We start from the raw sequence: 110,878 nt of genomic DNA, 5'->3' as shown, positions 1-110,878 counted from the left end.
TGAAACTGAACCTCTACAGATGAAGATTCCTAAAGTTCCAGAGTTGATCTTAAAAGGACCTCGAGGTATAATATGTTAGTTTTGTTGCACATGACATGTGTACCATCATAATTATATGGGGATAAAACGACGGATTGGGGAGTGATTTCACACTATCGGCACTTTAGCCCTGCCCCAACGCTAACCACAGTTTTTGTCTGGCGCTCGTGGTCGTCTGCTTTCATGTGACTTGCGCTCCACACCTTTCTGGAAGCACCAGCAGAGCTGCTGAGTTCTGCAGTTTCACTCTGCAAAGACACAAAAGCACCACTGAATTGTCCTCCTGGGCAGCCAATGAGCTCAAAGCAGTGGCGCGTCACTGGCCATCGGCAGTCAGCCGCTGCCAGTTTCCTGCTGGACTCCCGTGAGAATTTTCTAATCCGTCACCATTGTACCAATTGTCTATAAAAATTATTGTGCGACTGAAGCGCTGCCTTCACAAGGGGGCTATGAAACCTGAAATCAGAGTTCATGAAAGATTATAAAGCATGAATGACGCAAAGGACCTCAAGGTAACAAATGCGCAACTAACCTTCACTTGTATCCTATTCATCGGGCTTTGTTGACTAGATTTGACCTTACCTCTTACTGTACTTGTGATGGATCCATTGTGTTTTCCAGGAGGGCCAGAGTCGAAGCAAAGATCAGATAGATGGAACGGGGATGAGCCTGGCCCACAAGAAGGGCGTGAGGGTAACTGGGAAATATGCTCCTCCGGTGGACTGGGGCAGCAAAGGGAGAGGTCCATGCATTGTCCACACTCCCGCAAGCATCCCTTCACCTCCAGACACTCCCACTGTGATCTCCATCGGTCGTTCACCTCAGAGGCCACCACAGCATCTCGAGGATCCCGGGTTGGATGACTCCGCCGTTCAGGACAACTGGACCAGAGAAGGGTCTTCTCAAAACAGGGTGTCTTACAGCGACATGGGAATTCCTCGCCAGACCATGGAGGAGCTGAAGACCATCCTGAGGGAGAGTCCTCTTCTCAGCCATGGAAGAGAGGACGAAAAGCCAGGTAGCCCCTACTTGTACCTCCCCCGAACCGGCAGCAGCACCACTGGCGGCGGCGGTGGTAGCAGAAGGCCTGACGGATGGAAGGACGATGGAAACTCCAACAGGCCGTTGACTACCTTCAAACCACTCTCTGACTCTTCCAGAAGGGGGCCCAGCTCCAGAGGTAGCACCTCTATTCAGGTGCCTGCTAGCATGGATTCATCCAGCTCATTCCGGTTAGACCCCAACACAAATAGGCCACCTGGAGTCAGGGCGTACACATACACTGGCGGCGGACCTGGGGGAGAGACTGGAGCCTCTCATAGAGGTAGGTAAACCTTTAGTTGAAAATGATGGAATTTTTCTTATGAAGTAAACCATGAGATTACTAAAAGCTTATTTTATAATATCTACCTTTGTTTGGTATATAGTTAAGGATAGGTTTTGACTTGTTTAAAAACGCAATATTGGTATTTTAATTTCTATGTTCTGATTTTAGAAGTTTAAATTTGTTGGATGCGCTCTAGCAGGCAGTAGTAATAAGCATCATTCATGAGGGAGTCTGACGGGCAGGGGCAAACAAATAAAGAGGAAGTATGGTGTAGAACCAATGAGGAGCAACTCCAAAATTTTAGTCATGCAATACTTGAGTACATAACAATGCCAGTAGATGGCAGTGTTATGTTACTCATAACATTACCAATTAAGAGAATAATCGGTTGTACTCCTGGAACCTCATTGCGCCTGTTAATTAGGTGGTGGTAGAGAAGTGGTGGTAGAAAAAAGTATTTCTTGCAAATATCTTCTAGACTTGTTCTCCGCAGAGACTTGGAACCAAACAGAACCAAAACTTTATGTGTATGTTGTGTGTTTATTTTTAAAACGTCTCCAGAAAACAGGAACGAGATTGTCGAGTTCTTTGGGAATCAGAGGTTCACTTCAGCCATGGAGCAGATCAAGCAGCAGATCGCCAGAGAAAACATCAACTTTGTCCGCTTCGAGGCCACCGACCTCCATGGGGTGTCCCGGTCCAAGATAGTTCCTGTCCGCTTCTTCCATGTAATTAATCAGTCGATCAATCAATCAGTCAATCAATCAATGAATCTATTTATCTATCGATCCATCCATCTATTGTATCCGCAGGAGAAAGCAGTCTATGGAGTCCCGATGCCGAGGAGCTACTTGGAGCTCACCCTGAGCCCTAAGAGCAACGAGGTGGACAACGCCACCACTGCCGCCAACTTCAGCAGCGATGTCCTTCTGATCCCTGACCTGTCCACCTTCAGGGTCTTACCCTGGGCAGAGCAGACAGCCCGGGTCATCTGTGACCCCTGCACAGTGATGGGAAGCCCCCTTCGCACCTCACCTCGCCTCATCGCCAAGCAACTCCTTGGCCAGCTCCAAAGTATGGGCTTCTCCTTACACTCCTCCTTCACCTACGAATGTTGTGTACTCGGAGCACCGGATCGGATCGGCCCAAAGACTCTCATGTTCCCAGCCACCACCCTGCTCAGCAACCATGACCTGCCCTTCTTCCAACAACTGGTGGACAGCATGTACTGCATGGGTGCCGACATCGACAGCATCGCCTCGGCAAGTGGTCCTGGCCAGATGGAGATCAACCTGAGGCCAGAGTTCGGGATCGCGGCGGCAGATAGCGCCTTCACTTTCCGCACCGGTATCAAGGAGATGGCTCGTAAACACAGCTACATCGCTAGCTTCTTCACCGACGATGGCCTGTACAATGCTGGGGTTCTCTCGCACAGTTTGCGAGATGCTAACGGCCGACGTAGCCTCTTCCAGAATGGGGAGAAGGTAGACGAGCTCTCTGAGATTGGCAGGAAGTGGCTGGCTGGGCTCCTCACCCATTCTGCGGCCCTGAGCTGCCTGATGTCGCCTGGCCTCGGTTGCCGAAGTCACATTGCAAAGACAATCAAAGATCCCAAACGAATGCTGTGCGCCACCTGTGGCTGCAACGATAACAGCAGCTCCTTCAACATTAAGAGTCATGGCGGCAGGGAGACGCACATCGACAACAAGCTGGGCTCTGCCATGGCCAACCCTTACATTGTGCTGGCTGCTACCGTGGCCGCCGGACTGGACGGCATCCGACGGAACTTGAACGTGGACGGTGTTCTGATCAAGGCTCCCAGCCAGCAGAAGGAGTTTGCTATTCCTGTGAAGCTTGACGAAGCTCTGGAGGCTCTGGGCGAGGACCACGTGATGCGCAGCGCCCTTGGAGAGCCGTTCGTTCAGTACTTCATCGCCATGAAAAAGTTTGAGATTGAGACCCAAGAACTGGACGATGAAAGGAACAAGTGCTTGGAGTATTTCATCTAGAGATCTAGAAACACACTTTCACCTGTCGCACAAATAAAAGCAAGAAAAAAATAACATCTTGAAAGAAAAGCTTGTTGTTGCGTTCACCCTGTTGATATTGGGTTATTCTTTTACAGGTCATATTTCTGAGATATTTCAAAATAAAGGCATGGTCCAACCTTTGTAAGAGGCATTTTTGGTACTATTGTTTTAAATTATACATTATTATGTACAAAATAAAAAGTAAAAAAGAACAAAGTAAAATTGCAAAGTACAGACTTTAAAGAATAAATACACAATTTAATTAAAAATTCAAATACCAAACGAATCAAACATAAAGCAGAATTTACCAAGAACACAAAGTCTTGATGTGATGCAGTAATGACTTTATTCCTGTAATATCATTCCCTTTTTTTCATAAAATTACAAATTCATTCCTTGTCGTAAATTAAAGCTGCTTTTTGAACATGTGAGTAAAAAAGGAATAAGACAAAAATAACATCACAATAAAATAAGTCTAAAGCTTCGTTCTGAACATTGATCTCTTAATCTTTAATCACTCCTTTTGGTTTTCATATAATATGCATCCCCAGCCACTTGGGGGCGCTAGTGTCAATGCAACCTGCCCGTCTCATGCCCAGAGGTACAGAGGTAAATTTAACATCTATAAAATAAAGAAGTTTTTCATCTCTGAACAAATCAAGAGACAATCGGAAACTTAATGTCATTCCACAGTGTTTTTATCAAACCAACTGTTGTTAACATTCACTATTTCACGATATTTACATCCAGATATAAAACTCGACCCCAAACAATGACAGGAAATGCATCAGCACATCCAGTTTATAGTTTCCTTTAGAGGTCTAGTCAGTTGCTTTTGTGGGCCTTCTTCCCCTGCAGACGGTTATTATTTAAAACTTTTTTTTCGCAGCTACTCGTGAGAAAACTGTAAAAGAGACCTTCGGGCGTTTCTGAAGACTAAACACGAATATCTTAGCTGATCCACAGAAGTCATATCACTGACATTTATCTCCAAACCTATGTATTTGGATAAGCACACTTGAAAACCTCACGCTGTCAGGCTTCCGGCGTCTACCCGGAAGTTTGGGCCGCTAGCTGAGTTAGCTCCAGTTTTCACATTCACATGCTTTATTCACCAGGACCAAACTAACAAAGCCGGCGTCTACCCGGATGGCCAGACCACAACCCCGAAGCCGCCCCTCGTCTTTACGTTCGTCCGTCCCACACACACGGAGCGGTTGTGGCTTTGTCGGACACGGCAGTTTGATTTCTTGTGACATTGAAGAAAAAAAAGAAAGCAAACAAAGCCTGATATCATTGTTTTATCGTAGAATTTCCATGGGTTCCTGCTAGTTTATTTATCATAAAATGAGGACCTATGACATGAACCCTGAAACATGAACCCTGAAACCTCCCTGAGCATGAATTCAGCTCCTTCTGGTGGCCGTACTAGTCATAGCCCCCCCCTTAGAGATGATCACAAGGGATTGATAGTTGAGCCCCACCCTCTAGTCAGAGTGTGAACTGGCATGACCTCAACACTAAGGCTTTGCCCACATTTTCAATATCGTGTAATCTCAAGCCCCGTGCTTGTATCTGAGAGTTGTTGGTGTCAAGTTCATACAGTAGGAGGAAGAGGAGTTTTTATGCAGTTCAGGGTCACAATCATCACAAGACACTGGTGGTGACGCAGTATTTTGTCAAATCCATTGGTCTCTAAAGCTGGGATTGGATTACAGGCGTTTCAGAGAAATTAATCCCAATTGGCTGCTCATGGTAGTCTTCATCAATACAGATCTTCAGCTTAGAATAATCATGTGAGGTGATTTTAGATCCAGCATGAAACAGAACTCATAAATTCATCAACCCAACCAATCAGAGACATCCCAAAGCATATATATAAAAATAATATTTAGAGTTGAGTGAGCAGTTCTTGGGATTCCTTGGATGTCATCCTGGTTTAAGTCCATCTTCCTATCCTGTTTCACTAAAATATGCTCAACAGTTTTTGCGTAAACATGCCGACAACCAACCAACCAGTGACAACTGGCGGCAGGTGAAAATACAACCTCTTTGGCGGAGGTAGTTAGAACATTTAAAACTGAGTGTGACACAGATTCTGCCCATCCTTAAGCTAACCTATCCTTAAACAACTTTCATTCCAAACACTGTTTATATTGTGATTTCTACTAATTTTCCTTTTTACAGTTCGACTCACGTGACAACCTACCTTCTTTCCCCCTAAAACTACTCCTGCTGCGTCGTCTCTTGACTTCATTGGTAAACAACTTATTGGTATTTCTGCCTCGCTTCCCTACAACATCTGGTAAAGAGAGTTTTGGTAGCAAACACTTTACATCCTGTGCTTCTCTGAAGATCTTTTCTGATAGCATTCGTCACATTGTGGTGAATCAATCAACAACAGAAATACTATGAACCCAGCTTGTCTTCCTCGCCGACCCTGACTTCCAACTTGCCTTCCATCACCTCTACTTGTTCTTGCTTATAAAACTTCCTACACGGTGCATGAATCGTCCCAGCTTGTTGTCAGATTCCGGTCTGCCGGATTCCAGTCTGCTCAGAGAGGCGCCTCTATCTTTAGGAACATGGTCAGTGGGCAGTAAGTATTCATATCGACTGTAGACATTCTGTCTCTGGACCCGAGAGGCTGCATCTTCGTCCAGAGTGCTCCCAGACCCGCGGTCCTCCTCCGCCGAAAGGTTCGTCTTCCTTTTGCTGGAACGTTGAGGAGATAACTTTGAGAATGGAGATCTTTGCTTCTCTGCCTCTGCCGGACCACTGGAGGTGTTGAGTGACCGGTAGTCATTGGTTGCTTGGTCTGCAGGAGATGAATGGCTTGCCCTGACTGGTTGGTTGGACCCTGACGGGTTCTTTGTTCTCATTGAGGCCTTTTTGTGGTGGGACTTCTCCTCCTTTTTGGATGCTTTCTTTTCATCTGATGTAAGGAGTGAATACATTCTCATTCTCAAAGAATTCTTTCTTTGCAGGGTTGGTTCCTCGTACTGTTTTTGATCCTTTTCCTCATGACTTCTCTTAGCATCCACTGAATGCTGAGATCCTGCAGAATTCTTTGGGCTAGTCAGAACTTCATTTGACGTTGACCTGTGTCCTCCTCTGACAGCTGACCCTGAGCTTTTGGCCATGTTCTCTCTAGAACCATGGCTTCCTCTGGATTGGTTCTGACTCCGTGAATGAGCAGACTTTGTAGAGTTCTCCTTTGAACCAGATCTGTCTTTTTTGTGACCCTCCTCTCGTTCGTCTTTGAATACAGCAGAGTCTGAGGTGTTGACACGTGCGTTTGAACCCTCTTTCTCTTCAGGGAGTTCCCTCAAAGACTCCATCAGTCTTGGATGCTGGACATTGAGACCACTGGGTTGCAAATGTGGTAGCTTGAGTGATGGATCTTTTGACTTGATGTGTAGCTCTCCTGCTGAGGTCGCCCGGGAAAGAGGGTCTGGCATTGTCTTTCGATCTGTCAACATTTTGACATCATAGTAAGAGACGGACCGCTGGCCGTCGGTGAGAAGCCCTTCCTGATTTAGCTCAATCTCCTGGTGACTGATTGGCTCCAGGATGCAACCATTTGGGCCATCCTGCTCTAATTCTGCCCCCGTTGTATCCAGAACTTTTGATGAGGTCTTAAAGGTAGGTCTCTCCTTCAGATACAAAGACCGAAAGTAGTCTTGGCTCTGTCTGGCACTGGGGTGATCTTGCAGACTGAGCCTCTTCTGCCTCATGTCTTCTATCCTGGACCTGATGTCCCTGGACATGCTGTGGATCACCTGGGACTGGTGCTCATTCAGGCCGGTGCGACTGCTGTATGGAGACGTCATTGGGGATGCTGCATCGTACGATGAATCTAGAGGCATGTCGCTGTCATTGAGGTATGTATCCATCTTCCACTTGTGCAGTGATGTCTCAGAGTTAAACGGTATCAGATTCTGATCTGCTCCATAGCGATTCCTGTGCCTAAGATGCTGATGGGACAACCTATTTGGCAGCAGAAAGTCACCGACGCCCCTTGTGTTAGGTCCAGTCCTCTCAGGACCAACTCCAGGGTCCTTGTTTGCCATCCTCAGGCGAATCATGGAGTTTAACTTCTGTAGTTCCCCACCATAGCTGTACCCCCGCATCATAGTCCCCATTTCAGGACAGTGGGTCTGATGCAGTTTCTCCTGGACGCTGATGCCCCTGGACAACATGGTGGCATTACCAAACCGTTCATCTTGAATACCTCTCACGCCGTACATCCCTCTGGGTTTCAGGTGACTCTGATGGAGTGACAGCAGGCTGGAGGCCGGGCTCTGCAGGGCTACAGATTTCCTCGGTTGGGAGAAATTCCTGTCCTTGGACTGAACCAGAGGAACTGTAGAGCGAGCGTAGAGTCTACGAAACTCCTCGTCATAAGAGCCCACCAGCTGACCCGTGACCACCAGGACCATGCTGAGGTTGATCTTTTCAAATGTCCAAGTGTAGCTGGAAAAGAAAAAATGGCGACACAATGAAAATCTGATTATTTTAGGTTTTTGTTTTTGTTAATCAGAAGTACAGACGCACGGATGTACCCAACAATCCCAATCCCACAGCCGCTTGGCCTTAGCACAATGTGTTACAAAGTTAGCATTAACATTAAGATCTGTTATACCAAACCTGTCCATACAAGATTACATCTTGGTGACCAGCAGAGTGCTGAATTTATACTTTTACTTTTCTGACTGACCTGTATGTTCCATAGATCACTGTCTGGCAGTCTATCAAGATGAATTTCTGCTGCAGGTCTCCGTGGAACTTCATCCCGGACTGACAAAGGTACTGCTGACCCTGAACCGTCCGAACACGAAGGTTCTGATGAGACACAAACAGAGTCAGATGAGGACCTCGTCGTCGTTTCCCCTCAGAAGACATTTGTAGATGATCCTGTTCAAATAAGTAATGTTTTGACTTTGTTACTCTTCCTGCTCTGAATAATCCCCTCCAGTTATTTGATTGATTTTTTTTGTGTGTTAATAGTAGATTCCGGGAATTTCCAGGAAATCCAGAAAAAAAACAGTGCAGTTCATAAATACAGTACAGCGTTGAAGTCATAAGAACAGAAACCAACCCACAGATTGGGTCTGTGTTTTTACTGGTATCCATGGAAACTTAACAAAACATCCCGTAAACACCCAAGTAAAATCATTTCCTAAAACGTTATAGAATATTGATCTGCCCCCGAAACTGAATGAGTGTTTTATATATCCCAGGATTTACATACAGTGTATATAATAAAGGCATGTGTACCTTTATAAAATATTTGACTTCAAATAAGTGAGTTCATTATATAGGACATACACACTGTGATACTTGTCAGATCTCAGCTGTGTGTGTGCATGTGTGTGTGTGTGTGTGTGTGTGTGTGTGTGTGTGTGTGTGTGTGTGTGTGTGTGTGTGCGCGCGTGTGTGTGTCTCTGGTATTTCGGCATGGCTACCGGCTGAGTGAATCGCACTGAGCTCACAAAGCCGTTGCTGTTTGTCTGACATCATGTTGTTTGGACAGCTAAAACTCTGGTGTGGTCGAACAGGAAAATCCAGCCCGGCTAACAGCTCAGTTCTACGGCTGCCCCCGCCACCGTCAACTGTGGTGATGACAGGAATAGACGTGGTGAAGGAATGCAGCGAAACGCCTCGAGGGCGTGGAGCGAATGTCTCAATCAGAAAGTACTCCTGTCAAAGGTCCTGGAATGTTGGCAGAACGGAAACCGGTGGTTTGGTAACCAATAATACATCCATCATCTTCCACTTGACCTAATCTTAATCTTAATCCTAATCCCACTCTGTTGTCTCCTGGAGATTGAAGAAGCACAGAGGACCTTCTTCAGGATGTCCAAGCTCCTCACCCAGAGGAAACTGATGTCAGTATGTCTTTAGGTCACGACCCAGAGCTCATGGTAACCGTTCGATCAACTGATAAATCAATAGATTTGATAACAGCTCAAAAATACCAAGTTTCAAAAACCACCTCTCCGAAAACGGGCAGGTATCTATAGAGGAAGTTCAGTGAAGGCATACCGAACACCTTGTGCGTCCCAGAATCCCTCAATCCAATAAACCCAAGTTCAACTTGTAACCATGGAAACAAAAGGGATAAATTTCCAGCGGTATTGACTCGTCTTCCTGTTTCTCACCTTCACGTCCTGGAGGTTGATGCCCACCCTGTAGGACATGGTGATGAAGCTGCTAAAGTGAGCCTCGTCCAGGAGGATGTAAACCGACACCCCCCTCAGCGTGGCGGCAAACACCTCTTTGAAAATGTCGAAGTCGGTGAAGACGTCCATCGCTATGGCGATAACCTGGAGACAAGTTGGAGGGACGATAATGGTTAATAGATTGGAGTTCACCGAGGACAGGGTTAACTTTACATGACTGATATTCATTCATTCATTCATTCATTCATTCATTCATTCATTCATTTGTTCCTGAACGCTCAGAGGAAATAATGGACACTGCAGATCATCAGTCATTCTCAAACGGAGGATAAAGCAGGAATTAAAGTCCATTTTCACACACACACACACACACACACACACACACACACACACACACACACACACACACACACACACACACACACACACACACACACACACACACACACACACACACACACACACACACACACACTGCTGAAGTGAGTCAAGCTGAGACACGTTAGCTGGTTGACAGTTTCGGTTCACTTCCTGTCTCTCCTTCAATGAAACAAACAAAACCTCAAATTATCTAAATACGGCCTCAGCTGCTCTGTTAACTTCCTGTCAACTTCCTGTTGGCTTCCTGTTTGTTTCCTGTGACTTTATTTTGTTCAAATGATCAATTTAAGGATGAAAACATTGGGTTAAAGATCATTTTATCGTCAATATTAATGAGACAACACCAACCAAAAACCAATATTTGAGATCTACGAACACATTTCCTGAAAACACGACTATCTGCTGCCGGGACGTTTTAAGAGATGCAATGCATTTTGGGTAGAAACTGTTTTTCTAAACTGCAGTACGTCGTGTTAGCATTAGAAAGGGCTGCCCTCAGGGTTCGACAGACAGACAGACGGTTAGACAGACAGACCACAAATCAAACCCGCTCTGAGGTCATCAACCGACCAGCAGGCATGACTCACGCTGAAACCTTTAATATTTGTACAGAAAATGAATCATTCAGTAGCGCTAACCTGCAGCACTAACCTGTGGCGCTAACCTATTTCCTCTTCATTTGTTCTCTTTAAGTGATGTTAATGTGATTTAATGTTAGCGGTTAGCGTCCATCGCTACCCGGTTTAATGCAACCATTATCATTCTCTGCCTTGACGTTTAAAAACCTTTGAGTTGTAGGCGCCGAGCACAGGATGATTGTTTTCTGACAAAGAGCTGCTGCAGGACTCGGCAGGTTTGACCTATAGACGCGTCGCGGGCTGTGTTGTAACAGGTGAAGCGGCACACGCGTGTGCCAGGAGGCAAGACTGAGTCACATGAGGTGTGCCTTTTTCTGATTTGGTGCGTTTCATTTGAACACCAGGAGATGCTCTCATGCAAGACTCTTTAGTGCCTCTGTGCAAATGTTTAACAAACGCCCCGTTATCCTCCCATGGACATTCTTCTTAATTATAAGTACATGTTGTTTCCCCTCCACACCAGCAGGGGGCGCTCTGAGTCCAAGTCCAACAGGAAGTTGGACTAGGTGTGATATGTGTGTGTGTTTGCCTTTGTCTAAAGCCGTGTGTCAGTATTTGTCCGATAAAGTTTGCGACCTCCTTTGGCAAACGAGCGCGCTACCGTCAGGAATCTTCATCTCCATCCATCCACCTGTTCATTCTGCCGGATGCTGAGTGTGATGTTGAGCTCTCACCTGCCTGGCCTCCTGGATCTGCTTGCGGACCACGTCTTTGATGCTCGGTGTGTTTTGCCTGGGCGGGTGGAACAGCAGGCTGATGCTCGTGTCCACGCCCTCCAGCGACACCTCGGGCCAGCCCAGCTCCAGGTCGGGGATCTCCTCGTCCGATTCAGTTGGGAAGTACGTGGACGGAGCGGCCACGTCCTTGGATCGCTTTGCATCCGCATCGTCCTCCAATACCGGCAACTCTGCATTTTCCAAAATGAACAGGATTTCCTCCTCGGACAGCAGGTGGCTGATTTGCTCCTCGACCAGGAACTCCTCGTAGGCCTCCTTGCCTCCACAGAGCAGTGCGTAAATGGCCAGCCGGTAGGCCTCTTTGTAATGCGGCTGGATGTAAACGGGTTCATCGTCGTCTTTCAGCGAAGACAACCAGGACAGACTGGATTCCATAGATGCCCAAGAGAGTCCACAACCGTCTTCCAGTTTACCTTTAGTGTGACAAGTTACAGAATCTCAACCACAACCGAGCAACAGAAAATCTCATCGAGACTTTTTTTGTCACATAAAGTGACAAGAACCTGCCTGACAGGTGTGATTCACTTCAAGGCAAATAGCACAAGGCATGTGGCGCCTTCTGAATTGACGCGATAAACAAGTCCGTACTGGAACTGTCGCTAAACTTACTTCATGATAGGATATAGGAACCTTCCGTTGTTGTCGGCACCTGAAACTGCAAGAAAACTGCAGGTAGGATCTTCAGCCGGCCTCAGAGTCCATGCTACCTGCAGCACTAAGGCGTGGGTTTGAACAGCCTGTGCAGATGAAAAGCTCTCACATACTACTGCGAACCCCGCCCACCTCGGCTCACCTGGATGGTAGGAGCAGGTTTGTTTACCTATGCAGAAGAGGTTGGATGTGCGCACATTTTTTTTGTTGCCTCTTGACGTATCTGGGTAAGAGAGATTACTCACAAAAACAACAGGCGGAGGTTGATAAGTCGACTTTATTGCTGTCACAAAGCACCGGGAGACAGAAAGACTCTGGGGGCGGGTCAACATGTCTTTATTCATGGGACACATGTAGGAACCCTTGCACCCATTTGCAGGCAGTAGACCCCCCAGTTCACTCCCAGCTCGCCCAGTTTAAAGGATGATTCTGGGTTAAAGACCTTGTGTGGTCTGACCTCTGACTTCTTTCTATTGACGTGACTCAAATCAAACAGGAATCATCCCTTAACACCCCCCAAAAAATGTATACAGGCGTCCCACTATTGTAGCCTAGTGGAAGGTGCAGCTTTACAACATGAACGTCTATCCGGGGATTTAAAGTAGTGAATGACCTGAACAGAACCTACTCGTAGGTCTTCCCAGAAGGGTTCTAGCTTTGACTATGTCTACATCAACTCAAACATGGTTTCACACTCGTGCTATAAATTAGGCGTCAACACCGCCGTCTACTTCCTGGGTGGGGTTGGAGACTTAATGGATCTAGTTGGGGTGGGTGACTTGGCGCCGCGGGACGAAGCCGGGGTTGGAGACCTTTGGGATGGAGTTGGAGATTTGGGGACTGGGGTGGAAGAGGGGGTAGAAGCTGGAGTCGGACTCTTCATGGACGGCGCCGGGGTCTGGGACTTCGAAGGGGTCGGGGTTGGGGTCTTGGAAGGGGGAGCTGGGGACTTGGGGACTGGTGTCGCAGCAGGTGTGGCAGCCGGTGTGGCGGTTGGGGTCTTGGCTTGCCCCAGTTTGGGCTCTGGAATCTGCTCCCCATGCCGGTAGACGCTGACGGTGATCTCTACGAACTCCCCGCCATACTTGTTGCGGACGTTGATGCTGTACTTCCCGGAGTCGTCTGGGGTGACTTTGTTGATGACGAGGCTGGCGAACTTGCCCCCGTCGAACGTGACCTTGGTGTGCTCGTTGGAGGCGACTTCCTGCTCATTCTTAAACCAGGTGACCTCAGGGGTTGGCTCGCCCCAAACGGTGCAGGTCAGGCTCAGAGACTGTTGGGAGTCCAGAAACAATTCAGGTCAAAAGTGCCTGACGGACACATAAAGACCCGAAAATCAAGAAACACCCAGAAAAGGACGTGAATCTGATCTGAGAGCAGTTCCTACAAATAAAGAACCAATCGATTTATCGTCTTTTCGATTTATTGGACAAACTTGAGGTCCTGAAACTGAATCTCATACCAGGAGAGCCGTCTCTATGACAACTGAGCAAATTCTACCTGCTTTATGATGCAACTTGATTCACAGTGATAAAAATCCATCCATCCCTTTAGGAAATAAATGTACTTTTCCTGGTCACATGACCAATCATCAGCTTTTAAAGGAAAATGATTGGTTTAATATGAGCAGACCAAACACACCTGACTCACACCTTGTGTTACGCCCAGATTAAATATCAGAAGGCAGCTGGACTTTAGACTATGTGCTTCCTCACCTTCTCCTCCATGATGGTGACCACATCAGGCAGACCTCCCACTACTCTGCCGCGGTCTGAGGAGAGACGACAAACAGCATGAGGACAGGAAAATGTGTGTGTGTGTGTGTGTGTTTACGTGTGTGTGTGTGTGTGTGTGTGTGTGTGTGTGTTTGTGACATCTCCGGAAACAACACTGGGATATTTCCAACAGACGAGGAATGTGGAACTCCTCCTGACGCGACGCCGGTGTAAAAATGTTCAGAATGCTCCAGGGGCCCGAGCGCTGTCATGACGACGTGATGATGATGTATGCAGCGTGTCAGGCCGACAGATGAAGATGTACTCACTCTTCTCAGCGAATGCAGCCGCCCTAGGAACAAAGACGAACACGGGTGTGATTAGTAGAAGCCGGCGCAGCCCAGGGACACGAGTTCAGCCATTTTGTAAAGACTTACTTCAGTCTCAGGTACTCCTCGTAGGCGTCGGTGTACGCTGAGGACGGACAAAGAATCTCATGACCAGTGAAAACAAATTCTCAATCAAACAGAGATGGACTCGTCAGATCAAAGGTGGGTACCTTGTCCGGAGAGGTCAAAGGTCCTGGTGTGGGTCTTCACGCCGTCGGAGATCTCAATGGAGTAGTTGCCCTTCTCCTTGTCAGTCGGGTCGCAGATCTGCATCCAGGCCATCTCCGCCGTACCGCCGATCCTCATCTTCTCAGAAGAGGCGATCTTACTCTCCCTGCAGGGTCAGAGTCACCACAGGTTACCGAACGACACTGGACGAGGTCAGACTAGGTCAGTTGAGGTCAAACGAGGTGACATCAATATTATCATTATCACTAAGCAGTCATGTGATGTAACCCAGTGCTCCCCAACCTTTTGTAGACAGATTTAACGTCGATAAACGATGATATTTTCACGGACCGTCCTTTAAGGTGTGATTGGATGTTATATTAATAAATTATAAATTCAGATATATCCAACAATCAAAATCTGTTTCAGTTCAAAAATTAATTGACTGAAACAAAAATATCATCCGCTGGACCTTTCCACAAGCGGAAATGTTTTATCCGCATGCAAATATACCAATGCGATGATGTCATTATGAGTAAATATTTGGAGGCGGAGTCACACTGATTGGAAGCTTACTTGTGTTTCCAGACCGTCTTCATCTCCTCTGTGTAGTAGCTCATGTAGCACTGGAGCCGGATGCCCTCGGGGGTGCACTGCAGCACCAACTCGGAGGCTGACGCACCTGTGGGAAAGGAGGTGGGGTTAAAAGTTGCATTTAAGGGCTGCATGTTCACCCCAACACCTTAAGTTGCATGCAGCGGTGGGGAAGTGATGGATTCAAAGTCAGGAGAAACTTCACTGTCAATATCACAACATCCGCTCCAGAAAGGGGCATCGGCTGAATCCGATTGGCTGACCCAGGCTCCGCTCCTTCATTGTTAAGTATATGCAGCACTCAGGCCACGCCCCTTCTCACACCGAGTAGAAGCCAATCAAAAACATCCAAAGAGACGATGTTTGATATGATATCACAACTCACCTGCGATCTGGGCGATGGCGTTGATGATGTCATCAAATGCTGAAAACAAACACAAAGTAATTAAGGGGGGTCCATTATAATAAAAAGCCCTGCCCTCTCCCCCCTCAGGGCACACCTTGGCCTGAGATGTCGAACGTAGACGTGTCCTTTCCTCTGTTGTCGCTCAGGACGGCCTTGTAGACGCCCTGATCCTTTCTGGAGAACTGAGAACAAACAGATCATAGTGGGAATGAGGTTTACCGTCCGGTCATGTGACTTGATCCACAGGTGAGCGACGCCGGCATTACCAGAGGGATGGGAAGAGCGCAGGCGCCCGACATGACGTTGGGAGGAGTTTCAGGAACGATTTCGTCTTCCTCCTTGTACCAACGGAAAGCTGTGTCCTTCTGGACGTTGGCCACCTGACATGGACACATGATTAGTTTTCCTGACAGGAAGTTCACCCGGATCGACAGGAAGGAAGAAGAGTTCAAACTTACCTTGCAGGCCAGCATCACGGTACAGTCATCCGCGATGGTGAAGTACAGATACTCCGAGAAATGTGGGCCTGAAACAGTCAGAAATAACTGATGTGATTGGACAGGATACTTGCTTGTCGGACCGAGAGACCGCCCACCACCAGGTCCTCATTGGTGACCAGGTAGTAGTCTACGTCATCTTAATGGCATTAGCCTTAATTAATCGATAGAAATACAAGTACAATATAAACATACAATATCATATTATTAGCTCGTAGGGACTCGTAACGCGGAAGAGGCTTAAGATGAAATAGCGATGTTATTTCTGTACTATATTAAAAAATAAAATTGAATTGTTTATCATATTAAAATAGATTCATATTAACTATCATAATTAAATATAAACGCGGTGCATTGGCGTCGTGCCCGGAGTGTCCCCTGCCTCACGCCCTATGCCAGCTGAGATAGGCTCCAGCTCCCCGTGACCCGCTACGGCGGATACAGCAGCGGTACGTGAAAATGAATGAATTAATTAATTAAATATACATAAAGTTCAGTGCAAAACTGGAAATGGTTATCTTCACTTTAGTCTGGAGACTAATTAATTAAACTTAGGTCGTTTTTCAACTTACATCACGTCTCCTGGAACCAATTTATGGCGTAAACTAAGTTTACCTGTGTTTACCAAAAGATGCTAATCTGAGACACAAACAAAGAATTTATCGCCACAGATTTTACAATAACATTTTTATCCGCTTCTCTTCTGTGCTATGGAGATGACTCCACCTGGCTAACTCAACGAATATCTGTGGACATACTGTCAACAACTCCTTAAACTGAGCTTCATTCAAACCAGACATTAACGACTGCTTTCTTTGCCCTTGGCTTCATTTTACTTCCTGCTTGTTGACAGCTTTGTGAGCTCCTCTGCTAACAAACACACACTGACATAAGCTGGTTCGGCGGGGCGTGAGGTTTTATTGTTGTGTGTCATCACCTTGCTTCCTGATGTGCTCCTTCCTCTGGAACTCGGCCTCCTTCAGGGCAGCTTTGAAAACTGCAACAGAAGCATTTCTTGTTCAATCCCATCATTATCAGTGGCATAAAAGTATTTGATCATGGCTCACAGTGAGGCTGAAGGTTCGGCTTAGGCTAAGGGGGCCTTACCGTCTCCCACCAGCACCAGGGAGCTCTGGGTTTTGGCTTTGCCGTCGTGGATCTGGACCGTGTAGGTTCCTTCGTTGGCTCTGGTGAACAGGTCCACCGTCATCTGGATGACTCCTGTGGCCACATCGTGGCTGATCTTCTGACCCTGAGAGGAAGATTTATAACCGCGGTAAATGCAGAGGTCTAGAAATTAATGAATGAAGCTTCTGGAACAGATGTGGAGTAAAGGTGGTCGGACTATCCAAGGCGCTACCTCTCCGCTGGTGACCTCCTTGTCGTTGACGATGAACCTGTAGGACACGGAAGGGGAAAGCTTCACGGCCTGCAGCCAGAAGCGGACGTGACCCTTCTCCAGGATCTCATAGTTCAGGCCATGCTTCAGAGGAACAACTGCACAAGGTTGGAAACGTAGATTAGAAATGTGTGAAACAATGCTGCTGAAGGGGGAATCATACTCACCGGGGTGCCTGATGGCGTGGCTCAGCTCCAGCATGGTGTTCAAGGCTATGGAAGACAAGGAAACATAAGCAACAAACAGAAACCCATCTCTCAACAGTTTCCTGAATCTATTCATGGACCCACCATCTTCAGTCAGAGTGTGGCTAGCAGAGACTCCGTCGGTGTCGGTGACGACAACGGAGTATTTGCCCAAATCGTCTTTGTCTGGGTTGGTAAAGGTCAGTCTGGAGCTGAGGAGCAAACACAGCAGCTGCTAATACATTGAACAACTTTAATTTCTAAAGATTGAAAGGGTCATCCATGTAGCAAATGGAGGAAAAACTTCCTAGAGGATTTGACACCGATCCAAGCAAGTGCAATTCTTTACAGGAAAGTCTTTTCTTAACTCCGATTCAGAATTATCAATGGTAGCTGGCTTTGGAAAAGTGAAACTCCAGAGCTTTGAGAGAACATTCCCAATCCTGAGCAAACCAGACCAGAACAATGATACCAGGACTAAAGGGAATGTGTTCCCGTTTTTCTCTTACTCCTACATCAGAAACTCCTCTTAACCATTTAAAAAAACTATCCTTGATAAGATGGTCTTTATCCAGCTTACGTTCTGCCCTTTGATGTGACAGACACTCTGGGGCAGTCGCCAATTGGTTTGTAGTTCTTTGACCACACAAACTTGGACTCTTCACAGATCTCGCAAGCCTCGAGTGACAGGAAGATGTCTCCGGTTTCCTCGTCCACACCCGCCTCAATCTCCTTGGTGCCTGAGAACAATGCTGAAGTAAGGATTCACACAATAACACTGAAAAATACACACTGACATAAACCAACAGGCCTGTAATCGGATACGACCACTGTTATACGACACATCCGCCGATGTGACGGTGGGTATTTTTATGGCAGTATAGATGTCAACCATGACCAGCTACCTGGAAGAGCTCTGGCGCAGACTGGTTCGGACACCTGGGACGCTTTTCCGACACCTTTAGTGTTGACGGCTCGGACTCTGAACACATAGGTTTCGCCTTCCTCCAGACCACTGACCTGCACGGAGGCGGTTTTTACTTGTATCAAACGTGACTACAGAATCACTTGTGGACGGTCGGTCTCCTACCTGCAGGTAACGGTGGCTCACGGCTTCCTCGTTCAGAGTTGTGAACTCTGAGGAACCCTTTTTGGCCATGTCAACGAAATATCCAGTGACTGCAGATGCTCCGGTGTAGAACGGTGCCTTCCACAGGATGACCAGGGAGTGACTCCTAACTTCACTGAAGCTCAAGTCGTAGGCGGGACCTGATGGTACAAAGAAATGGACACCTACTTCAACAATCCAATAATGAGAGATATAACCTTGAACCTGGCGGACAGTGTTGCGTTATCCGAGCAGCAGATATGACCCTCCTACCTGGTTCCTCCATGTTCCAAGCTTCACATTTCATTGGAGCACTGGGAACTGAGGGCACTCCCACGCCGGCCATGTTGGCGGCCTGCACCTTGAATTCGTAGAAGTTTCCCTCTGTCAGGTTGTCGACCTGAGGTTGCAGAGAGAGCCAAAGGTGATAACCGCGTGATTTAACGGACAGTGAACGGTTTACGAAATGCCACTTACGGTGCAGACCCTCTCGGTGACGGCCTCCAGGTTGACCTCCTTCCACACCAGGCCATCGGCGTCCCGTCTGTCGATGTAGTAGGCGCTGACCTTGGAGCCGCCGCAGTGTTTGGGACTCTTCCAGGCCAGAGTGATGGAGGAACCATCGGAGCTCAGCATTGTAATGCCGAAGGGAGCGCTAGGAGTTGCTGCATCACACACGATGTTTTAGGGTTAATGCAGGGGACGGTTAACCAGGGTCCTTAGAGAGAGTACCAGCACAAAACTACACCTGTGCTCAATCCAGGTAACTGTGAGCATACATGTCAGCCGTGATTTAATGACTTTTAAGCAGTTTAAGGTGAAACTGGAAATAAACAGTGATCAAAACCCGTGAAGCAGAGTGAAAGTGGACAAACGGAGCGGTGGGTAAGTCAGGTGGGGACGTCATACGTACCATACTCCACCCCTTTACCTGGACGAAGCAATGAAATAAACATCACATATCAACCATGTGACACTTAAACATCATCTCTCCACCCTGAGGATGATGGGAAAACTAAAAGTTTGCCCGTTAGCTCACGCTCTCACCTCAGCCAGGGTGCGTGCTAATGCTATTAGCTTGGAGGTTTCATCGCTATGGTGCTGCACTTTAGGAAACACTTTCTACAGAACCTGAGAGCTTCCTTTTAAACTGCTTCGTTTATTTATCAGAAATGGGACGCGGCCCTCACCAAGCGCTGGCTCCACGGCGATGGGGGAGGACTCCTGAGACTCGTCACTGAGGCCGAAGATGTTGACGGCCTGGACGCGAAACACGTAGCTCTCTCCGGGGGTGAGGCCGTGCACCACAAACCTGAAACAAGGACAAGATAATTTTAGTTCTGTGAAGATATAATTTTATATAAAGATTTCAGATTAATTTTCAGAACTGATAAAATAACTAATATGTCAATCCCATCCATCCATCCATCCATTCTCTTCCGCTTATCCGGGGTCGGGTCGCGGGGGCAGCAGCTTAAGCAGGGAAGCCCAGACTTCCCTCTCCCTAGCCACTTCATCCAGCTCCTCCGGGAGAATCCCAAGGCGTTCCCAGGCCAGCCGGGAGACATAGTCTCTCCAGCGTGTCCTGGGTCTTCCCCGGGGCCTCCTCCCGGTAGGACGTGCCCGGAACACCTCACCAGGGAGGCGTCCAGGAGGCATCCTAACCAGATGCCCGAGCCACCTCATCTGGCTCCTCTCGATGCGGAGGAGCAGCGGCTCGACTCTGAGTCCCTCCCGGATGGCCGAACTCCTCACCCTATCTCTAAGGGAGAGTCCGGACACCCTACGGAGGAAACTCATTTCGGCCGCTTGTATCCGGGATCTCGTTCTTTCGGTCACGACCCATAGCTCGTGACCATAGGTGAGGGTAGGAACGTAGATCGACCGGTAAATCGAGAGCTTTGCCTTTCGGCTCAGCTCCTTCTTCACCACGACAGACCGATACAGAGTCCGCATCACTGCAGACGCTGCACCGATCCGCCTGTCGATCTCCCGTTCCATTGTACCCTCACTCGTGAACGAGACCCCAAGATACTTGAACTCCTCCACTTGGGGCAGGATCTCATCCCCAACCTGGAGAGGGCACTCCACCCTTTTCCGACTGAGGACCATGGTCTCAGATTTGGAGGTGCTGATTCTCATCCCAACCGCTTCACACTCGGCTGCGAACCGTTCCAGTGAGAGTTGGAGATCACGGCTTGATGAAGCCAACAGCACCACGTCGTCTGCAAAAAGCAGAGACGCGATACTGAGGCCACCAAACCGGACACCCTCAACGCCTTGGCTGCGCCTAGAAATTCTGTCCATAAAAGTTATGAACAGAATCGGTGACAAAGGGCAGCCTTGGCGGAGTCCAACCCTCACTGGAAACGAATCCGACTTACTGCCGGCAACGCGGACCAAACTCTGACATTGGTCGTACAGGGACCGAACAGCCCTTATCAAGGGGTCCGGTACCCCATACTCCCGAAGCACCCCCCACAGAACCCCCCGAGGAACACGGTCGAACGCCTTCTCCAAGTCCACAAAACACATGTAGACTGGTTGGGCGAACTCCCATGCCCCCTCAAGGACCCTGCGGAGGGTGTAGAGCTGGTCCACTGTTCCACGGCCAGGACGAAAACCACACTGCTCCTCCTGAATCCGAGATTCGACTTCCCGACGGACCCTCCTCTCCAGAACCCCTGAATAGACCTTACCAGGGAGGCTGAGGAGTGTGATGCCCCTGTAGTTGGAGCACACCCTCCTGTCCCCCTTCTTAAAAAGGGGGACCACCACCCCAGTCTGCCAATCCAGAGGCACTGTCCCCGAAGTCCACGCGATGTTGCAGAGGCGTGTCAACCAGGACAGCCCCACAACATCCAGAGCCTTTAGGAACTCCGGGCGGATCTCATCCACCCCCGGGGCCCTGCCGCCGAGGAGCTTTTTAACTACCTCGGCGACCTCAACCCCAGAGATAGGAGAGCCCGCCTCAGAGAACCCAGACTCTGCTTCCTCATGGGAAGGCGTGTCTGCGGGATTGAGGAGGTCTTCGAAGTATTCTCCCCACCGAGTCACAACGTCCCGAGTTGAGGTCAGCAGCTCCCCATCCCCACTATATACAGTGTGGATGCTGCACTGCTTCCCCCTCCCGAGACGCCTGATGGTGGACCAGAATCTCTTCGAAGCCGTCTTGAAGTCGTCCTCCAAGGCCTCACCGAACTCCTCCCACGCCCGGGTTTTTGCCTCAGCAACCACCAAAGCCGCATTCCGCTTGGCCTGCCGGTACCTATCAGCTGCTTCAGGAGTCCCACAGGCCAAAAAGGCCCGATAGGACTCCTTCTTCAGCTTGACGGCATCCCTTACCGCTGATGTCCACCAACGGGTTCTGGGGTTGCCGCCACGACAGGCACCGACCACCTTACGGCCGCAGCTGCGGTCGGCCGCCTCGACAATGGAGGCGCGGAACATGGTCCACTCAGACTCAATGTCCCCCGCCTCCCCCGGAACGTGAGTGAAGTTCTGCCGGAGGTGGGAGTTGAAACTCCTTCTGACAGGGGATTCCGCCAGGCGTTCCCAGCAGACCCTCACAATACGTTTGGGTCTGCCAGGTCGGACCGGCATCTTCCCCCACCATCGGAGCCAACACACCACCAGGTGGTGATCGGTTGACAGCTCCGCCCCTCTCTTCACCCGAGTGTCCAAGACATGCGGCCGCAAGTCCGATGACACGACCACAAAGTCGATCATCGAACTGCGGCCTAGGGTGTCCTGGTGCCAAGTGCACATATGGACACCCTTATGTCTGAACATGGTGTTCGTTATGGACAGTCCGTGACAAGCACAGAAGTCCAACAACTGAACACCGCTCGGGTTCTGATCGGGGGGGCCGTTCCTCCCAATCACACCCTTCCAGGTCTCACTGTCATTGCCCACGTGAGCATTGAAGTCCCCCAGCAGAACGATGGAGTCCCCAGTGGGAGCGCTCTCCAGCACCCCCTCCAAGGACTCCAAAAAGGGTGGATACTCTGAACTGCTGTTTGGTGCATACGCACAAACAACAGTCAGGACCCGGCCCCCCACCCGAAGGCGGAGGGAGGCTACCCTCTCGTCCACCGGGGTGAACCCCAACGTACAGGCACCAAGCCGGGGGGCTATAAGTATACCCAAACCTGCTCGGCGTCTCTCACCATGGGCAACTCCAGAGTGGAAGAGAGTCCAACCCCTCTGGAGAGGACTGGTACCAGAGCCCAAACTGTGTGTGGAGGTGAGCCCGACTATATCTAGTCGGAACTTCTCAACCTCACACACCAGCTCAGGCTCCTTCCCTGCCAGAGAGGTGACATTCCACGTCCCAAGAGCCAGCTTCTGTAGCCGGGGATCGGATCGCCAAGGTCCCTGCCTTCGGCCACCGCCCAGCTCACACTGAGCATGAAATTGATACTTTTGAGCATGAAAAGGGGAAATGCCTCATTTTTAAAAATTTATTTGTGTTTTTATACAAAACTAAAAATTAAATTCGTCATGTTTTTTTTAATTTCTTTAAAAAAAAACATGCACACACACTCCACTAAATGACCCACAACGCAAACTGCAATTAGTTGTGGATACCTACCGGTTGTGTCTGAAGGGTTTGTGGTTGCAGGGGAACCACTCCTTGGCTCCGACGACACGCCCATCAATGTAGTAGCCAATGAGGTTCTTGGGAACTTTGGGCGCCTCCCACTGGACGAACACGGACGACTTGGTATTTCTGGTAGCGACAACCTGACCGGGGGCCGAGGGCACACCTGTTCAGGGAAAAACAATTCTTATACGTCAGCGCTAAACTTTGGCATTAGCATTGGGATGCCACTTTACATTATACACCTGTTACATGTCCAAATGAGGATGTGGCCTTTTAAAAACTTTACTGCTATAAATAAAAACATCTCTGTTTCGTGTCATAATCGTTAACAGTTTGCCTCCTCCTTGTAAAGTCGTCTAGCGATGTTTTAGCCTCTTGTTCCTTGCTAGCACAGGGTCTCTGTGATTGGCTACCTTCACCTCGATGTGCACACGCCTTAGAGTGCAACCCTTTCCCTCATCTGCCTCCCTGCTGGTGCTAGCGCAGCATGAAGCCATCACAGGTGTGTTTTCAGTGAAAGGTGAGCGCTGATTGTGGGGCGGGGCTCTCAGTAGGTGTGACATTAAATTAATACTACAGGTATCTACAGGTGAGGTCACACAGTGAACAGAGAAGCATGTTTTTATTAGCATGTACGTACCGATCGGCACCTCTGCCCCTACAACATGTTAAAAACAAAGAGGTCAGGTGAGGCGGCCATGTTTGTAGTCCATGTTGTGTGGTGAATTTGCGTGTACTGCTCTTCATCACAGATCTCAGGCCTTACCGTCCTCATCGACCTTCTGGACTGGCCCGGACGGTGCCGACGCCTCGCTGGAACCGTACATGTTGACTGAATACACCCTGAACTGGTACTTATGCCCGTCTTGCAAATCAAAAACCGGGTAACGCGGGGAGTGCAGTTTGACGGCGGTGTTGATCCGTTGCCACGCCCCAGTGCCGGCTATGCACTGCGGAGAGTCGGGGAGGGAAGGGGTGGGGCAAGAGAAGGAACAGCCGCCAGAAAGACACCCTCGTCAGGGAGGTTGTATGACGTCATCGGAGTTTGTGTGTTGATTAGTCAGTTAATGGTTTGAATTAACATCCTATTAGCCGATCAGATTCCAGACTGACGTCCTGATCATAATAATAAACCAGAATTTACATGAAATTGTGATTTAAGTTCATACAAACAGGTAAAAAGTAGGCGTGGCCGTTAGATGTGTGTTAAATGAAACAACACAACATTTTAAATCGTATGTCTGCAGATCTCTGGAACTGGGCACACAGGTAGTCCTCAACCTATGAACACAACTGGTTCCTAGAAGTTGTTTGTAAGTTGAATTGTTTGTAAGTTTTTATTCATTAAATGTTATTTTTATTCATTGAGATCACTTAAATGTTGTTACTACCAAATACTACAGTTCTATTCCCTAAGACTGACCAGAGACAATTACAGGACATGAAAACAACACAGAATAAATAAATTATTGTAGTACTGTAATGTAACTTTAACATTTCCCCTCTGCTGAATTAATTTTTTCCTGGGGTGAGGAAGCTAAGCTAAGCTAAGCCAAGCTTTAATTAAGATCTTGGTTAACTCCACCAATACATTCAGAGTTCAGCGTTAGCGTCAGTTAATGCTTCCAGCAGAAACCTGACCCGGCCAACATTGGTTCCTTCATCATTTAGTTCCTACAGGAGGACAACATTGGTTCCTACATCATCTAGTTCCTACAGGAGGACAACATTGGTTCCTACATCATCTAGTTCCTACAGGAGGACAACATTGGTTCCTACATCATTTAGTTCCTACAGGAGGACAACATTGGTTCCTACATCATCTAGTTCCTACAGGAGGACAACATTGGTTCCTACATCATCTAGTTCCTACAGGAGGACAACATCGGTTCCTACATCATCTAGTTCCTACAGGAGGACGACCCCATCTATAATGAGCAAATGTGAACAGCAGGTGGTAACAGAACTATATTCCTGCTCTAACTTTCAACCTGCCCTGAATTATCTTCAGTCTCGATGTTGGTGAACGTCTCCATGAACAGAAATGCATTCTGGGTTTGTTTCCCCTGCAGAAGTTCACAGAGTTATGGAAAAACGAAGGAGGAAACGTTCCAGATGATGCCAACAGGAAAGACCAAAAGACCACAGGAAGTCTGACATCAAAGCAGGCTGTTCACTGATTGTGAGATCTCTTGTGGCAGAAAGGGGAACTACAGTTGTTGGACATGGCTACATGCGGTTGTTCATATCTACGAATGTTCGTATCTTGAGGACCACCTGTATTCTGACGACACACGCGGCGAGTTTTTAGTGTCTCACGCCGATGGAGATGGATGGCACACGCTGACGCAACACACCTTCTCGATGACGTACCACAGCGGCGCGCGCCCGCGGGGGCTGGGGGGCTTCCAGCTCAGCACCACGTAGGATTTGAACACCTCGGATGCGTGCAGGTCGGTGGGCTCCCCGGGGATGGTGACATAGCCTGAGTTGTGGATGGGAGTGACCTGTGTTCAGGCTCAAGAACAAAAAGCGGCGCCCGTTGCAGAAGTCCCTGATCATGTGACCGACCACGTTTTGACTGATGGGAAAAATTCTATGGAAAAGAATCGCCTTCCTGAGATTTATCAGGTCAACCAGACTAAAACACGTCAATGTGGGACTTCTGCAAAAGTCTTGAGCACCAAACGGCGGCGAAGCGATTTTAGTTTGGTGTTAAAGGTTTGTTTTAAAGAAGTGAAAATCAACACAAAACTGTTGCTTGAATTAAATAAATCGATTAGAGGAGCCGGAGTTACATCGAAGATCAACCGGTAACTGGGGGAGGTGAAGGGTGGCTGCAGGCGTTAAGGGTTTTTATAATTGTTAAAGTTTAGTTTGATTGTCTTGTTTAGATTTGTCTTGTTTTCTGAAAATGTTCTAATTTTAATATTTGAGTTAATTCATGTGTTTCATCTTCACATCCAGGAGGATTAAAGAACAGATTTATGTCCAAAGTAAACAAGCGTACAGATGAAGTGTGAGAAATTTAAAAATGTTTGTTCTTGTTTGTGATGAAAAAAACTAGAGTCAAAATTTATTTAAAAAAAAGAGACTAAATTTTAATTTAAAAAATGTTTTGTTTCTAGTCAAATTTAGTGATTGTACCTCCGTGGTAGAGTGCATGTATGCTGCCCAAGGCCCCAAGCCCGGATAAATGCAAAGGGTTGGGGCGGGAAGGGCATCCAGCATAAAAATCTTTCCCAAACAAATGTGAGTATTCATCTAAAAAAGGGGAAAAAGGATGACACTCCATGGTGACCTCTAACGGCACAAGAAGGCAGTTTTCTAGACATTTTGAAAGTGGCCTCTCAGGCTTATGTAGATTGAACAAAGACGACTTAAGGTATGAATATGAAGGTGTAATGATGATGATAATGAAGGATTCATATTTAAGGCATTAAATGCTGATGAGGAGGGGTGTTGTTAGGGTCGGTGAAGGATTAGGATCAAACCACTGAACCCGGATCAGTTTCTCTTCTAGCGTACCTTCCAGGTCGTCGTCTTTGATCACTATGTCATACTTCCCTTCGATTTTAATCACTGTCGCGGGGAAACAACAACAGACCCATCAGAACTCATCCAGACCTCTACTTCCGGTTCGGATTGGGTATTTACCTTCCTCTTTACCTTGCAGCCTCTCGTTCTCAGCGGCGTCCAGAGCCGTCACCTTGTCCGACTTGCGGGATGGCCTGCTGATGCCAGCGCTGTTCACCGCCCGGACCCGGAAGTGGTAGGAGTGACCCACGCTCAGGCCGTGCACCGGGTATTTGCACACCTTCACCGGGGCGTCATTGCACTGGACCCAGGTGTCGCCGCCGGCTTCACACCTTCAAACAGGAAGTTCTTGTGGTCATTTCCCTGCCATGTTGGTTTTGCTATGAAAACAAAGCCTTTCCAGCGCCGACTCACCGGTCCACGAAGTAACCGGTGATCGCCGCCTCGTTGACAGTGTTGGGTGGTTTCCAGGCAACCAGGACGTAGTCGGCGTTGACGTCGTAGGCCTTCACGCTCATGGGGGCGCCAGGGGCCCCGGGCGCAGATGGAGCGGCGTCTGGAGGAGGAAGACATGAGGTAGGGAGGAAGGGAGGAAGATGGAGGAGAGGAGGTTGGATGATCATTCCAACCCAACAAGAATCGTTGACAGTCCGTCCACTAGTCCAACCAGTGAGGGTGGACAAGTGGACAGAAGACAGGTAGGAGAGGACAGACAGGAAGAGACAGACAGAAAGACATAGACAGGAAGAGACAGACAGAAGACAGGCAGTAGGAGACAGACTGGAAGGAAACAGACAGGAGGAGACTGTGTGTAGAATTTAGTGGTGAATTCATTTTTTGAGTTTATGCTGACTCAACACCTCCCAGCATGGCTGTGTGACGGTCGCCAGTCTGTTGGGTGTCTCATCTGTTCACCTGAGCAGGTAGGATAGCTCCGCCCCCTAGTATTAAACTGAAAGCCACAGCAGAGACCTATGAAACCAATCAATTCGACGCCCTCAGACTGACGCACCTGAGACGAACAGGTAGGCGCTGTGCTCAGCGGTCCCGTCCTTGGTGAAGATGCGGAGGGTGTAGAGACCTTCATCGTCTTTGGCCAGGTGGGGCAGCGTGAGACGGGCGACCCCTCCGCCCACGAACATCTCCACCAGCTGGCTGGGCTTCAGCAGTTTGTCTGTTTGCAGAGAAGAAGAAGAAGAAGTAGGAAACCACAGGCGCGGCATCAGGTTGGTGGTCTGGTCAGGTCACATGACCATGTCTTACCGTCTCGGTACCATTGGGCGATGGGTGGCACGTTGGGGAGGTCTGGGACAACCACCATGGTGCACATCAGGCTGATGGCGCCGCCCTCCTGGCCGAAGCTGATGGAGAAACGGTCCAAGAGGCTGATCTCCAGCTTACTGGGATGGATCTCCGTCAGATGGGGAACTGGACCAGAGGAGACACGCACTGGTTAATCATGACCTTTAACCCCTAACAGGGTGAAACCAGGTCCATCTGTCCTCACCTAACCCCAGGTGGCAGAGCTCCCCGCCTCCTGCTGGTCCTGAGGAGAAACGACACTCAGAGGCGGAACCACAAGACGGAACAACGTGGTAAAGATGGACAATGCTTACTCTTGACGGTAACGGTCGCCATGCTGGTAGCCGTCCCATGTGGGTTGGTGGCCACAGCGCTGTATTCGGCAGTGTCGCTCACAACGCACCTGCAGGCCAGACGGGCGTGTCAAACAGGAAGTCAGGTGATAATATGTTTAATAGGTCGCGTTGAATGTGTTAAAACGTGGATACATTTTTACAGCTGAAATGAAGTTGTGGTTTTGTCTCAACCCAAAAGGAAACATCTGATTAGTTTTCGATTCTCTGATCCTGTTAGGATACATATTAAACTTTTTACTGAGCTGCGTTTTTCAATAGTTCCAGTGTCTTCTCTCAGATGACAGTTTCAAGTTTCATGGAACTATTTCAAAAAACACTCGTCTTCAATCATGCAAGGTTTGGTTCTCTGAAGAACCTTCTGATTCTTCTCTGACAGTCATTGAAGGACTCCTCTGACCATGTAATGTGACGACAATGTGACTGGAGATATTCAAAGGGGGAGGAATAGGAAGGGTGGCGGTGGGGGGAATTCACAGCTCGGATGACGCAAAGGTCAGCACTTCGACATGAACAGCTGAGGAGTCTCGAGGAAGACGAGCGCGCCAACAGGCCGGGCCTTCAATCTAACGCCGCGTCCAACCTCTGTCCTCTAATGCCAGACGCCAGGAGTAAAGATAGAGTGATACGGCTTTAAATATTAAAGTGAAGAGATTTATTTTAGCTTAGCAGCTTTACACCTCACCTCACAACCTGGTCCTGAAAACTAAACTTTAATCTCTCCATTTCGTACCTGCTGATGATCAGGCTGTGGACTCCATACTTGTTTTCTATCTTGTACTTTCCCGGGGCGCTCAGCGGGTCCACTGGCACGCCTCCTTTATACCTGTGGACAGTCAGATATGTTCAGACAGGGGATATAAAAACATTTGAGGTCCTATAGTTTAATCCTGGTCAAATCTAAAAGCGCTCGGACCATTTGACGACGGGCCTCGGGTTTCCCTGCACGGTGCAGAACAGCTTGATGGGAGTTTTCTCCCACACCGTGTGAGGCCGCAGGGCCAACACAAAATCCGGCATCTTGGGAATTTCATCCAACCAATCTGTCCTCTTGGTCATCCTTTCCTTCACCTGGAGGAAATGACATCATCATAACCATCTTAGCCAGCTACCGTCATCATCCACATTTCCCCACTGGCACCATTTTAAATCTGCAGATTAGCGGTGAAGTCATTGTTGGGACTCAAAGTCAACATCAGAGCCCGATGTGTCCCTTCAGCATCATCCATCTGTCCTCTAACAGCAAGAGGAGACGGGACATAAAACCATTAGCACCATTCCTGTAGAATTATCTTATAAATAAAGATGGCTGAGTCAGGCTGAGGCTGTGGGAGCGGAACAGCTACTGTTAGCAACGTGTTCATGGTTAGCATTGATCGCTTTCACAATAGATTTCTTCATTACATCCAGAAACATGTTTCAATTATCAGATATCACACCCCAGAAAGAGTTTACCTTTGACCTCAAGAAGGGAAGTGTTTTTAAAGCAGCATCTAGAAGAGTTTCGATAAAGACAAATAGGTGAGTGTCGTCTGCATATGTAGAGATTTCTAGCCCTGACGTCAACCTGCTGACAAACTGTTTACAGTCTGATGAAGCGAAGTTGATGAAATCAGTCAGCTTTCTGGTGATAGAGCTGATGATTAGCTTCTCACCTCCCTCTGGATAGCCAGGCTGTCCACTTGAGCTTTGGTGACCATCCTCATCCTGTGGATCTCCTCCTGGATCACACTCAGTCCTTTACTCACATTCGTAGCCACTCGCTGGTACTCCTCCGTCCCCTCAGTAGTCCTACCGACCCAAGAAAACGCAGGATTCAGGTTTTGGTGGCTTCCAGAGTCATTTCAGGTTAGCTTGCATTGTTTAAAAATTTTATTTTATTTTATTTTATTATTTTATTTTTTATTTGTTTATTTATATTATTATTTATTTTTATGTTTATTTTTATTACTATTTATTCATTTATATTTTTTAAATTATTCTTTCAATTTATTATTAATATGCTATAATACTTGGGATGTAGATCGTAGTTAGGAATTAATTTCAATAACTTTTAGGATATACGCAATTTAAGGATTTTAAAGTCAAAACGTCAAAGTCGAAGTCAAAAGGCACTGATAAACAATGAGCCTCCTATTATAGAATCTATGGATATAAATTAGAATTGATTTAAACTATGTAGGGGAAAAATGACTCAGCTTAATGTGAGACAATGCATGACTCCGCAGGAAATGATTACTGACTATAAATGATAGACCGGATGTGACAACAACCATGGTAATTTTGTATGATTTTTTTCATATTTCAGCTGATTATATTTTCAAAGTGAAAAACACTTCTGAATAATTACCAACTAAACAATTAACGTTAAATTTAAGACAAGCTGCTTCCATCATCACCAACAAAATAATCATGATCTCACGGATCCCAGGATTAATGAACCAATGACCATCACTCAAAAGTCAGTAACGCTAAAGAAATGTGCTGTCTTAGCTGAGGTCAGTCAGGTCGGTGTTACCTTACACCTAAAATAGCATCGGACAGCAGCCAATCAGAGCTCACCTCTGCCGGAACTCTGGTATGGTGTACGCTGGTTCCGCCATCGCCTCCGTGGCCTGGGCCTGCACCTGGCTCACTGACTTACAGCTCGATTTCCTGCCGGGACAAGATCCATCATCACAAAGCAGGAAATGAAACAATCACCCACCAAGATCTAAAAGTTGGAGATAACTTTTTTAGAATTCTCCTGTAATCCTCCAATAGATAAATAGTTCCTGGTTAAAGTTTGACACACTGTCGCTTTAAGGTTAAACCTCTTGAGACACCGATGGACCACCAGGTGCTTCAGGTGGAGGGGCTCCAACATGGCAGCTTCCTGCTGGATGACCCGGGGTCGAGGGTCAGATAAACTCTGACCCAGAGGCAGTATTACCTTGTATTGCCATGACAACTGATAAAGCTAGCAACTATTTTACGGAGCATGCTAAGACAACCAACAGAAAACAATTGCAAAGCAGCAATAACATTAGCATCAACATTAGCCCCAGTACTCCTGGACACCGCATTCATTTTAAAACTATTTATTTCTTTAATCATTTGGATGAGTGTTTTAGCTTTCTTTAACGCCTGCCTCCCTCTGCCTCAGCTTTGGGCGGGCTCATATCTTCTACGTGACGTCTTGATTCTCTAACTGGAACTGGAGGACGAGACGCAGCACCGCTGAATAAATATGAAAACTGGATCGGCCTGTTGGTCTGGGCTCTCAAACCGTGCAACCAGCACTCATTGGATAGCGCAAAAACTCATCTACAAACGTTTGTTTGAGTTGCACACGACCTCCGATCTGGAACAAAGGCGACCCCTGCTGGCCGGAAGAGATTATTTCTGCTTAATTTATTAATTACTTCAGGAAATTGGCATCAATGAAAAGGATATCCACCTTTGTTGGATCGTCGGCTACCTCCATCGCCGTTTTGACCGTTAAATCACCTGTTTGGTTAAATTCCACAGGAGCGATGCTGAAAACTCGTCATGATAGGTAATTCAAATCTGGTCAGAAAGTCTTTATTATTTTTCATTAAATAGTCAAAAAGTAAAAATATAAAGCTCAGAATAGCAGCAGGTGTTAGTCACAGCATGCACAACCACCAGTGTTAGCTGCTAGCCTATTCCTGAGGCCGCTAAAGTAAGCTATGAGAGTGAAATAGAACAGTATCTGAAGCCAACAATCCGATTAAATGAAATCCGATTAAATGAAAAAATATGAATCCGCTGCACGGACTGTGTCGTAGTCATGATCGGCCTTCATTGCGTTTGAAACAGGTAGCAGCAAGCTAGCGGTGGAGGCGGGAGCCCAACGAACACAGCAGGAACATGGCGGCCAGGTGGTGACTCCACCTGGCCAAGCGGGGGGCTGGGGGGAGCGGGTTCCACGTCCGTACCTTTCCGTTCGATGCTTGACGACGGATCGAGTGTGCTGACAAGCATAATCGGTTTTGACTTGGGTCCCCCGCTTCCTCCTATACCAGGGTGTGACTTTGTAAGGCATGACCGGTACGCTTCAAGGAGACCTGGTCCAGAGCGCCGGTGGTGGAGGGGGGGCCAGGGGAGACCAGACATATGTTAACAATGTGAATAGGAGTGTGTCCTGTCGTCACACACACTCATTCATGTAAACAGGACGAACTGATCCAGAACCCAGGTTTGGTTCCACTCCAGACGTTGAAGTTGGGTTTTTAGGAGGCCTTCAGCGCCTCAGATGTTTCACCTTACAACCTCTACCTCTATGAATAGCGACTGGAGAACCGAAGGATATGGAGTTGCAGATTCGGGATTTCATTGAACACATCGGGATAATACCATAGACTGATTCCAGCTCTACAAAATCATTTTGATTGCTTCTGATTTACACGGGTTACAAGCAGAAGGTCAGGACCTCCAGATGCTCCGGCGTGTGAAACAAGCAGCGCTTGGGAAGATTACAACTGACTGCCGCTACTTATCCGTGGATTATTCCACTTATCCCACTACTGACAGCACCTGTCTTCTCTTCCCGCTCTAATAACCCTCCCCAGAATTCATTTCTCTGCTCAAACCAAACTGTTAGTAAGCAAATATGAAGAAAAGTGACTTACCCCAAGAGAATAAAACAGCGCAAAGCGGCGACAGACCAGCCTGATGCCACTTGGGAAGCACTTGCTGATGGTAACAAAAATATTACCCTCTCACTGGAGGAATGCTCTTCCCCCTTCCACCCCTTGTATGGAGGCACTTCAGACTATATATAGCATTTACCCCCCAAATTTTCTTCTCATTCTTCACTTTGGACATGAAGAGTGAGCATCTATGTGTGCAAATTTATTGACTTACTTCATTTTGTTTAAATTCGTTGCATCAGTTTAAGGATTATGATGAAAATAAATTCAACACACTGTCCTGACACAGCAGTAACCCATATTAAATTCAACTTGTACACAATTATTTGTGGGATTATTTCTTTCCTAAGACTTTGAAATGCTTCACTTTAACGTTTCACAAATATTCCGGAGCCAAAGAGACGTTTTCGGATCGTTTCCCAGCTCCGGCAGCCTAGTGAGACCTTTTTAGGATTCTGGAGGCGTCCTGTCCTCCTTGGCTGAACACTTGTGGCGACAGTAAAGCTATTTTTAACATCTAGTCCTCTAATCCAGCAATACCCACGACTCTTACTGTACAAAGACCCTGGCACTTATTTTTAATCACACTAATTGAATAAAACCTCCCAAGAGGGGGTTTAATAATCATCAGATGCTAAAAGATACCAGTGATTATAGTCCGGATGACTTCCATGTGTCTTCAGGGGTCGTAGGAAAGGTCAACCCTGGTTCTGCTGTTTGTAAAACAACAACTTCCTCTATTAAACGAACATAATTCTTTTTTAAAAATTTAAAATGTGGATTGGTTCTCCTTTCAAACCACAAAATCTGGAATTTAAAAGGTATTCAAGAAATACTTAGGGAAGGCCCAAAATGACCTTCAACGTCTCACAGATCCAGTCCAAGACCAGTAGGGTTAACATCACCGGATCGTTTGTGACGTCACAAAAAGTCTTGAAAATGTGTGCCAACATATTAAGTTCTGATAATGACACGCGCAACATGCAACATATGATCTATATCAACATCTGTTAAATAATGGAACCTATTTAAACCTTTTAATGTTATTTAAATAAAAGAGTAAATTGTCATATGCACGTAAAAAAAACAGTTGAGAAAAATATTCACACCCATGGGTATACCTATATTATATAAGAACTGAAATCATTTGTTTTGCATGGTTTCCTTGATAATAGCCTAAACTGCTTTAGTTCTCACATCAATAGCTGTGGCATTGTGCTGCTTACAACAGTCTTTAGGTAATCCAAGTTTTATTTTCTCTGTTTTAGTCACATAATACATTATTCTCTTTTAATAGAGGCAATAGTATGATAAACAACACAATTCAATGACAGGCCCTTTCAGGGGTCATCCTGAGGTGACGCCAGCGCTGGGAACGGGCTTTCATCTCCATGGTCATGGAGATGTCTGTCTCCATGGTCATGGAGATGTCTGTCTCCATCCAGCCTCTCGTCCAGCAGTGAGCCCAGGTGGGGGCCCGGTTCAGTGTCAAGAGGTCAGCAGCCTCGGTTACCACGGGTAACCCCTGTCTCCCAGCAAAAAAACCCATCAAAGTCTCAAAGACATCAAAAAAATCCATCAAAGACTCAAAGACATCAAAGTCACAAGTGATGTAGTGGACATGCTAGAGGATGGAGACAAGTCAATTAATGCAAAGCTTTACGTGACTGACCACGTTACAGTCTGTTGCTCAGGTAAGACTCATCACACCATAACTAGGTTTTGAATTATTATTTAACATTCTATTTAAATTTTTTATTTTTTATTATTGTATTCATATTTATATTATTTTTTAAAACTGTTACTTATGTTTATTGTTTATGTTTACACTGTTCACGTTTACATTGCATGTTTGACATTTTAGACCTATCCTGCTTTATGTGCTGTCAATTGCCCCTTGGGGGACTAATAAAGTCAATCTACATGTAGCTGCACACACAGAAACCCTGGGTTTCTGGAGTAAACCCTGCTCCCGACCAGGTTAGCTCCAGAGAGTTTGTTATTATCGTAACAATCCCAGAGGTTCAGTTTCATCGCTTTGTGAAACCGGAAATCCTGGTTTTCCCTCACTTCAGGATAAACAAAGCCAGGGTTTAACTAAACCTGCGTTGTGAAACAGTCCCTAGGTTTGTTTGTCCTCTGCCCATGAACCTGTGATGAGGATTTTCAATGTGAAACACCGCCACATGCTGGCCGAACATGCACACTGCAGCATTTTCAGAATTTAATTTATTGTAATTATCTAAACGCAGAGGAGAAAGTTTGTCGTGAAAACAGGAGCCGAAGCTTCGGAAGCAGAAAAGTCTTCTGGTCGGTTGAGGAACTGATGAGGAACCTCCTCCATCAGCGGAAACAAACCACCTAGAATTATCTGTAAGTGTTTACAGTGATTCTAAATGGAAAAGACGCCCCCTGGTGTTTGTTGGACAACACGACAAGACACTAATAACTTAAAAACGAGGAGGTCATTTAGCAGAAACACCACTGATTCCTGAATCAGTGGTCCGTATTCTATCCCGTCTCTGTCTCTGGGGCCCCTCTCCTGGATTCCACCTCCGGCCTGTGGCCCCTGAACGTGTTTGTAGTGCGAATAAAGGAGGTTATTGGAGCATGACGGGATCTCTTCACCTCGTCTGTGGGGCGTCGGAGCGTCTGCCTGCTGAAAACTCTCTGAGTTCCAAATCATGAATATGAAGCAGATTTTTTTTTTAAATCACAACTTGCTGACACTTGTTTCATCCCAAGAACATTCCAGAGACACTGGAATATAAAGTTGGAAATCAGGAATCCTGGGCGGGGTTTTCCAGGCTTTGTCCTGGAATCATCTCCTGATGTAACTTTTTCTTTCCTTCATCATGAACTGGCCAATGAAAGCAAAGCTCCGGGGTTCCTGGTTCCTGAAGGTCACCCTGGAGCCGCCATGACACCCGGAACGCCCTCCTCTTCCTCTCTCTACAGCAACTCTTATGGGCACTGGAGGGGAGGGAACATGGGGGGGGGACGACAGGGAAGCCATTCATTTCATTCAACTACTCGTGTCTGCAGCTGGTAAAGGACTGGATGGGGGGCGTGGGGGGACAGAGAAGGGGATTATGGGAAGGACAGGGAATGAAGGATGAAAGGAGGGAAGTCTTAAATCACAGCTGTGTGTTCAGGCGGGGGACAGGAGGAGGTCATTGAGTCAGCAGACGGGGGAGGACGTGTCGTAACAGGGAGGGTGGGGGAGGCTGTGGGTGGGGGGGGGGTTCATCTCTGACTGGAAAGCTAAGCTGTTATTTGCTGCATCAGCAACCATGTTGTGTCCTTCAGGGTTAAAAAAAGAGGGAATATTATCAACACTTTTCCCAGATTATTCCCAGGAAGTGTTCCTCGCAGCACCCAAGCATTCTGAGCCAAGCTAAAGCTAAAGCTAAAGCGTTTGCACTTCCTGTTAGCGCTAGCGTTAGCGTCCAGGTTGGATTCAGACAAGCTTTCTTTTCCTTTAATTATTCACCAACAAAGAGCAGCGTTTGTGCCGCTGCTCGGATGCAAATCCTTTAATGTTTACCTCAAGGTACGTTCCTGAGGAGTTGTTCCCATGGCAACATGCCGCCCAGCGGCGGGAAACAAAAAAAAGTCACCGAGAAAAATGTCACAAGGTCAACAGGTTGTGTGATGTCACAGGGAGGCTCCGGCTGGAGCTAGCATGTGTGGTTAGCATGTAGCTGATGCTGAGTGATGCAGCACGAAGGGGCGGGGGGAGAATGGGGGTGGGGGGGTGATGACATCATCATGTGCCCCTCTGCACGTCAAACCGCAGGGCGACATGGAGGCGTGCAAAACGTGCCAGAGAAAGGGGGGGCGGGGGGCTAAAGAGTGAGGCGGCTTCCTGCTCCCCCCCTCCCTCCTCTCTTCTCCTCTTTCTCTCTCGCTGTTGAAGGAGAACCCCCCCTCCTCCCGCCTCCTCCCTCCTCCCTCCCTCATCTTCCACTTCCTCCTTTCTTCCCCCAGCTCGGCCAATCAGAGCGCAGTGGGGGTAGGGCGTAGAGGAGCCACCATTCCGGTGCAGAGCTGCTGCATCTCCTGAGAGCTAATGGGGAAAGGGGGGGGGGCTAGCGGCTCAGAGGGGGGGGGGGGGGGTTAGGGGGCGGAGACAGGGCCAAGCCCGGCCTCTGTGTGGTTGGTTGTGTGTTCTGGTGTGTGTGAGCGTCGCAGACTAGCAGGCACGGCTGCTGCTGCACTCCTCTTCCACACAGATCCTCCCGGTAACCTTGCCTTTTTTCCTCGGCCTTCAGCTCGGCCTTCCTCCTCCTCCTCCTCTTCCTCGGGATCAAGGCGGATCAGCTCGGGGGGAACCGGAGACACCGACCTTCCCTCCCCTCCCTCACGACTCTCGGATCAGTTTGCTGACAGCTCCTGGCGGACGTGCAGGCAGGATGATAGCGGCCCAGCTTCTGGCCTACTTCTTCACAGAGTTGAAGGATGATCAACTCAAAAAGGTGAGTGAGACCCCCCCCCCCCCCCAACACACACACCTCCACCCCTCCATCCAGAAACCGGGGGTTCCGATGGGGGTCCTCCAGGGGAGTTGTGTAGCGTGACAGTGGCGTGGACGCCGGTTAGCGGAGGCTGCATGGCGGCAGCGGGGTGTAACAGGGGGGGCAGAATTTGGGAATCAGGGGGGGGGACGGAGGCCATGATGGAATCGGTGTGGATTTGCTAGGAGGGGTGGGGGTCCATTTGGACGTCCTGGATAGTGATGAGGAGATGCAGACAGTCTGTTGCCATGGCGTCGGAAGCAGACAGGTGTCCACGAGGGGGTTGACGGTCTCGTCTTCCTCTTCCTCATCTTCTTCGTCATCCTCCTGGTCCATCTCGGTTCTTCATCCTCATCATCCAATCAGGAGAAGCCATCAGTGAAACCTGAGCCTCAACCAGGGCCCCATCTCGGTTTCCGTGGAAACCGTCCCCCGATGGGACGACAGACAGACAGGGTGACAGATGAGGACACGTACCGTGTCACCAGTGATGTCATTGTGCAACGACCAACCACAAAAGCGACGCTAATTGCTAATAACTGATTGGTTGCTTAGGGTCATGCGAGTAAAAAAAAAAAAACCACCTGCGGGATTTTGCACCGATGCGTTCAGGAGCGATCGTAAACCTCCTGACACTCGAGGCTTTATTTCCTCTTCTATGGGAATCATGGCGCTAGGAGGAACGCTACCCCCCCCGCCTGGAACCATTCCTGTCTGCTCAGAACGCAGAATGGAACCCACCGTCGATACTCCACCTCTGACCGCATCCCTCCATGAAAGGCTAATAATAGCGTAGCCACATGTAGCCTGATGACAAACGGATGCGTGACGAGTGTGTGATTGTGTAATAACAGGGACACACTCCCATTGACGGGGACACATACACTCATTAAACGGAGTCAAGTCGTCGAGGTCGTTTCCAGCGACACACACTCTTTGTCGTCGTTCTCGCCGTAAGCAAACACAGGAAGTTCCATTCGGAACCAGGGCAAATATTTAAACGCATAAAAAGACGTCTGTGGGCTTAAATGTTCTTCTGCAGGTCGGATTCCCTCACAATGAGGCCCGTTGTGTTCAATCAATCAGTTTATTGACTTTTTTTCAGCCTCAGAGGTCAGAAGCTGACCCCTACCACCTCCCACCCCCCCCCCCCACCCGCATCTCACATCTCATGTTGGTCAAATAAGCCGAGGAGGAAGAGGAGGAGGAGGGTGAACAGGTGGAGGTGAAGACGGTCATGTCAGGACGCTTCATGGCCTGTTCCAGGGTTCACGTCAGGACAGAAAAAGCCCCTGTTTCTGTGGGTGCCACGTCAAAGCTGTTCCGTCTAACGCGCCGCGCCTCCCCTTCCTCAGATCGATAAGTACCTCTACTCCATGCGTTTCTCGGACGACACCCTGAAGGACATCATGAACCGGTTCCGCAGGGAGATGGACAACGGGCTGAGCCGGGACACCAACCCCACCGCCACCATCAAGATGCTGCCCACCTTCGTCAGGTCCATCCCCGACGGCTCAGGTAGGGTTCAATCGAAGGTTCTTCAGCGTGATGATGAAGAAGAGAGCAAAATGTGGGGATTAGTAGACAAGAAAAATCATCACATGAAAAACAAACTTAAAAACATGACCTTTGAAATAGTTTGTAATATCCAGGTGGAACATAGAACATAGAACATGGGAGTCTGTCAGAGGAGCACTTGGAGTCAGGACTTTATTATGTTTACATCATCACTCAAGCACTAACAAACAAACAAACAAACAAACAAACAAACAAACAAACAAGCCGTCTATGCTGGTCTCTGTACCTTTAAGAGTCATGTGACCACTGCTCTGCCGGGTGTTCTTGTGTTGGTGTTATCAGGCCATCGGCGTTGGAGGCGCCGCCCGACGGATCCTGTTTCTGTGTGTCCACAAACAATGTGCTGATGTGGGAACGTGTCCAGGCCTTTGTCCTGGTGTCCGGATCCAGAATCAGTTTGGGTTCAAGTCCCAAACAACCTGGAAACAAACTTTAAAGTTTGAACTTCCGGAATTTATATAAAGATTGATATAATCGATCAACCCATTCCAAATCTTCTTCCGTGATGTTAGCGATGATTAGCATGCTACCCGCATCACATGATCATGACTGTGAGAACATTTATCTCTAACTAAACTAGCATTCCGTGACTTAAAAGAGCTGTGATGTCATTTTAACGTCAGTTGTTTGAGCTTTAGCGACATCTAGTGGCCGAGTCTAAAACTACATGTTGAAGAAAAAACTTGTTTTTTGTTTTGTCCATTATGGGCTACTGTAGAAAAATGGCTGACTCCAAACAAAAGGACATAATCAAGCCTGATTGTGAGGTTGGTGATTATGCAGGCATGTACATAAATTTAAATTTATGTACATGAATCCCTTAAATCCTACAGATAAGGAATTTAAGCTACAAACAGGGGGTAAAATTTGTGGTATTTTTGGATATATTTAAAGGAAATATCAGAGTTCCAAAATATGTTGTTTTGAAAATCTGTATAGACATTTATAAAGAAAAAAAACAGGCTCATAAAAAGCAAATTAAAGCTTTATCATCTACATATTATTGGTTGTTAGAATAAAACTCAATTCTTTATCATGAAGTTAATCAAACCAGAATTATTTTAATACACTACCTCTCTGGTAAAGGAGAGGTAGTGTATTAAATCACTTCCTCCTTGTTGTCATCGTTGCTAAAGAACACCAGCAGACAAAAATAACACCAAACGCCTGGTCCAAACTGGGGCTGCCACAGGTGGGCGGGGCCAGCCAGCCTCTCTCACGCCATAAATAGCCTCCGGTTTCAACGACAAACAGGAGCTCACAGAGGTCAAGCAAAGGTCAGAGGTAAAGCTGGGTAAACCTGATAAACGTTCAGAGACTAATCAGCAGCGACAGATACGGCGGGCGGGAGATAACTTCTCCCTGTTGGGGGGTGGTTTCGGGAAAAATTAATCTAATATTAAGAGTGGAAAATGAGATTAAATCAGATTAAACTTTCCCGTGTGGATTAGACTGAAAGGTATTACTCAAACGTAATAATCCCAGTTTCCCAGCTGGAAAGACATCCGTAAACTCCGTTCCGACCCCAGAGGTCATCTGTGACAACACCGACAAAAACTTTGAATAGTAAGAAAACCAAACATCAGAATGAGCCTAAGATCAACATGTAACCAAGGAAACGAGAAAATATAAATCACCAGTCTGTTATTTTAACCCTCAGCTGGATGGTGTTAAATCTGAAACTGTCACGAACAAGAAGTAGCAGCTGATAGGATGAACTTTTAACGTTATAGAATGATCACATGATCAGCAACACGTCCAGTCGTCCCGTCTCATTCCAGAGACAAAAGGAGTCACGCGGTTTTTGTCCTGGATGTTCCCTCTTAACAGGAAGGTCATCCGGACTTTCAAAATAAGAGTCCATCGTTTGAAAGGCGTGACACTCAGCCTCAGTGTTCAAAGATGGAGACACAGGATGCAGTTTGTGTTTGATGTCTGTTTCTAAATGGATATAGATTTATCAGAGAGATTTCTGCATGTCTGATTGCTCCATTAATCCCATCAATGATCAATGGAAGGACAAACAGGAAGTAGCAGCAACACGCTTAGGCTGCTCCAGCAGAAAATAAAACAACATTTTCTAACTCTTGTTTGTGCACGAGACGCTCAGACTTTATTATTTTTAATCTATTTCCAATTACATGACAGCTTTCCTTTTAAAATACATGGTGTGAAAATGGCGCCCCTCTAGTGGCACCTTAGTGTTGCTTCTTTACACAACATTCATCTATTATTTTATATATCTTCTCCGATATTTTAGTTTCTCATTATCGTTTTGTTTGTTTACTTGTGATTTATTGCTTTTATTTCTGTGTTGAATCTGACATAATTTAACTCAAAAAGGGTTTAAGACATCCTTTCCAGTAAAGAAAAAAACACAACATGGAAATTGAACCCCACCTGGTTGCCATGGTGATATAAAAACATTGGCTTGGATCAGATTTATTCTAATAATCCGTGTCCTCGTCCTGACAGAAAAGGGCGACTTCATCGCTCTGGATCTCGGCGGGTCAAACTTCCGGATCCTTCGCGTGAAGGTGACCCGGGACAAGAAGCAGCCGGTTCAGATGGAGAGCCAGGTGTACGACACGCCTGATGACATCATCCATGGCAGCGGAACGCAGGTAAACAAACACGCCGCCTTTATTTACATGTTGTGGTCAGCCTTTAAAAGGTTAGCTGGGTTTGATGACCTCAGGAGGCGGACCGGAGTGTAAACCGAGCTCCATGCTGCCCAGAGCAAGGAGGCCGGCCTCCCCTGAACCCAAGGGGAACAGCTGGCAGTCGAGGCGTAACACGATAACCAAAACACAGGCGAGCGTCCGAGGCGAGGCGATTTGATCAGAGACAGATGCTGCTTAATGAAATGTGGAGGAGACAGCTGGCGCACGAAGCGACGCGCCACCCGAGACGCTTTGTTAACAAGCACGCTCAATGGAGAGTGATGTGGTCAAGTAAAAGCAAGGAAAACACAAAACAGACCCACCCTCGTCACAACCAAACCCACCAATGAGACTTTGTTCTCTAAATGACTCTGAACTTCTAAATATGTTGACGCATGTTAGCACAGCTAGCTTCAATCAGCACTAGATTCTGGTTATTGACTGTACAGGAAGTGGTTTTTGGTGTCTCATTACTCATATCTTCTGTCTGCAGCTCTTCGACCACGTAGCAGAATGTCTGGGAGACTTCATGGAGAAACAAAAAATCAAGGATAAAAGACTTCCTGTTGGATTTACGTTCTCCTTCCCCTGCGCCCAAACCAAACTGGATGAGGTGAGTCTTTTACCTTGACCTTTAATGTGTCCTACCGAAAAGTCACAAAGTTGGTACGGGATGTTCTTGGAGATGTAAAATGTGTGAATGTTGTCTGTTGTCCAGGCGGTCTTACTGTCCTGGTCAAAGAAGTTCAAAGCCAGCGGAGTGGAAGGGATGGACGTCGTGCAGCTTCTGAATAAGGCCATCAAGAAACGAGGGGTGAGTCTGAAGAGCTGAAGGGTCGAGATAACAATGATACTAGAGTGATGGAATGCGGTTGAGACTGGCTTTCAAGTCTCTGGACTTTTTGAATTTTCATTCCTTTAAAGTATACACTAGTACCTCGAGATACGAGTTGTTTGAGATACGAGTAGTCGCTCTGTCCATATGTTTGTTTGACATACGAGCAAAAGTCCGACATACAAGTCACGCTTCAGGACACCACCTCTCGTTGGTGGATGGATACAACATCAGTGAGACCGGATCTCCTTCTCGTTGGTGAAGTAAAGACGTAGCTCGTGTGTTCTCCTGACTTTTGCGTTTCTTTTCATTCTTTATCATTGTTTACGTAACTTATATATAATTAATTATTCACAGGTAAAGTCTGCATGTCTTTTGGTTGATAAAAATATGTTGTTGTTTTTTTGTCATTTAGGGGGTTTGGGGACTTTATACAGGCTGGACTGGATTTAAATGATTTTAGTTATTTTAAATGTTATTTGACTAACCAGTTCAGTGACATAACAAATTGAACTTGTAGATAGATAGATAGATAGATAGATAGATAGATAGATAGATAGATAGATAGATAGATAGATAGATAGATAGATAGATAGATAGATAGATAGATAGATAGATAGATAGATAGATAGATAGATAGATAGGCGCTGTGTGACAGCAGTCTGCCGCTGAAGGTGCTTCTCTGCTGGGAGAAGGTGGTGTGTAGGCGGTGGCTGGTGTTGTTCATGATAGCCTTAACTTAAGACATGGTCCTGCTCTCCAGAAGCATATCCACAGAGTCCAGGCTCAGCCCGACCACTGAGCCCACTCTGTGGATGAGTCTGTTCAGAGATCCATATCTCTTTTCCTGGCCCCCCCACCCCAACACAACAATCTCAAGGTTCTCTTGTAATTTGGTTCTTTTAGGACTACGAAGCCGACATCATGGCGGTAGTGAATGACACGGTTGGCACCATGATGACCTGTGGATTTGACGACCAGCGCTGTGAAGTGGGCATCATCATAGGTAAAAACTCGCCACGACAAACGACGTGAAGCGTCTCCACGTTAGCGTGCTTGCTACACGTCAGCATGAGCACAGTCGTACTTGCTTCCCTTCAGGAACCGGAACTAATGCCTGCTACATGGAGGAAATGCGCCACATCGACCTGGTGGAGGGAGACGAAGGGCGGATGTGCATCAACACGGAGTGGGGCGCTTTCGGGGACAACGGCTCCATAGAGGACATCCGCACAGAGTTCGACCGCGAGATCGACAGGGGCTCCTTAAACCCGGGAAAACAGCTGTAAGACATCTGATTCGTCCAAATGGGGAAAACTTTGACCTCAAGAATTCTGTGGGTCGTCGTATCCATGACTCGTCGTCGTCTCTGCAGGTTTGAGAAGATGGCCAGCGGGATGTACATGGGCGAGTTGGTTCGACTCATCCTGGTCAAGATGGCCAAAGAGGGGCTTCTGTTCGAGGGGCGGATAACCCCCGAGCTCCTGACGCGAGGAAAGATTGAGACCAAACATGTTTCAGCCATCGAAAAGTGAGTGTGGAGAAAAAAACACCATCACTGAGCGAAAACATCCGGACGAGCGCTGGGAGCGTGTTGACTTGTCTTTACAGGACTAAAGAAGGACTGAAGAAATGCATGGAGATCCTGACGCGGCTTGGGGTGGAGCCATCGGACGAAGACTGCCTGGCCGTGCAACACGTCTGCACCATCGTATCCTTCCGCTCGGCCAATCTGATCTCAGCCACGTTGGGCGCCATCCTGTCCCGTCTGAAGGAAAACAAAGGAGTGGCGCGCCTCCGCACTACTGTGGGCATCGACGGGTCTCTCTACAAGATGCACCCCCAGTGAGTAAACCTTTAAAAGAAGGGGCGGGGCAGAGGGGAGGGGCTTGTTAAGGAAAGACATGACACATGTCCTTCCTTTGCGTTCTGGACAGGTACGCCCGCCGTCTGCACAAGACTGTGCGCCGCCTGGTCCCGGACTCGGACGTCCGCTTCTTGCTATCGGAGAGCGGGAGCGCCAAAGGTGCGGCCATGGTGACGGCGGTGGCGTACCGCCTGACAGAGCAGTCGCGTCAAATCCAGCAGACGTTGGCGGAGTTCCGGCTGAACAAAGCTCAGCTGTTGGAGGTGAAGAAACGCATGAGGCAGGAGATCGAGAGAGGCCTCAAGAAGAGCAGCCACGACGAGGCCACCGTCAAGATGCTGCCCACGTTTGTCCGAAGTACACCGGATGGGACAGGTGAGAAAAAAAGAGACAAATCTGGGTGACCTAGTACCAACTGACCCACGGGCCCATACCAACTGACCCACAGACCAGTACCCCTGACCTATGGACTGGTACCGACTGACCCACAGACCACTACTGGTTGGGATTACTGTTTTAAGATGTTCCAGCCCTTTAAACGGCTGCTGTTAGCATTTAGCTGTTTATTAGGCTAACCAAGCCATTCTTCTAAAACAGAAAATGGAGATTTTCTCGCTCTGGATCTCGGGGGGACGAACTTCCGTGTGCTCCTGGTCAAGATCCGCAGCGGGAAGAAGCGGTCGGTCGAGATGCACAACAAAATCTACGCCATTCCTATCGAGGTCATGCAGGGTACTGGGGAAGAGGTGATGGATCAAACTCAATTGGCTGATGTCTTTCCGTGTTGGTGACAGAACCAGAACCCGTCTAAACACGCGTCTCCTTCCAGCTCTTCGACCACATCGTCCACTGCATCTCCGACTTCCTGGACTACATGGGCATGAAAAGCGCCCGCCTGCCGCTGGGCTTCACCTTCTCCTTCCCTTGCCATCAGACCAGCCTGGACGCGGTAAGCTCCACACCGCTAATCTCGAAACTAGTGCAACTCCTTTGGTAGAACAGGAAGTGGAATCCATGTTTAACTTGAAGAACTGCCACCAGGTGGCTCTAGCCTCTTGGACTAGGAAAGAGTATTATGGTTGAAGCTTTCTGTGCTCTGCAGGGCATCCTGGTAACCTGGACCAAAGGCTTCAAGGCCACCGACTGCGAGGGTGAGGATGTGGTGGAGCTTCTTCGGGACGCGATCAAGAGGAAAGAGGTAATCACGCAAAGAGCATCTGATCATCAACAGCTGTGCAGAACTTCATCTTTATTTGTATTTCAACCATTTAAATTAATCCCTACCATCTTCCTGCTAGCTTAAAAAATTGCTTTGCAGATGCACGAGTGCAGTTTTGGTTTGTAATAAGTTGTCGAGAACTTAAAAAGATTTATTAAAGCATCCTTCGGGCCAATGCACATCCTGTGAATTAGCAAATTTGTCCAGTTTGTTGCTCAAATTGTTGCTACATGTTCCTCTAAGAGCAGCTGACGCACATCGTCTTTTAACCCTCATCTACGGAAACGGCAAAAATAGTTCCTGCATGAGACAAAGTATGTCAATTAAATTCATCACTTTAATAGGATAGAGCTGGAAATAATATAACAAACATAATTTTCTGTTTACCTGATCTGAGCTTGCTGCCAGCTCCAAGACCCTTAACCCCCACCGCTAATGCTAAACCTTGGGCTTAGCGCTCATGATGAACATTTTGATTCACTAATCACTTTTGAGCTTCTCAAACTGGTCTCACCCTTCTAGATGGAGGATCCAGTAAGTATTAAGAGACTATAAGCCCTTACCTGGCAGGTAAACCCGTGCAGAACTGTAGCAGTGTGTGGTTCTGGTGTAGCATGTTCTAGCGCCTGCTGTCAGATGTTGTGTGTCTGAAGTGTGAGGGTTCAAACGCAGGAACAGGGATGATCTTCTAGGACTCAGAATGCACAGCATCATGTGTTGTGTGTCGTTCTTTCAGGACACTAACACAGAAAGTTGTCGCTAGTAAAACATCTTAGCTGGTTTTGGTGAAAGCATTAACTCCAAACGTCGACCCGTTGGATTTTTAACTCTGAGCATGAGTCTGGATTTTTGTGAGGGTTGTGTTCCGGATCGTTCGTCGGTTTTGTCGCGTCGTTTCTCATCCTGCTGTTTGTGCCGGCAGGAGTTTGAGCTGGACGTGGTTGCCATAGTGAACGACACGGTGGGGACGATGATGACCTGCGCCTATGAGGAGCCCACATGTGAGGTGGGGCTGATAGCGGGTGAGTCCAACCCTAGAGACACGTGACCCTTGTCCGATCTAATCTACACCCAACAAATATTTACTTATTTATCTTTTTTTTTTTTATAACGATGGTCCGACTTTCTGATCCAGATGGTAGCATATCTTCCTTATAGTCATTATAATTCATTTTGGACTCATTACCAGGCAGGCGTACGTTTCTAGAGCTTCACATCAAAGTAGCGTTGCGGCGTCCTGCTTAACGCAAGAACAGACGGAGAGTTTTTTATGAAGACAAACAAACTGAACAACATAAAAGGATCCCATACAGATCATACCTCAGCTCATGATTATACATCAGCTCTACCTAGATGCTGCAGCAGCTCTGTCTCTGCATAGGAACATGAATATAACGCGTGAAACATCTTTTTTGGGGGAGGTGTTCAATTTTATTATTAAGGAGTACAGTTCAGGTGTTTGGGCGCTGATGGGATGCGACCCTGTGTCCTCTCAGGAACTGGCAGCAACGCCTGTTATATGGAGGAGGTGAAGAACATCGAGATCGTGGACGGAAACCAGGGACGCATGTGCGTCAACATGGAGTGGGGAGCGTTCGGAGACAACGGCTGTCTAGACGACATCCGGACGAAGTACGACCAGGCCGTGGACGAGAACTCGCTCAACGAAGGCAAACAAAGGTACAAACACTGTCCAATAGTGATCTACTGTCCAATAGTGATCTACTGTCCAATAGTGATCTACTGTCCAATAGTGATCTACTGTCCAATAGTACTGTCTGACGGTGATCTACTCTCAATGCGATCTCCTGCCCACCCATTTTTTTGTCTTGCTCCTGTTGTGATTTGTCTCGTTCTACATGTCAGATATGAGAAGATGTGCAGTGGGATGTACCTCGGCGAGATCGTCAGGCAGATTCTCATCGATCTGACCAAGCGAGGCTTCCTCTTCCGAGGACAGATCTCTGAGACCCTGAAGACCAGGGGCATCTTTGAGACCAAGTTCCTGTCCCAGATAGAGAGGTGAGGGAGTCACTTTTTACTCAGGTACAGGTTTAATCCTCTTCAAAATGATGAACACATTTCACGTCAGCGGAGGAGAGTAATTTCTTTCGAGCAGTATGAAAAATAAATAACATTAAAAAAAAGATTAAGCATAGAAAATCTTTTTTTATTATTTGTGCAGCAAACATGATTTCCATGAATTATTCCTGGACCTCATTTTCATACTGTAGTGAAATGAATGGAAATTGGCGGCTGCCTGAAGCAAGAAGGGAACTGAAACACTATAAAATATAACATATAATTAAACTTGTAGTTTGTGGCTATATATAGACATGCATGCATAAAAACAGTCTTGAGCATATATACTCATGGAAAACGTGGCATTAAGCATGACGTGACCCCGCCCACTGCTAAAGCCTAGCTTAGCCTCTGGGAGCAGCTGTGAGGTATCCGGTGACCCTCCTGCTGTTTGGCTGACCTCTGACCTCCTGCTCTGCAGCGACCGTCTGGCGCTGCTGCAGGTCAGGGCCATCCTGCAGCAGCTGGGACTCGACAGCACCTGTGACGACAGCATCATCGTCAAGGAGGTGTGCGGCACCGTGTCGCGCCGCGCCGCCCAGATCTGCGGCGCCGGCATGGCGGCGGTGGTGGACAAGATCCGCGAGAACCGAGCGCTGGACCACCTGGATATCACCGTGGGCGTGGACGGCACGCTCTACAAACTCCACCCCCAGTAAGTCACCGCCCAAACCGCATTGGCCAGGTTATGATTTTTTATTGACCAACGCTTCCTGCCCCCCGTCCCCCCAGCTTTTCTCGGATCTTCCAGCAGACGGTGAAGGAGTTGGCGCCCAAATGCAACGTGAACTTCCTGCTCTCGGAGGACGGCAGCGGTAAGGGCGCCGCCCTCATCACGGCAGTGGGCTGCCGCCAGAGGCAACAGGAGGGGCAACAGGCCTGAGGACCCCCACCACCACCCACCCACCTGGCCCATCCAGTCTGCAAGAGCTACCTGCTGCTCCATCCACTGCACAGCTCAACTCCACCATGCCTACTTGGCAGCCGTGACTCCACCTCTGCCCCACCTGGCCACACCCCCTCCACACACACACTCACACACATAGGAAGAGAGACATTTACCTACTTCGGCAACCACAACGAAATAACAAAATATTTATTTATGCACTGGAAGGATCATAAGTTCCACGTTTGTACATTTTCCTCAGTAGTTCGTCAGGAATCTAACAAATTTCACTCCTTAGGTGTGCAATATTTGTGTATTGCTACTTTTATTTTTATATGGAGGCAAATATATAGTTGTATTTATATAGCCGAGGCCTCGCTGAATCCCAGAGGGTCTGTTAGAATTTTGCACCATAGATACAACAAAATGTCTGCACTTTTTATACGAGCGTTACGATGGCGGCGGTGTTAAAACGATGACACGCCACTTGCTGCATCGGGTCGAACGCGAGAGTCACGGCTGTTCCAAAACAATCCTCACCGCTATTAACCCCCCTGCCGTGTAACCGTCGATGTAATCCCGCGTCATCGCTACACCGTCAAACATTTCCTCCCCCCAGCAGAAAGAGGGCGCCACAGTGCCAGAGGGGACTTGGTTAGCATTACCATGTTGCTATCTGTGAACCGCTTGACATCTTTTGGTGTTGTGATGAATCTCACTTCCACTCATCATACGTACAGAGAATTATCGTTTTCAAACCCAGCAGGTCCCCATGAGCGCTTCCGTGCGTAAACGTGTGCGTGTCGGTGTGTCCTGCTGTTAGCGACCTGTTAGCTTTCAATGTCCAAAAAGCTCTGTGGAGACTGCATGCCTTACCAGAAGACGGAGGATCTTCCTTTTTCTTTATACATGGTTATAGATTTGTGATGGACAACAGTGAAAAAGTGAATTCATTAAATTATATTTTGATGTGGAGTCCATCCGCCTTGTCTGTTTCTTAAAACCGTGTCGCTGCGGATGAAGACGCAGCCAACGCAGACTACACGTGCAGTGCATTATGGGGCATTTATACCACATTATGATAGGACTATAATTACTACATAATGCCTTCAATTACAGCCATTAAACCCTTTTAACTGCAATTATCAGCAGTTATTTCACACGTCTTATGATGGAATGCAGAGTGGAATACCTAATTAAACACGTTAGCAATCATTTGCAGGTCTGTAGGTGTCATATAGAGGGCTAGAATGGTCCATCCAGGTCGTACATTATGAGTTGAGTGGAAGGACAGCCATAGTGATTCATCTATAATAAAGCCTAACGTCATTTTCATCATTAGTGGCAGTTAAAGGGCATTTTCTCACATTGAAAAGCAAAATGTTGTGGGTGAATATTATTATGCTAAAGTATGGACTATTACCTGACCTTAATATTCAGGTGAGTGTAAGCAGTCACACTTTACAGTCAAGTTCTTTCTAAGACGCTCTTATTATTTATCTTTTATGACTATAGATATTATTTAGAATCAACTATTATTTTAATCTGAGCATGTTTTTATGATTCTCACTAGCATATGTGTGAACGCCTCACATCTTTGGTGCTACTGATGTTCCACCGCTGGAACCTGCCAAACGACAAAAACAACGTCACAAAGACGATAAGTCGCCGCGCTGCTGCTGCTGCTGCTGCTGCTTGTTTAGCGCTTGAATACACACTCACACATCCTGTGTGTCAGGCGTGCGTTTGAACACAATCTAATTGCTGTGCAAATACGACTTCGCATGAACATCGACCCGACGTCAGGGGAGAATAAAAACCGCGAAAGTGTTCGGAACCCTGCTGAAAGAACAGCCGGAGCGTATTTTATTAATATCTGTCATAAAGGAGGGCTTGGATGCATTGTGAAGATATTAACTTTTTACATAGAGGGAACATAAATGAGTCATTATAGGTGTGGTGGGGGTGGGGGGGTTAAACCACACAGTGGGGCCCCCGGGCCCCCTTTGAGTGTGGGACCACCACTGACTGTGAATCCTTGTTAAATCATCTGTGTCTCCAACTCCTTTATGCTGATGATATATTATTATTATTATTATGGACTCATGCATGAGCCACCTTTTTGTTTTTTTGTGCACATCCAGGTGCGTCCAGGTGTGTGTGCGTTCATGTCATGCGTGCACACATGTGCGGAGGAGGGGGGGGGGCAATTTGTAGTTTCTTTTTCTGACTGTGTTTATGTATGAAACTGCGGTTGCAGTAGATTTTTTTTTAAAAATGCGGACGCTTTAGCAGATCCGTGCAGCAGAATTTCCTCCCCGTCCCTTTTTGTGTGTGTGTGTGTGTGTGTGTGCCAGGCCGTGTGTGTTTGTTTGGATGTGTTTGTCTCCAGCTCTCACCGGGTTGGGTGCGTTCCGCTCCGCTCCGCTCCGCTCCGCTCCGCTCCGGGCTTCCTGCTGCAGCCATCTGCCCGCGATCCGAAGCCGCCGCACCGCCACCGCACACCGCAGGTAGGGCGGCACGACCCACGGACACGCAAAAACACGGAAACATCAAGCTGGTTTTGCGTCAAAATGCTCGTGTGCGCAAAATAATAGCAGCGCGTTAGCTGGCATGCTAGCTTTACTAGCTGTCTTACCCTTTTTTTTTTTTTTGCGCTAGCTGGCTAGCTAGCTAACTAGCTAGGTTAGCGCCGATCTTGGATCGTGGGGGCGAGTTGGAAACAGCCGCTTTAACGCTAAAAACGTGAACAAATCGATTTGTTGTTTGTTTGTTTTTTATTTAAATGTCAACTTTCGCGTTCAAGAGACTGCGAGGTTCGTTTTTCGCGTGCAAACGCTCGCGTTTTCGCGCAGATTTCCGCGTAGCGGCGGCGCGGCTAACGTCAACAGCTAACGCTAGCTTAACGCGGGCTAGCTAGTCCTTCGTTAACCCGTCGGTTGAGCCGTTTAACGGCTTCAACTGAAACCGTTTGATCCAGTCAAACGTGACGTTGGGAGATTTTTTTTTTACGGTCGGTCACGCGCCTTTATTTTTTATTTTTTTACCGCGCGACAGCCGCTTTTTTTGTTTTTTTTGTTTTTTTTTTCCTTTTAAAAAAAATGTTCGTTAGCTGCCACCCACGGAGCTGAGCAGCCAAGTTAACGCGACCCGAGGAGTCACGTGACCTCGTCTGTGTCATCAAGGTGTTTGCAGCCGAGGCACGCGACTCGGTTTATTGTGCTTAGAAAAAAAAAAGGGGGGGGGGGGGCGGCAACTAACTGATCGATCAACAAGTTGAGTCATCAAAGGTATTGATGGATTTGTTAACACGTGTTTTTATTGATCAAGATAATCAATTTATTGACTGATTCTTTGCTGTTACGAGATTCTTCGGGTTCACGTCCCATTTCCAAGACGTTATGTGAACGCAGCCCGTTTCCATCGCATCAGTTTTAACCCTTTCATCCCACTTCCATCCACAGGGTTTGTCTCCAGGTGAACCTCAAGCACCGCATCCATTTCTGGGAACCTTACCCGTCTGAACCCATGACCGCCTGAAGGGGGGTTTTGGGGGGACGTGGACCCGCCGTGGCCCATGCGCTGTACCCGTTTCCCTCCTGGCCCTCCTCGTCCCTCAAGCTGACGCAAAACCCCAGACACCTCCCCCCTCTCCCCCACCCTCACCCCCACTCCCACTCACACCCCATCCCCAGTGACTCCCCGCCCCCCGCCATGGCGCCGGGCACAGAGACCGTCCACTACATCCACCTGCACAACTCCAGCCAATCGGTGCTGGAGGCGCTGCGCACGCAGCGGCGCGAGGGCCTCTTCTGCGACGTGACGGTGCGGATCCACGACGCCTCGCTGCGCGCCCACGCCTGCGTCCTTGCGGCCGGGAGCCCCTTCTTCCAGGACAAGCTGCTGCTGGGCCACTCGGAGATCTCCGTCCCGCCGCTGGTTCCCGCGGAAACGGTGAAGCAGCTGGTGGACTTCATGTACAGCGGCTCGCTGGTGGTGCTGCAGTCGCAGGCGCTGTGCATCCTCACCGCCGCCAGCATCCTGCAGATCAAGACAGTGATCGACGAGTGCACGCAGATCATCTCGCAGAGGAAGGCGGCTGCGGCGGGGGCGGCGGCTGCGGCGGCCGCTGCGGCGGCAGCCGGGCGAGGCATGCTGGGAGGCGTCCTCCCGAAGCAGGAAGAACGCGGCGATGGGAAAGGGGCGGATAGGAGCGGGAGCGGGAGTTGCTCCGTCAGCGGCGGCGGCGGCGGAGGTTACGCCAACTTCTCCAACTTCATGACGGAATGTGGCGGCGGCAACATGAGCGGTGGGATGGCGGGCGTCGGCGATGGCGGCCCCGGCCCGATGGAGCAAGCTAACACGGTGAGCCTGATGACGCTGGGCGACATGGGAGCTGGATCGATGTGCGGCGGAGGAGGCGGTGGCGGCGACGGGTTGGGCTCCGGCGCCATCCTCTTGAAGCAGAGCCCCAGCTGCACTCAGGACGTCAGGTACAAGCTCCGCGACCTGCTGGCGCAGACCGCCAACGGCGCCGGCAGCACGGGCAGCCTCTCGGCGGGCTGCAGCTCCGGCGTGGGCAGCGTGGACAGCATCGGCAGGGACAGTCTCCGCGGCAACGCCGCCGACCTGTCGGACGACCTGGTGGGGATGGACCGCTACAGCGAGGAGGAGGACGGCGGCGGCGACGGGCGGGAGCGCGGCAGAGACGCCGACCGAGACAGGGGGGCGAGCCACAGCCGCAAGCAGAGGCAGCCGCTCCGGCTCCAGGTAGAGCAAGGATGGAGGGAGGGAGGGGTTGCCATGGTTACCGCTTTCAGGCATGCGGAGCTGCATCGCTTTGGATTTTTTTTTTCTTTTCTTCTGCTTCCATCCCCGTTTCTCGCGCTGCATTGGCGCAGCTCGCTGAAATGTTTCAGCGAGAGGGCAGCGCTCGTCTTAACTTCGCCAATCACGGCCTTCTTGATGATTTATGGACTTCTGCGTGTTCACTGTAGGTCGTTCAACTTTACTATCACCCGCCGGAGGGGGGTTGTCGCTACGGCGACGCGCGGTTACTGTCGTCGTAGTTCCGCCGCCGCGATAAAACATAAAAAGGAGCTGAAACGGATGGTTGTCTTCTCCAGGTGCTGGGAGGAGCAGAGGGGGTGGTGGTGAAGGATGAGGGAGTCCAGGACGCCGACGGGACCGTCTACGCCCTGGAAGACGTGAGGCGAGCCGGAGAGCAGGAGGGCTCCCAGGAAACCATGGCGAGCTTTGGACAGGTGGGACAACGTCCGTCGGCTCGGATTAGTTCTCAGAATAGTTCTCAGAATCGGTAGGGAGGGGGTGGATTCGTGCCGCAGCGTGCTGCACCCTGCAGTTTTCGCCAGGAACATCTGTCACACAGTCGTCTCCTCCAAAGTGACGCTCGTTTTTATTCGGTTTTATTTCGTCACGTGTTTCCGAGCAGACGCCAGCTCGCGCCGTCCGGCTCAAACTATCTGAAAACTAATCCCCAGAGTGTCGCCGGCGGAGGAGAAGCGACGCAGTTAAACACCTTTAACGCTCACAAGCGAACGTTTTTCTCCGTTTCTTTTATCTGACACTTATATATCCGCCTTATTTGATCGTTTCTTGTAGTGAGGATCGACAGCCGTCGTTTGCGAGCCGTCGGTTTTCACACGGATTCGTATCGAGGCGTTAACGCGGCGTCGCTTGCACTATTTTTATCTTCCTCTGGAGGAGGAAGGGGGGTACGGGGAATAGGGAAACGGTTTCCGACCATCCCGTTTGTCTGTCGCGCTTCACCTCCGGGGAACGACTCCCGAAACAATCGCGAACTTCATGTTTTTTGATATTTTTGGAATTATAAGCATTTAAAAAAAAAAAAAATTCTCTGATCTTAAAGGAGCAGGAACATCTCTGTCATTCCAGTTGCCTAAAAGTGACACGAAGTATTTTTACTCTGCAGCGCAGTCATAAGCCCCTCCCCCTTTCTTGTTAGCAAAACTAGCTAAGCTAAAAAAAAATAAAAAAAACGCACCTGAAACTCGTTTCTGTCACTTGAGATCGGTTAAAATGACAGAAACTTGTCAATCACGACTATCCAGAATCCCAGGTGACATCACCGGCATCGGGTGGAAGGAAGACTTCCTGTTTGTTTATCAGGATTAAGTGGAGTTATTAATTATCGAATCATTATTGAGGAACTTTAATTTCAGCGTTTAGCGAGCTTTAATGCCAGATGCTCCTACACACCCTTTCGTCTGAGTGCCATTCTGCATGATTGGTGAAAATTTCAAAAGTATTTCTATGTGATATTATTAAAAGTCAATAAAAACAGTTCCCACGGCAACAGAAAACTGCCTGGAACTAATATTTTTTGCATAATCCCAGGTGAAAACACGACCAAGCTTTTAATCCAGGTTACCTCCTGTTTTAATTCCCGATAAACAGATAGTCGCTCCAGACATTATCCGCGGCCCGCCCGGGCCAGTGTTTCTAGTCTGATTATTTTGTCAGCCATACATCAAAATGTACTTTTCCTTCGCGCAACTGTTTTGACAGCAATGTGGCCTGACTGGTCGGACCGCACCGTGCCAGTTAGTCATCCCAACGTCTGCGCTCGTGCCTGCAGAGCTTTTTGTGGAAAGTGTAGGCTGAGCCTCCAGGTAATGAGGGTTGTGGTCTGTACGTGAGAAGACTCACAACCGGAGCGCAGACAAATGTATAGTTTAGGGTTCGTTTCGTACACATGCACCAAAGGAGACCAGAAACAGGAAGGATTCACACCTATGGAGCCGGTAAGCCTTCGTTAGGGAGGGGGGGTTCTGGTGGTGGTGGGTGGGAAACGTGGGATCTAGCGTAAAACCTGCATTCTAAAAAGAGTAGATGTTTAACTCTGAGCTGAAGCAGAAACACGGAGAAGTCAGGAAGTGTGTGTGTGTGTGTGTGTTTGTGTCGCGTCTTCACGCATTTGTGGTGTGTTTTAGGACTTCTACGATGAGCAGGGGGTGTTTTCAGAGAGCTTCTGGCCCCAGAGCGAGCCGCCTCAGTCCATGGGTTTCAACCCCCGAGGACGGGTCAACAAGCCTCTGACTCCGCCTCCGACAACACAGTCCATCAACAACCAGGTGAGTGTCTGGCATCGCGACAGGGAATAACGATTAAAACGTGTAATTGGACTCAGGGCACGTGAAGATTGACGGCTTGACAATTAGCATAGCGGCTTCCTCTAACAGTGGAATACAAACATTAAACGTCTGCAGACATCTGGAAAACGTTGGAACAAGTCTGGAGAAGCCCTGACATCACAAACTTGTTTGAAAAGATTCAATGCACAACGATGCGGTCTTCACAGTAGCCTCCGACCTAACAGAGATAGCATTATTCCATCTGAGGTGGGTGTTACCGGACTGGATCCAAGCAAACAGAACGTTCTGGAGATGCTACTCCTGGGTAGCAGGTTAGCACTGAGACTCCTGAACCAGTCTGATCTTGATGAACTTCCACAGACATGAGCTAATGCTTTTAGCTTACGGGCTAAAGCATGTGATGTCTGGATCCTCGGGTACTAATTTAAGTTCAAGGAAAAGTTTTGTCAAACATTAGATTTTAGCTGTTAGCATGAAACAAAGTCACGTTTCAAGATCGCTTCTATGTCGCATCTGCCGAGTCGGTGCTTTCATGTCAAGTACAATTACTTAGTTGTGTTATTAATATTGTAATATTGTGATATATTGATCGGAAACATCGGTCGTTTGCTCCGAAACACCAAAAACTTCTCGGAAAAAGAGAAGAAACTTACAAAAACCAAATGTACCAAAAAAATAATCGGATTTGTTCAGTACGAATCATCAAAGTACGCATTTACAATGGTCTTTGATGTCAGCTGCAATGGGGTAAATCTAAATGTACGATGTTTTAATGCGTTAACACCCCACAGCTGAGGTTTAATAAAGGAATGGGGGGGGGGCGCTTTTCGGAATTAGCTCGACTGCCTTCCTCATTCCCGCCGAACCGCTTCGTAGATAATCAGACGAGATTCAGCTCTGCGCGTCACAATAAGCTCGCCTTCGTCAAAACTTCAAACAATGTTCTGATTTTAATTTGTCGGGTACAAACCAGCAGCTGAAACAACAAGACGTGCGACATTCTCTGCAGCGAGATTCCAAAGTCAAACCCCCAGTCAACGAGTTCATTTAGCGACGCATCCTTTTCTACCTTTTATCCCCGCGGCGTTTAAAACCCCTCGGGTCACTTCCATCCTTCACGCATGCCCGTGATGCTTCCAGGCGGGAAGAACAAGGAATTTTAAAAAAACGTACAACCGACTGGCTTTTTTTGTGCCGCTGAGCTCATTAACACTTCTCCAGGGTGGATTGTAGAAAGGCTGCAGCGCCATCTGCTGGCCTGGAATGCACACAAAAGCGTTAAAATTTGTTCAGCTGATCCCTGCGTCTGGGTCTTCTTGAAAAATTGTAAATAAAAAAGACAAAAAAATTCAGTAAAATTTGAATTTGACAGTTTAGTACAGAAAAATTATTTATTCATAAAAAGTTAGTTGTACTAAACTTTAAACTGCAGACAGATAAAGGCCTTCTAGCTTAGTGGCGGCGATGTCGTATATACGAATATCCGACTGTAAAACAGATGTAGATACGAACAGTCGGATGTTCATGTATACGACCGTCTGGTTTACGAACAGTCAGTGTGTATTCGTACTTTAACACTCGCGACTTCACCTCATCGCGGATTTTTGGTAGGCAGTCATGTGATACTGTACGCGCATTCTATTGGCTGACTGCATTCGGAAGTGCGCTACGTTCCATGAGTCTTGGACTTGCGTGAAACACACTCTATCAGAGTGTGGGAGACGGTAATACAGATAGGTGGTTTGGTGTCAGTATGGGGAGGGTTCATAAATGTTTAAGTTACCGTAAATAATAAGATAGATTGTCGCGATATCGCAGAATTCGTTAATCGCGTGTGGTTCCTGGAATGCATTAAAAGCGAGGAACGAGGGCGCGCTGTATACGAAAATCTGACTTATGAACATTTGAATTTGTGAACAGCTGTATGAAGTTACCACTGAAGTTAAAACTGTTGTGTAGAATTGTGTTGTAGACCTGTGTTGTGTGGAGGTACTTGTGCGTGCCGTCTGCGTTGCGTTGTGTAGCGGTGTTGTGTGTTTGTGTGTGTTGTGAGCCCCGGCGGTGTGTGTCTGTCCTGCCGCTGCTGCAGCGGTGTGGGCGTGTGTGTTTGTGCGCTAGAACCTAAATGTCCTGAAGCAAAGTAAAAAATAACTCGTTTCTCGCACGGCTCGTTCTCTCCATTCACCGCTGAGCTCGCTCGCCCACCGCTCGACTAGAGCAGGAGCTGCTGTTCTAGTTAGTCCTGTTTTAGTTAGTCCTGATTAAGTTAGTCCTGCTTTAATTAGCCCTGTTTTAGTTAGTCCTGTTTTCATCATCCTGCTTTAATTAGTCCTGTTTCAATTAGTCCTGTTTAAGTTAGTCCTGTTTAAGTTAGTCCTGTTCAAGTTAGTCCTGTTTAAATTAGTCCACCAAGCCAATGAGCTTCTGACCCGTTTAAAGTCTGACGACAGGTTCAGAACCAAGACTGTCAGAGCAGACAACCGGATACTAGATGGTTCTAACAGGAGGGAACCGGTTGCTAGATGGTTCTAGTTTTGAACCAACAACCCTACCTGTGACTGTGTTCTCTCGCCCGCCGCTAACGCCCGTCTATTCTGTCTCGCCCTCAGCTCCTGTTCCAGTACCCGGTGAGCCAATCGCAGCCAGCACCTTTCTACGTGGGCGGACCCATGGCTGGGATCGACAGCATGGCGGGGACCCAACCCACTCAGCAGCAGGCTCCTCCCCCGGCGCCCATGACCCCGGCCCCGCCTCCCTCCACCTCCTCCTGCTCGGCCGGCCCCTCCCCTTCCTCCCAGGGATCTGAGACCTCGTTCGACTGCACGCACTGTGGCAAATCTCTACGTTCTCGGAAGAACTACAGCAAGCACATGTTCATCCACTCCGGTAAGCGAAACTCCCGCCAGGTCGGGGTTCGACCTGATGACCCCGCCCCTAGCTGACCTCCTACCGTTCCGTCTCCGCAGGTCAGAAACCTCATCAGTGCTCCATCTGCTGGCGCTCGTTCTCGCTGCGCGACTACCTCCTGAAACACATGGTGGTGCACACCGGCGTCAGGGCCTTCCAGTGCTCCATGTGCGGCAAGCGCTTCACCCAGAAGAGCTCGCTCAACGTGCACATGCGCACCCACCGGGCCGAGCGCACCTTCCAGTGCAACGTGTGCCACCGGGCCTTCACCCACCGCACCTTGCTGGAGCGCCACGCCCTGCAGCACGCCCACCACAACCCCCAGGCCCCGCCCCAGGCCCAGGGGCGTGGTCCCGACATGACCTCACCTACCAAGCACAGTCCTCCGGCTCTAGGGGGGCCCTCAGGTATGGCTGGCGCGGCTGGCTTGGTGGGCAACATGGCCAACATCCCCAGCCACGGAGCTTCCTCCACCTAGAGAGGGGGATGATGGGTAATAGGGGAGGGGAGGGGGGGGGACACTCGTTTGGTCCTAGCAGCCTTGTTGATTTGTTGTTCGGGTGGGGGAAAAAAACCAACAACACTTTTTCTAGTTTCCATATATCGTCCGGTCAGGGTTCCTACACGGGCCGCAAAGGCTTCTGGGAAACTCTGTAAATTCTCTTTGGTTTTCGGAATCGCACAAATAACAGGAAGTGTGTCTAAAAATGGTCGTCCCCTCCTCGGAAGCTCCTCCCACCACAAAGGAGTAGGAACCCTGTTTCAAACAGAGTCGCCAAAGAGGAGTGGGCGGGGTCGTATCGATTCTAGGCGGGGGTGGGGTTTATATGGACAAGGGGGGAGGGGTTTGATGGGGCGGGGCCTGAAGAGATTTATTCACCTTCAATTCATTTAATTGGAGTTCAGAAGGCGGACATGTTCGCATCAGTGTTCCGTTAACTCCATGTTTATCGTAGCGTATTAGCTTAGCTGGTTAGCTAGTTAGCCGCTAAATGGATCCATAAAAATATAAAAATGTTTTTGAGAATCTGGATGATCCCAAAAGAAAACATGTTTTGAACATGTTCTTTTTAATATTAGAAATGCACAAATAATAGAATCGCTAGCTAGCAAGTGCTAATGAGCTAAGGTGGCTACGGGTAGCTAACTCTTCATAAGTGTTAATAAGATGCAGACTGAGGTCAAAAACCTTCTTAAAGAAGAATTAAATAGCACTTAATGATCGGCCCTTAAATTCAAAATAACCAAAAATTAAAAAAAACAGGAAGGAAAGCTGTTGTTTGTTTTTGTTTGTTAGCCGCGGCTAACAAACAGCTAACGGATCTCCTGTCGGAAAAACAATGGCACACTTCCTGAATTTAAGTGAATTGAATCTGAACGGAGCCCGGTGGCGTTTGGCGGCGGCGGGGTTGACGAAGAGGGGCGTCGATTAAAAGTCGAGGGGTGGGGGTAGGGATGGATGAGGGGGGGGGGCGTGATGCACAGCAGCGTGAATGAAATTCACCACATCCATCAGACAGCTTTGTCACATTTTTCCACAGGCCACTCGTTCGGCCCCATGATCATATACCTCGAACCAGCACGGGCCCCCCCTGGCGACCCGGCCCCACCCGGCTCGGCTTGGGGGGGGTAAAGGGGGGGCACAATTTACTCATTTGAAATGTCTGGGAGGCATTTCAGCATGTTTTACACACATACACATACCTACAATTACCTCTGCGGTCCAAAGACAGGCATTACGCTTCACATATTTTAAGCTACGACAAAAACGAAGAAACCGTGAAAACGATAAAGGTGGGATGGAGCCGTTTACGTTTAAACGCTGACTAAAATAGTTCTATGTAAAGTTCCTGTACATCGCTATAACCCTCAGTTTGTTCTTTGTTGCTCACGTGACTCTTTGATGCAAAAATAAGGCGGAATATTAAAAAAAAAAATGAAAAAGTGAAAGCCATTCAGAGGAAGTTCAACTATAACTATGACAAATCAATGATTTTTATTGGGATTTTTATTGAGTGTTTGTGTTTGTCTTTGGGGCTCTGGTTCATAATAAATGGGAAGTGTTTGTTGCTTAAAAAAAAAATATTATAAAAGCTTTTTTCTCGCAGCACTTAAAAAAACTTTTTAATGTTTTAGTAAAACTAAATTTAATCATTCAAATGTACAATCAAACCCCCCCTCCAACTTTTTTGACCAAGTCAAACTTGTGATAACTTGAATTATCACATTAATATTTATTAAAATTTGATCTCTATGCACAGTTCAGTTTGCACATCATATTCTAAGAAATAGATGTTGTCGTCCCTTAAAGTATTTGGCCTAAGATTGTTTTCCTTTTTATTTAATTTTTTCTTTTTACACCTATGAGGTGATCTTAAGAAGATTTTTCACGTCCCTGCTTTTTTGCTCATTTTCTTAATGTTAGTCGAAGTCTTATATGATATTAGTAGTTGACTTAAGCTTTGTAAGAGCCTCCTAATCTACGTGATTTCATACGCGGGCCTCCTTAAATGACGTTTCCGATCATGAAAACAAGTGATGGGATTCATTTAATTCCAGCAAAGACGTCACTATAAATACCGACATTAAATGTCCCATTTTAAAATATGGAGAAACGGCTTTTTTTGTTTTTTTGTTTGTTTGTTTTTGCGGGGGGGAAACCGACCCGGCGGCGTTCCCGAATGTCGCAAGCTAATTTGTGCGTCCAACCCGCACTTGGTTCATAAGCTATACACAAATTTTAAACGCCAAACCTCGGTGCTTTTTTCTTTTTAAATTTTTTTTCCTGGATGTTTTTACCTCATTGACCGGCGGCCGACGCCCCGCCGGGTCGGGTCCGGTAAATCAAAGCAGTGTTGAGCTGTTTCAGCAGGGGCAAGTGGTTTAGGTGCGTTTTGTCTGAGGACCCTTGTACAGTACTGTAATATGTGTGCTTTGAAGCCATGTCAGCACATCGTAACGTACTGTGTGATGCCTTTCTCTGTTTATTTCTGTTATTTTTGTGTGTTATCGGGAGGGAGGTTGATAATTGTTTTTTTTTTTTTCTACATTAATATTCCTTTAACAGAAGTTAAATATGTCAGAAGAAGAAGTAAAAGTCATTTTATAAAAGAAAAAAAATCACTTTGTCATCGTTAAACCACATCTTTTATGTATAAAAAGACTAAAGGCATGATTTTAACTTTTTCTGAGAACTTAGATGTTGTACTCAATGACTTAATTGAATTTTAAAAATGAGTGATTTCAAGCATTTCTTTCTCCAAATAAAAAGTCTTCATGACTCAAAGGTCAGGTGCTCGTTTTTGATGTGTGTGTTAGTGTGTGTGTGTGTGTGTGTGTGTGTGTGTGTGTGTGTGTGCGTGCGCGTGTGTGATCATTCTACGTTTGAAATGAAGTAGAACGTCGAGATACAAGTTGTTTGAGAAACGAGTCGACGCTCTGTCCGTTCAGTGAGACCGTATCTCGTTCTTTACCACGTGTTGTCGGATGGATACGACATCGGTGAGACCGAATCTCGTTCTTTACCACGTGTGGATTCATAAAATGTTTGTTGTCTTTCATAATTTAGGGGGTTTTACTGGAACGGATTCAAATGATTGTCATTATTCTCATTAATTTTAACTTATTTCAACTCGTATCTCCTGGTTCTTCTTCACTTCCTGTCTGAATAGGAAGTCGTTTCCACTGGACTGTTTCTCCTCCATTAAAGAACCCGTTAAATCTTTACAGGCAGCTCACATCTCAGACTGAAGGAAGGATCAGAAACGGATGAACTTCCTCCCGACCCCTCAGGATCCACTGACACCCCCCTAGTGTTCTCTGAGGCGTGATAAAAAACGTTCCTTCTTTCCTTTACTGTAGCCCAACACAAAGCTCCTCCTAGTTCCCTCTTATCACCACCATTTCTCAAAATCCCAGCATATTATCAGGACGACAATGTGAAAGCTGTCTTTTCTTCCACCACCCCCCCCCACTCCACCACCACCCCCCATCTTTGAAGGCCTGGTTGGTCGAGGCTGAACTCTGGCCAGAAGGCATCTGTTACTCAACAACATCTGTTGCTGTTACTCTCTTTCTCCCAGCATGCCGAGGGACAGGCAGGCTTCTCCCAAGGGTGGCCTTTTGTGTGCCCCCCCATTGTTGATTCCATCATTGTCTGCTAATGTCTGCGCTCATAATACAACCGGGTTCTAAAAGCCTCGTCCCTACCGGCTGATGATTTACAGTTATTAGTGTCCGAATCCAACTGGAGCCGTTTGGAGTTAATTGTGAAGAAAAAACTATTCAGAAAAATCACTCTGGGTTTATTTTCTTCTGTATTTCAGCGGAACGTCCGGTGGGCGTAACTCGACACAGATCTGAATTTTAGAGCCATGAATTACCTGAGTCGTTCTTTAGTTTGGGGGGTGGTGGTGGTGGTAAATCTAGCGTAGGGTCATTGTTTTTTTATGAATAGGCCCCCTCTTCCGTCTCCAGGGAGACACTTTCAACTTCTGGCAGTAGCCAACAGTGTGGGCATAGAAAAGCCCCCCCATGGGGTCGCCGGGCGAAGACAACAGATGTTACTGATTAACTTTGCTCACAGAAGCCTGAAGGAGTGTTGTGTTGTTTTTTTTTCCACGGTGCTCGCAGATGGACGACACAAAAAGTTGGATGCAATTCAAATTTCACGTTTAGCAATATTTATTTGGAAAAATAGTCTTGGCTAATTCCTTCATTCAAAAAAAAAAAAACAGTAAAGGAGACGGTAACATCGTTTTTTACAGGATAATCCCTCTTAAATAACATTTTTTTCAACAACAACAACAAAAAAAAGTCCCATCAACCTGAAGTGCCTTTGCAAATATCATTATTAGAAAAGCCAACTTAAATAATAATCATAAACATCACAAATATACAATAAAAATAAAAATAACATAAATTAACTTAAATTAAATCATAGTTTTAAATCTTTTTTCTTGGGTTTTTTTTCTTTGTTATTTTACAAAAAAAGGACAATCTGTATAAAAAAAATGAACTTTTTTTTTCAATTAAGACAAAAAATTTCATATTCCCCCCTGGAAATTAGAAAAACATGAACAATACTATGTCAAAAAACCATTTTGGAGGGCTTTTTTTTTGGGGGGGGGTGTAGAAAACGCACTTCGGTTAACACAGTGATGAAGTATACATACAGTCTTCACAGGTGTCGTGATGGGAGCTCCGCCCATGTGGTCATCCTCGTGAAGAACAGGCCAGTATGGCCGAACATCCACCGTTTGATGCAGTTCCTGCGCTCAGCAACGGCGTGTGGGGTAGAGAAAAGGCCCGGGTGCAAATGTTGCAGAGACAAAAAAGAACAAAAAAAATATTTCGCGGTACCCCCTTTATAGTTTTTATTTAACCCCCACCCCCTTCGATAAAAAAAGAACAAAGCTAAGAGTCGGTTTACTTTACACTGTAAACTCGAGTTTTACCCTGCCAGTTCTTATCCCACAGGCCGCCGCTGCCTGCGCTTAGTTTCCAGTAGAGAACCAGCTCACTCTGAATATCAGTTAAACGTCTCGGTATCAGCAGCAGTCTCAAGGCGGGACACCTCCCCCTAGGGTTAGAGCAGCATCTGAAGGAGTACAAAAACTCTCCCATAGAGCAAATGAGTAACGGGCAGCCCGTCGGTGGCTCGTTACACCTGCGGAGACATAAAAAAAAGCAGCCGGTAAGAGTCCGTTTGTGGGTCGGTGGCGGCGGCTGATGAAACGAACCGACCGCAACTCACCTCAGTTGCAATTATACATTCGTCCTTCTCCTCTGACATCACAAACACAGATTTGTACTTGGTGTCCGCACATGCAGACATTTCTGGGGCTTTCTTTTCTGATGCATCGCTGCTGGAAGAAAGAAAACACCCGTTAGCTTAGCCATTCTGTGTCGCGTTACGGCGATGCTACGCGTTATCCTTTTCAGAGTTTTTTTTTTTTTTTACCATTTTAAACGTTTGCTGCGTTTCTCCTCGAACTCGAACGAGTCCAGGGATTGGCACTTGTCGTCGCAGGCCGCCTCCAGCATGGCGTCTTTGGCCGCCTGCTCGTAGTTGACCTCGTGGACGAGGTTGTAGTCTGCAGGTGGATGTCGGCTCTTGTAGCTGCTCCTCCCGGGTGAAGATCCTTCGTCGGGGTCGCCGCTGCAGAAGTCCATCTTCTTGTTGATGTTCTTGATGCCCGGTGTCGGCATCACGCTGACCGTGAGGTCTCTGTCACTGCGGTGGCAGTTGTTGGTCAGATTATTTATAGTCTCTCCCTCAACGACGGTCTCTATTTGTCCGCTGCGCTGGGCTTTCGATCGGAAAAATCCAACGAGTACGGCGCATCCCGCCAGCAGCAGCAGCACCAGGGCCACGCCGGAGCCGATGGCCATCCAGGGTACCTCCGACCCGCGAAGAGAGGCGTGTTCTGGAAGCAAGAACTGGCAGTTTCTGCCCCCATACCCGGGAACGCACGCACAAACGTAGCGGTTGTTCCTCTCGTGGCAGGTAGCGCCGTTGTGGCAAGGGTTGTGTTCACAGCGGCTGATGGGTGAGCTACAATTGCGGCCGGTGTATCCCGGCGGGCAGGTGCAGGTGTAACCATTAAGCCCCTCCTGGCAGGTGCCACCATTTTGGCAAGGGTACATGGAGCACTCGTCCCCGGTGTGGTCGCAGTTCATACCGGTGAAGCCATCTGGACACTGACACAGGTAGGAGTTCACCAGATCCACGCAACGTGCACCTGAAAAGAGAAAGGGCGATGGCCATAAGTGTTTGTCGGGTCGTCTAACCTCATTGGGTATGCTTGTTTAAGTCGCTGGCGTCTTACCGTTGGAACACGGGCCGGAGCTGCAGTGGTCGATCTTTTTCTCGCAGTTGAACCCGGCATATCCCGTTGGGCACTGGCAGAAGTATCCTCCGTCTGGGTTGTCGGCACAACGGCCGCCGTTGGAGCAGGGTCCGTCCGCGCAAGTCATGGCGCTGAGCTCGCAGTTGTTGCCATAGAAACCATGAGGACAAGTGCAGGTATAGGTGTTCTCCAAGTCCTGCAACACAAAAACAAGGACAAGCTTGTACCTTTTCCTTCATCGGGGGATATTTCTGAGGACTACACTCGACTTACGGTGCAGCTTCCCCCGTTGCGGCAGGGATTTCCTGCGCATTCATTGACCTGGATCTCACAGCTGGCCCCAGTGAAGCCGGGCCTGCAGGAACAGGTGTAGCTGCCCTGGCCAGTGTTGCTACAAGTGGCTCCATTCATGCAGGGCTTGTGGTGAGTGCAGTAGTTGAGATCTGAGAAGACACGACAGCACATGTGGATTAGCCTCGGCAGCAGCACAGATTCTTTTTGTCCGCCGGCACACTCCAGTCTTTCTTTGTTCCCCCCTGTCCACGCTTTTCATTCTGAGACAACTGCTGCTCGGTTGTGTCATTTCCTTTCTCCGGTTTCTGTTTGGTCACCCTTTAAGCCTCGTCTTCCTCGTATCGTTAGCGGCCGTCTTTCCTTGAGATAAACTCACCCAACAAGTCTAAACCCAACAAGTCTCAACCCCGACAACCCCGTCTTGGGTTCAACCCAAAGACACCCCAACATCACCCCATCACCCTTAAATACTCTCAAACTTTCTTCAATAGTCTCAAACTTTCAACTCGTCTTGGGTTCAACCCAACGACACCCCAACATCACCCAACCACCATGGTCGTTCTCCTCACCTTGATTGCAGAAGAGCCCCCCCCAGCCCTCCTGACAGTTGCACTGCCAGGGCTGCTGGCAGGTCCCGTGGAGGCAGCCCGGGTAACGGATGCACTCGTCGCAGTAGCGCCCTTTGAATCCCACTCTGCACCTGTTGGTGTCCAATTAGGAGGGAGCACCGGTCAGTCCACTCACATTACCTCACGTCCCACTGATTAATAGATGAACTGGGTGAGTAGGGGGTGAAGGGGGGGTGGGACTTACTTGCACTCTCCGGGTTTCTCGCAGAAGCCGTGCTCTTCATCGCAACCCGGCAGGCAGATCGCTGAAACAGAAGGGGAGACTTCTTTAGACAGGAAGTCCAAAAAAAAAAAAAAATCAAGGATCTATAAAACTTTATAGCACATTTAAAGCAAAGAGGCGCCTAAAACTCCATAAACTCAACCTCCTGATCACCATGGAAGAATTTTTCTGCTTAACATGGAGCTGAGACAAAGGAGGGAGTGTGTGAGAAGAGTGTGTTCACCCTCACACACAGACCCCCTCAACCCGGCCCACCATCCTCTTTTCTCTTCTTCGCTGCGGGTCAAAACTCTTTTATTCATTCTGCACACACACACACACACACACACACACACACACACACACACACACACACACACACACACACACACACACACACACACACACACACACACACACACACACACACTCCCCTTAATGTCTCGGATTGGGGCAGATAAGAGTGGACAGCTGGCGAGTGTGTTGCCAGTGCGCGACAGCTGCTCCATTGTCTCCTCTCTGCCGGCAGCTGCCCACTTCAAACAATACCTCCCCCGCCTCGGCCAATCACAGCCCGGCCCACTCCCACAGTAACGAATCGGAAGGTAGCATGTAAATTTATGGCACGCGTGAGATTATTCCCCAAAAACTTTCCTTGGAATAAATCAAGTGGTCGTGTGTGTGTGTGTGTGTGTGTGTGTGTGTGTGTGTGTGTGTGTGTGTGTGTGTGTGTGTGTGTGTGTGTGTGTGCGCGCGTGGGGAAAGGAGGAGGAGGTGGTGCGTGGGTTGGTGTTTACGCACAAGTTGGCTTCTAACGGCACGTTGAGGATCTGATTACAGACCCGGCACAGAAACGAGTGTTTTTAGACACACACACACACACACACACACACACACACACACACACACACACACACACACACACACACACACACACACACACACACACACACACACACTCGAACCGGGTCTCGGTACTCACGCTCGGTGCAGTACTGCCCCTTCCACCCGGCGTCGCACACGATCTCCCCGCGCTCCCCACAGGTGAAGTGGCCGAAGGCGTCGTCTCTCGGCCGGCAGAACACCGAGCACCCGTCCCCGTAGTAGTGCTCGTCACACACGAACCGGTAGGAGTACTTGAGCTCCGTCCAGCCCCCGGTGTGCAGGTCCTGGGACCAGTCCTCCCCCACCGTCAGGTGCCTCTGGGTGGTCATGGTGCTGATGATGCGGTCTGGGTTCTCTAAGATGGGGGGGAAAACACGATTAATTTGGAGGAGTGGGGGTGTGGGTGTGACTTAGACCGGACAGAGAAGGGTTCTGGTCCTACCTGTGGACAGGTCGTCTCTGGAGTCGGTGTGTAACGCCTCGATGATCAGCGAGAAGGTCCCCTGGGGAGACAAATGGCTTCGTGAAACAGGTGGTGAGCGGAGCCCAGGCCCGAGGCGTGGGTACCAAACACCCACGGAACTAAAGAAAGTCTTAACCTGATCCGGAGAAACTAAATACCTGCAGCGCTCTTGAGCTCTACGCCCTCAAATTGACCGCAAAAATCGCGGCGCGCTTTTTTTACGCACGGATTTACCGAAATGGCGCAATTTCACAGCTGCGTCCGCTCCACACGCGTGGATCGCTGGCTGTACTCACCGGCCACGTGAATCCGAAGTTAATCCTGATGGGGTTGCTGAACGAACTCTCAGGGATGACATCTGGGACCTGGAACGAGTTGGATCCGAGCACCGGCGTCACGGCGCCGCCGTAGTTGCACGGCGGCTCCGGGGAGGCGTTGGGCTGGTAGTGCTTGAGACAGATCCTGAAGAAGGTTTGACACTCGCACTGCTGCTGGTAAGACGAGGTCAGCCCCCCCTTACAGCAGTTTTTGTTGCCTTGTGCGCCCTTCTTGTTTAGGAACTCCTGCAACTTGAGCTCAAAAACCCCCGAACAAAACCCCTGTGGAGGAAAGACGCGCGTCAGTTCCCCCGCAGTGCCACGCGTGTGTGTGTGTGTGTGTGTGTGTGTGTGTGTGTGTGTGTGTGTGTGTGTGTGTGTGTGTGTGTGTGTGTGTGTGTGTGTGTGTGTGTGTGTGTGTGTGTGTCGGTGGGAAAGGGAAGGAGGGAGTGACGGTTCATTGTTTAGGAGGAATGAAGATTCGGGGTCTTACCTGGCTCAGCATCATGGCCATGACGGTGAGAGTCAGCAGGATGACGCGCCCCATATTAAATAAATAGATAATAAATAAGGAATAAATAAAAATAAAAGTCTCGGGGCTCTGCTTGTCCTCACGGTGCCTCCTCCGGTTCAGCCCCTCAGAGGAAGACGCATGGAGCGCGTTTCTGTCGGAGTTTTCTCATCAACTTCTGCGGCTTGTCAGCCAAGCGCGCTCCCGCTCATGTCCCGAGGAGCGAGGAAGGATAAATCCCAAAAAACTTTCACACTCACACACACTCACTCACACACACACACGCACGCACGCACACACACACACCAATCAGATCACAACAGATGCGTGGAAACGAGTTAGAGAAGTCCTCCGGTTCCGTTCTGACGCGTAAATCCAGTGCGTAAAAAGAGAAAAAGGAAGAAAAAAAAGAATGGTTCCTTATTTTTGTGTGAAGAAGGTGACAAGTTTAAAAAGTTCTGCTTGTGAGTGAAGGTTTCGGTCGAGCCCACGGACAGATTTGTCACTGGTCCAACATGCTTCCGTCCTCCTCCCGTTGTGTTTCTTCACGGTGAAATGCGCGTCTGTCTTCACCCAAGGCGGCCTGCAGCCGGTTATATACGGCCTGACACATGCTATGGTAATAGCATGCAAATGTGCCCCTCCCCCCTCCTCCTCCTCCCTGACTTCACCTCCCCAATCTGGCCCGACTCCCCACAATGGGGTCCCACTCAGGCGCCCCAAAAGAACTTCAGTTTTGGATCTGAGCTCAGAATGGAGACGCGTGGAAATATTTCCAGTTGAAAATAAGAAATAGAGATGAAATAGAAATGAGCTCTTAAGTTTTTTCAGATGGGGGAGGACGGGGAGAGAGTGGGGGAGTGGGGGGGGGTTACAAAAATAAAGAGGATATAAATCACTTTTACTAGACTATTTCCAGTAAATTTAACAGTTGATGTTCGTTCCGAACCGGGAGCGTCTGAAGGTTTCCGTGGAATCCGAGAAGCCGCAGCTTTGTGTCGGGATGTGGATCACATGTGTGTGTGTGTGTGTGTATGTCCCCACACCCACATCTTCCCCCCCCCCCAGCTGTCGCCTCACTGGACAAACTTTGTTTTTGGCGTCTGAGGAGTCGAAGCGTCAAACAAAGAAGGGAAGAAGGATAAAAATGTGATTCAAAGGAGGAGGAAAAAAATGTTCCTTTGGCCAAAACCTGAGTCAGTTAATTGTTTACACCCCTCTTCCTCCTCCTCTTCCTCCTCCTCTTCCTCCTCCTCTTCCTCCTCCTCCTCCCCCTCCTTCTCTTCATCCCTCTTTTCTGAATTTTGGTATTTCTGCCTTTGAATCAGGAGTCGGGAGGAAAACATTCCTTGGCAGAGCTGGGGGGTGATGTAAGCTTTTTTTTTTTTTTTGGAAGAGGGGGGTCCTGCTTTCCCATCCTTCTCTCCCTCTTTTTTTTCTCCATCTATTTCCTGAGGTGCGAAAAGAAAACGCGTGCGCGCCTCCTTTGTGTGTGCGTGCACGTGCACGCGCACACCGTAGTCGCTCGCGTGGCCGACATGAGGGGGCAACTTCCACCATTGTGTGTGCGGTGAAGGAATAAGTTTGCCCCCACCACAACCACCACCCCTCTTACCCCCCATCACCCCCCTCCCCTCAGCTGTATGGTAATTCTTCCAGCACCTGCTCTCCACTCAATAACACCGGGAGCGCGCTTCCCTTGCTTGAGCGCGCGTCCACACGTCCTACACACAATAACCCACCCCCCCATTTACCCCCCACCCTTCCCTTTCACTTCAAGCATGACAAATATCAGCTACGTTTGTTGTTGTTTTTTTCTATTCTCTAAATATTGATCCTGTTTAGCGCGCGCGTTCACTATTTACTGGGTGTGTCGCGCGCACGTGCACGCGTACCGCTCCTGAATGGGGGAGCGGGAGGAGCGTGGGTCCGTCCCGCCTCACCGGTGTCCGTTACCTGCCGTTCACACTGTCAAAGGGGGGCGGGGCGTGAGCTCACGCTCTCTCCCTTTCTGATCGATGGTTACTGATCACCCCTGATCATTAGGAGCCCCCCCCCTCCCCGTCAATAAACCTCCTTTCACACCGATTAACCTCCGACAGAGACGCGGGGATCGATTATACGTTCGCTGCAGGACACGAGTGACGTCAAATGTTTTACAGCTTCCGGAAAGAATGACGTGACGTGAGTTGTTTTTTGTTGTTGTTGTTGTTGTTTTTTAACAGAAAACACGCAGACCTGTAGGAAGGTGTTTTTGATCACGTGACCGGGACGAACGCGCAGGTGTGAATCCGGATTGGAGCCGCGCGTAAAAGACGCGCCGGTGGGACGCGAACCCAAACCGATCCTGGAGCCAAGAAGCCGCTGCGCTCCGACTGTTTAAGTGAGGAGCTACTGTAGTGGGGGGGGGTATGCGGGGTCGGGGGGGGGGGGTCCTGTAGTTTAACTCCTGCCCACCGGGGGCCGCGACCAACAAAAAGGGTGAGTCGGGGTCTGACTATTCATCCATTCTCTGAGCTTTAATTTCCATTGATTGTGCATGCGGGAGGGAGGAGGGAGAGGAGTGGGTGAGTCAGTGAGGGAGGGGGTCCTCACTGAAGGACCACGACACGCCTTCAGACGCGGACAGACCCTTACAAGCCATCTGCCATTCACAACCCCCCCCCCCCCCTCGCACCCACCCCCTTTCCTCCACACATCCAGAAAACGACGTTTATGTCCCTGCTTGCCTCCCTCCGGGCACCGTCTACCCACTGGAAGCATGTTAAAGGACCTGTAACGGTATGGGCCCTCAGGGGCCATATGGCGAGGGGGGAAGCCACCAGGGTTTTTTTTTTCTTTCCCTTTCTTGGTCCCCAAAGAGGAGACGACACATGGTCAGTCGTGGGAACGTAAACACGGCGCGCATCACACGATATCGATCATATGAAGCCGTGACCGCGGAAGGGGAGGCGCGAGAGTGATGCGGCGTGATGATCGATCGATTTTTTTTTTTGTTTGTTTGTGTAGTGGACTGATACCTGATCAGTGAACGCGTCCAACACGCGCCCTGAACGCGTGTTGGACGCGTCCAAGTCCGCGCGTAAAGGTGCCAAAGGTTGATGGTTCCGCTCCTGAATGACGGAGGAGCAATTAGATGGAGTGTGTGTGTGTGGGGGGGGGGTATGAGGAGCTGGGGGAGCTGGGGGAAGAGCAGGAGGAAGGAGGAAGAGGAGGAGGAGTTTGAGATGTTTTTGCGCGCAGACGCGCAAAAGACGTAAATGACGTCATGAAAATAGTCATTGTAATTATTCCCACGACACTAAAGCGTCACTTTACGTCAATAGATCGAATCCCACTCTGAAAGCTGACGTTTATTTATAAGTGCTGGTTTTTCCTGACGTCCGTGAAGGGATCTTTACCGGGAACCGAACCGGTTCTGGTTTTACCTGCTGGGATCAACAGGCTCCTTTGTGTTCAGATCAGATTACTGAGACCAGCAGCTGGTGGGGGGGTCTCAGGGTGGGGGTTGGGGGTGGGGGGGCACAGGGGCCCTCAGGGCTCCCCCAGACCTCCGCGAGCCTCCTTGTCGCTTCCCACGCGCCGCGGAAACTCCCGGTACCGGCTGCTGCCTCATTTGCATACGGGGGCTGTTCCTGGAGACGTTTATGGTGGGGGGGTAGACGCCTGCCAGTGTGTGTGTTTGTGTGTGTGTGTGTGTGTGTGTGAGTGTGTGTGTTTGTGTGTGTGTGTGAGTGTGTGTGTTTGTGTGTGTGTGTGAGTGTGTGTGTGTGTTTGTGTGTGTGTGTGTGTGTGTGTGCGGACACACTGGGGACCTAAGGGGGAGGGGCCCGAGGGAAGCCGTACGCGGCCGGTCGCGTGCCAGTGTTTATGACCGCACATCTGTCGCGCGCCTCCCCGCCGCTCCACACGCGCGTCCCTACGAACGGATCGATGGACCAACAGCTGACACCCGCGCGACACGTTCGCCCACAACAAACAGTGAAGGTTGGCGCCGCTGATGACGTCAGAGCGATGGGTAAACAATCAGCACGCTCCATAAACTAGGAGCTTATGACGTCATGGAAACGGGTTCCCCAAATATCAAACCAGAATTAACGGGTTTAGGCTCTGCTGTTGCCATGGAAACGAAGAGAATGTAAAGCGTGACAGTTTGAAACGGCGACAAATCCTCCATCCTCCATCCTCCATCCTCCATCCTACATCCTACATCCTCCATCCTTCATCCTTCATCCTCCATCCTCCATCCTTCGTCCTTCATCCTCCATCCTCCATCCTCCATCCTCCATCCTCCATCCTCCATCCTTCACTCCATCCTCCATCCTCCATCCTTCGTCCTTCATCCTCCATCCTTCACTCCATCCTCCATCCTCCATCCTCCATCCTTCATCCTCCATCCTCCATCCTCCATCCTCTGTCCTTCGTCCTTCATCCTCCATCCTTCACTCCATCCTCCATCCTCCATCCTCCATCCTCCATCCTCCATCCTCCATCCTTCATCCTCCATCCTCCATCCTCCATCCTCCATCCTCCATCCTTCATCCTCCATCCTCCATCCTCCATCCTCCATCCTCCATCCTCCATCCTCCATCCTCCATCCTTCATCCTTCATCCTCCATCCTCCATCCTCCATCCTTCATCCTTCATCCTTCATCCTTCACTCCATCCTTCATCCTCCATCCTTCATTCCATCCTCCATCCTTCATCCTCCATCCTCCATCCTCCATCCTCCATCCTCCATCCTCCATCCTCCATCCTCCATCCTCCATCCTCCATCCTTCATCCTCCATCCTCCATCCTCCATCCTCCATCCTCCATCCTCCATCCTTCATCCTCCATCCTCCATCCTCCATCCTTCATCCTCCATCCTCCATCCTCCATCCTCCATCCTCCATCCTCCATCCTCCATCCTCCATCCTCCATCCTCCATCATCCTAAAAATCGTTCAAATCGTTTGATTTTAAACGTTTCCGTGTCATTTTGTGTGACCACAATCTTAGAACTTCCCATTTCTATTTTGAAAATCTGAATCCTAACTGGATAAATTCTTATTTCAGGATTTTCCACTTGAGAAATGACCTAAAATACTTTATTTCTACTAAACTTCCTGGAACCAGGAGAACCGACCTCCACCTCCACCCAGCTGGTATCTGATGCTGAGGACGCAGACACCACGCCGCTCCCCCAGCTTTAAACACCAGGGTGAATGATGGGAAAATAAACAGAGGTAGCCCCCCCCGCCCCCTTCACAACCCCCCACCCCCGACTCACCCGACTCACCCGACTCACCCTCTCTATCTCCACGAGCATCTGCCCAGAACGGAACAGATGTAGACACCTGCGCTGTGGCTCCACATATGTGCACATGCCCCCCCCCTTTTCAACTTTCCATGGGACCTGGGGGGGAGGGGGGGTGACCACCACAATGGGGATGCGGTAACCAAATCCTGCCTATCCCCCCAGGATAACCCCCCACCCCCCCACCAGCTCTTTTGGAGGCATTGTCGCCGGTTAGATCAAGTGGCTGCAGCGGACAATCTGCTGTACGACTGCTCATTTGAGACATCCCATAATTCAGAGGGGCAGGACGGGGGGGGGGGGTCAAGAGGGGGTTGGGAGGTGAGGGGGGGTACAGAGGTGCCTGGGTGCTTCACTGTGGAGTGCTGGTGTTTAAAACAAGTGGTTCTCTGGCGGTAGAAGTGGACGTCGGGTTGTTTGGGGGGGTCCTGGGACGGCAGGTGTTAGCTGGGGGGGTGGGGGGGTCAGGTTGAGTGGGGGGGTGTCGCATCAGGGCGGGGCCGGGACCAGGTTACACATAAAACCCTGTTTTTGTTGCAGAAACGAGTCCAACAGCCCGACGGTGGGGCGGCGGCGGATAAGAGCCCCCCCATCCCATCTCTCAGCTGCCGCCGGTGGACAGAGGATCCACACGCACCTGTTGTGCCCCCCACCCCTCACCTCCACGCCCCCCCCCCCATTGTGTCCAGCCAGTGTCAGTGTTACACCTCAGGAATGCTCCCCTGTCCGGAGGCGGGGGCCGGCCTCCCCGTCCCAGGAGAGAGCTTAGCCACGGTGTGATGGGGGGGTTTCTTTTGGGGTGGGTCAGGGGGGTGCGTTCCTCTGAAGCCGGTGTCCTCTCCGGGGGCCGGTCCGGAGAGCCCTGTCCTAAATCACCGGCCCCAGGGGGAAGACTCTCCTTTGTGAGGAGATGGCCCCCGCAAGCTGGGCCGCCAGCTGCCGCTGCTGCAGCGTCATGCCCCCCCCCCCACACACACACCTCCCCTCCACCTTCAGGAGCATGACAATACTCCTGGTGACCGGGGAGGGGGGGCGGGGTGAAGGCCGGCAGAGAGAATTAAAAAGGAGTTGGAGAAAGCGACACGTTTTTAGGAACGACTTTAATGATGAGGAACTCAGAGTGGGGGGGGGGGTACCCCGGATGGGGGTAGACCCCCCCAGCACAGTTCTGATGGACAGAGGATCAGAAGTTGTGTGTGAATATGTATCAATAAATCCATCCCCCGATTGATAAGACTGGTTTAAACTGGTTTAAACTGGTTTAAACTGGTTTAAACTGGTTTAAACTGGTTTATACTAGTTTAAACTGGTTTAAACTGATTTAAACTGGTTTAGTCTGGTTTAAACTGGTTTACACTGGTTTACATTGGTTTAAACTTGTTGACACTGGTTTAAACTGGTATAGACAGCTTCAAAAACAGGTTTAAACTAGTTCACACTGGTTCAAACTGATTTACACTGGTTTAAACTTGTTTACAATGGTTGCAACTGGTTTAAACCAGTTTTACTGGATTACACTGGTTTACACTAGTTTAAACTGGTTTAAAATGGTTTAAACTGGTTTACACTGGTTTACACTGGTTTAAACTGGTTTAAACTGGCTTACAGACAGTTTCCTGCTGCTTCCTGTCAGATGTGTACCAACGCGCTAAAGGGGGCGTCGCCCTGATGAATCATGGGATTTCATCCAGATTTCAGCTCCTGATGAGTCACCAGCTCAGCAAATGGAGATGTTGTAGGTTCTCCTCTTCCTCCTCTTCCTCCTCTTCCTCCTCCTCTGCTGCTCCTCTTCCTCAGGAGGACCCCCCCCTCCACTGCTTGGGTTTTGGGGGGGCGTCCTCCATTGTGCAGCGTCTAATGATGATTGTAATGATGGCTTGTCCATCTTTGATAAGAAACAGCACGCCCCTCATTATACCCCCCCCCCACACCCACCCTGAGTTCTCATGGCTGCCGCTCCTTCCAGGAGGGGGACAGCAGGCGGGGTGGGGGGGTGGGGGGTGAGACGACACCGGCGGCACACGCCTGTTGACCGAGCCACAAAGCAAAAGCGTGTGACACTCGCCCCACCCCCGCCCGGCCCATTGTCCTCCCCCCTGGGTCTCACAGACACGACCAATCCTGTTACCCCCCCCCCCAACAAAAAAACAACACACAACATGCACACACACACTGCGGCCTCCTTCCTCCTCCTCTTCATCACAATCAGTTTACCAATCAGCTGACCCCCCCCCCATCAGCTGCTACATCAGGTGGAGATCCATCAGTGTGTGTGTGTGTGTGTGTGTGTGTGTGTGTCTGTGTGTCTGTGTGTGTGTGTGTGTGTTTCACATGCAGACGGTGTTTCATGGAGGAGGGTGTGGCAGGTGGGTGGGGTCGGGGTCTTCAGGGATGCTGGATGCTGGTGATTATGGGATGGAGGAGGGGTGGGGGGGCGAGGGGGGGTTGCCGCGGCTGCCGGGGTCAGGCCTGTGTGTCCTGGGAAAGTTGGGTTCTCCATTTAAGTCTGCACATGTTGCGGCCTTCTGGTGGCGGCGTGAATGTGCACGGTGACAGATGGCCCCCCAGCCCATAACTATAGAGACCAGGAGCTCCAGCCCCCCCCCCAAAAAAAAGGGGGAATGGGGGCTGCAGGAGAAAGAAGAGGAGGACGGAGCATCAGCTGATTCCATCCAAATCCATCCAAATGAACGAGAGATGAAAGAAGAAGGGAAGACGGGGGGTGGGGGGGGGTGCATCTTGGGATAAGGGGGGGGGGCGTCGGCCCTTAATCCCAAACTCTAAATTGAGTTAATGTATTTGCTTAGTTCGAAACTCCAATAGGACGTGTGTGTGTGTGTGTGTGTGTGTGTGTGTGTGTGTGTGTGTGTGTGTGTGTGTGTGTGTGTGTGTGTGTGTGTGTGTGTGTGTGTGTGTCTGTCTGACTCTTCATTAATCCTGTTACCTTTGGGCCGGACCGTCTCTGAACCGCCCGAGACGTTCATGTGGATCCAAACAGGAAGTTGTTGTTTTTTTTCATCTTCTTCTCTCCCTTCCTCCCAGAATGCAATTGGGTTCACAGGTTTTTATGGTGTTTTTTTTTTTTTAAATTTCCATCCAAACATCTTGAAGGTTTTTAAAAACAAACTTGTTTTATTTGGATGAAGAGCAGCTGAAGACCCACCAGAGCGATCGACACCAGTGGGGACGGCCTCACGCCCACTCACTGGTGCTGCTCTATGCATGGTACAACAATCTGCCTCCCACACACACACACACACACACACACACACACACACACACACACACACACACACACACACACACACAGGCACACACACCTCCGACGGATGATGGATGCATGAATAAAAGCTTAATGTTTAATGTCTATTTATTCTTGACCTTTGACCTCTGGATCTGTCTGCAGAAGATAAAGTTTTTCTGTCGTCACGACTGAACGAACAAAAATACACGACGAAACAATCGCGTCTGAAGCTGCTGACTAAAACAGCTGCTCACATCTAATCCAGGCTGGATTATTAATCTATTGATCAATAAGAATGTTCTTGAAAATCGAAACATTTATTCTCCTGTTTGCTTGATTTTTAAACCGCTTCCTGTCTTGATGTTGAAATCTGTTTTCATACCCCTCTCCACCGCCCTGACTCCGCCACTAGGGGGCGGAAGTGCGCCACGGCTCCGCTACTTATCCAGCGACAGCCTGCTGGAGCTGTGTGTGTGTGTGTGTGTGTGGGGGGGGGTCACTAGATTGAATAGAGGTTATAGAACAGATGAAGAAAGTCAAGCTGATAAAGAAAATAATATTTATTGTGTTTTGTTTTCCTGTAATTTTATTTATTTTTAAATTGATTCAATGAACCGTATGATTTATCGTTCGCTCCCCTTCCAGATTCACGAATTTCCACACAGAAATTCATGAATCTGTCTATAAATATTAAAAAAGGAGAAAATATTCCGTGTTCTAATTGGCTAAAGAGGGTGACATACTGTATGTGTGGCTCAATGGGATCAAGGTTTCCAGCAGGCTTAGTTCATTTCACTTGGAAAGCCCTGGAGCCTCATATGGCGCTCTGCGTGTTAAGCCTCTTAGGAGTCACGGCAGATGTAGGGAGAATGCCAATCAGAGCTCCTGCTGAGCGCACGAGCCTACACGTACCGTGCCCACGCGCGCCTCACGCCCTCCAACCAGGAAACGTTCGTTCGTGTTTGACGCAGACGCGCGTGGAGATGGCGCGCGTTGGGTGTGCGTAACAGCGCGAATCGGAGCGATGCTTCCTCAGGATGTCGGGAAACAGAAGCCGCGACGCGTGTCGGAACCGGTGTGCGGCGGTCAGGCTCCTCCGGTCCCGCCTCTGCGGCTGATGAGCCGCCAGTTCCCTCTCACCGTGAAGCGCAGGCGCTCCGGATCCGCCCCGGAGCGCAGGGTGAACTGCGTCCTGGTGGGAGACGGAGAGGTGGGCAAGACCAGCCTCATCGTCAGCTACACCACCAACGGATACCCGACGGAGTACGTCCCCACGGCGTTTGACAACTTTACCGGTAAAGTTTGACGTCAGTGTGGCTGATTTTGAGCGTTACGCGCAGGTTTTTACGCACAGGTTTTTACGCACAGGTTTTACTCGAAGCTTTAACTGTTCTAGGAATGGAATGTGAGTTAAATTGTGATAGTTAACATTTGCACTCTCCATCTTCTCAGTGATGGTGGTGGTTGATGGGAAACCAGTGAGGATGCAGCTCTGCGACACGGCCGGACAGGTGAGCTACACACGATCCATACACCTGGATCTCCAGCTATGGGACTGGTGCTTCATTTACTTCCTTCCCTAGTGGAAGTCTAACCACGTGGCTTCAACTTTCCGCTTCTTTTCACTTACAGAAATGGGGGCTGGTGGATGGTTCGATCAACGTAAGTCATCAGGGATCAACAGCCCAGATATTTGTCAGTAGTTAATGTTGCTTGTGTCGGTTGTGTCGGTTGCCCCCTGCAGACAGATTCTAGTCATAGACTGGATTTCTTTAACCCCCTTTACTTTAGTTCCCATCGGTTTTCCAGAGCGTGGGTCTCCACTTTACAGATTACACCGCCCCCCAAAGGAGAAAGAGGGAATTGCAATTGATTTTGCAGCCCTTCGTCATCCTGCTCGTCATTTGATTGATATTAAATTTTTTCAGTAACATCTAAGAAGTAGTTTGGGTTGTTTTAAGCTCATAACAACAGTGATAGAAATTAATTTTCCTTTATAATCCATCTTTTCTGTTTCACCTCCCTCAGGACGAGCTGGACCAACTTCGCCCTCTGTGCTACAAGAACGCCGATGTCTTCCTCCTCTGCTACAGCGTGGTCCGCCCCTGCTCCTTCCGCAACCTGATCACCAGGTGGGTTCCAGAGATCCACCAGCTGTGTCCCGGGGTGCCCCTGGTCCTCGTCGGCACCCAGCTGGACCTGAGGGAGGACGTCCAGGTGCTGATCCACCTGGCACAGAACCAGCAGCGGCCGGTGACTACCGGCGAGGGCCTGCAGCTCGCCCAGGAGCTGGGGGCGGTGAGCTTCGCCGAATGCTCGGCGCTGACCCAGAAGAACCTGAAGGATGCGTTTGATTCGGCCATCTTGGCCAGCATCCAGCAGACGGACAGCTGCGGCCTCCAGCAGCAGAGGCTGACGCTGAGGAGGAAGACGCCCGATAAGATCAGGAGCCTCTCGGAGACCTGGTGGAGGAAGATCAGCTGCCTGATGGGGGAGCGGAGCTGTGACCTCAAGTGAACAAAACACCAAACCTGGACCAGATCCTTGTCGCCAATGAGACAGATGGGTGGGGATCAACACACAGGCAGACGTACGGCATGGGTTCAGGGTGCAGTTGGTGCTTTTCCTGTTTTGTTTTGAAGGGGAATGTCCTGGGTCGAGTCTTTGCATTGCACTTCCTGTTTTTGTTTCAACCCTACACAAAGTCCCATTGGTAGAGAAATAAAACAGATGAACAACTAACTAAACTCTAAACAATGACAACAGGAGGTCAGGAAGGAGTTCAGAGAAGTTGCTCTGGTTACTCAATTAAGTACAACTCGAGTTTGTCCCATTTTATACCTGTTTATAAATATATATATAGTACTTTTTATTCCATTCTATTTATTCTATAGTTGTTGTAACTTTGCTGAGCTTGTGCACACCTTTAACTTATTTTTTATAATATTGTATTTTTTAAAAAAAAATCTCATTATTTGCTCATAGTATTTGCTCATTATTTTGCAATACCAAGTTATTTCCCTGAGGTACTGTATATTGTCAACCTTTTTAAAAACACCCTCTTTATTAATGATAGAATCTTTTTTTCCTTTACATCAGCAGAAAAGTTTTGCTTTTGAATTTTATCCGGACAAAATATATTCCACTGTACGAGTGAATTTTCTGCTACGTGAAACAAATGCGTCTCCGCCTCTGTGGCTTAGCGTTCACTGTCAATTATCTATAAAGTTTGGTTTGAAACCTGAACAAAACAGTCTGCTTAACAGCCTGATGACATTTTTTTAAAAACTCAGAACCATCAATCTGCTCGTGCTCTTCATCCTTCACCGGATAAAGTGGGTTAATCAGGATCAGGAGTCGTTGACTTTCTCATCTCTGATCCTCCTGACAAACTGCTGACCACAACCGTCCAGACTTTCATCCAGAGTCCTCTTTGCCAGAAGCAGAACGTCTCCGGTGTGATTCTGCTGTAATCTCGGGGGTCAGCGGGGCATCGCCGCTCTGCCCGACTCCCCCCCTTTGATTCAGGGAGGTGGAGGCTCCTCTAATCGGAGCGGACAGTTCCACCTGGACTGGATTAGATCGGCAGATGGAGCCTGATTCTCTGCCCACGAAAGCTACACACGTCAAAAAGCAGAAGAGGCCAAATCCTGGTTCTTTAAGAAAGATGTATAGTTAAAATGCTTGTTAGATCTGCAATAGAGGATAGACTAAGAATTAAATTTTTTCATATTATTTTTCACTTCTGAAGTTCAATAACAAGATTCTTTCAGTAAAAGCAGAAAAAGCAAGAGAATATGAATAAGAGTTGTAAGAAAACTTCTATAACACGCAATTTCAATATTAATATTTAAAATAAATTTTAAATAAGGTTTGAATATTAAAGGTTTAAATATATTTCATTGTTTGTGTACCTGTTTGTGTTCCCTGGAATTAAAAACCGTTAAAAGTCTTGTTTTATACTCGCTTGTTTATTTCTTCCATTCATGATATTTGTGAGGCTTCCGAATTCAAACTGACCAATCAGGGAATCGCTGTGAGTCACATGCAAATCTCAACCCGTCTGCCACGCCCATTTTCTTCAAACGACCAATCCTCGACGCGGTGGGCGGGGTCGGCAGGACAACAGCGGAGGATTCAAACGGATGATGGCTGCGGGGAAAGATGTCGATGAAAACACGCAAAATAAAAGGTAAAAATGACCGAAAACCGACGCGAAACGGATTAAAAGTTAATTTTTACAAGGATTTAGATTCAGAATTAGTTAAAGCCGGAGCTGAAAAAACACAACGGAGGTACAAACACGTTCGAGAGCTTGATTGACAGGGGCTGTCATTCCTCCGTGTCGGCTAGCAACAAGTTAACGTTAGCTGCTAACATCACATCACTGGCTCCGGTGTTTTTGTTAGATAATGTTTTATTTAAATTTATAGTTAAAGGAATGTTTGTGGGAATTGTTTACTTTAAATATCAGTTGTGTTACTGGAGTGACTCTGGGTTACTGACGGGAGAAAGTTGGACCAAACATGAGTGCAGTTGTTTTTACGTTAGCTGGTGTATTTTAAGCTAACAGTAAGCTAACAGTATAAACATAATTTCCTGTACTTCCTGTTTCAGGATGACGTTTGATGACGTTGTCAGGGTGATGGCTTTGTTTTGTGGTGATGGTGGAGTCAGCATCTATTCAGACTCTGTTGTTTGTAGAAGCTGTGTGTATTAACCACATCAGACTAGAACAGTATTTGTTCTTGTAGTACCGGGTTAGTGAAGTTCTGCAGGGACATGTTCACACATTTTGTTGATTTTTCAGCACAGATCCATTAACTGAGATCCGTTAATGTTAAGCTCTAAATGCTGGAATGCAGGATAATTAAAATAACCTCGTGTTCTGTGTTTATTTGCTGAAATAGTAGAACCTCGAGATGAGAATTAAATCCGTTCCGTGTCTGAACTTGTAAGTCAAACAACATTTCTCCATTAAAATAACTAAAATCATTTTAATCTGTTTTATTTTAAAAAAAAAACCCCAAATCCCCGAAGTTATAAAAAAAACAACAACCAATAGACACACAGACTTTACCGGTATATAATTAATCATAAGTTACGTAAACAATGATAAGAATGAAAAGAAACACAAAAGTTACACATGAGCTACGTCTTTACTCCACCAACGAGAACGAGATCCGGTCTCACTGATGTCGTATCCATCCGTCAACTATAGGTGGTGTCCTGAAGCATGGCTTTTGTCTAAACACTTGTATCTCAAAAAGCCCGTATCTCGAGGTTCTACTGTTCTTGTGTTTCATGTGTTCTATGAATAAACTTTGTGTCTCCTCAGAGGAGCGGTGTGCAACACGATGATCAACCAGGACGACTCCCCGTTGGGGTCTCGCGCTGCGACCCGACAGCCAGTCATCTTCAACCCGGACTTCTTCGTGGAGAAGCTGCGCCATGAGAACCCCGATGTGTTCTTGGAGCTGGTGCTCAGCAACATCACGCGCCTCATCGACCTCCCAGGGTCAGAGTTTGCACAGCTTCTGGGTGAAGAGGCCCCCAAGACCCCGACGGGGGGAAACGGAGGTTTCTTTCGCTCGTTCAACTTCCTTAAACGCAAAGGTCAGAGGTCACCGTATTTGAAAATCTCTCTTTAAAACGATGGATCTGAAACACGAAGGTTTTTTTTATTGAATTCCTGTTGTTATTTACTTGAACCTGCTTCATGTTTCTTGCGATGAGCTGCTTCTTCTCGTGTCGTCGCTAACGCTAACCTCCTTCGACACCTCCACAGATAAAGGCGTCGTGTTCGGAAGCCCGTTGTCCGACGGCTGCATCGCCCAAATCTACCAGCTCATCGAGTACCTCACCAAAAGTAAGTAAGCTCTGAAAGCCAAACCTGCCCCGGCGCTCCATCTGCGGTGCTTTAAGATGCTTCCTCTTTGCCCCCTCGCCCTCAGATCTCCACGTGGAGGGGCTGTTCCGGGTGCCGGGTAACAGCGTCCGGCAACAGAACCTGAAGGAGCTCCTGAACAGCGGCGCTGACGTGGATCTGGACTCTGGAGACTTCCACCCCAACGACGTGGCCACGCTGCTCAAGACCTTCCTGGGGGAGCTGCCGGAGCCCCTCCTCACCCACAGACACTTCAACGCCCACCTGAAGATCGCCGGTACGAAATCAAGCTCACGTTTTCAGATGTTTTAGTGCCTAAAACTCGCCGGCGCTAACACCCGCATCGGTTTCCCCGCCCCAGACATGACCCTGCTGGACGAACACGGCAACAAGACGTCCATCGCCAACAAGGAGCGCCAGATCGAGGCGCTGCAGCTCCTCCTCCTGCTGCTGCCGCCGGCCAATCGCTCGCTGCTCCGGCTGCTGCTGGACCTCCTCTACCTCACTGCCAAGCAGCAGGACAAGAACAAGATGTCCGCCTCCAACCTGGCCCTCATGTTCGCGCCGCACGTCCTCTGGCCCCGACAGGTGAGGCCCAGTCAGAAACACACACCTGTGAACGTGTGGCGAAGCGATTCCCTCCCCCATAACGGCTTCTCGTTCCAGATGACGGCCGCCGACCTGAAGGACAACCTGAAGAAGCTGAACGGCAGCATGGCCTTCCTCATCAAACACTCACAGAAGCTGTTCAGGGTGAGCGCTCGACACACACACACACACACACACACACACACTCACACACACACACACACACAAACGTTTGACCGGTGGGCCGACATGTGTTGTGTGTTCAGGCGCCGCTCTACCTGCGGGAATTCGCCCGGGTTCATTTCCACCGGACCAGGAGTCTGCAGACAAAGGTGAGTGGAGGTCAGATGGTCCATCAGAACCACGGTTGCTAGGAGACAATTATTAACCCTTTAATGTTGTTTCAGCTCTAGAAAGAGACTAATGTAAACCCAGTGAATCTAATTATGTTCAGCATTTTTCTAATGAACTGAAGGTTTTTTTGTGCATCTTTAATAGTTTGTTCAAAACTCCTAAAAAACCTGCTGGATTGGACTGAATTCAGGGAAACGACTCAGAAACAGAACCTCTAGATGTGACTTTAATCCGTTCAGGATGACCTGGAGCTCCTGGCGGCAGGAGGCTCTCCTGTCCAGCAGAGGGCGTTACCCTTAAAGAGAACAGCTGTTCTAGGCCCCGCCCCCCAGGAGCAGCACCCGTCACCGGCTCAGCAGTACACCGAGGAGGCGCTGAAGGAGCTCTTCAGACACGTCCACCACAACATGCCAGACTCTGCCAAGAAGAAGAAGCTCGTCCGACAGGTCCTCCTCTTCCTCCTTCTTCCTCTTCCTCCCTCTTCCTCTTCCTCTTCTAGTATAATTTACCTCACTTTTCAAACACAGTTGGTCAAGCAGACGACCTCAGGCACGCCGACAGCCGATGACCCCCCAGCTCCCAGCAAGAAACACCCCCGTTCCCGCTCCTTTGGGGGTCTCATCAAGGTACTGATCAGTATTGATGGTTTTGACTTGTAATCAGATTACTTTGCAGGCAGCGGGTCGTGGGGTAACCCCACCTCTGATACTCTGCTTTCAGCGGCGAGCTCGCGGCGAGCAGCCGACGGCGGAGCAGCGGCTCAGACACGCCTCCCCCGATATTGTCACCGGGGCGAGGAGGAGAGGCGGGAAGGAGAACGTCCTCCTGTCGGCGGTGGCGGCGAGCAGCCCGTTAAACAACCCCGTGATGGCGAAGGGGGGGCTGATCCTCAGAAACCCCGAGTTCTGTTTCAGCAAAGCAGCAAAAGTTTCCAAGGTGGGAAAGTTTCCTCTGATCGCTCCTTCCTGATTGGACGAAACGTGAACTTTAAATTCGTCAGTGTTTAATCTGAGTTCCTCCCTCCATTTCTTAGCAGGACCCCCCCTCAGTGACGAGGATGTGTTTCTCTCCTAACCAGGAGATCTCACTGTAACCCGACTCCTCTTCCTCCCTCCGACGTCACTTGGGCAGTATTAACAGACTCCTCCTCTTTATTCCTACATGTGAGTTTATTTTAAATGTGGCTAACCGCTAACGGCTAGCAGCTTCTGTCCTGGGCCAGAGCGACAAACTCAGCCAGGAGCCCCCCCCCTCCTCCCCTCCTCGTCACTGATGATGATGATGATGATGGTCGTCAATGTGTTTACATTTTTCATCCAGAAATGCTTCTAAAAACTGTTTTCTTTCAATAACTGATATTAATAGATTATTGATGAGCTCAAGTTTAACGAAACAGGATCAGATGAAGGAGCTACAGTTTTATCTAGTTTTATTTTTTTATTTCTGGTGTTTTTTTATAACAAATGTTTTAGTTATTCTTCAAACTCACCAGTTTTAGAACTAAATCTGCTGAATTCAATGTTGCTGGGTTTTTTTTTTTTTTTCCATCTTTAGTGAGTGGGTGTGATTGGTCGGTGCGATCTGCTTCCTGATTGGCTGACAGGTTGAACACTATTAGATGTACCTGAGAGCAGGTAGAGACCTGCTTGTTACGTTAGCTCCTGGGATCCATAGCCGCTAGTTAGCTGCGCTCAGGTCTGTGGAATAGAACATTTATAGACGTCGGACCGTCTGGGAACTGTTGTTTTAGACTTTTGGTACATTAGAGGGACTTTTGGACGCCTTATATGAATTTTATAAATGCTAACAACGCGACCTGACTTCTGGTTGCTTTAGCAAATGACACCGCTGTGATATTTGTGTGATATTTAACAAAAGCAACTTGACTTCTGTTTTTAAGGCTACTGTTTTAAAATGATGTGAAGATTTTAGGAGCTAAAAGAAAAAGTTCCTCCACACTGTTAAAAGTTTCCACTTCCAGTTTACAGAACTGGGAAAAAGTTCTGTTTGATATGTGAATAAAAATCTAGATGATGATCAATCAATCGATTAGCCAATGAGAGGGACTCACAAAGCAGCTAACAGCGCTAACAAGTTAGCCTTTTCGGTTAGCGTTAGTTGACATCACCTCTCGTTCTTGCTGAAGGATAAATGGCCTGTAGCTACTCATGATGGCACTGTAAAGTAGGTCTGTTGCTATGGCAACATTGTCTCTGGTTACTGTATGATGATTTCAGATGTTTGAGGGTGAAAACAGGATTTAGTCATTAATCTGTGAGGTTTAGTGTTACGTGTCCGTCTGAAGCTGGTTGGTAGATTTTGTTCGCTGGATGGCGGAGGTCACGTTTCTAGTTGCTAACGACGACGATGAAGCGCAGGAAGCTGAATGAACACAATGCTAATGGAGAATAAAGTCTGACATGAGGTGAAAACTGTTCCCGTGTCTGGAGGATCTGAAGGAGGTGATGCCTGACGGGAGAGTAAAGCAGCGAAGGAACCGATTGGACGTCCTGAAGGGTCACCTGACCGCCCTCAAAATGCTTATTTATTACATTATGATTATTGATTGGGCTCAATTTTGTCCATTTTGGATTCATGACTATATATCCCTGAATTCCCCTTAATGACAGCTTTATAATCCAGCGTTGACCTTTGACCCTGGTGGGTCACATGGGAGGACGTGTCCTCGGTTCCTTCTCCTTTACTCTTCATGACTGCTCTTTGGTTTGTGGTGAGTTCAAGGCACCAGAACCAGCTCCGAATAATCAGCACCGGGAACAGTGGAACACCTCAGGCAGGTCAGAGGTCAGCCCTGCTGCCCTGACGGAGTGTGTGTCTCAGCTGTGTGTGTGTGTTGTGCTGTGAGTGTATTGAAGGTGCTGCGGATGTGAAGACAGGGATTGTGGGAAGTTGACAGAAGGTTCCTGAACACGTGGGGACAGACGGACACTAAAGGTGTGTAACGGTACGATGTCGCATGTTACATTCAGTCCATTCAGGACTCTTTTTATTATTTGTATTTTTTATGTAACCACACTGAATCCCTCCCAGCAGAGAAACAACCTCCTAAATCTGAATTTGGAGCAAAATATGTTGTTTTTATTCCTTTTTGGCAGCAAAACCTTTAATTATGATTAGGAAACGAACCCGATTGCATGTTTTTATTCCTTTAATTTGGGAGTTGTTCCACTCTGTGGAGGTGGAATACTTTGAGGGTTTGTTTGTGGCCCGTTTTTCTTGTTTTTCTCTGTACAGAAATGTGAAAACTTGAGTTACTGAACTGAAATGGTCACTGGTGGGTTCTGGTTACCTGTGGCAACAGGGGGTTTAGATTTGCACCTTATCTCTCTGTTAATGGGTCATAAAGGAACTGCTGATCAGCTCTTCCTATTTCCTGATGTCACCTTTGACCCCATGCCTCCGGTTCCAACTGTGGTAAAGTTTTGTGTTTGTATTTTAATAACTCGACCCTGTACATTGGATTCCACAGTTACCTGCTTTGGAATAAAATGTTTTTGTGTCCTACAGATTGTCTGCTTTTAATTTTATTTGAAAGTCTTAGAAATCTGTCAAATCCTCCTTTATAGTCAGACAAACAACTAAAAACCTACAAAACAAAAGTGTTTTCATGTGAAATCTCTGCTCACAAAAACCAAAATGAGCAACAATTTACATTTAATTTAAGAATCATTTCATCTGGACGCCGCGCTGCTCGATTTCGTCCACTAGAGGGCGTTGTGAGTTAAAACTAAAGCTGGAGTCGTGAGTGTCCTCAAGTTTTCTGGCTCATCCAGCAGTTTTTGTTTAATCCAACTAAAGTTAAAAACAAATTAATGCACCAGTTTTTACTTTTTTTGAATACAAAATTTTTTTAAAATTATTTTAACAGAAATGTCAACAAATTTTTAAATTCCTTTCACGCCTTCATCAGAGGGGAACGTCAGATATGCTTTATAAATGACAAATCACAACATATCATTTGATCAGGTGACCCAATTGATCGATTAGAGTATAGATGATAATAATGCAACCACTCGACTAATCGATCGGCCTCTCTGATTGGACGACACGCTGAACGCCGTTTTGTGAGTTGTTTTTGGACACACCAACATCTGCTCCGTCCTTCCAAAAAAAAAAAAAAAAAATCAATTCAGACGCGTCTGCAGCAGAAACCCCCCCCCCCTTCTCAGAAAGCCATTATGGCCCCCCATAGAAACAAGCCCCCCCCTCTCTGGAGATGTCAACATCTCCTCCCTCCTTTGTTGCAGATTATCTCCGAGTGACTCATTCAATTCATCTGCAGCCGCCGCCGCCTGTGGCCAATTTGTTTTCCATCACTCCTGAGAGGCGGCTGGTTAAACGACCCCCCCCTCCACCAGCACCGCCCCCTCCCAACCATCCCAAGACTCCATTCCACACTGTAATTCACATAATTCACATATCAAAAATGCATTATGTGAAACTTTCATCATTTTTTATCGATGCTTATTAAACGTATTCGTCAGGCTGGTTTGACGACGACCTGAAGGCATCGTGTTGCGTTCAGGTGCACAGACGGGTCACCGATCTGCTCACTTCTGTGCCGACGGAGCGTCAGGTGAAGCTTCTTCATCCTCGGAGCGTCAGTGGCGCCTCATAACGTGATGACATCACCAGACACCACAGAAGAAGAAGAAGACTTGTTTTAAAATATGTAATAAATAACTCCCTCTTGTTCGAGGCTCCTGACTGAGTCCTGTGTTTAATCTCCAGGTGGGTTAGCGCTGCAGGCTAACATGTCAGCTACTGTATATAACATTACATTATTTTTCGTGGGTGGTTCCTGGGAAGCGTTAACCGCGAGTAATGAGGGATTATTGTACGACGATCGCAGGAGTTGTCATTTGGATTAGTTTGCTTCATCTTCACACATTTTTTCCCTCAGCTTTCATCCGAAAACATGGCAGCGAGGAGAGCGCTGCTCCCTCCTCTTCCTCCTCTTCCTCCTGGTGAACGTGTCACCACAGTTTCCTGTGGAGATTAAACTGAGCCAGGCTGCGTTTGAATTTTCACAGCGAATCCATAATAAACCTGTGAGTAAGCGCCAGTGCCAGATTATGGCATTCCACTTATGCCAAATCTCTCAGCTCGGCGTGACGATGGCGTCGTTTGGACCCCCACCCCCCACCCCCCTCACCCCCTCTGGTTTCGCTTGATGTCTTCAAGCTGAAGCTTCCCAATCAGGTGCTTCAGCATCATCACGACTCCTTCTCCTCTTCCTCCCTCCTCCTCTTCCTCCCTCATCTGCATCCTTCAGCTCTTTTCTTTCCCTCAGGAGAGGGAAGCACATGTGGGCGAGCGAGATAGACAGATACTGGGGAGGAGAGAGAGAGAGAGAGAGGTGGTGGCTGCTGCTACTACTGTCATTGAATAGACGTGAGTTCACTCTGGGTGCTGCTGTGTGTGTGTGTGTGTGTGTGTGTGTGTGTGTGTGTGTGTGTGTGTGTTTGTGTGTGTGTGTGTGTGTGTGTGTGTGTGTGGGAGGAGTCTCTGCTGTTATTTGTAAAGGCTTTTGATGGATGATTGCTGTGTGTGTGTGAGGGAGAGAGAGAGAGAGAGAGGGATAGAGCGAGCGGGCGAGCGAGCGAGGGAGTCCCCCCCTTTCTTTTTTTTTTTCTGTTCGGCGCACAATGACTCAATGAAAAGTGGAGGGGAGAGGCAAACACACTGTACGTCTGCTGGAGAGAGCGCACAAGCCATTTGGAGGGAATAACAGAAGAGGACACTTGTCTTTTTTTTTCTGCCCTTCCCCCCCCACCTGAAAAGGCCGCCGTGGGATCAGGTGACAGCCGCTCCGTCTGAACTTCACGCCACTTCACCCACTTTTGGCGCTCAGCTCGGAGGTGAAGGATCGTTGCAGAGAGCTGCAGGAGAGCAGGATGCCTGCTGGGAGACGAGGGGATGGCGCCGGGTCAGGTGGCTCCGGGATGATGCGGAGGTCGACAGCGTTGGGGGTGTTGGTGCTGCTGATGGTGGTGGCGGCGGGATGGGGAGGCGCCGAGGCGTGCCCCGCGCCCTGCAGCTGTCTGGGGAGCACGGTGGACTGCCACGGCCTGGGGATCCACGCCGTACCCAGAAACATCCCCAGAGGGACCGAAAGGCTGTGAGTACCCACACACACACACATTTACACGTGTTCTTGCAAATGGGCATAAGTGGGGCTCCCTCGTCGGTCGTCGTCCCCAGGTGCGGGGACCAGTTTGGGTTTAAGGTCAAAGTTTGACACTCGGAGTGTGTGTGGGGGTTTTATTCAAAGGTGTTTCCTGGCTTCCGATTGATTCTCCTTCTGCACTGTGTTTGTTTTTAAATTCGTTCAAAAATTCTGCAATTTTCTTGGTTTTCTCTGCTAAAAATTTAAAATCGTTTTGGAGAGAAATCAGACATCCGTAACCTCGTCCTCTCTGCTGCCGCTCGCTCCTCCGTCGTCGCTCGTCTTCATCATTTTTCAACTTCACCAGGTTCAGGAGGTTGTGATCAGATGAAATTCAGGCGGCGAGTTTGGTTTTTTTTGTTCTGTCATTTGGCTTGAATCTGTTTCTCTGCTGCATCATTTAAAAATTCAAACCTCATCAGATGAATGTTTTCCGTTTACGCAACAAATAATACAAACGGATCAATAAATGTGATCCAGAAACGTAATCAGTTCAAAATTAGTTCCTCTTCACCCAATCATGATGGTGAAAATCAAAGATTTGAAGTTTGGTGTGCTTTGATGATGTCATCTAGTGCGTTTAATCTGCAGTGAGTGAATTAAATTAGCCGTTAACTCCAGAGCCTTCTTATGTTTTAAAAAGTGTGACATTTTGATGAGCTTCTGAGCGATCTGATCACTTATTGATCGAACCGAACACTGACGGTGGGTTTGCTTTGTTTCAGTTGGAAACAAAACAAAAAAATTCTTCTTCTGTGGTTTTTATTGACATCACACAGAATCTTCATCGGATGCTAGCTATCCAACAGACGTAACTTTCAGACAATAGTGGTGTGAGATGTTTGGTTACCATTGGAGTGGGTGGGGCTTGCAAGAGACCTCATTTATTTTTCATACACACTGCCCCCTGTAGTTTTTGCTGGTATTGCTCGAATAAAATTTTCAGGAATTTAGCCCAAATTTCGTTTAATTTTGCTGAGCCAAATTGTGAGAAAATTATCTTTTTCAATGATCTTTTCTAATCACCGATGTATTGAACAGATTGAGAGGTAATAATAATCACATTTATTTCTTTTTAAACCACTCCTGACCTGCTAGCTGCTTCCCCTGCTCTGCCCATCTTGCTTCTTTGAGGAATGACACACATCGCTGTAATTGAAAATCTAACTTTGCCTCATGCTGCCCCACTGATCTCATTTGGACGAGGCTTCCAGGAATAAAACATCTGGCCCCCGGCTGGCATGGGGAGGCTAGTGCCGGAATCGTTTTCTGGATTTGAAACAAGGAAAATACACACACAAACCCCCCCCCCCAACAATCCATACTTTAAAAAATAAAAAATGTTAACGTCTTCTGAGGAAGAAACTTTTTCTTCTAACCTGTAAATGCCACTAAATAACAGCGTGGTTGTAACAACAGAAACACTTTAGCCGTCTTTATGTGTGGCGGGGGCTCTCAGTAATGGGGGGACGTTTATGTTTGTACACTGTATGTGTTTATTTCAGGTTCTAGAGTGGCTGCATGTGAATAATTGATGACTGTCAGCAGAGATACATTATCCCTCCTCCTCCGCAGTGAACTGTAGCGTGGAAGATGTTTCCCCCTCTGAGGCTGATAGTTTTATGATCGGGGACGAGGCCCCCCGGTCGGAAAGAAATGGCCTGGAAAAAATTGTGAGCCTGCAGACCAACGGGTTCGTGTGTGTGGATGGATGGATGCATGGATCACCTCCTCCTCATCTTCGTCTACCTCTGCAATGGGCGGAGTTTGATGATTTATTTTTGAACCTTTAATTTATGCTGAAACTCTTCGATTATAAATTAAAAGATGGAACATTGTCGTTCGTCTCCACACCTCGGTGTATTTTGGGGGTTTTTTGACCTCGAGGAACGATTGGTGACCCTGCCTTCGCCCCCACTGTCCTGTGGACTCAGACATGTCGGTCCTACAGGAACTCATTAAGGAACTATTTGTTGAAGGGCTCGTCGCCCAATTAGCATGTAAAGTGATCCGAATGAGACGGCCGGGGTGGCTTCTCGCCCGGGAGACGGGTCGGCGCTGTGTTTGCTCTATTCCCCCGGGAGATAGACGACCAAACGAGGGTCATTCATCAAAGGTGACGGCACCGGTCAAACAGTCGCTAATGGTCGGGTCGTCATGGCGACGCAGAAAAATGAGCGGCCCTTTGGGCATCGATGAGCGTGGAAAAGTGACCGTGAGACTAGCTGACCCTGAGGTGACCGGTCAGGGTCCCCCTTCCCCCTAGGCTCATCTGAACATGCTAAGCTAAAGGTCAGGTCATCTTCAGATCACCACCGCTATATCCGCCGCAGCGGGTCACTGGGAGCCAGAGCCTATCTTGGAGGCATAGGGTGTGAGGCGGGCAACACCCCGGGCACGACGCCAGTGCACCGCGGAGCCACACACAAAGACATACAACCATGAACACACACAATCACTCCTACGGGCAATTTGGAACAGCCAATCAACCTGAAGAGCATGCTTTTGGAGGTGGGAGGAAGCCGGAGAACCCAGAGAGAACCCACACAGAGTTGTGAGGCAACAGCTCTAACCACTGCGCAACCGTGCCACCCTAAGCTAAAGGTGTTAGCACTAAATTTTGAATTCATTCATGTGACTTTAATTCAAAGTTCACGAAAATAAAGTTCGAATGAAACTGAAGCATCTCCATGGCAACTGAAGTCAAAACTACAAACAGCAACTACTTATTGCTTGTTTGTGCATGGTTGTGCATGTGTGTGTGTGTGTGTGTGTGTGTGTGTGTGTGTGTGTGTGTGTGTGTGTGTGTGTGTGTGTGTGTGTGTGTGTGTGTGTGTGTGTGTGTGTGTGTGTGTGTAGTGTTATAGGTGTCCAAAAGCTATTTAAGTCAATCCACTGGACGTTAAGAAAGTTCTTGAAGAACGTCAAATGGATTGACTTAAACAGCTTTTGGATAGCCATGACCTGGATGACTGAGAACCTACACAGACAGTGTTATAGGTGATTTCTCTCAGATCCTAGCCCTTGTATGTTTTATCCCAGCCATGCATGTGATTGTGTGTATGTGTGTGTTCATGCATTACTTGCAGTGAGGTCACTGACTGATTGTGAGGAGGGTTAGAATTAGCGCCAGAGTGAGCAGAGAGCAGAACGCTAACGCCCAGCAGTCTGAAATTACACCGACTCGCATGAATTTAATGGAGATTTAATTTAATCTCAGCCAAAAAACCTCCTTAAAGCCCAAAGCTTGTGCCAGAATGGAAGTCAGGATCCATCCCATCATAACCAGTACAAACTAATCAGGAGTTCCAGCGGCGCTAAGCTCCTTAAAGACTCAGAGGAGAGGACTTTCACTGGTGTCGGTGGTTCTGACGGCTTTGCGGTGGAATCTGTTGGAGGGATTATGTGGATCATCTGGAATAACCTGGAGGTTCTGGGTTCAGAACCCTTTAGTTCATCTGCCAAGTTCACCGACTTCACATTTCAAAAGCATCAAAATAACTGAATCAAGTCGTGAAATCGTCTTTCTCTGGGATGAATTGGTGAACGCTGGTCCAAGGTCTCACCTGCCTCGAGAAGATGGAGGATTATTTAGGATAAAATTACGTAATTTCCTCCGAGATTAATAAATAAACATCTATCTATCTATTAATCTAAATAATAAAATGTAGCTGGGGTCAGACATCGCCCTCGGTCTTTACTCCGCCGTCTTTTTATAGAACGAGACGAGACAGCGCAATACCACCAGTAACCACTAGGAGGAAGAGTATCGATAATCCACACATGTCACAAAGTATTTATGAGTCCATTGCTGCTTCTGCGTAAGCTTTTTTTTAATTAGCTATCTGTGTCGCATCGTTGGACCTTTTACTGCCCCCTTGTGGACGTTTGGCTTCATGTCAATGTTTTTTGAATGATGGAGAAAAATTATTGTCAATTAGGAAAACAAATGATCAGATAATTACTTCAACTATTTGATGAAATGATTTTTATTCAAGCAAATGCTTTTCTCTATCACTCCCTGTCCTCCCTCCTCATCTCTCCATCTCACCCCCCTCCCCCGTCTCTCTCTCTTCCCATCTCTCGCAATCTTCTCACCGTTTCCCTGAAGCCTCTCAGCGGTAAAGACACCGCTAATGAAGTGTCATTAGACCTGAGTGTGTGTGCGTGTGTGTGTGTGTGTGTGTGTGTTCAGTAACATCGAGGAGGAGGCAATTACGCCGGCGAGGGAACAATGAGACGAAAATATAAAAATCCCAGCAGTCAATCAACCGGAGGAGAAGAAACAATAATTGAAAATCAGTATGCGATTATAAATTGATTATAACTGAACGCCCAGCCTCTGCAGCGTGGAGCCAATCTGTGCCTTCACGTCGGTCGCGATCCCATCTCATCCCCCTCGCCCACCTGGAGCGCTGCCGCCGCCGCCGGAGCTGCTGTTCCATCTGCGGCGCAGATGTTTCAGTATATTTTACTTTTAATTTATCAATAAAAGCTGCTTGGAAACGGTATTTTTCTTTCCCGGGCAGGAAATGAGTTTTCTCCTCGGAGCAGGAGAAAATTTGCCGCCACTTTGCTCCATTTAGCGAGTGTCTGGGTGGTTGTCGGTTCGCGGTGAGATCCTCAAGGCCGGAGCTCCTCTCCGGTGACCAAACCACCTGAGGGGCCCCCGAATCGCCCTCCAACGGGTTTGTTTGGAGCATTACCATGGCGACTGTTGGGCTGCGTGCATCCTGACATCATATTTATGGGCTGCGAGATGTTTAAAAAGTCTCAGATTTCTACCCAGCACTCATTGCAGCTTCCCTTCAGCATCAATGCTCCGGCATCGCGTATGAGTGGATCAACTGCCTCATTGCCCACCGAGTGTGTGTGTGTGTGTGTGTGTGTGTGTGTGTGTGTGTGTGTGTGTGTGTGTGTGTGTGTGTGTGTGTGTGTGTGTGTGTGTGTGTGACGCACTCTGCTTTAATGAGCTATTGTTCCGGGGAGTCGCCACTCGAGGGAAGTCTGTCGCTCAGCTGACCGTTGACCCCGCCGTGCTGCACAGAACTCAATTACCCACGCTTCACCGGGGCTGCGTTTGCGTTCCCGTTCCTCCTTTGTGTCTCCTTCCTCCTCCTCCTAAATCAAAGACGCGTTTGGGGTGGGGTGGGGGGAGGGTTAGTCTGGACCCCCCACCAGGACCAGACCATCCTCCGTCCTGCCGCTGAGGTGAAACTGTCTCCTGGAAGACGAACTGAGGGTCACGATAACCCATTGTTAAGGGAGACGGACTTAAACCAGTGTAACTTGAACTTGAACCTGTCTCCAGGCTGAGTGGATTTGATCCAACGTCCTGACGTCTCGACGTGTATTTAATCCAACCTGAATCCAACCGCTGTGTATTTAATACGACCTGAGTCCGACCGCTCTGTGGCCTCGAGTCTCGATTGGCCGTCCGGTTTGGACCCGCGACTCCAACCACAGTCTCTCCTGATTTCACAAACCAAACACTGATTTCAGGAAACAACTTTTTTATCCAGACCCACAATTTGGGTTCAGTTCCCCCCACATTTGTCATCGTTGCAGCGTTTGTTTGTTTTTCCGAGGTCAGAACTTTTAGACTTTTGACCCGCTGACCCGGATCTTTGAGATCCGGTCGACCTCGGACGCGTTCCGAGTGTTAAAGAGGAGAGAGACTGGTACGGAGCTGTTGTTTTTTGTGTTGTTTACATCCCGCAGACAACAAATAATAACGGAATAGTAAACAATTAGGTCAGTTGTCATGGAGACGGAGGTCGATGGTCTGGAGCAGAACGACGATTCCTGTCCGCTCCGTCAGCGACGGCGGCGGCGGGATATGAGCCAAAAGCAGAGGTGCTTTTTGTTAAGCAATAAATGAATGAATGAATGAATAAATAGATAGATAAATAAATAAACAAGTAAATAAACACATAAATAAATAAACAATGGTTTTCCATTAGTGAAGATCTGCTTCACACCCAAACCACAACATCCACTCTGAGACGGGACAAGACAAGGTCAAACACTGCTCCACCCTACACAGTACAGCAACATGACACCACACACACACACACACACACACACACACACACACACACACACACACACACACACACACACACACGCAGGTACAAGCTCACTTTACCTCTCCGTCCACAAAGCCTCGTGGGAACGGTGACATCATCCACTTTGTTTCTTCGCCGCTGTCCATCAAAGCAGACAATGAGGTCACGGGGGTTAAGCCCCGCCCTCCAGGTGGAGCCCCCGCCTGTGGGCCGGATAGGGTGGCCGCCTGGCTTCGCTATCGCGTAACACACCCTGACAAAGGTTGATACCTGGAGTGTGTTTGATAGAAAGGGAGGCGGGAGGGTTTGGGTTCTCTGTTGGAAGGAAGTGATGAAGCTAACAGGAAACTGTTAGCGTTTAGCATTTCAAGCAGTGTTAGCATTCAGGGTAAAAGTGTGTGTGTCAATGCTAACGGCTAGCTTTGTCGTTCTAAAAGTAGTCCTGAAATTTGAGCCTTGAACTCATCACTGACAGGTGAACCGGATGGGGCGTGAAAGTAATGACCCCACCCACTCTGCGTCATGTGACCCCATCACACTGCTTCTCTTTCCTGACTGGCTCTTGTTTGGTTTCCAGAGACCTGAATGGGAACAACCTAACGACTGTCGTCAAGGCGGACTTCTCCGGTCTGAAGCACCTCAGAGTCCTGTAAGTCGACCACGCCCCTTCTGGTAACCATGGCAACATCGTGTTTGTTTGTGTTTATTCATGCCTTATTCGTCCTCCGATAAATGACCGACTTCCTCCAGCAGGATTCCTTCCTTGTGTTTTTCCTGCTTCAGGAATGTGGGAGTGATGGCGAGCGTTGGGCCGGGGGCGGCGGCTTGTTTGGTGTCGGCGTCAGTTAGAGTTACTGCAGGGCGGGGCCTAACCGCGACCTTTTGACCCGTGAATGTGGAGCATTCTGGGTCTGAGGGGGTGGGGGTTGCCGATGCTGGGGGATCAGGTGATGGACATGAGGTGTGAAAAGGGTCACACCCCCGGAGACGGGAATGAATTAGCAGCCTGCCGTCGTCCAGAGGGGGCGGAGCCTGACGCCGCAGGATGAGCACAGAGTGATCAAACGTTACCAGGGCAACCATGTTTTCATTGTGATTGATCGCCTCATCAATCAGGGCGTGTATGTTTGTCTTTTTGTTTGTTTGGTTCTTTGTTTGTTTGTCTTAAAATAATGCTTTTTTAAAATCTTTTAACCAACGTGGAGTCACATGACTTTAAAACAGAGTCTGATTACTCTTGGGATACCTGATGTTTGTTTGTTTGTTTGTTTGTTTGTTTGTTTGTTTGTTTGTTTGTTTGTTTGTTTGTTTGTCCTCCTGCAGACACCTGATGGAGAACCAGATCGTTTCCGTGGAGCGGGGAGCGTTTGACGACCTGAAGGAGCTGGAGAGGCTGTGAGGGAAACGCCGTCGAACCCTCGACCCTCCGCTCGTCTCTGTCTGATTGACTCTGATTGGTTCTCCTGGCTGATTGATTCTGATTGGTTCTTCTGTTTCCTCAGACGCCTCAACAAGAACCGTCTGAGTCAAATCCCAGAGCTGCTGTTCCAGAAGAACGAGGTCCTGACCCGCCTGTGAGTCCAATGCCTCTGATTGGTTCTAGACCAACACCTCTCCTCTGATTGGTTCTAAACCCTACAATTCCCTCTCCTTTGATTGGCTCCTAAGCCTATACTTCTCTTCTCTGATTGGTTCTCCCATCTGTTCTCTCTGACCTGACATTTGATCAGTGATCTATCTGTTAACTGTTTGATTGACTGTGAGTTTAGAACCTGAAGTCTGCTAACAACATGAGCTAACGCTGTTAGCAGATGGTTCTGTTTGGTGTTTGGGGGTCGGACCGGCAGCTCGCTGTGGTCCTGGTTCCTCTGGTGTTGGTCCAGTTGGTGGGTTGGTCTGAACCCCCTCAGAGACCCAGAAGCTTCAACTGTTGGTGACAAAACCAGTTGTTGTTGTGAACGTGTGTTGGTGGAGAGGGATGAGGAAGGTCTGTGCCTCGTAACAAACACACACATACACACACACACACACACACACACACACACACACACACACATACACACACACACACACACACACACACACACACACACATACACACCATGACAGAGTGCTTCATTAACTGATCCTGATCTGCTGTGTTTTTGTTTGTGTGTGTGAAGGAAGCACGGATGAACAGGTGTGTGTGTGTGGGTGTGTGTGTGTGTGTGTGTGTGTGTGTGTGTGTGTGTGTGTGTGTGTGTGTGTGTGTGTGTGTGTGTGTGTGTGTGTGTGAGATTCCTGATTGTTTGATGTTTGCCTTTTTGGCAATTTCACACTCTGCCTCCCATCAGGGGATGCCGAGATGGACTTGGCGTGTTCGATCAATCAGCTCTCCCTCACACTCACACATACACACACACACACACACACACACACACACACACACACACACACACACACACACACACACACACACACACACACACACACACACACACACACACACACACCTTATGTAGAACCATTAGCACTTCTCCCTGCAGGAGTGATTCCTCGTCCTCCTGCTGTGCTGATGGACTTCATAAAAGCTGACGTCCCTTGAAACACACACACTTACACACACACACACACACGCACACACGCACGCACGCACACACACACACACACACACACACACACACACTCTTTGTCTACTTCCTGTCTCTCTGCCTTCTCACTTTCTCCTTTGTTTCTCTTGAATTGTTCCTTATTTCCTCCAAAAAGCATCATCTGTTTGCTTGTTTGTTAGTTTGTTTGTTTGTTTGTTTGTTTGTTGGCATGATGGGGGCTGGTCCCATTCAGTTTGTGTGTGAATCTAGTTTTCGTTTTTTTTTTTATTCATCGTTCTTTAATATTTTTTCGTATTCCCGTGACACGTTTCAGACGTGGATTCGGTCACCGTGGAAACGGTCGGTCGTCAGGTTTTACTTTATAGAGTAACGAGACTTTAAAAACAAATAAAAGCTTTTAAAATTCCTGATTCCTCTTTGTTTGTGAACACATTTAAAGATGCTCTCGGCTGATTGGCTGAGCTAACTACCAGCTTTATTTATAAAACCCCGACCTCTGTTCACCTGTGCAGTGGTTCACGTGGTGCGTTCAGGTGCGCTCGTTCCTTCCTACGCTCCAGCTGTTGTCACATGACCACCTTTGTGACGCTGCTGCGGTTTGTTTCCTGCCTCTTTGTGTCTTCTGGGTTTGTCGTCGGTCTTTTGTCGTCCGGTAGGTCGTGTGAAGGATCGGATCCACGCCCAGCGACGGGTCTTTGTGTGCACTGATGATACCCAGAGGCTCCCAGGGGCAGCAAAGAATTATGGGAGAGAGGCTTCATGTCACACACACACACACACACACACATGTACCCTCACCTTGACCTGGAGGTGAACTCTGTGGATGGATGGGGTTCCACGCAGACGTTAGCTGTTAGCGGGTCCAAACAGGGTAATTTATGGAGCCTAACTAAATGTTTTTGAAACAGAAATTAATTGTTTTTTTAAAAGTAACTAGCTCAAAAAGGTCTCAAAATGTTGGAAAGCTAGGAAAGGAAATGTGAAAAAAAAAAAAAAAAGGAAAAATATCTGATCTAAAATGTAGATTTTTAAGCCTAAAGTCGGCGGTAGGTGATCCTGTTAGATGTTTAAGCCACGCCTTTATGGCCCGGTTGTCACGGCAACCTTTAAAAACATGCAGAACCTTGTAGGACCCCTTCTCTAACTTATATTTAAATATAAAAATCCGCATGTGATAATTGTTTCCTGCTTGAGGTGATGGACACACAGAGGAGCGTTCACGTGGACTTGCTATTAGTGGGAAAACTGAGCGACTAAAAGCAGCCGCTGAGCATCTGATCAAATTTCAAAACAAACCAGCGTGAGCCGACTTCAGTCGTTAAACTGACGGCGATGGGAAAACGTTTGACTTCACAGCGTTTCTGATCGGCTGAAACGGGTGTGAATGGGTTCTCGTCTCGTTTCCCCGCGGCTTCGGGAGCGCCGCCGCTCTCATTAGCCAGAGCGACAGCGGCGTCCTAATTAGCTCGGCTGACTGGCACCCGAGGACGGCTAATTATCGGCGTGAAGCTAACAGCGACGGAGGCTAACCTGAAGGTGACCTCGCTGTTGTTATAGAGGGAAGGGGGCGGGGTTGCTGCAGCGATACGTCCATATTAGGACATGAAATGAGGGTTGGCGTTGGCGTGATTATCTTCATGCATGAGGAGAATGTGGAACATTTGAATCAGGCGCTCAGCCGTCGCCGTGGGTCCAGACGGCGTCTGAGGGGGAGGTCACCTCAGGAGCGCTGGCCCCGCCCCCCTCCCATCAGGTCCAACGCAAAGAATGCAATGGGAAAGGCATGATGGGAAAAAATATTAGAGCAAGAGAGCGTGGAGAGGTGAGGGAGTGAAGAAAGAAAAAGAACAAGTGAAGGAAAGATGACAATAATAATAATAATAATAATAAATTAAACAATAATAAATTAAATAATATAATTATAAAATACATAATAATAGTAATAATAATACCAATTACAGTAAGTCATCATCATCATCATCACTAAAATAATAATTCTAATTATTAAAATAAATAATAATAACAATAACAAATGGTAGTAGTGGTAGTAGTAATAAAAGTAATAAAACAATAAATTAGATAGTAATAATAATAATAATAGTAATAATAATAATAATAATAAATTAGCATCATTATCATCATAAATAAAATGTTAATTATAAAAATGGAAATAATAATAATGATAATAAAACTAATAATAATAATAATTACAACAGTAATAAAACATGAGAACTGAAGGAGAGAGAATAAAGAAAGGTCATTCCCATTCAGCACCCATGCTGTTGAGAGTTTGGCCTGTTGCCACGGTTACAGCCTCCCTCCTGTCATCTTTTCTTGAAACTTCATCCTTAGCGTGTGTAGCGTGTTTGCGGTGTGACATGCTCTGGGTGTGTTGAATGAAGGCCTAACCATGTTTCCTGTGGTTGTTGTGTGAGGCTAATATTTAGCATGTGTGTGTGGCGTGTTTGCGTGTCCGTGTCGGGTGTGTGCATTTATGTGTGTGTGTGTGTGTGTGTGTGTGTGTGTGAATCTTTGGAGGGCAAACGAGAGGCGGACTGTTTTCAAGGATGACAGTTTGGGAGTTTACCTCGGCGTTTGGCTGTGTGTGGGCGGAGCTAAGCGACCTATGGTGGCGTAAACCTGCACTCACACAGATGTGTGTGTGTGTGTGTGTGTGTGTGTGTGTGTGTGTGTGTGTGTGTGTGTGTGTGTGTGGGTTTCTCGCAGGTCGTCCTCTTCAGCCGTGGTTTCTCTGGTGGACCGCTGTGGTCTTATTGACTGGTTTTATTGAGCTTCACATCTGGTTTCACTTCCATTTCTCTTTTCTCTCGGTCGGATCTCCGCTCCGATGCTTTTGTCGGAAACGTCTTGAAATCGTTCTCACGTCTCCTAGAACACAGTGTGGTCAGCCGTCCCTCGAAGGGTTAAAAACACCATCTGGATCGTCCTGGTTCTGATTCTGATCCTGGTTCTGATTCTGATCATGGTTCTGATTCTGGTTCTGATCATGGTTCTGATTCCGGTTTTGATCCTGGTTCTGATCATGGTTCTGATCATGGTTCTGATTCTGGTTCTGATCATGGTTCTGATTCTGGTTCTGATCATGGTTCTGATCATGGTTCTGATTCCGATTTTGATCCTGGTTCTGATTCTGGTGTTGATTCTGGTTCTGATCCTGGTTCTGGTTCTGATTCTGGTTCTGGTTCTGGTTCTGGTTCTGGTTCCTGTTCTGGTTCCTGTCCTGATCCTGATCCTGATCCTGGTTCTGGTTCTGGTTCTGATCCTGATTCTGATCCTGATTCTGATTCTGATTCTGATTCTGATTCTGATTCTGATTCTGATTCTGATCCTGATTCTGATTCTGATTCTGATCCTGGTTCTGGTTCTGATCCTAATTCTGGTTCTGATCCTGATTCTGGTTCTGGTTCTGATCCTGGTTCCGGTTCTGATCCTGGTTTCTGATTCTGGTTCTGATCAGACATGACCTGATGTGTTCATTATCAACCGTTTCAAAGGGTTCCTGAACCAGATCCAGAGGACCATGCAGGTTTTTCTAAGGGGTCAAAGGTCACAAGAGTTCTCTGGCTCCTTGATGTGATGATATTATGGTCTGTCGAGGTGAGGGGGGGGGGCATCGTGGACGGAGTGGGAAAGTTTACCTTTCTCACCCTCCTCTGTGAGACGGAGGAGACGGATGGAGGCGGGAGACGGATGAAGACACGACCAGAGACGAGGAAACAAAGAGAGGATGGAGACGGGGGGGGGGGAGAGATGGAAGGGGAGGGGGGAGAGCGGGGGGGGAGAAAGGGGAGGGGGGGGTGGAAGAGAGGATCAGAAAAAGAATAGAGAGCAAATATTATGAGACTCCCTACTGTCCACACACACACACACACACACACACACACACACAGACACACACACACACACACACACACACACACACACACACACACACACACACACACACACACACACACACACACACACACACACACACACACACACACACACACACACACACACACACACATCCAGCTGTGACCAGTGTGTGTTTCCCTCCAGTAAACATCATAACCACCTTTCTGGTGTCCCGGCAACAGATGCCTTGACAACCTGATGGGAAAGAATTTATTGTGTGTGTGTGTGTGTGTGTGTGTGTGTGTGTGTGTGTGTGTGTGTGTGTGTGTGTGTGTGTGTGTGTGTGTGTGTATCAGAGACACGATGCAGAGGCGTTGAAAGGCGTTAAATGGAAACATCTACGGCGTTATCATCTATGCATGAATACATAAGATGTTAAAAATGCTTTATAATCAGGTCGTAAACACTTCATGAATCATTTGTAAACAACTGTTGACGTTGTTGTCAACAACCTATGTGAGTTATGGCAGCTTAAAGATGTTCACAACCTGAATGAATTTGTTACGAAGTGTGTTCATAAGGCCTTCATAGCAGGTTATAACACGCAGTGAAGCGTAATTCTTTGCAGGGATTTACAAAAGAAATGAGAGGAGGAAGAGGAGGCTGAAGGAGACGCTTCACATGTGACAAAGACAAATGATCAACGACTGAAGTGATCAATAGCAGTAATCAATAGAAATAGTGATCAACAGCAGTTTAAACGGATCAATACAGCTTCTGATGGTTCAGCGTCTCCAGTTCTTCCTGATCCAGATCCAGCTTCTGGTTCCTGAGGAATCCCGTTCCTAATGGACAGACTTTAGTTCTGGATTATTCCTGGTTTCCTCGTCAGGATTCTGGACTCAGAGTCTGGATCAGACGGTTTGTCCCGGAATCCCAGCTGGAAGCTCTCAAGAAGGAGGATCGTAAAGTTTCGCCTCTGAATCAACAAAACAGCAGCATGAAAAGATCGTGATGAACGACCCACCAGAGAGTCCACCACCTCCACGGGTTCCTGGTGTGGGGAGAAGAGGACATGAGAGGACAGGATGGAGAGAGGATGAAGACATGAGGAAGACATGATGAAGGCATGGTGAAGACATGATGAAGACATGATGAAGACATGATGAAGGCATGGTGAAGACATGATGAAGACATGATGAAGACATGGTGAAGGCATGATGAAGGCATGGTGAAGACATGATGAAGATGTGATGAAGACATGATGAAGGCATGGTGGAGACATGATGAAGACATGATGAAGACATGATGAAGATGTGATGAAGACATGATGAAGACATGATGAAGGCATGGTGAAGACATGATGAAGACATGATGAAGACGTGATGAAGACATGATGATAACATGATGGAGACATGATGAAGACATGACACAGACATGATGACGACATGATGTAGACATGATGAAGACATGATAAAGACATGACGTAGACATGATGAAGACATGATGTAGACATGATGTAGACATGATGAAGACATGATGAAGACATGATGAAGACATGATGAAGACATGATGTAGACATGATGTAGACATGATGAAGACATGATGAAGACATGATGAAGACCTGATGAAGACATGATGAAGACATGACGTAGAGATGATGAAGACATGATGAAGACATGATGAAGACATGACGTAGACATGATGAAGACATGATGAAGACATGATGAAGACATGATGAAGACATCATGTAGACATGATGAAGACATGATGAAGGCATTAATGTTACTTTATGAGGTTATTCAGAAACAGAACCTCCTTCATGGTGGACAGAACACGAGAGTAGAACATAAACATTTGTGTGTGTGTGTGTGTGTGTGTGTGTGTGTGTGTGTGTGTGTTGTGCGTCTCAGTGAGTGTGTGTCTGACGTTAATGGAGTGTGTGTGACGTCCTCCAGGGCCGCCGTCCTCTCCTTCATCCCTCACTCATCATCTTCCGTCATTCTGTAACCAGATGGTTGTGAGTTCAAAGGTCAAACTGTTTCCTGTTTGTTCAGGGACCTGAGCGAGAACTTCCTCCAGGCCATCCCGAGGCGGGCCTTCAGGGGAGCCGCCGACCTGAAGAACCTGTGCGTACACAAACACCACAGAAGAAGAACTGGTAACCCGTTGGTTTTTATGAACTGAACTGGTTTTCCTGTCGTTTCCCAGTCAGCTGGATAAAAACCACATCAGCTGCATCGAGGAGGGGGCGTTCCGAGCGCTGCGCTCCCTGGAGGTCCTGTGAGTACCCTCGCCGCCGAGCGGAACGTTTGTGTTGATTGTTTCCTCCTGGTGACCATGGCAACCAGACGTCTCCGTCTCTTCCAGCACGCTGAACAACAACAACATCAGCAGCATCCCCGTCTCCAGCTTCAACCACATGCCCAAGCTCCGGACCTTGTGAGTCCTATACGTGCCAGTGCACTACATTACCCACAATGCCACGGGGGCTTCTCTCCTTCACCCGTCCCTCTCCTCCCAGCCGCCTCCACTCCAACGCCTTGCGGTGCGACTGTCACCTGGCGTGGTTGTCGCCGTGGCTCCGGCAGCGGGCGGCTTTGGGCCTCTACACCCAGTGCAGCTCCCCCCCGGCCCTCAGGGGCCTCAACCTGGCCGAGCTGAGGAAGAGCGACTTCGCCTGCTCAGGTATGGGGGGGCCCAGGTGGGGGGGCTGGTGATGGAGGGGCGAATGACGGAGGAGAACCGTTCATTGTGTGTCTGCAGGTCACGGCGGCAGCGCCTTCGTCCAGCCCTGCAGCCTGGCGTCGGGGTCGTGCCCCCCCATGTGTTCCTGCAGCAACAACATAGTGGACTGTCGGGGGCGGGGGCTCACCGCAATCCCCGCCCACCTGCCGGAGGCCATGAGCGAAATGTGAGTTCAGACGATGATGCCAACAAAACCATTTAAAATGAATCTTTGGTGAAATTTCAAATTTCAAATTTCAGAATTTCCCATTGAAATTTGAAAATTTAAAATGTAATTTTAAAATTAGTTATATATTATTATTTTTTTGAATTTAATTAAAAAAAAATTAAAATAATTTTTAAAAATTCACTTTGAAATTTTAAAATTAGTTATATATTATTATTATTTTGAATTTAATTTTAAAATTAAAAAAAATTAAATTCACATTGAAATTTTTATTTTTAATTTTAATTTTAAAATTAATTATATATTTTTTTAAAAATGTAATTTTAAAAAAATTTAAATAAAAAAAAAAATTCACATTGAAATTGTAAAGTTCTAAAATTTCTGAATTTTAGAATTACAATACAGTAATAATAGTAATTTCTAATAAGTTCCCCATGGGCGTCATTACAGTTCATTAAATTAAAATTAAATTGAAAAATTAGAATGTAGAATTCTATAAATTATTTATTTATTTATTTATTTATTTTTTAATTTGAATTTTGTCTGGTCACCAGGGAAGCAGCCTTCAAAATCTGCTTTTAAATCTACCACAAATTCATAACTTCTTCCAATATCAGAACTAAAAATTCAATTTTTTTATATTAAATTGTCAAAAAAAATGGTATTTTTCTGTAAAACTTTGCATCATTTTTCAGATTCTACCTACAAATGACCTCCACATAGAAGGGTTAAATCATTAGAAAAGCATCTCGCTTGTTGCCTAAATGAATCTTAGAGATGTAAATGTGACCGGGACCCCCTGCTGGTAGATGTAGTTCTTTAATGGCCTCCGTCTCTCTCTGTTCTAGACGTCTGGAGCAGAACGGCATCAAGTCGGTTCCTCCGGGGGCCTTCACCTCCTACAAGAAGCTCCGTCGGATGTGAGTCCTCTGAAGCGCTCGTAAATATTGCCTCAGGTCCAAGCGCCGCCGCTGAATTTACCCGCCAATAAAAGGTGTAAAAACGCCTGTTTAAATCTTGTTTTTGCACCTTGGGGCGTTTGGAGGCTCGGAACACGTTTCATGTTTTACTCTTTCATGTTTCTCTCTTCAGAAGCTCCAGAGATGTTTTCTCGACTAAAAAAGGAATATTCCTCTAGCTAAGCTAACACCAGCTAGCCAGAGACGCCGTCGGGGCCGCGGGGGCAGCGGGTTTCAAACCCTCGTCTGCCAGCTGGACCGTTACGAACAAGCTGTGGTTTTTTTTCCCAACCAGACATAACAAACAGCCTCACGGAGAAGCGCTTGATTTACGTCAGGGGGGCGATTGAACCAAGCCCCTTCTCTTGGGACTTCGCGTGACGAATCAAACGCTTTCTCGCTGCTGAATTCACACTCGACCACAACAATAATCCAGCTTCTCAGGCCTGTTTTTATTTCCCTTCCTCCTTCTTGTGGTTTTTGTTTTGTCCACTCTCTCTCCTCTTTCTTCTCCTCCGTCTTCATTCTGCGGTTCTTCCTCTCCGTCTCGCCACGGCCGTCTGACATCATCACCGCGAGACTTTCCCCAAACCCGTAAGAGAAAGAGAGGGGAGGGGGGGTTGATTGCATTTCCAGGCCGATCGTGTTCTGACGTTTGAGCGACGGTTTGGCCGGCCGGTCGGGCGGGTCTTGCTGTCCTCGGGTCGTACGCTCCACTTGTCTCATCCAGAGGGTTTTCTGCTTTTTAAAAAAAGTTTTTTATTCCATTCAATTTGATTCGGAGGTTTGGGGAAAAAATGCAAAAAAAAACGGAACCACGTTTGAACCGTAGAGAGAAAGAAACGCAACACGAAACAGCTTCTCATTGACGAATAGTCTTCACTGTGGCGCCTTCACCGCAACACACACACATGTTAACGCTCCGGGCATGAAACCCACAACCAATCAGAGCAAATGATTGATTTAGTGCAATTTTGATTGGTTGTTTCGTTCAGACTCTGGATTCCTGTTTGATAAATAAAGTGGACTGGATTGGATCTCTGCCTGGTGAGCACTGATTGGTCTGCATACTGGATACAACTAAATACATCTACAGCCAATCACAGCATCAAATGCACGCTATTGGGTGTCGCTGAGGAGGCGAGGCCAAAAAGTAGGATCTTTCAAAAATGTTTCAAAAGCATTAAAAGGCAAATGTTTGATTGATTGATTTAGATTTAAGTATCTAGACCCAACTAATCAAAACTAGATTGTGATTAAAGGAGGCGGAGCCAAACCCTTTAAATGGTCAGTTTTCGAAAGTGACGACACTGAAAAGGATGATGACAACTTGATTAAAATGAATGCGATGAATAATGATGTCATCAAACAACAGGAAGTCACCAACCCCAGATGAAACAGGAAGTTTCCTGTTCGGACAGGAGGCAGAAATCCATCTTTCACCTTTTATATCCAATCAACATACAGCATTTTCATCTTCAAAAAGTGTTTCAGGATGTTGTATCTAAAGTGTGTTTGTGTGTGTGTGTGTGTGTGTGTGTGTGTGTGTGTGTGTGTGTGTGTGTGTGTGCGTCTCCTTCCCAGAGACCTCAGCAACAACCAGATATCGGAGATCGCTCCCGACGCCTTCCACGGCCTTCGCGCTCTCAACTCCCTGTGAGTGGCACCAGATTGTCTCACTGTGTGTGTGAAGGAACATTTGGTTCGTGATGACAGTGTGTGTGTGTGTGTGTGTGTGTGTGTGTGTGTTTACACACATCACATATGCCTGCACCACGTGTGTGTGTGTTCCTGCATCTGTTGGGCTGAATAATTCAAACATGGCGCTCGCGGTCTGTGAACACGTCTTCCTCAAGAACTCTCAGGACTTAAAGACGGTGACAGCAGGTGTGTGTGTGTGTGTGTGTGTGTGTGTGTGTGTGTGTGTGTGTGTGTGTGTGTGTGTGTGTATGTGTGTGTGTGTCAGAAACACTTTCTATCTTGCAGTATCTACTCAATAGTGCTTCTCCAGTGAGGTCATGTTTGGTGCATGAACTTGATATAGTGATTACCTCAGCTGTACTCGACTTATGGACATGTATTTGTAAATCTAGAACCTCAAAAGACTGAAAGATGGAGTCTTAATTCACCTTGTTTGACCTTGACCTTTTATATAAAGTTTGTCTATGGGAAAAGTGCATTTTGAATCCCAGGGGAAATCCGTCCTGCAGTTCCGCAAGTGGCCACCAGGTGAAACCTAAAGAAAGCAGCCTGGTCATATTGTACCTCGCATGGTTTTTCCGCTGGAATAAGAGTTTAGCTTTTGGTTTATTGTTAATATATTATTTGTAAGAGGTGACAGACTGAAGGTAAATAAGTGTAAACAGGTTATTTTTGTTTTGCAGGGTTCTGTATGGCAATAAGATCACGGAGCTGCCCAGCGGAGTGTTTGACGGCCTGGCCTCTCTGGAGCTTCTGTAAGTCAAACTTCAACATGTTTTTTATTCGTATGAGCAGACATTTAGAAGCTCAAGGAACTCAAATGCACAATTTTATGCATTGTAAAATAAAAATACATTTTGGTTTGTAAGGTTTCCGGACCATCTCCCTTCCTCATGCCTCTAAGTCCACTGGGGTTTGCCTCCAGCAACCCCTGTGACCCACAAAAGTGGAGGAAGTAGTACAGAAAATGAAAGAATGAATGAATGAACTAGTCAGGAATAACAATATGACCACCGATGGGTGACGTGAGTAATGCGGTATCTCAGTCAGATAAGATAAGACAGGCAGGAAGTAAAGATTTTGTCCAGGAAACACATCCCAGGGTAAAGATCTGAGGACTTTGACTAGATTCAAACTGTGACGACGACACGATTGGTCAGAACATCTTCAAACCCGGTCTTGTTGGGTGTTGGTACGCACCAACTTATTGCGTTGACCTCCGCTATGATCCCGATCCAGTCGAGCATTAGTTTGGTTTTCCATTGGTTTGATTGGCGCCACATGAGCTACGTGATGATGTAACGTCATCCTGAACTCTTTCTGTTGTGTCTATCAGGTTGCTGAACGCCAATAAGATCCACTGCATCCGAGCGTCGGTGTTCAAAGACCTGGAGAACCTGGCGCTGCTGTCGCTGTACGACAACAAGATCCAGAGTCTGGCCAAAGGCACCTTCAGCGCTCTGCACAGCATCCAGACCCTGTGAGGAGCCACTTCCTGTTTTAGCTCGTCTACGCTTCCCATTCATTCAATCTGATGTCCTTCCCCCCTGTGGTTTCCCATCAGCCACCTGGCCCAGAACCCCTTTGTGTGCGACTGTAATGTGAAGTGGTTGGCCGACTTCCTGCGGTCCAACCCCATCGAGACCAGCGGCGCTCGCTGCGCCAGCCCCCGCCGCCTCGCCAACAAACGCATCGCTCAGATCAAGAGCAGCAAGTTCCGCTGCTCCGGTCAGTGAGGGGTGGGGGTGGGTGGAGACAGGAAGTGACAGTCTGGCGTTTGAGTTTTGAGACTCCTTGCTTTACATCCTTAAAAATGTTAAATTGTAAAAACTTAACTTAAAAAAAAACGCACAAATTAAAAATTAAAAATTACAATTTTTTAAAAATTTTAAACTGTAAGAATGTAAAAAATTAAAAATGTAAAAATGTAGACACTATATGAAAATGTAAAATTTTGTTCATTTTAACATTTTGACAGACGTTTTTTTTCCTTCCGTTCTTTTTCACGACAGCGAAGGAGCAGTACCACATCCCAGGTGACTATGTTTGTGTGTTCTAGTCCCATTTTGTCTCGTCCTGCCTCCTTAATTTACATTTCTTGATAATTAATGAAAATACTTGAAGGTTCTGAACTTTTAACTTAAAATCTTTAAGGTTTTAAAACATATTACGAAAAAGAAGAGAAAAATTAATGTGTGTGTGTGTGTGTGTGTGTGTGTGTGTGTGTGTGTGTGTGTGTGTGTGTGTGTGTGTGTGTGTGTGTGTGTGTGTGTGTGTGTGTGTGTGTGTGTGTGTGTGTGTGTGTGTAGGTGCTGACGACAGGCGTCTGAGCTATGAGTGTAACAGTAAGCCGGTGTGTCCGGCCAAGTGTCGCTGCGAGGCCAACGTGGTCGACTGCTCCAACCTCCGCCTCACCAAGTTCCCTGAACATCTGCCCCCCTCCACCGAGGAGCTGTGAGACACACACACACACACACACACA

General features: G+C 47.9%; 9 protein-coding genes and 2 long non-coding RNA genes across 24 annotated transcripts in view; 7 read left to right on the top strand and 4 right to left on the bottom strand.

Moving 5' to 3' along the window:
- The first annotated feature begins 490 nt into the window (after positions 1 to 490).
- lgsn (lengsin, lens protein with glutamine synthetase domain) lies at positions 491 to 3,421 on the top strand. Its single transcript, XM_068321803.1, has 3 exons — positions 491 to 551; positions 661 to 1,363; positions 1,928 to 3,421. The coding sequence occupies exons 1-3, from the start codon at positions 528 to 530 to the stop codon at positions 3,373 to 3,375; spliced, it is 2,175 nt and encodes a 724-aa protein (XP_068177904.1). The 5' UTR covers positions 491 to 527; the 3' UTR covers positions 3,376 to 3,421.
- A 286-nt stretch (positions 3,422 to 3,707) lies between these two features.
- On the bottom strand, positions 3,708 to 12,074 carry LOC137600261 (protein FAM83B-like). The gene is made up of 5 exons (XM_068321792.1): positions 11,947 to 12,074; positions 11,275 to 11,750; positions 9,561 to 9,725; positions 8,117 to 8,241; positions 3,708 to 7,872 (listed from the first exon to the last, which is right to left on the bottom strand). Exons 2-5 carry the CDS (start codon positions 11,710 to 11,712, stop codon positions 5,865 to 5,867), a joined length of 2,736 nt encoding a protein of 911 aa, XP_068177893.1. The 5' UTR covers positions 11,713 to 11,750; positions 11,947 to 12,074; the 3' UTR covers positions 3,708 to 5,864.
- A 173-nt stretch (positions 12,075 to 12,247) lies between these two features.
- Positions 12,248 to 33,215, bottom strand: myom2a (myomesin 2a). Of its 9 annotated transcripts, none has more exons than XM_068321778.1 (39): positions 32,882 to 33,215; positions 32,189 to 32,317; positions 30,810 to 30,902; positions 29,903 to 30,038; positions 29,164 to 29,318; positions 28,981 to 29,073; positions 28,209 to 28,297; positions 28,100 to 28,138; positions 27,856 to 28,020; positions 27,605 to 27,766; positions 27,007 to 27,148; positions 26,713 to 26,924; positions 26,584 to 26,637; positions 25,413 to 25,540; positions 23,822 to 24,005; positions 23,696 to 23,713; positions 23,044 to 23,218; positions 19,640 to 19,761; positions 19,363 to 19,380; positions 18,927 to 19,114; positions 18,723 to 18,849; positions 18,432 to 18,610; positions 18,247 to 18,361; positions 17,922 to 18,081; positions 17,447 to 17,553; positions 17,324 to 17,368; positions 17,118 to 17,254; positions 16,865 to 17,009; positions 16,695 to 16,754; positions 15,719 to 15,786; positions 15,527 to 15,640; positions 15,355 to 15,442; positions 15,240 to 15,278; positions 14,837 to 14,942; positions 14,263 to 14,426; positions 14,141 to 14,177; positions 14,033 to 14,055; positions 13,704 to 13,759; positions 12,248 to 13,261 (listed from the first exon to the last, which is right to left on the bottom strand). In XM_068321778.1, exons 2-39 carry the CDS (start codon positions 32,293 to 32,295, stop codon positions 12,716 to 12,718), a joined length of 4,596 nt encoding a protein of 1,531 aa, XP_068177879.1. In that variant the 5' UTR covers positions 32,296 to 32,317; positions 32,882 to 33,215; the 3' UTR covers positions 12,248 to 12,715. The 9 variants fall into 9 exon arrangements, with proteins under 9 accessions (XP_068177879.1, XP_068177880.1, XP_068177883.1 ...); XM_068321779.1 differs by having other exon boundaries at positions 26,725 to 26,924; XM_068321782.1 differs by lacking the exon at positions 23,696 to 23,713.
- LOC137600304 (uncharacterized) lies at positions 23,227 to 25,404 on the top strand. Its single transcript, XR_011036925.1, has 4 exons — positions 23,227 to 23,557; positions 23,808 to 23,906; positions 24,303 to 24,368; positions 24,727 to 25,404. It is a non-coding gene; the product is annotated as an uncharacterized lncRNA (long non-coding RNA).
- A 3,839-nt stretch (positions 33,216 to 37,054) lies between the features above and the next one.
- LOC137600260 (hexokinase-1) lies at positions 37,055 to 49,529 on the top strand. The gene is made up of 18 exons (XM_068321791.1): positions 37,055 to 37,380; positions 38,775 to 38,937; positions 41,473 to 41,621; positions 42,154 to 42,273; positions 42,379 to 42,474; positions 43,402 to 43,501; positions 43,597 to 43,780; positions 43,871 to 44,026; positions 44,107 to 44,340; positions 44,433 to 44,737; positions 44,960 to 45,108; positions 45,192 to 45,311; positions 45,465 to 45,560; positions 46,504 to 46,603; positions 47,078 to 47,261; positions 47,448 to 47,603; positions 48,085 to 48,318; positions 48,396 to 49,529. The coding sequence occupies exons 1-18, from the start codon at positions 37,318 to 37,320 to the stop codon at positions 48,544 to 48,546; spliced, it is 2,760 nt and encodes a 919-aa protein (XP_068177892.1). The 5' UTR covers positions 37,055 to 37,317; the 3' UTR covers positions 48,547 to 49,529.
- Positions 38,822 to 51,819, bottom strand: LOC137600303 (uncharacterized). The gene is made up of 3 exons (XR_011036924.1): positions 50,949 to 51,819; positions 39,224 to 39,416; positions 38,822 to 38,957 (listed from the first exon to the last, which is right to left on the bottom strand). It is a non-coding gene; the product is annotated as an uncharacterized lncRNA (long non-coding RNA).
- Positions 49,667 to 59,400, top strand: zbtb45 (zinc finger and BTB domain containing 45). 2 transcript variants are annotated; one of them, XM_068321813.1, is made up of 6 exons: positions 49,667 to 51,059; positions 52,014 to 53,319; positions 53,676 to 53,813; positions 55,524 to 55,664; positions 58,295 to 58,571; positions 58,652 to 59,400. In XM_068321813.1, the coding sequence occupies exons 2-6, from the start codon at positions 52,264 to 52,266 to the stop codon at positions 59,068 to 59,070; spliced, it is 2,031 nt and encodes a 676-aa protein (XP_068177914.1). In that variant the 5' UTR covers positions 49,667 to 51,059; positions 52,014 to 52,263; the 3' UTR covers positions 59,071 to 59,400. The 2 variants fall into 2 exon arrangements, with proteins under 2 accessions (XP_068177914.1, XP_068177915.1); XM_068321814.1 differs by lacking the exon at positions 49,667 to 51,059 and having other exon boundaries at positions 51,872 to 53,319.
- A 4,087-nt stretch (positions 59,401 to 63,487) lies between these two features.
- On the bottom strand, positions 63,488 to 69,293 carry dla (deltaA). Of its 2 annotated transcripts, none has more exons than XM_068321804.1 (11): positions 68,727 to 69,293; positions 68,213 to 68,515; positions 67,896 to 67,956; positions 67,551 to 67,808; positions 66,551 to 66,611; positions 66,307 to 66,437; positions 65,717 to 65,886; positions 65,423 to 65,639; positions 64,555 to 65,335; positions 64,348 to 64,459; positions 63,488 to 64,260 (listed from the first exon to the last, which is right to left on the bottom strand). In XM_068321804.1, exons 1-11 carry the CDS (start codon positions 68,778 to 68,780, stop codon positions 64,255 to 64,257), a joined length of 2,154 nt encoding a protein of 717 aa, XP_068177905.1. In that variant the 5' UTR covers positions 68,781 to 69,293; the 3' UTR covers positions 63,488 to 64,254. The 2 variants fall into 2 exon arrangements, with proteins under 2 accessions (XP_068177905.1, XP_068177906.1); XM_068321805.1 differs by having other exon boundaries at positions 63,490 to 64,260; positions 64,348 to 64,456.
- Positions 69,294 to 78,164: 8,871 nt separating this feature from the next.
- On the top strand, positions 78,165 to 80,120 carry LOC137600288 (rho-related GTP-binding protein RhoU-like). 2 transcript variants are annotated; one of them, XM_068321846.1, is made up of 4 exons: positions 78,165 to 78,581; positions 78,739 to 78,797; positions 78,919 to 78,948; positions 79,315 to 80,120. In XM_068321846.1, exons 1-4 carry the CDS (start codon positions 78,311 to 78,313, stop codon positions 79,801 to 79,803), a joined length of 849 nt encoding a protein of 282 aa, XP_068177947.1. In that variant the 5' UTR covers positions 78,165 to 78,310; the 3' UTR covers positions 79,804 to 80,120. The 2 variants fall into 2 exon arrangements, with proteins under 2 accessions (XP_068177947.1, XP_068177949.1); XM_068321848.1 differs by lacking the exon at positions 78,919 to 78,948.
- A 1,282-nt stretch (positions 80,121 to 81,402) lies between these two features.
- arhgap19 (Rho GTPase activating protein 19) lies at positions 81,403 to 87,619 on the top strand. 2 transcript variants are annotated; one of them, XM_068321823.1, is made up of 11 exons: positions 81,403 to 81,478; positions 82,625 to 82,902; positions 83,075 to 83,155; positions 83,241 to 83,450; positions 83,535 to 83,761; positions 83,840 to 83,926; positions 84,028 to 84,093; positions 84,355 to 84,561; positions 84,643 to 84,741; positions 84,836 to 85,051; positions 85,152 to 87,619. In XM_068321823.1, the coding sequence occupies exons 1-11, from the start codon at positions 81,432 to 81,434 to the stop codon at positions 85,206 to 85,208; spliced, it is 1,575 nt and encodes a 524-aa protein (XP_068177924.1). In that variant the 5' UTR covers positions 81,403 to 81,431; the 3' UTR covers positions 85,209 to 87,619. The 2 variants fall into 2 exon arrangements, with proteins under 2 accessions (XP_068177924.1, XP_068177923.1); XM_068321822.1 differs by having other exon boundaries at positions 85,149 to 87,619.
- A 2,300-nt stretch (positions 87,620 to 89,919) lies between these two features.
- LOC137600256 (slit homolog 1 protein-like) overlaps positions 89,920 to 110,878 on the top strand; it is a 35,524-nt gene continuing 14,565 nt past the window's right edge. For both annotated transcript variants that reach the window (XM_068321776.1, XM_068321775.1), the window contains exons 1-16: positions 89,920 to 90,257; positions 96,951 to 97,022; positions 97,697 to 97,768; positions 97,876 to 97,947; positions 104,880 to 104,951; positions 105,034 to 105,105; positions 105,193 to 105,264; positions 105,347 to 105,510; positions 105,589 to 105,736; positions 106,585 to 106,656; positions 108,280 to 108,351; positions 109,080 to 109,151; positions 109,733 to 109,876; positions 109,961 to 110,124; positions 110,409 to 110,432; positions 110,706 to 110,850. In XM_068321776.1, coding sequence (XP_068177877.1) covers positions 90,034 to 90,257; positions 96,951 to 97,022; positions 97,697 to 97,768; positions 97,876 to 97,947; positions 104,880 to 104,951; positions 105,034 to 105,105; positions 105,193 to 105,264; positions 105,347 to 105,510; positions 105,589 to 105,736; positions 106,585 to 106,656; positions 108,280 to 108,351; positions 109,080 to 109,151; positions 109,733 to 109,876; positions 109,961 to 110,124; positions 110,409 to 110,432; positions 110,706 to 110,850 — 1,661 coding nt within the window. In that variant the 5' untranslated portion in view covers positions 89,920 to 90,033. The remainder of the gene's footprint in view (positions 90,258 to 96,950; positions 97,023 to 97,696; positions 97,769 to 97,875; positions 97,948 to 104,879; positions 104,952 to 105,033; positions 105,106 to 105,192; positions 105,265 to 105,346; positions 105,511 to 105,588; positions 105,737 to 106,584; positions 106,657 to 108,279; positions 108,352 to 109,079; positions 109,152 to 109,732; positions 109,877 to 109,960; positions 110,125 to 110,408; positions 110,433 to 110,705; positions 110,851 to 110,878) is intronic.

Source organism: Antennarius striatus, chromosome 8, assembly GCF_040054535.1.
Source record: "Antennarius striatus isolate MH-2024 chromosome 8, ASM4005453v1, whole genome shotgun sequence".
Lineage (NCBI taxonomy): Eukaryota > Metazoa > Chordata > Actinopteri > Lophiiformes > Antennariidae > Antennarius > Antennarius striatus.
Note: the sequence above shows the minus strand (reverse complement) of the source record. Positions and strands in the feature narration are given on the sequence as shown.

Excerpts from the sequence above, each read along its gene's own strand:
- lgsn (XM_068321803.1), top strand. The coding sequence starts at position 528 with ATGAATGACGCAAAGGACCTCAAG. Across the intron at positions 552-660 it reads ATGACGCAAAGGACCTCAAG|GAGGGCCAGAGTCGAAGCAA; the intron begins GTAACAAATGCG and ends TGTGTTTTCCAG. Across the intron at positions 1,364-1,927 it reads GACTGGAGCCTCTCATAGAG|AAAACAGGAACGAGATTGTC; the intron begins GTAGGTAAACCT and ends AAACGTCTCCAG.
- LOC137600261 (XM_068321792.1), bottom strand. The coding sequence starts at position 11,712 with ATGGAATCCAGTCTGTCCTGGTTGTCTTCGCTGAAAGACGACGATGAA. Across the intron at positions 9,726-11,274 it reads AGATCCAGGAGGCCAGGCAG|GTTATCGCCATAGCGATGGA; the intron begins GTGAGAGCTCAA and ends ACTTGTCTCCAG. Across the intron at positions 8,242-9,560 it reads TCAACCTCCAGGACGTGAAG|AACCTTCGTGTTCGGACGGT; the intron begins GTGAGAAACAGG and ends GTGTCTCATCAG.
- myom2a (XM_068321778.1), bottom strand. The coding sequence starts at position 32,295 with ATGCCTTACAAAGTCACACCCTGGTATAGGAGGAAGCGGGGGACCCAA. Across the intron at positions 29,319-29,902 it reads GCCTGGCTATCCAGAGGGAG|GTGAAGGAAAGGATGACCAA; the intron begins GTGAGAAGCTAA and ends CATTTCCTCCAG. Across the intron at positions 17,554-17,921 it reads GTCACATCAAAGGGCAGAAC|CTCCAGACTGACCTTTACCA; the intron begins GTAAGCTGGATA and ends TTTGCTCCTCAG.
- LOC137600260 (XM_068321791.1), top strand. The coding sequence starts at position 37,318 with ATGATAGCGGCCCAGCTTCTGGCCTACTTCTTCACAGAGTTGAAGGAT. Across the intron at positions 42,274-42,378 it reads CCCAAACCAAACTGGATGAG|GCGGTCTTACTGTCCTGGTC; the intron begins GTGAGTCTTTTA and ends TCTGTTGTCCAG. Across the intron at positions 47,604-48,084 it reads TTCCTGTCCCAGATAGAGAG|CGACCGTCTGGCGCTGCTGC; the intron begins GTGAGGGAGTCA and ends CCTGCTCTGCAG.
- zbtb45 (XM_068321813.1), top strand. The coding sequence starts at position 52,264 with ATGGCGCCGGGCACAGAGACCGTCCACTACATCCACCTGCACAACTCC. Across the intron at positions 55,665-58,294 it reads CACAGTCCATCAACAACCAG|CTCCTGTTCCAGTACCCGGT; the intron begins GTGAGTGTCTGG and ends TCTCGCCCTCAG. Across the intron at positions 58,572-58,651 it reads GCACATGTTCATCCACTCCG|GTCAGAAACCTCATCAGTGC; the intron begins GTAAGCGAAACT and ends CCGTCTCCGCAG.
- dla (XM_068321804.1), bottom strand. The coding sequence starts at position 68,780 with ATGGGGCGCGTCATCCTGCTGACTCTCACCGTCATGGCCATGATGCTG. Across the intron at positions 67,809-67,895 it reads CAGAGACGACCTGTCCACAG|AGAACCCAGACCGCATCATC; the intron begins GTAGGACCAGAA and ends CCCCCATCTTAG. Across the intron at positions 65,640-65,716 it reads GCAACGGGGGAAGCTGCACC|GACTTGGAGAACACCTATAC; the intron begins GTAAGTCGAGTG and ends TTTGTGTTGCAG.
- LOC137600288 (XM_068321846.1), top strand. The coding sequence starts at position 78,311 with ATGCTTCCTCAGGATGTCGGGAAACAGAAGCCGCGACGCGTGTCGGAA. Across the intron at positions 78,582-78,738 it reads GGCGTTTGACAACTTTACCG|TGATGGTGGTGGTTGATGGG; the intron begins GTAAAGTTTGAC and ends CCATCTTCTCAG. Across the intron at positions 78,949-79,314 it reads TGGTGGATGGTTCGATCAAC|GACGAGCTGGACCAACTTCG; the intron begins GTAAGTCATCAG and ends CACCTCCCTCAG.
- arhgap19 (XM_068321822.1), top strand. The coding sequence starts at position 81,432 with ATGATGGCTGCGGGGAAAGATGTCGATGAAAACACGCAAAATAAAAG. Across the intron at positions 84,562-84,642 it reads AGAAGAAGCTCGTCCGACAG|TTGGTCAAGCAGACGACCTC; the intron begins GTCCTCCTCTTC and ends TTTCAAACACAG. Across the intron at positions 84,742-84,835 it reads CCTTTGGGGGTCTCATCAAG|CGGCGAGCTCGCGGCGAGCA; the intron begins GTACTGATCAGT and ends CTCTGCTTTCAG.